Source organism: Salvia hispanica, chromosome 3 (genome assembly GCF_023119035.1).
Source record: "Salvia hispanica cultivar TCC Black 2014 chromosome 3, UniMelb_Shisp_WGS_1.0, whole genome shotgun sequence".
NCBI lineage: Eukaryota > Viridiplantae > Streptophyta > Magnoliopsida > Lamiales > Lamiaceae > Salvia > Salvia hispanica.
The window spans coordinates 21,546,946-21,676,842 of NC_062967.1; the positions used below are offsets into that span (position 1 = coordinate 21,546,946).

Genomic DNA, 129,897 nt, shown 5'->3' on the forward strand with positions numbered 1-129,897 from the left:
CATAGGGTCAGGAGAAACTGTATTTTTCACTGGGACTTGATTCAGGAATTACCTTGGATATCATTGGAGAAGGATCTGTGGATCGCGGATGAGATGACTCTTGTGACAAGACTTGCTCGACAGCAATGACAATTGGTTCTATTAGATCCTCAATCGAAGAGTTTGGAAGTGGCACAACCCAACTTAGGCAGTCCGACGAACTACCTGGTTCACTCTCCCCTGACTACTAAGGTGGGTATGGTAGAAGAACTTGGTTTCTAGGAAGTTACAATTCATGGTGGTGGTGATTTTCTTAGTGTTAGGTTCAAAACATCGGTATCCCTTCTGGTTTATCCCATACCCGAGGAAGACACACTTGGTTGCACAGGGTGACAGTTTGGTTCTCTCGTATTTCGGGATATGGACATAAACAGTGCAGCCGGAGACTTTTGGGGAAAGGTTTAGGTGTTGAGGAACATTGGTCTTTGTGGAGAGGATATCAAGTGGGGTTTTTTTGTTGAGAATTTTTGTGGAAAGTCGGTTCATGAGATAGACAGATGTGGCTATGGCTTCGGGCCAAAAATGTTTTGGTACTTTGGCTTTGAACATTAAGGCTCGGGTGATCTCGAGGATTGTTCTATTTTTTCTTTCAGCTACCCCATTTTGTTTTGGTGTGTAGGCACAAGATGTTTGGTGGATCATTCCCTTGTCTTTACAAAACTGGGTCATCGAACTGTTAACGAATTCCCTCCCATTGTCTGACCTAAGGGTTTTTATGGTAATATGTAATTGGGTTTGTATCATTTTATAGAAAAGGATAAATTTCCCGACAACTTCAGATTTATGTTTTAAAAAATATATCCAGGTCATTCTAGTGCAATCTTCCACAAATATCACAAAATAACGAAAACTGTCCCACCAGTAATTGGTGCAGGACCCCACACATCAGAATGTATCAAGGAAAAAATAGAATTCATACGAGTGTTTGTAGGTTTAAAAGACTGTCTATGGCTCTTGGCCAAAACACATGTTTCACATGAAAATCAGCCGGAATTGAAATGTTCGGAAAAAAAAGTTTAAAGTAACCAGGAGAAGGGTGTCCTAGTTTTCGGTGCCATTTCCAAATTTGTTGTACTTATGTTTCCTCTTTTTCCTTATGCACTCCAATTAATGTTTTGTTTCAGATCTGTTGTGTTGATGAATTTGTAAAAAACTTATTGCTGTGTGCTTTGAAACCATGGATCAGGTCTGATGCCACCGACCACCATTAGCAACGTCACAAAACTAGGTCCCTTCTCTCTCTGCTATGCATTCTATTTGTTCTTATTATTATTAATTAATATATTTCTTGATTTCTTAAGCTCAATCAAATACATCTAAACACAATTCCTCTTGTTCACTAAATAACTTCAACTAGTCATCACTCTTGTATGTATTTAAGCAGAAAATTGATTCTAGGGTTAATTTGATAAGAAAGTCAGATTATAGTATATGATGATGCTATGATGGTTTGAAAAAGATTAAGATTAAAAATATTAATTTAATATTAATCTTAGTAAAAAAATTTGAATCATTATTGACTTTGATTTCTAGTTTGTCTTGTTGTTATATTGTTGTGACTCTTTAAGTTATAAATATCCCACATCTTCTTTTTTCATAAAGCAACATTATCGCTCTTGTACCAAAATTTAGTTAAAATATGAGATATAATAAATAACAAATTAATATGTAAATAATGATTAGGTTTGACTTTTAAATTGTGGAAAGATATGCAATAATAAATATTAATATATATGAAATCTACATGTTCCATTATTCATTGATTGTATATTTATTCAACTATAAACAACGGCGGATCCAGGATATAAAACTCTTGGGATCGGACATAGTAAAAAATATATTATACTATATTTTTATTTAAATAATTATTATTTTAAAAAGTAAAAATGTTTAAATGGAGTAATATTTTAAAATAAAAATACATTAAAATTTAAGTAATACTATTATCTTTCATTATACACTTTAGTTGATTCTTACTAATATTCATATCACAAATTTACACGTGTTCAGATTGTTTGTATTCTAAAGTATTTTAATTTTTAAATTTGTGATACGTCATGTAATTTACGAACACTATCGTGTTGATCAACTTTTTTGCCAAAGTATATAGTACTAATATGCAAATACGGAAGACCAATCCTAATAAAACAGAGAAGGGATGACTTAAATTGTACTCCATCCGTCCCACAAGAATATGCACTCTTTCCCTTTTAGTTCGTCTCACAAAAATATGCATTTTCTAATTTTGGAAAGTTTTTTCTCTCTAATAAAATGAGACTCATTCTTCACTAACAATACTTTACTTACTTTTTCTCTCTACATCTCTCTTATTTTACCAATGTTACATTAAAACCCGTGTTGTCCCCAAAGTGCATATTCTTTGGGGACAGAAGGAGTAATAAAAAACTATGTAATAAAATTTGTATTCAATACTTATATTGTATTTTTTGATGACTTAAATAGACTAAATATCTATAACACCAAATTTGAAAATTGATAAAATTAAAGTACTATGAACATAAATAATGAATATATTTATTCAACTATGATGATTTTCATTAAAAAAAATCGATTAAAAAAAAAACTTAATTTGTGGAAGCTCAAATCCCCACATCAAGCCCAAATCTCAAAAGAATGAAGACCGAACAAATCTCAAAACACAACGCATCTTCTTCCCCAAACTTCTCTTCTGCAAAATTCTCACTTCTCCTCTTTCTTTCTTCCAAATTTCTTATCGAAATCTTATCAATTTTTTTATCTACGATAATGATGTATATGTATATCTCTTCTCTTCTTTGTTTCTCTAATTTTTAGTTTCATTGTCTTATTTGCTTCGGTTATGTGGAGAAGGCTGCCGTAGGGTCGGAGGCAGGTTTTTGAGAGTCGGCACGCTGAGTAGTGGTATTTTCCAGTGGTATTCATGGACCCACAGTGGGGTCAGCCGACCCTGCCCGACCCCACCTGGATCCGCCGATTACTATAAATACACTTGTAATGGACTATGACAACATATATTATGAAAATTATTAGTTTACAAAATCCTAGCTAGTAAAAGAGAGACAAAATGAACATTCAAAGCTTTGTCATAGTGTCATTAGTTTTAGTTTTGCAGTTACTATTGACGGCTAATTCCATAACTGTGTACAACATAACTGGGTACAGAGCAATGTCGAATCATTACGTAATTAATTACAGTATGTTATAAATGAGATAGTCAAATTTTCATGGTTTACTAATATTATATTTGTAGTTCTTTATAATTGATGACTTTGTTATAACTGTGGAGTAAAATAATTTAAATCTCTAAATGATACTCTCTCCGTCCCATTAAATATGCAACATTTGGGAATCGAAACAGGTTTTTATGTAGTGTTGTTTTGTGAGTTAATGAAGAGAGAGGAAAGTAAAAGAGATGAAAAAGTAGAGATAGAAATGTTTACATTTTAGATAACGTTTCACTTTTAATGAGGCAATCCAAAAAGGAAAACTATTTCATTTTTAATAGGACAGAGGGAGTACATGTTTTGATAAAAGCATGGAAACATGCAATTGTATCATCAATGAAAACTTAAGTCTTCATTCACTAGGGGATTTGACCTTGAGCTAAGCCTTGATATCTAGGCCAAACAAGGCCCAATGAATCTGAAGGTCCTAGGCAACCTCAAAGCATAGTCAGGCCCGACCAAACTCCCCGTGAAGAACAAGGGATGGATCAGTATCGATCACGTGGACAACCTCACCATCTTGGGGGCGGCGTACTCGACGGGCAGGGGCAGGAAGCCTGTTAAAGAAACAACTGTAAAACAAAGAAGACATGTGCGTCGAAACCAAAATGCCCACATCGACGGACATGTTTTGTTAGTCTTGTAGTCGTTTCTTTTTCAAACTTTTTGCCCTTGCCCGTCGGGGATGCACCCCTGAGATGTTGAGGTTGTCCACGCGATCGATGTTGATCCATCCCTTGTTCTTCACGAGAATTTTGGCTGGGTCCGGTATGCTTTGAGGTTGCCTTGGACCACCAGATTCATCGGGCAAGGGTTGGCTCAAAGTCCAATCCCCTAGTGGGATCAAGACTTACTTGTCGTTGCTGATGCTATTCCATGTTTCCATACTTTTATCAAAGCCTGTATCATTTAGATTTTTAAGTTATATTACTCCACAATTTAACAAAGTCAATTATAAAGAACTACAAATATAATATAAGTAAACCATGAAATTGACTATCACATTTAGTACGTACTGTAATTAATTACCCATTGATGCCATGATTCGGCATTGCTCCGTACTTAGTGATGTTGAACACTTTTATGGAATTAGCCGTCAATAATAATTGACGGCTAACTCTTCTCAATTGACAACCAGGTTAGCTTAATTTTATTTTTTACCTTTTATTTTTTTTAAATTATCATAATAATGATATTTTGATAGTGTAAATGAGGCAACTTTTAACATTCCTTTTTATTTTATATAAGATGTATAGGTTTAATCAAATATATCATAAGATTATACATGAAACGTCGTGTGAATAAATCATTCAAGCCTTAATTGCGTTGCTTAATTGTAAGATTATATGTGAAACTGCCGGTTAAAGATGTAGAAATTCATTAAAATAAAACAATTTTAATTAAAATATATATTTGCTTCTGAAATGACAATCTTGTAAATATCTCCAAAACATTCCTTTTATATATGTGTAGATATTATTCTGTGACTCTATCCCGTACTTTTTTTCTAATAAAAAGTCATTAATCTACACTCCCTCCGTCCCAAGTTACATGAATCGTATTCCATTTTGGGTTATCCCAAATAACTTGGTCATTTCTTTTTTTAGTTAAAAACAAAACATCTAATCGCATCTACGTTATTATTTCTTTACTTTACTCTCTCATCTAATTTATTTAATTCACTAAACACAAATTTCTTAAATCTCATGCAAAAAGAAACACACCTCAAATAACATGGGACGGATGGAGTACTTTCCAAGACCTCATATCCAGTGGCGAAGCCAGAATTTTAATGTTGAGGGCCCAACTTACTCTTTATGGTTGTGAGATATTTTTTGCTTCTTCATCGCCTAAAACTGATGCGGCCTAGGTGGGGACTACGAGAAATATAAATAATATGTGCGAAATAACTTTAAAATTAAATTTACTATTAATATTTCTAAGATACATTATGGATCTCTTAGAATTTTATGGAAAAATACTAAGGACAAAACTAAATGAATTTAGGGTGCTTATGGGTATCGAACCGAAAACTTGTTGGTGAAAAAAGGAGTAATCAACCACCTAAGCTATCTATAGGTCATTGCTTGAACGATACATGTACCTATAATATACTTAGTAAACACTGAAATTGGTGGGGGGGCTAGCCCTCATGTGGCTGCTCATACCTCTTGTTAGATCTATCCTAACTGGAAAAAAAAAGTCATTAATAACAAACATTAATGAACAAAAAATCTACATTCCATCATTACCCATAAATTGTACATACCTTCAACTATAAATTCTCATGTAATGAACTATGAAAAATATACACAAAAAATTATTAGTTTACAAAACTAATAATTTACTCCATTCTTGACAGTAAATGGGTCAGCCCAGTACACATGGCACCAAAGAAGTCCGGAATTCAAGTGGTTAATGAATTGACAAAGATAATGTGAATTCATTCACTATAGCATGATAATTTCATAATTGTGAGAACATAAACAAGAAGACTCCCATCACCACTTTCAAAACTCACAACCTGAATATATAGCATGATGCATTTCTGCTTGAATGCACCCACTAAGGGTTTGAACAAAAGTTAAGTGATTAATGAATTGAGATCCAAAGTCAAGATTTTCATTGGTATATACGGTAAGCTGATCGGACAAAAAAATTGGTCAAGAAACGAACCTTCTAATGGGACTCAATCAATGGACTTGAAGGCCAACTTAGCTAGTACGTAAATATCTAGCCTTCTTGTTGGGGATTGTAGGACTTCTCCCTTCAGCTCCTTTCTGCAAACCATTGTGATCAGAATTATCTGCCTCATCCTCGTCCTCATCATCAGTGTCGACTTGCTTAATGGTTGGTGACGACCTGTGTAGGCTCATGCGGTGAGGAATGTAAACATTGAAATAATAGTTCACAATGTCTTTCTTAGACTTTCTGGGTAAATGCTTCAAGTTACGCTTCCAAAAGCTTTTCTCATTAGCTGATGGCCTCATTTTCATTAGTGACTCGTAAGCTCGTTGCTCCTTGAGAGACCATGACTCTGAGACCTGCTCACCCATTTCATCAAACTTCCAACTAGAAAAAGCAGGGCCCAGATCGTGTTGAAGAAGTAGCCTTTCCTCACGTACATGGCGTTTAATGCAATCAGCAGATGCCCGAGATGCACAGGAACAAGAATTGTTTTTCCCTTTCCCAATTTCTCTTCTAGTGGATTTCATATTTCTAGTTACGATTGGCCAAACTTGGGAGCCCAACCACTTCAAATTATCAGAATCACTCTTGTATGAGCTTATACGAAAGCTCATATTCACCGTGTCATCCCACTCAGGGATGTCAGTCTGAAAACGAGGTCCAACCGGAATAACCTTCCTTTGAAGATGATCTCCGATGAAATTCAGTAATCTGATTGACCGATGAGAAGGCTCAAGGTGTTTTCTCTGTGTGCCACTCAATGTTGGTAAATTCAAGCTGCGAACTACTTTACTAATAGCTAAATGGTGTGCTACATTAGGAGATGAGTCCTCTATATTGGAAGGGTTTGAAACATATACAGATTCATTAGAATCTACTACCGGAGATACATCTTTGGAGGTGCATTTCAAATCTACCACATCATCAGCAAATGAACATTCAGTGGTTACCAGTTTCTCTGGAAAAGCTTCATCGAAGGTCACTAGAGATTCAAAGATGAATTTGTCATCATGACTGTGGGCAGAGTCAATTGAATTGAGCAAGCATGACAATGATGATGAAGCTTGGGATGACTGCCGTCTTCTGCGTTTTGTCATGTTCTGTTGGTGAGGTGAAACAAAGCCAGCTGGACATCTCAGGGTATCTTTGACAAGCTGCTCAAGTTTCCGCTTTCTCTTTAACAAAACAAAAAATATTTTGTAAGCAAATTTCACGGGAATATCATTCAACATACAAAGCTTGATTTTAAGTGCGGGACCATGATGGTATCTGAGAGAAAATGTAAGGTTGACACAAATCTTTATGCTATAATTCATCTAGGAAGGAAAGGGACACATTATATTTTGCCACAACCAACAGATCTGTCATATCTAATACCACAAGGTTTCATGCTAGGTAACGGTAAGCGGTGAAGCCCCTGTACACTAATCAAAACTCAATACAATACAATCCAATGTTCGCCTCTAACAGGATATTCCATTTACTGTGTGGGCATCAGAGGCAACATTCAACAGTTGAGATGGTTGAGGATGTTAAACATAAGCAACATACAATCCAATAAAGTGTTGGCATAAACTGTATTCTAGGAGTTATAAAGAGAAGGTATGATATTTACTAGTAACCAAAGAAAGATAGGAAAACATACCAAATGGCATCATACAAAAAATAATGCTTAATGAGAGTTAACTTTGTAAGTATGGTTGAAATGCATAGACATAATTAATGAGAAAATAGTTTAGTTAGATTGAGATATAAAACTAGCATCACATAAGAGACTTCACTGAACAAGAAAAAGCATTATCCCTTTTATTAATCACATAGCTACCACGATCTCTAGGAATTCTTTTTTTAGTAAGAAACAATAAAGCATTCTAGATATCAACATCAGCCAATGCAGAACTACAGATAGGACATGCAGAACAGGAGGAGGGTGTTGTTCTAACTCATTGGGCCTACGCCTACTATCAGCAACACTGCCGCTAGCCAACCACCCCCTGTCACCACCCTCCTCCTCCACTGTTGATACCAACCTCTGCCACTGATGCCACCTCTATCATTGTCGCTCTCATCCACCACTACCACCCTCCACCATCACCACCCTATCTTCCACCATTATTGCCACCTCCTCCATCAACGGTGACCCCCCAGAACTGCCGCCAGAGTTGATTCCCATATGTCAGTTAAAAGTAAAGAATGGGAATAAGAAGGAATTCAGTTCTCTTTGGAAATCATTTGTTTTTTCTTTTACTTTCCCTCTATGTTAATTCATTTCCCTTTCCCAATATCAATTTAACTAAAGTTGCGGAAACTATAAAGAGATGCATAAAAATCAAGCCCAACTAATAAAGCAAGGTCAAATGCTACAATTTAAAATCATGTGGAAATGGGAAGAGTTGAATATCAAAGAACATACCCAAGGCATTTCAGAAGCTTTGAGAGCCATTAATTTTCTGAGACCAAGAATCTGAGTCCACAAAGGCTGAATGTTATCAATTGCAAATTGTGGCATAGAAGGATCACGAGCAAGCCCTTTTAACTGAGTTATAATCTCTTTTTCTGAAAACTGTCCAAAAATTGAGCTGCATCGGATATTCTCCACACCTTTACTGGAAGAAGCTTTAACTTCATATTTCTCCTGTGCTTGATGTCCACTCATCTCTTCCAACACAAAATCACAGAAAACGATCTGTCACTCCTATTTCAAAACAATTCAAGCTTGGAGCTCCTAAACCCAGAACCTGGAACGAGAAGATCATAACAAAAAGTTATAAAACCAAGTCGACTGAAAAAAAACCAGATTCATTGAGCTTACAAACAAAATTTGGAGGATATCACATAGCATAAGAAATGCCTTGAGCAAGAATCTGAACAGTATCTGATGCAACAAAGCAACAGTTTAGCATATAAAATCAAATGTAAACACGATTCATGACCAATCCAAACAATCTATCAAAGAGACATTATATGATGAAATCAATGATTAGAACAATCGCAGTTTAATAGAGTCAGTATCTTCACATATGTATTATAGAAGCCCTATATCCTAAAATAGACACTTCCAAAAATGAAGGAAAACAACTAAACAATGGAATTCCTGAATTGAGCATCGTAGAGCTTGCACGACTCCTCCGTCATTAACAGCATACTTCAATGTTATATATATATAAATATAAATACTTCTGAAAAAGTAACACTTACTGTGCATCAGAAACATGATACGAAACCGAACGCAGCTTCGGGACAACTGGTGCGGAAAAAAATTCTGTCTAAGGATCAATTGGCAGTAAGATGAGCTGGAGATTACTCTTTCAGTTCAATGGGTCCAAGCTTATATGACATCCTTCGATCTTCAACTGGATCTGGTAACGAAATTCGATAAACAAATTAACAAATTGATTTTTCATTTAGTCATTTGCACTGTAGCTACTGCATTTCACTTTATGAAGCTTCTGAAAATTGCAATTGGATCCCTCATAATTATGTATTTTGGAATAGAAGCTAGGAATTACCTGATTTATGGAGATGCTGGACGATTAAAGAAGTTGGCGAATAAATTTTTCCGAGATGCAGAGAGAGACGAAAAAAGAGAAGAGGGGAAGAAGGAAGGAGCGGCGAAATTTTCTACAGAGAGAGAATTATATTTCATTTTAAATTAGCATAATGGGCTCGATCATAAATAAAATTCTTATACTCCATGTATTTGTAGATGGATATAGTAGATGGATTTAAAATAGTGAATGTTTATGTTATGAAGTATATTTGGATTTAAAATAGTGAAAGTTTATGTTATGTAGTATTTATTTATTACGACCTGTTTTTTTTATCAATTATTTAGTCAAAAATTATTTAATATTTATTTTAAATTATATAAATTAATAGTACTTAGTTCTTTATTTTGTATAATTATGATATGGTATTTATGGAGTCCTATTCTAATGCTTATAGGACCCTAATCTAAAATCAAGACTAAATCTTCACCCTTGGATTTTAAAATCAGTGGATGAGATTAAAGCTCACAAATCTCAATAAATAGTAGACAAAATATCAACAAAAGGGTAATATCGTCATTATGTTATCATATGATAATTTTAAAGTAGGTGTTTTTTTATATCAACATTGTGTATTACAAATATCAACAATATGATATTAGAATATCAATACAAGGACAAGAAAATATCAACACATTTTTATTAAGATTGGACATGCATAATATTGAGATTTTGCCTACAATATATTGAGATTTTTTTTTGCATTTGTTGATAAAAGCTACTTATCAACATGTACGAAAATTGAAATATAATTTATCAAATTCTTTCACCCGAATATCGTCGGAACATATGCAATTGAGATCTCGTTGGAATCCTTATTAAATTATCTTTAATTTGATATATTTTTTGCGAAAAAATAATTTAAATTGAGAGAGTTACGTAAATTTAAAGATTTGAGATGATTTTGAGAAGAGAGAAAGTAGTTAGTTATAATTACTACATATAAGATTTGACATTAATACCCTTTTAATTTAATTAATAATTATTTAAATTTAAAATATATTACACTTGGCATTATATTAGCCACAAGATCTTCTAATCTAATGGTTGAAAATTGGTCTCAATTTGAGATTGGTAATTAGTTAGCAATTGATTACATCCTTATAGGAAAATAAATTAAATAATACTCCTCATAACATAAACAATTGTATTAAATTATTTAATTATGTTTGGAAAGTTATTGATAAAGTGTCGTGGGGTTAATATGTAGTTTAAATAAATATTTAGGTAAGATTGAAAAAGTAAAAAAAGTAGGTGAATATGGATAAAATTTTAAGTATGAGTTTGGTGTAAATGGTTGGAGTAGAATTATTGTTTGATGTGACAGAACTGAAAAAATAGGTTTGAGTTTGGAGTAAATGGTTGGAGATGGTCTAAGCAATGTGCTTTTTTGGACACATTTCGGAATTTGGGTGCTGACTTTTCGAAATTTAGGATTAAATTTATCGACTTTACAGAATATAAGATCGAGATATTAGAAAAGAAGAAAGGAATGAGCAGTTCTTCAGCATCTCAAGTTGAGCCCTTTTTCCATATCCCAAATTCCCAATCCAACGAGGTAATTTTCCAGCCCCACATCTCTCTAATCTTTTATACGCACTCCTGAAATTTAACGACAGAAACCAGAAAGGAAAAAGTCTAGTTTCTTTACTCCAAATTCACAAAAGGTAATCCAAACCTCAAAGTTGTGGGTTGCCTCCAAAGAAAACTATAGATGTAATGGCAAAAGAATTTCGTGGAATTCAACATCTTGGTTTCACTCATATTGATTTAAAGAATTATTTGAGAACTTAGAGGACTTCGGAGATTAAACAAGGCGATTGTGGAGGTGTGTTACAATCTTTACAAAGGATGACAAGTGAGGGTCCACACTTTTACTATGCAATACAGTTGGACGTGGAAGATCTAATTACCAATATATTTTGGACCGATGGTAGAATTATACAAGATTTTGGTCATTTTGGTGATGTTGTTTGCTTTGATACTACCTATAGAAAACATCGAGATGGTAGACCAATTGTTTTTTTCGTCAGCGTAACTCATCACAAACAAACAATTGTGTTTGGTGCATATTATTACACGACGAAAACAATTGAAACCTTTGAGCGATTATTTAGTGCATTTGAAGATGTCGTGATGGGAAAACGACCAAAGACTATCTTAACAGATCAAGATCAAGCAATGAGCGTTGCTTTAGCTTCCAAGTGGCCATCTACTTACCATCGCCTGCGTGTTTGGCACATTTTTCAGAATGCAACGATCCATCTTTCAAGTGTTTTTTCGAGTTTCAAGAACACATTTGCAGCTGATTTCAGTTGTTGTGTGTGCGACTTTGAAGAAGAATCGGAATTCCTCAAGGCATGGAATGAGATGTTAGAGAAATACAACTTGCAAGATAATAAGTGGTTGACAAGAATGTTTTCTCTATGGGAAAAATGGGCATTGGTATATGAAAGAAATACATTTTGTGCTGATATCATTACAACTCAACGAAGTGAGTGTATGAATGTTGTTGTGAAACATTATGTAAATTACAAAAACAGTATTGTTGAGGTGTTCCATCATTTTCAAAGGTTGATAGATGAGTGACACGAGAAAGAAGCTGCAGAAGATTTCAAAAATGCTCAAAGTTCTCCTGTCATAAATAAGTGCATAAAGTCCCTGTCACGACCGCGACTTGCTAAGGATAGCATTGCTGGGTAAATCGTGACTCGGGGAGGGGAATAAGAAGAAGGAGTAGAAAGGGGATGAAAGAAATATCAATATGATAAGTAGATACTTCTTCCATCCCAGTTTAAGAGTCACATTTTGCCATAAAAGTCTGTCTCAGTTTAAGAGTCACATTTGAAATTTTTCATATTTGGACATAAAATTTTACCCCATTATTTATCAAAATTACACCCAAATGTCATTATCTACATAAAAATAAACCAAAAAGAAAAAAGAAACATCTTTTAAATCCAAAATGTCAAACCATTTCACTTTCCACCAACTCAGTTCATTTATTACACACTCCACCATCTCACTTCATTTATTACACACTCCACCAATTTTTAAAACTCGTGTCATAATTAATTCTAACTCCTAAACTGGGACGGAGGGAGTACTTAATAAGACAAAGGTGGTTCACAAGGCAATGAAAGATCATAAAATTAAAAAGAGTGTATAACACTAGTCATTCGCTACTAATCATTATTCTTGCGATCTATCTAGTACATTATACTACAATAGTGCACAGCGGAAGGAGTTGTAAACACATGGCCATATGTGTGAAGACATATGCCACGAGAACCCTATAAAAGATATGAGACGACCACCAACTCCACTCAGCCACCATTTCATCACTGCTCAACCTGCACATTCAGAAACAAATGCAGGGCTGAGTACGGGGTACTCAGTGGACACATTGCCGAAAGTACACATATATAAGAAAACGTTATCATTATCATGTCATCACAGTAACACACGAGGATTTTTCTTAAAGGCCCGAGCTTACTAAGTTCATTTCAATAAAGTTCGTCTGATTAGACTAAGTTCATTCCAGTAATCCTTCATATCTGATAGTTCATTGTGTGTCGGGAAGGTGGCCACCTTCCACGATCACATTGACCGGCCAACCCTTACGATGACTCACGGTTCATTCCTGTGTACACTAACTCAAATAGGATCTTGGTCCTATTGGAGTCTGAATTCGATTCATTCATTCATTCATTTGGCATCGCCAAACAATAGGTATCATAAAACAAATAATTTATGGCACGATAACATTTGAAAAAAAAGTAAGAGTGATTTTATCAAACAAAAAACATTTCATATATTTGATAATTTTATCCACACTTAATGTTTTGGATATAAAGCCCACCTCAAAGCTTCCAATTATAACTCTACACAAGCTCGTCCTTGAAAACAACTCCGCAAACACGCCCTTCTTGAAAGAGGATATTGATTCAATTAGTCTTAAAAACATACATAAGGTGCATGACATGCAATGATCCTATATGGTATATGCATCCTATGCTCGAGGTTCGATCAAGATAATTTCATTCCATCAAAACTTACGGCTCTCTATTTTAAAAAAGACTTTAAATCAGTCATTAATTAACAAATAATGAATAATTAAACCCAACAATTTAATAATAGGTCCATTCCTCACTTGGAGCCCAAAGCTATAATTAATGATGACCCAACATTTCTGTATCTTCTTCTTTAAAAAGAAACGGCCCACTTCCAAGTAATAAGCGATCACACTCAAAACACTTAAAAGGAGTGGAACCCAAATCAAATTGTAGTTCAGAGAAGATAGATTTCAATTTGAGAAAAACAAAACAAAAAAAAAAGGCCCCTCCTTCTCCCCAGAATCTCACGCCTCTCTCTCTCTTTCGTCGATTTGCCGGCGCTCGGCCAGCAACGGTGCCGCCGTTCACGGGTAAGGTAAGTCCTTTCTCTCTCTCTTCTCATTTTTCTTGTTGCACACTCACACAACACTCAGATTCCTCTCTCTCGGTTTAAATTTTCAGGCACCGGCTCGCCGAGTTTGCTCGGGGCAGCGGCTGCCGAGCGTGTATGCGTGTGTGGCAGCGGTGGCTGTTACGGAAGAGGCAGCAGCGGCGTCGTTCAGGGCGTCTCTCGGCAGTAGCAGCGGCTACAGCCCCAAGGGGAAAAACTCATAAAGCTAACTCCTCGTTTTGCCTCTTGCTCACTATGGTTATCGCAACTAAGTAGAACTTATTGCATCTAAGGCATTACTTAATTGATTCTTGGATTCCAAAGGATGATGGTTGATCCTTAAGATTTTCTTGGCACACGACACGAGCTTGAGATAAAAAGATATACATCTATGATAAATACTATGTTCATAAGCATCTAAGGCTAGTCATGATCGTGATGGTAAAAAAAAGTGTAAGTCATTGGATGAGATTTCAATAATGCATTTGATTTGGGGTGTTTCGTAGAAAGGTTGTTGGAAAGAAATGAAAATATAATTGAGCTTGCTCTAAAAGGAATCTATATTTGCATTATTTAGTTCTTGTTCATGCTTGGTCTAGGATATGAAATGCTATGAATAAGTTTGTTTGATGTTGAAGAATTTACCTTGAGGAAAGGAGAAAAAGAAAGGTAGTGTGTAGAGAATTGACTCCTCTTCTTCTAACACCCATTTGAGAATCATCACATTGTGATAAATTAGTTTTGGAGATTTTGTGGTGGAACAAAAAAAAAATCAAGAGTAGAGATGGAGTGGTACTTATAGAGAAAATAGGGTGTATGCAAATACATGGTTATAAGCTTGATTCAAGGAGGAAAATGCATTGTCCAAAGGATATGGACTTTTTAACATTTGGCGTAAGTTGTCACTTCTCTCATTCACAATATCATAAATGACAATAATATTACATCTTGTCGCTTAAAAAGACGTGAGCCGTCGTTTGATAAGCATGCTTGATGTGATGTGATTTTGTCGATCGTCTCGTCTTGATTTAACATGCTTCTTATCCTTTCGTGTAGATATCGGGGTTCAAGGCAGGACTATTGAGCAAGATCCGGAGGGCATGGAAAGTATTTATATTTTTATTTTTACTCTAATGTTGAACTCGATGTAGAACATGTACGAACTTTTATTTGAAGCTCGGTCTTCAAAAACGGACTATAAGAATATTAAATATTGTAAATAACCCTATTTTCATTCATCACTCAAATTATATTTCACAACGTTTGATCATATCGAGAAGTAAAAGAAGTTAGGTGCGAAACTAATATATATAAATAGGTCGGTTTCCAAAAGTCTTAGGGAATAAAAAGGGCGGGTGTTACAGTCCCATTAAGTGAAATACAAAAATTGGACTAAGCAATTTAAATGAAATACTACATCCGTCTCATTCAAGATGTTCACCTTTTCTTTTTATTTTGTCACACTCAAGATGTCAACATTCTACATATGGAAATAAATCTTTCTTTCCTCTTTCTTCGTTAAAGTAATTAACTACATTTTCTCTCTATTTACTCCACCTAATAACTCTTCCTAAAATTTCGTGTCAATCAAGAATATGAACATTTTGAGTGGAACGGAGGGAACGGAGGAAGTACAAAGTATCTTGAGGCCAAGTTAATAATATAATTTAGGCCAAGTTAATAATATATTAAAGAGTGAACTACATAAATGGTACATGATCTTTCACTTTCGCACGCAAATGGTACCTGATCTTTATTTTATATCGTTTTTGGTACCCAGTGACAAAAATAACCCTAGGTACCAAACTTGTGATTATTTTGTTATGGAGGATATTTTTGGAAATTTCCATTAAATAGTATACCAAACATGTGATTATTTTTTTCTTCATTTCTTATTTCTTTTTTTCTTCTTTAGTTTCTCCTTCTTTCTTTTTTCTTCATTTTATTCTTTCTTTTTAGTATTTTATCTTCCTTTCTTCTTTCTTTTTTCTCATTAGTTTATGTTTCCTCTTTGTTCTTTTATCCTCTTTTTCTTCTTTCTTTTTAGTGTTTTATACATACATCTAATTACATCCATAATATAAATCAAGAACAAAATACCTAATTAAATTAATTATTTAAAATATTTAAATCAATTAAATATTTTGTAATGAATTGTTTTATACTCATTTTATGGTTCCTAACTACAAATATTCAACTCTTAATATCATTATAAATATAATTCACAATTTTAAATTTTTATTAAGATTATTTTGATTAGTTATTAGTTTAATGTAAAATAATAATAATAATAATAATAATTATTATTATTATTATTATTATTATATAATATTGTGTGATTCATAATTTAAATAATTATATTATTATTATTTATATATTACAACTAGTTTTTAGTTTATAACAATAATATTATTACAATAATTAAATATAATTATAACTATAACTATAACTATAATTAAGTAGTATATTTGAATGATATTAAAAAATAAATTAATTATTAATTTATAATATCAAAATAATAATTTTAATATTGATTGATAATAATAGTATAAAGAGTGAGAAGAATGAGTGAAGAAATTATAATATCACTTTTGGTACTTAGTTTTGTATACCCAAAATAATCTTAATGATACAAATGGAAATATATATTTGTTTAGAGGGCATTTGGGATCAAAATTGCATCAGGTACCAAAAATGTGATTTATAAGTACAAAAAACGATATAAAATAAAGATCAGGTACTATTTATTTGCGAAAGTGAAAGATCATGTACCATTTATGCAGTTCACTCTATATTAAAATACTATACACCAGAGAGTCCAAATTCTAAATTCTTTTTCTTGAGCGCAAGTACTTCATTAAGTGTAATCAGCACAAGAAATCTTTTTCCACCATCATCACACGTTAACAACACCTCCCCTATAATACGCAAAATAAATCCCAAATTTAGTACTCATGAATCAATTCATGAGTTTATTCTACCTCACCCTAATTTGCTCTATAAATATTCACAGCCGCCCTCTCCCAACCACAATACTTTGTTCAAAATTCACAATCACAATGGAATCTAAAATAATATAGGAGTAGTAATTTTCTAACGTGAACAAGTTGGCTCGAATAAAATTATAAATGAAAGAAAATAAAAGTTTTTTTTTGTCAAGAACTCAACTAAATCACTAAAAATATATACTATATATATGGTTACATTACAATTTATTGTGATCAATTACAGCTACAAACGGTTTGGTAATTAGGGGTTCTCTATTATAGTATTTAATTTGTTTTTTAGTTTTTTTTTAATTTGTTTTTTAGGCATGATTTGGGGAACTCTATTAAATTAATTTCCTAGGAGTATTAAAATTAAGATGATAGAGAAAGAGCTATTGACGCAGTATAACCATATATCCGTCATTACCTTGTGAATATGATTTACTTCCCTTATTACTCTATTTCTCTTAATTTTTTTTCGTTATTATGATTTATTTCTAGTATTAGATTTGACCTAATTTACTTCCTTGTTATAGGATACCTCAAGTATTATAAATAAGAAGATTTGATCGCCTCTCATGTCATCAAATCTGCCGTTTTCGTTCTCAACTTTGCGCCCAAATTTTTCTTGACAAATTGTGATTTTATTCTCAGCATAATATTAATACTACTATTTGCAAAGAAGAAAGGAAGGAGCAGTTCTTCACCATCTCAAGTTGATGCCTTTTTCCAAATTCCCAATCCAACGAGCTAATTTAGCAGGCCTCACACCTCTCCAATCTTTTATACTGACTTCTGAAATTTCATGACAAAAAGAAAAAGTCCCGTTTCTTTACTCCAAATTCACGGAAGGTAATCCAAACATCGATCTCTTCTTTTCATAATCTAGTGATAGGCTTAACATCATGCTTTTACAACCAACAAATTCGATAACCAAATTGAGACAGAGGAATGAGGGAGGGAGAGTTGATTTTGGATGTGCCCTAATTATTTTTAGAATGAAAGAGACGATGGAGAATAGGAGTTTCCTTTCTTTTATATTCCTTACTTTAAATGTTTCCAAAATTTACTCTTACTTTTAAAAGAGAGATAAAATGAAAAATTTAGTGCTCTACCATACTGTTAATAGTTTTTAGTTTTGCACGGCTATATCTATAACAATATTCAAGAGCAATGTTGAATCGTGACACCAGTTAGGTAATTATTTCATGTATGTACTAAATTTGATTGTTAGTTTAATGATTTACTACGATTTTATTTTGTAGTTCTTTATAACTGATTTTGTTAAATTTTGTGTAATATATAATTTAAATCTCTAAATGATATAGAATTTGATAAAAGCGTGTAAATATGCCATTGCACAACCAACTGCAAGTCTAAGTCTTGATTCGAATATGGGATTGGACTTTGAGTCAAACCTTAATATGGGGCCGAAAACCTCCATAGTAGGGCTTGACTCAAAGTCCAATCCCCTGTAGAATCAAGACTTTTTTCCATGCCTTTATTAAAGCCTGTATTATTTAGATATTAAATTATATTGCTCCATAGTTTAACAAAGTCAATCATAAAAACTACAAACAGAATATTAGTAAACTATGAAATTGACTATCACATTTACCACGTACTATAATTAACAGTGAATATGTATATCTTGTTCTCTTTTGAGTCACTCGCGAATCTTGTGGTACCCATCTCAACCGTATATAGCATCACGATTGGCATGTAGCATCGGAGGATGAGTACTTGATTTATTAAGAAGCTCATTAGGTCCTAAAGTTGTTGAGTATCTCATTTGTGGTCAACATTGGCTTTGTAGATCATCTTCCAAATTTAATGTCAAAGAACTTGTTCTAGATGTCGAAAAAAATAGAAGAGTATAATTAGAAGATTAATGAATAATGCATTTTAATTTATTATTCTCGATTATTAAATTTATTTTACTTGCATAACTCTTTTTTCCTTTATAGGTAAAGGAACTTTATTATCTCAAGCTTTAACAACTTAATCGATCTTCATTTTTATTTCAAGATTTATTAGTTCAGAAACACTTTTATTTTACATGATTGAATTCTCAAGCTTTTTTCAAGTTCAAAGACACTTTATTTCAACAACTTAATTCATCTCAATTATTTGCTTAAACTTGAAAGATATTGAGGACTTGGGGGATATTTTCCAAGGCACTTTATTATGGACATTCTTACCTTAAGTTTAAAATTTGAAACCCTTTTTGTTCATGGATTTGCTTTATTATAATTTGTTGTATGAAACTTTATTTTTGTTGCCATTTGAATATCTGTGTTGGTGGATTGATGTCAATCATATTATGGTTTAATGGATTTTTTTTTTTAAGTTTTTTATTTTTGAATATCTTTTGCAATTTTTTTATTTTTTGGTGTGGTTCTGTCACTACAAAAAAAAGAGGTGTTTTCCGAGCACCAAAGTGGTCGGCAAAAAGGGAAATTTGCTCGGCATATCCAACTTTACCGAGCACTTCGCGATTACTTTAGGTGCTCCGCATTCCCTTCGTTGGCATTTTTATCCAAGCGCTTCTTGGTGCTCAGCTAACTGGTCAACTAACAGCATTGACGAGCACCTATGAGTGCTCGCTATTTTTGAGATCAAGGTTTGGATGGTGCGAGCTTTGGTGCTTCGAGCAGGTTGGCAAGCACCTATGGGTGCTCGAAATGAAGCAAGCACCTAGTGGTGCTCGGCACTTTCGAGAGGTTAGACACGAAACAAGCGAGCACGGGCCTACTTCGAGTAGGTGTGCGAGCACATACATGTGCTCGTGATGCAGCAAGCACCTAGTGGTGCTCGGCACTTTCGAGTGAGAACTAGTTGCACCGACCACTTCGAGCATGTTAGCGAGTACGGCCATGTGCTCGGGAGTATATATATTCTGAAAATTTTGTATGTATAAAAATTTGTGGATCATTCACCATCAATATTAAAATCTATTTTGAACATAAAATATTAATTTTTTATACAATGCCGAGCACCATCCAAGTGCTTGGCAATTGCCGATTACCTCAAAAGTGCTCGGAATTATATAAAAATAATATAAATAATAATTATTTAAAAATAATAAAATTTTCAAACATGCCAATATTTTTTATTTGTATGCAGAAATATGTAGAAAATTTTGTATGTATGAAAATTTGTGGATCATTCACCATAAATATTAAAATCTATTTTGAACATAAAATATCAATATTTTAAACAAGCCGAGCACCTTCCATGTGCTTGGAAATTGCCGAGTACCTTAAAAGAGCTCGGAATTATATAAAATAATATAAATAATAATTATTTAACAATAATAAAATTTTTAAACATGCCAATATTTTTTATTTGTATATAGAAATATGTAGAAAATTTTGTATGTATAAAAATTTGTGGATTATTCACCATAAATATTAAAATCTATTTTGAACATAAAATATCAATATTTTAAACAAGCCGAGCACCTTCCATGTGCTTGGAAATAGCCGAGTACCTTAAAAGTGCTCGGAATTATATAAAAATAATATAAATAATAATTATGTAACAATAATAAAATTTTCAAACATGCCAATACTTTTTATTTGTATACGTATATATGTAGAAAATTTTGTATGTATAAAATTTTGTGTGTCATTCACCATAAATATTAAAATCTATTTTGAACATAAAATATCAATATTTTATACAAGCCGAGAACCTTCCATGTGCTTGGAAATTGTCGAGTACCTTAAAAGTGCTCGGAATTTATAAAAATAATATAAATATTTTTTATACAATGCCGAGCACCATCCATTTCTCGATTCTGAGTACCTTAAAAGTGCTCAGAATTATATAAAAATAATATAAATAATACTTATTTAACAATAATAAAATTTTCAAACATGCCAATATTTTTTATATGTATACAGAAATATCTAGAAAAATTTGCATGTGTAAAAATTTGTGGATCATTCACCATAAATATTAAAATCTATTTTGAACATAAAATATCAATTATTTTAAACAAGCCGAACAACTTCCATGTGCTTGGCAATTGCCGAGTACAGTACAAGTGCTCGGTATAATTATAATTAAGAATTATTTAACAATAATAATAATTTAAAACATATGAATTTTGAATAATTACATATGGAAATTCAAGGAACACTGCAATTAGTTAATTTCCCGAGAATAATTATACAAAGTGTGCTTTTTTGCGATCATATATTGAATAATTATACAATTTAGTTTCGGCGAGCACATTCGGTGGTGGTAGGCATTTTCCGAGCACGTTATAGGTGGTCGCTAGTTTTAAAATTTTCCGTTCCCTAACTTAAATTGCTAAACCGAGCACGTTGACTGCGCTCGGTATTGCTCGCAAGTTAACTCCCTCGTTCATGATATTACCGAGCACCATCAATTATGCTTGGAATGTTGCCGAGCACAGCTTGAGATGCTCGCCTTTTTCCGAGCACAATTAGATATGCTCGCTAATGGTGCTCGGTAAACAGTCTTTTTTTTTTTGTAGTGTACAATCATAATTATAAGAATAAATCCAATGCATAGCAGAGAGATAATGAAGGGTTAGTACGGAGGAAGACTTATCGTGGGGTTAGAAGTTGAATAATGTAGTTTTCCGACGTTACTCGTGGATCGTCGGTGTGATCAGATGAACAGTCGACCCCACCGGATCTTACCTGATTTATCCCTGATACTCCCTCCGTCCCAGATTTATAGTCACATTTAGTTATGGCACGGATTTTAAGGAATTAGTGGAGTGTGTAATTAATGAAGTGAGATGGTGGAGTGTATAATAAATGAAGTGAGATGGTGTAGTATGTAATAAATGAAGTGAGTTGGTTGAAGGTGGGTCCCTCTTGACTTTTTCGTTTTTTATTTTTATTTTGGTTTATTTTTGTCTTGATAATGGCATTTGGGTGTAATTTTAGTGAATAATGGGGTAAAATTTTATGTCCAAATATGGAAAATTCTAAATGTGGCCATAAATATGGGACGGATTTTTATGGCAAAATGTGACTATAAAACTGGGACGGAAGGAGTATTAGGTAAGAATTTGTTAAAATCAATAGATTGGGAGATGTACTTTAAGTCAAGATAGATCCAACAATTAGTATGAGGTATTGGAAAGTATAGATTAATGACTCTTTATTAGAAAAAAAAAATACTTCCTTCATCCCACTCTAAGTGGAGCATTTCTATTTTTCCACGAGATTTTATATAGCGTTGTTTTGTGAGTTAAATGGAGAAAAGAAAGTAAGAGAGGGAGAAGAAGCAGGGAGAGTAGTTTCCATGTTTAGAAATGTGTCGTTTAGAGTGTCACATCCCAAAAATAAAAATAGTTAACTTAGGGTGGAAAGGGGGAAGTACTTATCTTTATGAATAGAGTCGCGGAATAATATTTTCTTCATATTAACGGAGTGATAAATTGACGGGGAATGCATAAAAGTAGCCCATTTGGATAACACAACATTTTTTAAATGGCCGCCCCCATTATCAACATTTTTCTAAAAGAGATTTTTTAGCTATTTTTATTATACAAATCATAATTATTGATTTTAAATAGAGGGTAGACTTAGTGATATACTCCATCTTTTCAAGGTAATTGAGTCGCATTCTTTTTTCAGGTGTCCAAAGTAAGCAAATACTTCTTTCTCATTTCAACTTTGTTCTTTTTTTCTTTCTCTGTCCTACTTTTCTCTCTCATGCATTATTCTCTATACTTCAACCTTTATTACATCAATTTCTTAAACCTCCGTGGCCAAATGAGGTTCCAAGTGGATTTTATTATCGAACTTAGCCAAAGAACATACATTTAGTACCAAGTGGACTTATGCTAGTATGAAAGTACAATATGTCATCAAACCAATCACAACCCATAACAAAAATGAGCTCAATGAACATACATTTAGTACCAAGTGGACTTATGCTAATTTAGTGAAAATTGCAAATATACAAGTTTCACTTTTTTTTCTTGTAATTGAATTCATCCCATAGAAGAAGCGAAGCCTATAAATGTTGATCCCGTAACTTGAACATACATCTCCAACTCCAAGAGAAAGGAAGTTGCCAAAAATCAGATTAACGTCAGAAGCTGCAAATACTAAATTATTCTCTCTGCTAAAAAATGCAGCTTCCCACTAGAAATCAATACCCTCTTAACACAAAATGAAATCATACATATATAAACCAGCAGCCTCCCACCATTTTCTATCTCTTATCTACCCTACACCTAAACTGAAAAACCGGATAACTCAGAGCTGGAGAGCCAAATCAGGCTGCTGAGAATCAACCAGAACGCCTGAAGATGGCCTTCCTGGTGACCCCGATGATTGGAAGCCAATGTTCAAGTCGGGAGGCAGGGATTCCTGTTTCTGTTTTGAATGCATTTGCGGGCTCACATGGCGCCACGACTGGAACAGAGACAAGTCAGCAGGAGCCAGCTGTGGGAACATCATTCGCTGGTTCTGAAACTGTATTTGGTTTCCTACTAGCATCGGTATCGGCCCTTGTGGTACAAACGCATGCATTGGAGCACTGTTCTTGTCTGGCCGAACATGCATTCCAGAAGAAGGAAATTCTCCGCGGACGGGTGACTGGATATTACTAGGGGGGTTGTAGGCTGGATCACCGTACATGTGGTTCTTGTTCGGATTGGCATTTTCAGTGACTGGCCTTAGCCCTCCTGCCCCCACAGACATCCACGCACGTGCAGCAGCCATAGCTGCATTATATGGATCATTACCATTCCACCCATTGCTGCCCAAGGGCGGTTGTGATGTTAAAACTTGAGCATTGCCTGATGGCTGAGTCGAGGATTTTTGTTGATTGTGATCTGCCAACATTCTCATCATCTGGACTGGGTCGCTGAGACCCTGACCTTGTTCGCGGGAATAATAGCTAGGCGGTTTAGTCGAATCAGCAGACGAACTAATCACTGCAGTACCATCCACCTTATTAAGGACGGCTCTTCCATTACTATGATTGGGCTGTTTAAAAGATCCAGATTCCGAAAAGCTAATGTTCTTTGGAGAGAATTCCACAGCCCGAGACGCTTCCACTTCCGAACTCCTAAGAAACTGCCTGTTGCCAACTGAATCAATGGCAGTTCTACTTGGTGTCCGTGGACTGTTTGACTCAACCTTCTTCTGAGCCTTTGTGTCAGATTCGAACAGATCTCTGGATTGTAAATTCTGATTAACGTAACTGAGATTATGGGAACCACTAGGTCTGATCCCAGGAGACAGAAAGAATGGCAGCTTTGTCTCTGACATACTCCCTCTGATTGGTTGAGCCATAGAAACAGGAGCAGGTGATCTAATTCCAGCAGGACCAAGGAACAGCAGCTTTTGTTCGAAGGAAGGTATATTACCTGGAATTTCCTTGGGAGCATTCGAGATTAAAGGAACCTTCTCAAAGTTCCTAGGTTCCACAGTAGGCTGTACTTTCGTGAAAAATGGTGGTTCCTTCACACTGCAATTTTCCAGAATCAATACTGGAGTTGGAAGTGGCTCATACTCCTCGACCCAACCCTGACCAAATTTGAATCCCTGAGGTAGTGCTTGTTCGATTCTTTTAGAAGCCACTTTCCAAACGACGGATCCAAGAGTTGCAGCAAATCGAGCCAGGCTCCTAGCATATGAATGATCTGAATAAAGCCCTACCTGGATAACCAAAGACAACAATACTTAATGTAACGAAAACTCATATACTTGGTAATAAAAGTGATACATAAACCCCTGAGATTCATACAGGCATCAAATGCTTGGTTTCACCGTCAAATGTTGAGAATATGGATGCCGAGCTGGCCACAGGCTGAGACAATGATATATTATATGTCGCACGGCGATTTTCGTCTTGTGATATGTTATATGTTGCACGGCGATTTTCTTCTTGTACAAATGATGATCTCCTGCCAAATCGGGATAGGAGGGCCCTACCTATGACAAGAAGAGCGAGTTGTGATCAGAACATACAGCAAGAAACCAGAAAAACTTGTGCTGGAAAGGAAAATCAAATGCTAAGGTCATTGGTTCTATTTCCCAGGGAGCCCTTAATGTTACAAAGCAAGCCGGTTCCACATGAAGAGGGACCAATCAAAATACTATCCATGCTGGTAACAAAGCAGATAACCAGATCGCAAATATAATAGGTCAGGAGGTACCTGGCAGTAAATCTTCCACTTTGTCCAAATTGTTGTCATTCAAGAAAGAACTTCCATCAATAAGCCCATCCACACCACCAGCTTTCTCAGACCCAACACCGACAACATTCTGAGTATTGCCCGGTGTTGCAAGAGTAGCTCCTGATGAAAAATCAGAGCAAATCGGTTCTTGCCCTGCCCGGATCACAGGTCTTTTCATTTGATTTTTCGAAAGAGAGCCAGATCTTGCTTTCTGCTCAGGTTTGTTCTCCTTATCATTGCGTTCAAAATTAAGCCTTATCTTGTTAAATTTCCGTTTTGCCAACTCTTGGATGGTGCGCGCCTTTTTAGATGAGTATATATTCATATCATTCAACAATAGAATTTTATAATAAATTGTCTTCAAAAGGAGCGAGAGCAGACATTTACCTGTTTGTGGTATATGGTATCCGGTGCATTATATTGCATTGCATTTGAGCAAATGAGGAAAACATCATCCTGCATAACAGAAAAAATATTTCAGAATATTTAAAGGCCATGAGAAAGGTTGCAGTTTTGGAAACAACATGTAACAAGAAGTTATTGAAAAAAAAATAATTATGGCCTTCTACCAATGACTAACTACTGGGATAGGTGAGAGAAAATGTAATATTAAATAGTACTCATTCAAGCTGAAGACGCCGAGGAATTAAATAAAATACCAAAAAAACACACCGAATGAAGAGGCCATGGTCATATTAAGAACATTCCAAATTGTTATTACAAAATTTACATGTGAAAGTGTCCCCCAAAATTGCAGAATAAAGCCGTTTAACAGACCATGTAGGCATAACCATATAACAGAGAACGAATATAAGATTTAACAAATCTTACAACCATCATATTACATACACCACCTAGTTATCAGGATACGGCTGCTCATTATCATAGATCCAATGTTTCAAATATTCTTTCCCAATTACTTGTATTTGAGCTAGTAAGCAGTAGCACAGCACTTCAAAAGTTTTAGTAGTCATAGAACAAGAAACTAAAATTAACAAAGGAAATTAATACCAGCAAAGTTGTCACTTATCCAACTTCTGGCCTATAAATGACAACTAGAAACAAAATAGCCCATTATTGCATTTGAAATGATAAGCACCAAAAGCAGAAAGTAAAATCGCATATACTCCATAGTCCATACAAAATGTTAAAGAAATTTTCCTCCCACAAAACACAAATAAAAACAAGTTTTTTCCATAGCAAAGCACACTGTATAAGTGTAGGCACACGATTTCATATTTTTTGTTTACAATAAGAGATGCGGGTAGACCAAAAATATCGCTGAGACATCAGAAGATAAGGACGCATATTTCAGCTTAGCTAACAGAACACCTAACAAACAGCATAAGAAATCATGCAAACATAAATCAGCCAAGCAGGATGGTTTTCGAAGAGTATGAATAAAAGACGGAACAAAACAGAAGATGAACAAGAAAATTGACAACTAGGTGACTCGTATTAGAAGAAGGCAAGACAAAATATGTTTGGCACAACCAAACAGATACACCGTAATCATTACATGTCGACCCTGCCTTTCTCAACCAAAAGCTAACACAGATAAATACAAAAAATTCAGTACATGTCTCCTCTTTAAAAATTGAAACAAAGGGACATTACAAATAAACAAAACAAAGTCAACAAATAAAAGACTGGCGGGATCTAACCTCAAACTGCTTGAAAGTTGCGTACAATCCATTTCGCAGATTGTTTCTCACAGTAGCAAAATCCATTGGATGATCAATCACATCAAAGTAATCTGGAAGCTACACCAACAATGAATCAACCTGATTTAGAAACTCAACGAAGCACACTGCATTGCAAAAGCATCTCTCAATGAACCCCGAGGTTACCTCTTCCGGATCAACCGGTTCTGCATAAACACCATAAATATCTTTCCTGCGCAAGAAAGGGATAAAAGGAGAGGCATTAAACATTACAAATATACTGCATTATGCAATCCTTTTTCACCATCCATTTCACAAAAGAACTAGCAGCACACCTCTGCAGCTTGTCCAAAATCAACTCCAATGCCTTCTTATCAGGCAGCGGCAGCTCAGATGGCGGCGTCCCTGCACCATCCGAATTCAATCCAATTCAAAATTTTATCAAGCTTATTCCTGTGAACATGATGAAAGAAACCACACCTGGTGGTGAGTCCTCTGCTTTGAGATGTCGCCTTGTTTCCCTAACCTGTGAAGAATAAAGAAAAGCCACCATTAAATAAAGAGGTGAAGCAACATAAACTAATAAATGCTAACCCAAAAACGCTACTCCTAGAGCGAAAGTCGGCGTGCCTATGAGACAAGAGTCAGAATAAGTGGGAACGTGAGTGTGCGTACATCACAATACATGCTGTCTGTAACATTCTGCTTAGCGTGATGTAGAGAGAGAATGTGAAAGAGGAGAGAGAATGTGAGAGAGAGCAAGATCAGATTCTGTGGGGGTTAGTTTTTGACAGTTGACCCGACCGTTACATATACATACACCATTCCCTCTCTTCCTTCCCAAATAGAAAAATATCTGAGCTGGAACTTTTCAGAATCCCTCTCACTACATCTTTGCAATTAATGGATAAATGAATCCACTCCACTCCAATTCAATTCCGCCTCAATTGAATCCCCAATTACTCAATAATTTCCCTTTTCCGCCAATATTTCCACATCCAGATCGAAACAATTATAAACTGATAATCATTAATCACCTCTTCTTCGTCTTCATCGTTATAATTTTCTTCCTCATTCGCGTCCTCGTCCATTTCCTGGTCGATTTTGCGCTTCTTCGAGGGCTTGCCGGCGCCGTCGTCGGAGGAGGAGCAGGAGGCGCGCCGATCAGTTGACTCCTGGAGCTTGAGCAGGAGGTCGAGCTTCTTCTCCCTCCGGCGCTGGTCATCCTCATCGACGAAGACCTCGTCCTCGTCGAAGTAGTCGTCGAGGTCGAAGACGTACTTGACGCTGCGGCGGCGGTGGCTCCGGCGCAGGTCGCGCTCCGCGGCGGGATCTGCCTTGGGAGGTCTACCTTTGTTCTTCTTCTTCACGATCTGCCCCATCTTTTCCGAGATTCCTTCGAGCTCGAGCTGTTTCTCTCTCTAGAGAAAAAGACAACCACACTCTCTCTCTATCTATCTATCTCTAAAATTATTTTTTCTGGTGACTTTCTCTCTCTTCCTTTATTCCATTATTATTATTTGGGGTTTTGGTTTGGCGTCAGCTTTATTGCTCTTTTTCGAAACATTAGTGGTCCGGACCTGGATCCGAAGCAAGGTGGCTCGGAGTGAGGGCGCTGGCTGCCCGTGATTCATTATCATTTGTCGATTAGCCGTGGCGCCTGGCCTCACCGCGCGTTGTTGTTACTGGCGCTTGTGACGTCGCTGTCGGGTGGGGGCCACAGCATTGAATTCTCAAACTAAAAGTGGTGTCTGTTTCTTCACCATTTCATATTTCAATATGTATTTTCTACGCTCAATACAAAAATTTGTTCAGTTTCTACACTGTTCAACTAAATTGGATTTTTTATTATATACTCCTTCGTTTTACAATGGAGTGACTCCTTGAGAGAGTATGAAACTTCAAAACCGTGTTGCTATATGAGAATTCTGTTTTTTGTATAGGAGGACGAATAGGTTATTGTATTGCACAAACTCATTGCGTGGTTTCTTTATATCTTGCAAGGGTAAAAATGACAGTATAATACTCAAAATTTAATAAGTATAGTAGATGGCTGTAAACTTGATGTAATGATTATAAAAAGGATAGCTGAATCCAATATATAAAAAATCCAATCAGCTAGAACAATTTTTATACGAGGAATTTGCATTCTATTGCAATCCTATGCTTTAATAGCGATGCAATGCGGTAAAAATTGAAAAAAAAAACAATATTAATAAAAATTAATATTACTACTATTATTATTATTATTGAATTTCAAAATTAGTCTAAATATAGATTGACATTATTTAAGTCTCAAACTAGGAAATGTACTGTTTAAAATGCTTTTGATAACTATTTTATCCCTGAAGCTACGAAGGATCCATTTTGTAATTAGTACCGGGCAGATTCTTTATGATTGTATTCATTTCTTATTTTTTTATTACTCCCTCCGTTCCGGATAATTCGAGTCACTTTGACCGAGTACGGGTTTTAAGAATTGTAATAAAAAGTGGGTTGAAAAAGTTAGTGCAACGTGGGTCCTACTTTTATATATTAGTTTTATAATAAAATGTTAGTGGGAATGAATTAGTGGAATATGGATTCACTACCAAAAATAGTAAAGTGAAATGAGACAAATTATATGGGATGGACTGAAATGGGAAACTAAGACGAATTATCCGGGACGGAGGGAGTAAAAAAATATACGCGCGTAACGCATATGCAAAGCTATTTCTCTCTTTTACACTTTTTGCAAGAGACATTCCTATTTTTACTACTCCATGTCACACGCAAGATTTTCTCTTTCTTATAATTTTTTATAGATATTTAAATAATTTCATATTTTAATTAATTAAAAAATGATTAAATAAAAAAATTAAATATAGCACATTCAACGTTATACATTTATACTCCATGTGCTATAAACTCTAGAAGATTTAAATTGATATCGGTCTAGTTCCTTGGAAGCCGCTTATTAGTTGAATTTTCAGTTTTCACGAATATTTTTGTAAATTGTAGTCGTAATTTAGTAATGGTAGTTGAACAAGAAAAAAAAATTCTTTGAATTTCTTTTGCATGTATATTCTTTTTCTTATTTAATGTTTTTGAACGAGTGCCCTCACATCTCTTTTTACTGTATCATTGTGTAATAATTGAGTATATTTATATAAACCTCTTTTAAGTGATTAAATATGAAGAGACAAAAGTCAAAATCAGTCGAAGCACGAAAACGCTCGGCTAAGATCACCATACATAATTTCATGACAATGGGCAATGAGACAATTGGTGATTTTTTTACAATAACCCTATTTACCATCCATTTGTAAACGTTTTTACACCCAATAAAAATGCAAGGGAGAGAAAAAAATCTTACATATATTATATATATTTATCTTAATAACAATTGGAGTTAGAAAAATAAAAATAAATTTATACGCCCTTTATATATGGCCTTATATAGGGGCAAAATGGTCATCAAAGGTGCTTTACATAATGTTATGGTTGGATGGTTAGTAGATTGGAAATATAGAGAATCATTTCCAATTATTCATTTCAAATATCTGTTACGAATGATTCTATGATAATATGATATGCAACCAATGTTTTAAAAACCGAATCGGCCAGTGAATCGGCGAGGCTACTGGTTCACGGTCCAACCGGTTCAATCACTGGTCGAACCGTTTTACTGTTACAAATTATATATAATATATAAAATATATTCAATTTCAATGAATGATAAAATTTATTAAATTTTTTATCCATAATTATTAAATGTACAAATTACAAGTTAGTATGGATAAAATTTTTAATATTTTAGATATAAAAAAAGATAATTCATAATAATTCAAAAAAATTATATGACAAAATATATAAATAAATATGAATGTTTAATTAGTTTTGATGAAAATATACTATATAGTAAATAATTTATTATAAACCTTAGGTATAACTACTTATATTTACATAAGTATCTATATTATACAAATAATAGTTAATTTTAGTAAAAAAAGAGTGAATTTTAGATGATAAATATATTATCATATTAATACCTACTCACTATAATATAAATTTAAACTTGAATGGTTAGTTTGGGTAAATAAAAAAAATGTTTTAATATAATAATAACTAATGTTCATGTTATTAACAAGAAATGCTTGTGGTGGAGTGGTAATGGACTTGGTCTCTTGACCAAGAGGTCATGAGTTCGATCCCCACCAAAAGCACTTATTTTACAAAAATTTTAAACAATGAAGAAAACCGGTTTCCGGTTCCCGGTTAGACCCGTTCGACCGGCCGGTTTCGACGGTTCACGGCGGCTCAACATGCTAGCGGTTTTATGGAGAGAACCGGACGGGACCACTAACCGGTTGGCGGCCGAACCGGTCGAACCGGCCGGTCCGGTCCGGTTTTTAAAACACTGTATGCAACCAAGGTTCAAATCTCACTATGCGCAAAAAGTTTATTTAATTTTATTTTTTGAAATACAATTAATTTCACTATATATATAATGACTTTGTGTTTTTATTTTCTTAGAGCAACTCCAACAAAGAAAGGTAAATGAAAGAGGTATATCATCTATTTACTTTCTCAAAAAGTGAATTATACCCTTCCAAAAAGTAATACATTTCAAAGGAAAAAGGTATATAGAAAGGTATATCATTTTAAAAAATTAAAATAATAGTATAAAATGCATTAAAAGATATAAAATGTAATACTTTCTCAAATATCTTCCCCCTTGGAGAATGATTTTTCATGAAAAGAAGGCAAATATGGTGGTTATATGATTTTACCTCTCCATCAATGGAGAGGTAAAGATACCTCTACAAAATGAGAAAAGGTATAATACCTTCTCAGATACCTTTCCCCTTGGAGAATGATTTTTCATGGAGAAAAGGTAAATATGGTGGTTTATATGACATTACCCCTCCATTTACCTCTCCCCTTGGTGATAAGGATCCATGTATTTTATGATCCATTTCCCAAGAATTTACCCTTTGATGGTTGATCTAAAATATTTTTGTGAGGCTGTTTTCAATTTATCAACACAGGGCAAAAGATAATAGATGATCCAACCAAACAAGAATGGATGGTAGATTAGAGATGAGAAGCATGTGTCCGATTAAAAAAACCCCCATAACTCCTCATTCGAATCATTGAGATGTGCAAGATCCCCCGTAAAGTGTTTAAGACGAAGACGATGGTGACAGTTTCATAGCTTTCAAATATATCCATAGGGGGTTGCCGTTGAATCCAGCTGTAGTTGAAACCCTTTGGGCGAGGCTTATGATCGTATCATCCCCCCTTCTTGGAAAGGATTTGTCCCAAAAACCCTTCTCTTTTCCTCTTGGAGACCCTCTAGTTTTATTGAACCCTTTGGGGTCTTCACTTCTTCCTTTGGGACCCCAATCAATCCATGGCTCACTCGGGGGAAGACATTGACGCACCACACATGTTCATATCATTCTCCCCCCCCTGGAAAGGGTTTGTCCTCAAATCCGGTTTCCCACACCATAAATGGAAAAAGAGCAAATCAAATATCAAAAGTATGATGGGATTAAGACCACTAACGCTTAAGAGACAATACTACACCAAAGATTTTGTAGGGACCTTCAAATTCATTTCCCCTCAAGCTAAAAAGGGTCACAAAAAATTTGGAATCAAATTAATGAATCATTTCATGCCCAGACCCCCCCCCAAAAATGCAAAACTTCCAAAAAAAACCTAAAAAACCAAAATAAAGTACAAGATGTGGGTGCAAATAAACATAGGCATTCCTTCCAATTAGTCCCAAACCAAGCCATTAGGTATAAATTTTAAAAAAGACCTAAACATCTAATTCCAAAAATTTTGATGGACATGCAATAAAAGTAATCAACATGTCAAAACACATCCCCCCAAACACCTTGTTTCTTTTTTCCAAATCTTTTCCAGCAAAATGCCCAAATTATTGAACATTTTTGAAAAAAGATTTAAAATTTCAAAGACCATATAAAAGAAAGGACCTAAAGTTTTATATTAAAAAGAAAAAACAAGGTTATTCAAACATTCATATTCTCAAGGTTAAGCAACAAAAGATCAAAAAACCATTATACATCATTCTTGCTCAAATAAGAGCACTCCACAAATTGACAAGCTCATATTCAACATTAGAGAGGTTCATCACAACACACATCAAGTTTGCAAGAAGATAGTACATTCAACAAGACAAGTTCATCATAATGGATCGAACCTATTGCTCCAACAATTTTAAAACAAGACCACTATTATGGGAACAATGCAATTTTATGCCAATATTCACAACATCATCCTCAAGAGACATATGAGTGGAAAAATAAATTTCCTAAAATTCATCAACACAAAAAAACATAGAAAAAAAGTTAGGGTGGACTTTTTTTTCACCAAGGGGAAAGGAAAAGGGTCATTTGGTGCCCACCCCGGGAGGCCTGAAACTAAAACACCCACTCCCGGTTTTTGGTTTTTTTTCTTTTTATATTTTTCTTTTTCCCCACCCCACCCTCTCTTTGACTTTTTCACCTCCCCTCTTTTCTTTTTTCACGCTCTCTTGGCTTTTAGCCACTTTCACCCCAAGCCTTTTTTCTCTCTTGTCTTTTTCTCTACTAATTTGGGTTTAAGCTCATCAAGAGGAACATTTACATAAAATCAAAAGGTTATTGGAAAAGGAAAGAAGATGATGTAGTCAAATGATTTGATGGGGACCCATGGTTGTATCAACACCCCATGGATGGGTTGGCCTCAACCCAGGGCCAAGTGACTTCCCCTTCAATTACCTCTCAAACCCCCTTGCCTAACATTATTTTCATCCTCCTAGAACCCTCTCCTGAGACATTGGAGCTTGTTTCCCCCCCTTCTCCCATCAAGTCCATCTTCTGGTACCTTGATTCATATTCAATCTATCCCCCTGGCCCCAACTTTCCCCCGGGTTTCCCATCCCAAATCTATCATTCCTCCATATCCTCCCCCAAAAGGCCTTACCAACATTCTCCTCCCAAATCTCCCCAAACCCCCCTTCTCATCCCGATTTCTCATATTCCCTCCTTCAACTTCCCCCCAAGACCCACCCCCCCATGTTGGTTTCCCACCCCCCAAAAAAACCGATGGTTGATCTAAAATATTTTTGTGAGGCTATTTTCAATTTATCAACACAAGGCAAAAGATAATAGATGATCCAACCAACAAAAATTGAATCTAAACAAGAAGGGATGGTAGCTTAGAGATGAGAAGCATGTGTATAATGATGAGATAAAAGAGCTACAACCATAGGACCTTGACCAAAACAATTGAAACAACCCTAAGTAACTTTCATTAGCTCTATCACCCCTTGGCTCCACTACTCAATGGATACACCTCATTGATGCATACCTCTACTTGAATCAATCTATGAAATTGAGACAAGCAACCTTCAAGGAAGGAATTGGATACATTCCTCAAAGAGGAAAAACTCACTAGGGAGATAGCTTTAATTCAATCACAATCTAGAATGAAAAATGACACCAAAAGGTATTTATACTAAGGGTCCAAAATGTGGGAAAAGGCCCACAAAATCTAAGTCTCGGATGATTCACCCGGTCGGGTGAATTGCAGGGTGCAAAACACCCGCCCGGGTGTTCTCTCTGGACTCCCTCGCCATTTCGCCATTTCAACCGGTCGGGTGATGTTCAGAATAAAAACACCCGGCTGGGTGTTCCTTCTGGAACTCTCCACCAGTTTTGCGCGACTTCTATAAAACCGCCATAACTCCCTCATTCGGACTCCGATTGATATGTGCAAGATACCCACGCGAAGCTATTTCCAAGACGAAGACGATGGTGGTAGTTTCATAGCTTTCGGATATCATCTCGATAGGGCGGTTTCCGGTTGAATCCAGCTGTAGTCGAAATCCTTGACGCACGGCTTCCATAATCGTATCACTTGGAGATGCTCTTAGGATAAAAATGAGTTTTTATGATGATCCAACTCTATTGAAATTATATATAAAAATATTTAATAATTTTCTTTAATATCCAAGTAAATACAATGTGATCAATGTCACAAAAGTAATGACCATGGGCATTTCACTCCCCAAAAAATGAAATAGCGGCCGAACATGCATTAATTTAGTTGCTATCATGTATAGTGTGAAGCATTCTAATAAGTGCAAAGTAGCTTTGTAATTAATGAAAAAATCAATACTCATTATGATTATACACTACTAAATCGCGTAATTCATATCTTAAGAGTAATGATTTTGGCCCTCTTAAATTGTTCTGCATTGAATTAAACTGTCGTCTATATTGAATTTGTCGTATTTGTTATTAATAAAGTTTAAAGAGTCTAGGTTATATATTGAAGTTTATTTATAGGAGTGTGAATCATACACGTGTACATTCAAAATGTATATTACTAGCAATTTAGCATGTCGCGAGTGAAGAGACTTCCTCTATTCAGTTTACTACTAATTTTTTTCAAGAATTTTATTTGTTGATTGATTTTCTGTTTTTTCCCTTTTCTTTTCTTATATTTTTTTAATCTATTTCTTTCATTAATTTTTCCCTTCTGAAATTTTCAGTTATTTGATTTTTTTTCTGTCTCTTAATTTATTTAAGTCCTTATTTTTCTTAATTAGGGTATAAGGAAAATAACTTTAACCCTTAAAATTTGAACTGAATCAAACTAAAATTAATGTTCTGTTCAGATTATTTGGATTTTTCGAACCGAATTGGATCAGGTTTCATTTTGAGAAATTTGAATTTTTAAATCGGATTGGATATATTAAAATCATATGAATCTAAAAATTGTAAGCATATATTTATAATTTTATATAATAATAATAATAATCATCATCGAGATTATGTTTTAATGTCCAATGATGTAAACATTGTATTATATCACATATAAATTAATTCTATTAATTTTTCTTTAACTGAGAAAAATATTTGATGAGTTTTTAGTTCGGTTGTTACATAAAAAATCGTGTTCACCTATAGTGAGTAAACGATTAATACTGGAAACCAGAGTTTCCTATAAATTTCCAAACTTTGGTTAGATTCTAACTTTATATACTTTTTAACTTTAAAATATGCTTAAAAGATTATAAAATTATTGATTTATTCTAATTTTGCGAACTAATCAAGATTTTGGTGCTAAGATGACTTAATATAAACTTTAATTCAACAAATAAATTTATTTAATTTTGTAATATGATATAGTTTCGCCACCTAAAACATGACACTATTTTGATTGATGTCTGGTAGTGTCATATGCGTAATTAAGCTATGTCAACGTCGAAATATTGATAAATTATAAAATTAACAAATTAATAATTTGATTGCAAAATCAGGACTAATCAAAATTTTGTTAATTTCATACAAACCTCCTAGAGGGCACCACTAGACATGGAGTATTATTTGATAGAAATAGGGATATAGATATACATGTTTACACTTTACACATATGTTGATGTTGATTGGACACGTAACCCCGCAGGCAACAGGTGGTTATTTCATACATTTTGAAGGAAACTTGGTCTCAAGGAAGAGCATAATGTTGTGGCTTTATCCGGTGCCGAAATAGAATTTTGTGAGATTAAAAGTTGCTTAATAGGGATATTATAGTTTCAAAATCTAATGTGGAAATCCGGTTAAACATAAGACCATCCGCAGCGGTAAGCTGTCCGTCCGTGCCAGCGGCACGGCTTACCGCTGTTCGCCGTTATAACTCGTCCGTCCGTGCCACTGAGCAGGCTTACATGGCGGGCTGCGATTGGCCAACGGCTTTAATTTTTTCTTTTTTTCTAATGTGGTAATCCTTGAACAAAATATTGGTGCAACCTTGTTTTTATAACAGCTCCCTCTGCATCTCATTTCAATAATGTGCAGGGTCACAGCGGCCACAGATCCACAATCCTTTTTTTTTGTTTTTAATTTTATTTATTGCAACTGTTTTCAAATGCATCACGACTCTGGCTTCTATGGAAAAAAATAGGGACTATAATATGTTATTTTAAAATTGTATTTTAAAAATATACTTTTGACTAAATTTAATTTATGACTTATTAAATTGTTATTTTTATTATTTTTCTACTTCTAAATTTAATATAAACTAAACTTAAAAGAAATTAAATTGTAGATAAAATGATGTTGATATTATAATTGACCTTACAAAATTTGTTTGACAAAAATGGGAATCACTGACAAGCTTGTAGGTAAACTTCCATACATAAATTTTAATAACTATAATTGTCGCTAACAAGCTTGTCTACGGAGGTGGTGTTTCCACCATTAATCTTTTTATAGTAGTAAAATCAAACAACTGATACAACCTTGCTCTAACACCACTTGTTAGGATCGTCGAGTCATTAGTTTGATATTGTCCGCTTTAAATCAAGTCCGTCTGTGCGGATTTATTTTTGGGTTACTCCCAAAAAGTCTCAATCTAATTGGACTTGAACAACACTTAAATATAACTTCCAACTTTGCTCACTCATCCGATGAGGGATGAGTTTGTAACTCAACAACCTTCCCTCAGGCCGAGACCACATTAGGAAGTCAAGAACGCAGTCGACACATCGAAACATTACACGCCCAACTCAAACTTGAGTAATCCAGAGTCCAATTCGAACATGGGTCATCTAGGCCGGCCCAAACCACCTCAACTCTGATAGCATGTAAAGATATATATAGAAGCAGGGCATATCGAGGAATAAGAGAGAACTGACAACGCAATTTCTTTCCTGAACACAAAATAAATAACAACAATTACAAAATATTTGAACAGAATCCTAGCATATGACTAATTCTGTTGTAACTCACACGTTTGCAGCTCTATTGCAGGGTCGATTTTTCTTAGCCGCCTCATTTTCAGCGAAACTGTTTTGCATCCCTATTGCAGAGTCACGGCTGCTACAACCCTTTTTTAAAAAAAAATTAATTTATTGCAATAGTTTTCAAATGCATCACAACTCAGGAATTTTTTGACGATTGGGGACTATATGATATTTAAATATATATGTTATATTCATCATAAATTTAAGTAATTTTAGTTTATGACTTGTTAAGTTGTTATTTTATTAGTTTTCTACTTCTAGAGTTAAAATATAAACTAAATTTGAAGTATTTAAATTGATAAATTGAGTTGTAGTTGAAATGAGGCTGATATTATGATTGACATTAAAATGGGAATTACTGAAATGTAACATATGAAATTAGAATAATATGGAGAAAGTAGTAAAAGTAAAGTTTAAATAATTTGGCAATCCCCAAACTTTGCATCATGCTAAAATCCCAACTTCAGGAAATCGGCTGTTAAATAAATGGCCAAATTTGTATGCTGACGTTTATAATTAATTAACTATTTCAATTCTTAGTTTATTCGTTTTAATTTATTCTTAATTTACATACACATATTCAAACTAAGTCAACTTCTAATAAATTAACTAATATTAATATATTCCTTAATTATAAAGCATTGGCATAATTATTTAGATTAAAAAAGAGAAAACTGAAAAGAGAATATGAAGGAGAAATGGGTTCCTTTTCTAAATAAAATTCACTTGTCCAATTTATAATAGTGCATTAGGAAATATTGTCGCAAATACTTTGGCTAATCTTTTTCGAGAAATAAAAGTACATCAATTATTTTTGACGATTTTGTCGTAGATAAATAATACAAAAATAAGGAGCATATCAAGGGCATTTGGGGCCTCCTTCCTGAGTCTTCCAGTCATTGTAGCATGGGCAACAATCCTTGTTTCCATAGGTTCCCGGCGGCACACACAGACATTTCTCACAACATTTGTTGCAGAACAACAAACAATTGTTCAAGTGCTCTGTATTCGAACATCTACGATCACACTCATTTGCACAATCTGTCATAAAATCATCATCAAAATACATTAATTCCTAATTAATTAATACTCCTAATATGTAGTACTAATACTTTTATATTCTTGATTTTTAATGATTGATTAAATCTAATTAATATATTAGAAGTTAGAAGTATTGTATCGGGTGATGCAATTGACAATTGTCAATTAAATTTTTATAAATCTATACAAAATAGATAAACGTTTAAATGTATAAAAAAGGACGATTAGAATATTAAAAAAAAAAAAAAAAGACTTACTGCTTTGAGGCACTGGACATGTAACAGCTTGATCAAGACTTGCCGTTGGGAAAACTGAGGAAACTGAGGGTTTAGCGTCGCCACCCTAATTAAACAAAGAATTAGTAATTCATCACATGCTTCTAAAATATCATTGTTTGGAAAATGTTGTTTTTTTAGATTCTTTCTTAATTCCTTTTTTTTTACAGGTAATGTAATTATTAGAGATATTACTTTAAAAAATTAAACATATTACTTTCTAGAGTAATTATATATAAACTCATCTCCTTTTATACTCTTTCAGGAGCACCATAAATATTCAATCTATATTAACATTATTTTATTAATTTTATATACTTTTGTTTCTAATATCTCACAAATTAATAACATATAGCAGTTTATAAATTATACAAAATAGAAGTTCGATTTGTTCTTTAATTTTATTAGTTGAAGCTTAAGAGAAAGGAATAAATTGAGCTTCAAGTTTTATATATTTATAAAATTAACAATAAAAATTTAATGTATACATAGTAAATTAAAAATATAGTATTGAAATATATTAAATGTGAGCAATGCTCACAAAAGATAATTACAAAAGATTACGACATATCATTTCTCTTTACGTTCTTTTTTCACTCGGACATCAAAACAAAGCAAAATATGTGGGCTGGAACAAAAGAAGTAAAATCATAACAAAAATTAAATAAAATATTAAATATAAAATGCATATCTATTGGAGAAGAAAAATGTATACTTTAAAACTTACTAGGGAAGCCATGATAACTGATAAATACGAGGCAACACATAAGAGGAGAAAAATGCAGTGGAACTTTGAAGAGGACATCATTTTTTATGTCTTCTAAGTTTTGTGAAGTTTAAGTTGTGATGTTTTTAGTCTTAAGCTCTTTCACCTTTATATAGAGGAACTGGCCCAAAATTATACAATTTTATTAAATACAACTTTCTGTAGTAATTAGATACTTCCAATTCAAAGTTGTCAGATTTTGGAATTATTTGTATACATTAACATTTGCTTAGCAATCATGACTAATGTAGTTAAATCTTTTTTCTCATATTTACAAAATGGAAAGTGAAAAGTCATTATTATATTTGAAGAATAGATATGTTAGAATCAATCTTCTAAATAATAATTTATTTGTTTCATGTTAATAAAGCCTTTTTTTTATTTTGAAAAATTCCAATCTAATTGGGTCAATTATTTTTGACAAAAGGTAATACCCTCTTACTTTATTCTCTCTTCATCTTTCTTACTTTATTCACCATCCACTGAACACATATTTTTAATCTCCGTGCCAAAAAAAAATGTCTCTGTTAACAAGGAATGGCGGAAATAGCAGATCTAGACTGGTTGCTAGCATATGAACTTTTTGCTCTTAAGATTTTCATACCAATCAGATATATGCTCCCTCCGTCTCAAGGAAGATGACCAGTGACGAAACCAGAAAAGTAGTTAAGCCAGGGCTGAATTTTTAAAAAAAAAATAATAATAGTATTAAATATATTTAATTTTACATGTAATGTCTGTTCAACGTTTACGACACACTAGATGATAACTATTTTCCACGAGTCGTCGTGTCTTGAAATGATCGAAGAATAGTCACATTTGCAATTTTTTTTAAAATACTCTATAACTAAGATATCATTCATCCATTCGGCCTTTCTTTCTATTCGCAAATATATCTTAATTAGTTTCATTATAGAACTTGCAATCAAATCATTCTTACAATAAAATACCAACACATAACTACAAATCATTAACAACAAGATTTATTACGAATAAATTTATTACTCTCTCCGTCAGCCATTAAATGTCCCATTTTTTTTCCTTTTTCGCACGTCCGCCAATAAATGTCTCATTTCACTTTTACCATATTTGGTAGGTGGATCCTACATTTCACTAACTCATTCCACTCACATTTTATTATAAAACCAATATATAAACGTAGGCCCTACATTCCACCAATTTTCTACCCACATTACTTCATAAAGTCAAATAATTTTTTAAAACACATGCCGGTCAAATATGAGACATTTAATGACGGACGAAGAGAGTGACTAAATCATTTTGTATTAATTCTAATTTAAATTTAAAACTACCAAGTGGTTCAAATCCAAATACCAATACAATAAGCATTGAGGCAAATAAAATACTCTTTAAAATACATGAGAGTAATGCACTAAACTATTGCCGCAAATAATAAGATTATTTTATTTGATAAAATACTTTTATAATTCTATCAAATAGTCAAATACATGCCTGATACCCATCAGTTTTTAATTGAATCAAGCGAAGTGCGCCGCTGCAACTCTCCGGCAAGCGACAACCGTGCATTGTGTGTAACTCGTAAAGTCTCTAGGCGTGAACTTGTTAGGATTTGGGCTAACTATGTCAATGCCTAAAGGCAACATTAGTTTATTATTGCCCAATAGGACAAACATGAAAAACAACCCAACAATAAAATATTTGGCCCAAATCTAATAAGCCCAAATTGTCTTCTTCTGCCCTAATCCTAATCCTAACCCTACCCCTAATTCATTTATCAATTTCAGAAAGCGGCGCTGCGGCTGGAGTACGGTTACATGGCTGCGTTGGGGCGGAGACTGCTTGGAGGATGGCTGTATAAGGTGGGGTCGGGGTCTGATGGCGGCCAAGCCCCCACGTCAGCATTTTATGTAAGGGCCTATCTCCTTGCATGGTATGGCCTATCTCAAGGCCTATCCCATTCTCATTTCATTTTTACATCATCCCTATTTTGTTTTAATTTTTTTTCACTTCTATATTTCATATTTTTCAAATTAAAATGCAAAAATATTAAATACGCAAATCTTCATTATATTACAATATTGGAAAAAGGAATACAACGAGATACAAATTTAAATAAAACTACAATAAAGCATCAGTGTCTCTGCCTGTATGCTCGAATTTCTTCAATCATATTGTGCTGGTGTGGATTGTAGGCTTCTTTTTGGCGCATGTCAACAAATGCTCGAAAACGCTTGGCATAAAAAAAATATTTTCCCACTTCCCAATAAATTATATCCATTTTCAATGCGCTTTTAATTTTTTTTCAATTTTTTTTCCCCAAAATTCACATTTTCATCTATAAAATACCTACACTTCAACACAAAAAAATTCCACCACACTACACAATTCTCATCTATTCTCTCATCTAAATTCTCATCAATTCTCATCTATTCTCTCATATAAATTCCTACCACACTACACAATGTTCGGCTCCGGCGATCACCCCTTCGACTCCCGCAGTTGGAACCACGAATGGTTGGGCTCACAACCATTTTCTAGTCCGGAAACGCAATTCACGACCCCTCCTCAAACCCAAGGTTCTCAAGTTCCCGGCCTTACCCGGTGGACGACCAAGATGCCCCCGATGGGAGATACGGGTGGGCACCCGAATCCGGCTCGGGAGGGAGCGACATCTCTACTTCTACTCCTACTTCTACTCCTACTCCTACTCCTCCTACTCGTGGTACCCGCACCCCGTACACTCCGGATGAGATGATCCAGTTATTCAAAGCCTACTTGGCAATCTCCAAAGATCTGGACGTTGGCACGAACCAAAGCGGGGAAAGGTTTTGGTGGCGCGTCACTCGTCTGTACAATGAAAACTGGTCGGAGGGAACCATATATCGCAATGATAGTATGGTGTGCAATTCAATCTACAGAGCTAACGACGCAATCTGTAAGTTCCAGGGGTATTACCTCCAGGAATAGCGGTCGGCGGGGAGCGGTAAGAGCGAGCTCGACATCATTAGTGCCGCCTTGACGACCTACCAATCCGTGAACTTGAAACCGTTCAAGTCCCTCAGCTGTTGGTAGGAGGCGCGCCATCATGAGAAGTATAGGAGTGGCGTAGTAGCATCCTCCTCCACTCCTCCAGCAAACGGTCGAGGTCGGTAGCCCTATCAGACGGCGCCTACGATGAGGTGGCTACCCAGTTTACCGAAACTAACTTGGGTAGCCCCGACGCTGGCCCGAGCAGTTCCCGCCGGCCGCAAGGAAGGAAGAAGGCGACGACAATCCCTGTCGCGCCCTGACTCCATTCGCTCCCGATCCCGCTCCCTTTGTGCCACCTCAACCCCCAACAACTCGTTGTGGACCCTCTTGGGTCAACTCAATGCGGCCTATAGGTCTAACATGACTCCCGACCAACTTGTAACCCATGTGGGAATGATACGGGGTCTCCGAAGAACATTGGGGATAGAGGACTAGTCTTCCACGAGAGTATTTTTTAGTCTTTAACTATGTAATTTTTAATTTGTAGGATTTTAATCATATATTTTTTATTTTCTAGGATTTTAATTATGTATTTTTATTTTTTAGGATTTTAATTATGTTATTTTTATTTTTTAGGATTTTAATTATGTAATTTTTAATTTTTTAGGATTTAATTATGTATTTTTTATATTTTAATGTACTTTTATATTGTAAAAATGTTTTTAGTAATTGAAGTATTTAAATTAAATAATAGAATGGTGAGACCCTTGAGCTTGTCCTTGTGGAAGAGCATGGATGTGGGTGTTGCGCTCTTGCCTAGGACAGAGAGTAAAAATGGGTTCGGGCCCATCTCCGTGCTCTTATTTAAGAGCACGGATGGGGATGCTAATACTCACTTCGTCTCTGAAAAGTATGAACTAGTATTTCTTTTTTGTTCTGTTTCTGGAAAAATATGAACTTTCTAAATTTGTGAACTCTTTTTTCTCTAACGAGGTGGGACATATTCTCCAATAAAAAATATTTTAATTACTTTTTCTTTCTATATCTTCCCACTTTACCAATCATGCATTAAAAACGCGCCGAACCAAATGTTCATACTTTTCAGGATCGAGGAAGTAAGACAAATCATGTCCGGTTTGACAAATACTCCCTCCGTACCCAGGAAGATGGCCCCTTTTTTGGGCGGCACGGATTTTATGCAAATTTATTTTGTGTTGAGAGAAGAGAGTAAAGTAAGAAAGAGAATAAAGTAGAGATAAAAGTGTTTCTATTTTAAGTAATAGATCATCTTAGTTGAGACAAACTAAAAAGGAAAGTGGATAATCTTCAATAGGACGGAGGGAGTAATATTTTATAACTTCATTATTAGTGGAGAAAGAACTAGTTGTCATGTAATTATATTTAATTAACTCTATCGACGTGATATCATAAATAATTTCTGTTTAGAATTATTGTGGTCTAACTTCACGAATTTTGAGCGTATTTAGTTGTGGCCAAAGTTTTTAAAATAAATACTTGTATGTTTTTGATATAACACCAAAAAAAATCAAAATTAAATTTTATAATCCGTCAAGAGTGAGAAGGGTGGAGTTGGTGAGGTAGAATTTAAAATTTATTTTGATTTTTTAATATATTTGCAAGTAAATCAGACTGTGAATACATTATATATTTAAGTTTATCTTGTTAGTTTTTACAATTTTTAAAATCGTGCGTAAAATCAAAATATATCCCTAATTTATGAATGTAGGCACCCATTACTCTTTTAAATTTTTTTATAAGGTTGACCAATATATCTACCTACCATAATTATGTAAATCACATAGTTAAGATATTCAAATCTAATTTAAATATCTTAAATTCATAGTACTATTAATAAACGACACTTGGGCACAATAAAACCTTACTACATGCAATGGATGAGACCATACTTTAGGAAGCTTGCATTCACTCCAATAATATGATGTCTTAATAATGTCGAATTGTCGATGAGTTGTTAACTTGTACGTCCGAATTTAGTGCTTGACGCCAAGATAAACGAATATTTCCAGACACTATAATAATTTAGAGCAGTGATAAATATGCATAATTGGATATTTTAGGTATTTCATCTTATAAACCGATTTATAATTTTAATTAATTTTAAATAAATTAGCATATTACATGATGTCTCTCCAGTGGCGGAGCCACGGTGGGGCCGGGGGGCCCTTGGCCCCTCAGCCATTCGAAGATACACTATATATATTATATGAGTCTGACAGATTTTATAAGTAAATGCCTAGCTAAGTTGGTCTTGATGCCAGTCTTTGGTCCAGGCCATCGTGGGATCAATTCCCCTCTCTGCATATTGTTTTAATATCGTTCTCTTGGATTAATAAGAATTTTGGATTTTAAGCTAACAATTTTGTTTTTTATTAGTATAAAAAATAATTTTCATAGTATAGGAATGGGAATTATTTCTTTAGTTCTATAAATATATAATTTGGAATATAATATTACTTAAAATCAATTGCAATGATACGCTCTTTATAAATACAGTAGTACATAATTACAATGATATGTTCTTTGATTCCATAAAAATGTAAATCAGTAAAATCAGTTTGAATAATATGCTTTTTATCATAAAAGATATTGTTTTTAATTATTTCGAGGTCGACATTGTCATTATATCTGTAATTTTTCCTCTAATTATTCATCATATTATCTGTCTCTTTCCACGTCATAGACACTGAAAATAGTTATTCCCTTTGTTCTACGGTAGTAGAGTTGTTTTATCATTTTAGTACGTTTCATTATAGTTGAGTCATTCCCGATTTTAGTAAAAGTGAGCACATTTCTTCTACTTACTTTTCTCTCTCTCCTACTTTATTATCTTTTTATTTAATACATTACACATTTTTTAAAATTTTCGTGCCGAAAAAAATACATCCACTACTATTGAATGAAGGGAGTAATAAATTTTAATAATTGTAATTTGGCCCCCCGGGACTAAAATCTGGCTTCGCCACTGTGTCTCTCCTTTGAAAATAAATAAGCTAGAAAACGTAAGAGTATTTTTCTCTCCTCCCTCTCTCCTCTCTCCTCCGCATATCTCCTAAAATCGTGTGAGCAGTTTCTCTTCTCTACTCTTCCATATTCTATCCTCTCTCTTCCGCATTTTTGCTAAGAAATGTGTGTGCAATTTTCTCTCATTCATCTCTCTCATGCAGTAGTATTTGGTACTCGCTCCGTCCACCGTTAGGAGTCCCAATTATGGGCGGCATGAATTTTAAGAAATGTTAAGAAAAGTGAGTGAAAAAAAAAAGTTGGTGGAATAGAGGTCACACTTGTATATATTAGTTTTAAATAAAATGAATGTGAGTGAAATGAGTTAGCGGAGGGTGAGACCCTATTACCATTTGTAGTAAAAGTGAACCGGGACTCTCATTCACGGACGGACTAAAATAAAAAAACGGGACTCCTATTCACGGACAAACGGAGTATCTGCTAAAATCGAGTTTACATTATTTACCAGATTCTTTTTCCTTGCCTACTATCTTCAATTTGAGATCATGGTGTTTTAAACGCACCAAGTAAATATTTTTTTTAATCAAATTTTTTAAACGCACGAAGTAGAGTATGTAAAACATGGTGCATTTTATTTTATTTTTTAGTGAAAGTACTATAATTTAATCAAATACAACTATATTTCAACGTAATTTAAAATAGTCACAAATTGTAATTGTGATAGTATTATATATTGTTTGTGTGATTTGTTTTTTGTCGTACACCATAAAAATTAGATTAAGTTTATAGATTAAGATATATTATAAAATTAAATTTAACTTATAAATTAAAATATTGACAACTTCAAAATTCTAATGATGTTATAAATATCGTTAGTATATCTTTACTTTTAAGTCTAACTACAATATGAAATCTTTTGTATATTTTGCTTATTTTATAAGTATAATTTATAAGTTTAATTAAATTTTATAATAATACAATTAAAAAATAAAAAGTTAAACTATACATCCAATTCTATTTTTCAGTCTCTCTATTATAAATACTGTACCAAATGAAAGTTCTAATTAATTTCAAAGATTTAGTGGACTTTTTTATTATAGTTTACATTGAAACTTTTTATTATCGATCCTAATAACAAATATATCGAATAAATATTGTAGACATTAATAAAGTTAAATGTGTCATTAAGTAAAAAATATAAGTAAATTTAACTTTAAAATTATATTTTAATTAAAATTCGATTGTTTGATACACTAGTGTTAACCCACGCGCTATGCGCGATTTAGAATATTTTTGTACTATTATTTTGATATTATATTATAAATAAATAATATAAAATAAAATAAGTGACATTACCATTACATAAGATTAGAAAAATATAAGAGTATATACCAAGAATATAAACAAAATATTAGGAGACTATAATATAGTTGTAAAAAGATAAAATGACGAACTACAAAACAAATAAAACAATAATTTAAATATTAATAAAACTACACATTAGTAAATAGAATAATAATTCGTAAGTTATGAAAAAAATTAGTTCTTTTTATAAACAACCTTAAAATTACAATAATAAGAATAGCATAATAAAGAAAATAAAATAGTAAAACAAAAACCCAACAAAACACACATCATCTGAGCGTTGTAACTTCTCTCCTCTGCATACTTTTAATCGAAACTATCGTTGACTCTTTACCTCAGCCTTATTTTGCTCCTTAATCTCCAAATTGATTATTTATGTATGTACACAAAAAATCTGATATTTTATGTCTTCATCTTCTTTGCTCCCTTTCGTCATTTCGTTGATTTTGAGTTTTTTCTTTGCATGAAACATGTGGAAGTAATAAAGTTGGCGAAGAACATGCAATTTAATCTTCAAAACATTGTAGATAATCAGCTTCTGCAATTTCTTTATTTGAGGGAAAATAACTACTATTATTATAACTAAGATGAAATATATTCAAACAAAACTAAAAAAAATAAAATAAACTAACATTAAGAAAATTTAAATATGAACTAAAAAGCACTCAAATAGAGAATGATCCTTAAAATAAGATTTAAAAGTGTTATTTTCTTTTCACCTTCTCTTACATGACCTTCTCACCACAGCTATACTGCCTCCGTCTCCATTAACCGTTGAAGAAGAGCTCTCATCGTTGACCGCTGGAGTTGAATCATTTGAGAAAGCATTTTTTAAATTTAACTAATGTTTGCACTGAAAAGATAATTTCACAATGAAAAGAACATGTATTTATAGACAAAAACTAAAGGCTAATAATAATTTCTAAAATCTTTTAAATTCCACTACACATTATAGAAACAAAAATGCATTTTCTAGGTAAACAATGATAATTAAAATGAATATTCATTTATGATTTAAAAAGTCAAGAAATGCATATATTGAAAACTCCTCATAAATCGATAAATTGAGTGATTTAGCTATACTATAATCACACTATAATTAGCGGTTACATATATGTTACATTATACTATTATGAATGGTATTAACATTGATTTGACCATAGATTTGAAAAGTCATCAAATTTAATATTTTCCCTACCCCATCGGCAGTTACATATGTTTAAATTATTATTTTATTAATTGCATTTACTTTAGAGAGTCATTATCTATAAAAGTAAATTCATGAAAATGTTTTGTAACATTTTATAACTATCACCCAAAACTTCTAAATATTTTAACCTATACCCAAAACTCGGCTTTTATATTAGTATAGATTTAATTTCTTTATCATCCATTAAATTTCATGATGGTGTATCAACTTTAACGCTAGTGGTAACAATCATTACATTTTTATGTAGTTTTCATATGTATCTCACGTATCCTTCTTTTAAGTACTCCATCCGTCCAATAATCGATGTCACACTTTCCTTTTTAGTGTGTCCCATAAAAGATATTACGTTTTCTTTTTTGAAAAAATTCTCTCTCATATTAATATAAATATATTATTTTCTCTCTTCACCTAACACACAAAACAACATCTCCTAAAATCTCGTGTAATTTTCCAACTCTGACAGCTATTATGGGATGGAGGGAGTAGAGAATTAACTATTTATAAATTTAATATATTTTTATAATAAAATAAATATTATATTAATATTCAAGTAGCTAGTGTCTGTTGATCGAAACGACTAGAATTTAACTACGATATAAATAACATTTAAAGTCAAATATATTTGAAAATTTTGTCACATATATGCAATAAGAATAAGCTATTTAAAACATATAGGTATAAAATGAAAAAAAATCTGATATGGCACAAATACATATTTAAGTAGCACGTACCTTAAATAAAATATAAATATATATTAGGTTGCATATTATTCATTTAAAAATTATATGTAAATTTAAATAATAATGGTTTCATCTATTTTCTTGTTATAATTAAGCATTTCAAAATAAATAAAAACTATAAAAAATCAATAAAATTAATTTTAGTGAAAAAAGTAAGTACAAAACTTATGCATTAAGTAAAGGAGTAAAATGTATAGATCTCATAAATATTTTAAATGTATATTTTGGTACAGATAGAACAAGATGCAATATAAATCTAAAAATAGAATAAATAAAAAATGGTATAAAATAAAAAATTACCTAAGAAATAAATAATACTCTCATGCCCCACAAAAACTGTCACTCTTATCTGTTTTGGTCTGTCCCACAACAATTGTCACACTTCATTTTTAGTCTCGCATTCCACTAACTCATTTCAGTCATATTTCTATTATAAAATCAATATTAAAAAAAATGGGTCTCACATTCCACTAACTTTTACAACCAACATTTTTTTACATTTCTTAAAATCCGTGTCACCATTAAGAGTGACAATTATTGTAGGACGGATGGAGTAGTTCATTGAATTTTAATTAATTACGTTAACTATAACTTATAAATTAATTGATATTTATGTCAATTGTTATACAAAAGTCTATATCGTCAAAATTAGATATATGAAATTCTTATTTTTAAGTAATTGAATAGTATTATTTAAATTATTAATTGAATATTAAAGTGAATAAATTAAATATGATTCAAAGACAATTCTATAAACTCTAGTGAGTTACAACTTGTCAAGTGATGTTTTTCATCAATGTTAATTAGTTGTTTTTTTAGTTAAATAGTACAGTTGCACCCCTAAAAATAACGTCATAATATATGTGCATCAATCTCTAGCCAATTCATATAATTAGTCATCGTGGCATTCTCTACATATTTTACAGGAGAGGTGGTGTGGGTTCGAAACTTGTCCGAGTAGGTATTTAGTTTTTTTTTTCAAATTTCTTGTGTTTTATGCAATCTATAATTCTATACCCTTATTTTTGTAGAAAAGATTTGATTTCGAGATTTGGACACCAAGTAAATGTCCCCTTCGTCATTTTGAAGGTTTAGAACAAATAAGCCTTTCTCGATTCATAAAAACTTAGTACTCCCTCCGTCCCGCTTAAAATGAACTTTTTCCTTTTTAGTTTGTCCCAACTAAGATGACATATTTCTTTTTTTGGTAAATTTCTCTCTCCAGTAATACACTCAACCATTTTTTCTCACTCCTATTAAAATATTCATATTTCTTTATCTCTCTACTTTAATACTTACACCCAATGGCGGATCCAGAAACTAATTATCGTGGTTCGAACCATATAGTAAATATTTATATAAAAAATATATTTTAATTTAAATACCGTAACTCATACTAGTATCGATATTCTAAAATAAAATATTCACCCTATCGCATAAAAATAGACTATATCGCCACTCTATAAATACACTTCTATTTTTTTTAACTATTTTTCTCTTTTTTGAGACATGTCTTATTTTTCGCAAACAATATTTCAATCACTTTTATTTCTATATCTCTTCTATTTTACTAATTGTGCATTAAAAATCTCATGCCATCCCAAAATGTGTTAATGGGACGAAGAGTGTATAATTTTTCCGTAACATCTCCAATTTTGAAATTTCAAAACTAATTTTAATATGAATAATAAGGTTGAAAACTTAATTACTCCCTCCGTCCCAAAAGAATATACAATTTGGTTTTGGCTGTTCGGCACGAGTTTTAATACAAAATGGGTAAAGTAAGACATAGAGATAGATAGAAAAAATAATTAAAGTATTGTGAATGGAGAATGGGTCCCACCTCATTAGAGAGAAAAAATTTCCGAAATTGGAGAGTATCTTATGGGACGGAGATAGTATAAACAAAAATTAGATAAAATTGAGATATATTTATTTTATATTATAAGTATTTATTAAAAGTATTATGTGTTTATTTTAAATAAGTTGATTTATGGATACATAAAAATAATAATACTAGTACTTGACTACTTGTATATAACATTAATTGAAATTTTAGATTTGAATATATATTTAAATGACTTTCGAGAACTAATAGTACAAATTGAGAAAGAAAGAAAAGTTCAAAAGCACATTCTACATTTAGTTAATTCAATTTAATCCAAATTAAATTATGCAGTCACGTGTCATCTTTATTGATGTCTTTTAATTTATTTAATTTTAGTTTACAAGGTAAATATAGGGAAGATAATTATCTCTCTTCACCCAATACACAACCTACCCATTTCCATTTTTCTCTCTTCAAAGAAAAACGAAAAGGCAGGCTCTTCTTTACTCCATTTCTTCTTTCTCGACTTCCGCCTCATTTTCTTCCTTTCTCTCTGCTCAATCTCATCATCTCACACTGGGTGAGGTGGGGTCGGAGGCCGATGAAAGGAGCTTCCCGGCGGCACTCCGGGGCTGGTGGTGGGTCGGCCGACCCCGCCCGACCCCACCCGGATCCGCCGCTGCTTACACCCACCTTCTCTCTCCAATTAAACACTTTAACCAATATTTCTTAAAATCTCGTGCCGGCTAAGCAATGTGCCATCTTAGCTGGGACGGAGGGAGTAATAGTTTTTAAATTAAATAAAAGTTTCATAAGATAAAATAAGATAATAAAATTTAATTTGTAAATGAGACTTTGCTTAGCTGTATAACTAATCTATTAAAAATTAAATAAGATTTTTCTTTACAAAAATAAACCTTTTTAATAGTTCATGCATAAAAATTTTCGCTAATTAAAAAGACTAATTTTATTGTATTAAAGTGCCTTATTTTATTTTAGAAAAAAACTTATTTAATTTTATGTGATTAACGTTGTATTTATTAACAAATATTTTATTTGTATCTAGGTAAAGTTTAATCAGTTGTAAATAGAAGTATTATTTAAACTTATTGACATTTTTTTCGATTACATAATAATATTATTAACGTTAAGTATAAACGTTGCTCTAAGTTCTAACTATATCTAAATAATTTTTTCATTTTATTGTTTCTATTTGGGAACAAAATCTGCATAATTTGTAGCCCCCTCTCATCCAATTCTTATAAATCGCAGCAAAGTAGAAATTATCAGAGATTTGTGCTGGGTAATCCAAAAAACTTTCAAAATTGTCGGTCAATTTTATGTTTAAATCCACTTCTGACCTTATTTAATAGCAAGTGAACATCAAATAACTCTAGAAAAATATTTGTGCAAAGAAAAAAATACTCCGTAGAACAATGGCAGCGATGGAGGGCTGAAATAGAATTAGGAGGTTTGACTTTCGTTTTCTACCGAGTGGCGTCATGGCCTTGCGGGGTTACGCCTGGAATGTCACTGTAGTTTCTTACGAAGATGGAAAATTAAAGCTCCCTATGCCATATTGATAAGGATTCATGTATTTTATGATCCATTTCCCAAGGATTTACCTATTAATGATGCTTGATCTAACTATTTTTGTGAGATTGATTTTCAATTTATCAATAAAACAAAGGATAAGGTAGACCCAACCACAAAAGTTGAATCTAAACAAGAACGGATGGTAGATTAGAGATGGAAAGCATGTATATAATGATCAGATAAAAGAGCTACAACCATAGGACCTTGACCAAAACAACGGAAACAACCCTAGGCAACTTTCATTAGCTCTCTATCACCCCTTGGCTCCACTACTCAATGGATACACCTCATTGATGCATACCTCTACTTGAATCAATCTATGGAATTGAGACAAGTAACCTTCAAAGAAGGAATTGGATACATTCCTCAAAAAGGAAAAACTCACTAGGGAGATAGCTTTAATTCAATCACAATCTAGAATGAAAAATGACACCAAAAGGTATTTATACTAAGGGCCTAAAATGTGGAAAAAGACCCACAAAAACTAAGTCTCGGGTGAATTGCAGGGTGCAAAACACCCGCCCGGGTGTTCTCTCTGGACTTCCTCGCCAGTTCTGCGCGACTTCTATAAAACCGCCATAACTCCCTCATTCAGATGTGCAAGATACCCACGCGAAGCTATTTCCAAGACGAAGACGATGGTGGTAGTTTCATAGCTTTCGGATATCATCTCGATAGTGCGGTTGCCGGTTGAATCCAGTTGTAGTTGAAATCCTTGATGCACAGCTTCCATGATCGTATCATCCTCCCCTTCTTGGAAAGAAATTGTCCTCAAATCCGAGCCTTCTCTATTCCTCGCATCCTCGAGAGACCCTCTAACTTCATTAAATCCTTGGCACGTCTTCACTCTCTTCCTTGGATCCCAATCAATCTATGGCTCGCGTCGAGGTGAAGACACTAGACGTCTAGTACTCATGGTCATATCAGTGGCATTCTGCAATATTGATATTACATTGTCTCCGACTTATTCATTCATGATACTAACTAAATGGACTTGAAATAAAAATTTAGAACAATAAGTGATAATAGAAAAATAACAGAGGAATATGTTAGGAGAAGGAATGGTGAGCATGCAATTTATAGAACCAATGCAGGTTCCCATAAAAAACACAATAACTGGAACGACCTTAAATAAAAAATAAAAAATAAAAAATAAAAAATAAATAATAAAGAGCACATAATAATATTTTTCTTAGATAGAAAAATACTAGATTTCATTGATTTTTAAATTTAATTGATTTCTTTCTTGCTTATTTTATATTTTGGATAATCATTGAATTATTTTCATAAAGATTAACAACTAATTTCCAGTTTTATTCAGTATTGTACTTTTCCAATGATGATTCAATAAATTGTGCTTAATATTTGTATCAATTTATTGCAACTTCAAAGGAGTATCGCATGATATAGTTATTCTACATCAAAATGTTAGTATATGCAGAAGTTATTTTTCCTATTTCGCTCACGAATACTGTACTTTGAGACTATCCATAATTATGAACAAAAAATTCTTCTAAAAGTAACAAACAAATTTTATATGTTTCATTACTTTTCTAAGTTTCTTGAGCAACTATCGAGTTTCATAAATAAATATTGATGTTGTCTTGGACAGATCTTCATAAACCCAAATGATTAATTGTGTTGTTATTTATGATAAATAGAAACTGAATGTTAACCAAAACAACTTAGAATAATTTAAAGATTGTAGTATTATAATGGATTCAAATATAAGATTTTTGACCTTAAGCAGCATATATATAATTAACAAAATAGCTTATATTTTAACTCGCAGTATAGACATCCAAAGATAAATAATCTTGATAGGCATTAATGAACGTATGGATGACTAGTCCTTCCTTGTAAAAGTATAATCTTTATTTACGTAATAATAATTGTAATGTTATATAATCTCAATTATATCAGAATTGGGTGGTCATTTATTGGTACCCAACTTTTATTTTTGATTTAGTTGCAACATAAATATAGAATTATGCAATTATTATAGTATTTCTTTTTTGTTTATGTAGTTTGTATCAGGATCGTCGAATGATATAGGTATGAAATTGTCCACTAGGCAAGTATATACAGATTGGTTTTTGGGTTACTTCCAAATATTCTCTAAGCTAATTGGGGTTAGATAATATTTATATACTGCTTTTGGTGTTCCTTCAGTCTCTAAAGTGGTACTCCCTCAATCCACGGACATGAGTCCCGTTTACTTTTTTACACCCGTGTTTATAAAAATGATAATAAATAGTTAAAGTGGATAAACAATGAAGTCTCTCTTGCTTTACTATTTCTACACTTTATCTATTTATTATTATTTTTATAAAACAAGTGCAAAAAAATAAACGAGACTCTTATTCGTGGACGGAGGGAGTATGAGTTTGCAACTCAAAATATCTACCCTCAAACTGAGGGCTCATAAAAAACTCAGTCAACACATCGACACATTACATGTCCAATTTGAACTTGAGTCATCTTGGACCCCACTCGAACATTGGTCAACATGAGTGCTTCAGAGCCCAACCCTAACTGAGGCTCTGATACGAGCATTATTTAGTTAGTAAAATTAGGGATTTGCGTATCTTTTCCATGTCTTTGTTTTCTTGTTCATTAAATTAGTTATTAGCATTATAAATAGGAGTTATTGTAGTCATTTGAGAAATCAATCAAGAATATCAATATTATTTTTCATTCTCTTCTCCAAAGTGAGAAAATCGTCTTCCACAGTAGCAAAAGTTATCGATCGCCGATCTACAGACAACACTTATACATTGCTTTCAACTTCCCTCTATTTTCCAATGTTGTACTCCCTCCGTCCCATAAGAATATGCACTCTTTCCTTTTTAGTTCGTCTCGCAAGAATATGCATTTTCTAGTTTTGGAAACTCTTTTCTCTTTATTGAGATGAGACCCATTCTTCACTAATAATATTTTAATTACTTTTTTCTCTATCTCTCTTACTTTATTAATTTTGCATTAAAACCCGTATCGAATCTAAAGTGCATATTTTTCGGGGATGAAGGAAGTATGAGTTTGTAACTCAACAATTATGTGCACTTCAGATGATACATACGAAATTTATAAGATTTTAAGTTCTAGATTTAACTCATCTTGAATATATGAATCACGAGATCGTAAAAGAAAAATTGGAAAAAAAATAAGAGAATAATAGAAACAATAAATAAAACAAAACAAAGTGCTGAGAAATTTTGACTACTATAAAATTAGGAGGGATTATGAAATTTTAAAATTGGAGTGATTTAAACAAGAAATCTATTTGTTTGGAGTAGGTTATAAGTTAGCATAGAAACAAACACATAAGTCAAATATAAATCTGAATATTGATTGCACATTAATTGAAAATAAAAATAGAAAGTCGTAACTTTCACTACTGTGGAAGTTCCGCATCATCAGTCAGCAGATTTCTTCACGATTTCATCTCCGATTGCGGCTATGGCGTCGATTTTGTGAAAATGGAGGCTTCCTTCGTATCCCGAGCTCGGTCAGCCATCAATTCTGCCGCAGCTAAAGCGGAGAAGGCCTTCACGGACATTAAAAAATCTGATTCCAACGCGCATCGCGGTATGTGCTAAATATATGTATACGACTCTCCTATTTCTCTGCGCTGCCTCCACTCCCTATTTTGGTTTACTATTTTTAGGAATTCATTAAAAATTTTCCGTTTTTGGTGTTTTTCAATTGGACTTTGTTGAAGATTTGGATAAACAATCGCCTATCGCGTCAACGGCGGATGCGGATGAGCCCAAGGTGATTTTTCTCTTCGCTTCTATGTTAGATTCGCGTGCGAATTTCTGATGTCGCGATCGTGGAAAATGTTTGACCACGATTTTCGTAAAAAAAGGTTGAGTCTTTTCGTAGTGACAAAGACTCAGCTTTGGATAAAATTGGATTTGGAACCTGACTTTGATGTTTATAAATCAAGCTTGTTTGCTAATGATGTTAGAGTTGTATGCATTGTTGAGATTTCAATTTGTTTTTTAGTTACTCATATTTTAATATGATTTCACTTATCCGGTTATCCTTTTTATGGGTGAGTTGAGTTTGTTCCTATTGTTTTGAGAAAAAGCTTTAGTTACTTTCATCAAGTCCTTGCATAGACTTCCTGAAAATTCTATATTTGTGATTGAGACCTGCTTCCATGGTTGCTATATCATTTAGTTGCTGAGTTAGTGGATATTTGGATGGAAATCATTTGTGTTTCAGGTGCAGGATTTCGAAGGAGCAAACAATAAGAGAGTGCGGCCTCAGCCAATAAAAGCCAAGCAGGATTGGCATGAGAGATTGAGGAACTTGAGATTAGGTAAAAAGGGGGCTGACTCTGGGAAGCCCGATAATTCAGCAATGGCATACGCAATTTTTGATGATAATTTATACCTGATGCATGAGAGAGGATTCTCTCAGCCAAATGTAAGTTGTCAATTATTTACTTTGTTGATTTTTCTGTATTGCTCAAATGACTGCCTGCTATTTATTTGGTTTAAAATTGTGAAAGATATTTTAGCAGTCTGGATTCTCTCACACAAGTAGTAGTTGTTGTGAATGAGCTAGCTATATGTGTTGTTTTCAACCTACTTGAATCTAATAATTTCTTAGAGGTTCCGGACCCAAGGCAAAGCTCATAACATCTCGTGGTGGTTTATTACCATGTTCTTCTATTGGAAATAATGGTAAAAGAATTGTGCTCTCAATATCTTTAACCTTTTTCTGTATTATTTTAATGATGATAATCTTCTGGATTATACACAAATGCTTGTTGTAGTTTTTTTGGCCTCAGACGTTTAAGGCTATTTAATTTAGCAAATAATTGCAAGATTGCTGAAACTAATGTTTGAAATAATGGTGTTTTTACACTGTTGTGTTTACACATACTATATGATACTCTACTATTTTTTTGGGGGTAAACTAAAACTCACAAAAAAGCTATAGGCCTTGTATGCTTTGACTGAACTATTGAGTTTCTGCTCTTCAAATTACTGGAAGTGCTTGGTAAATTACAGGATTTAGAAGAGGAGCTGGAAAGTACAAAGGCTGCAAAGGCAGATATCATTCCATCATCTGCTATCTTGAAACAGTTAGCCGTAGCAGTCGAGTAAGCATTTATGTTAGCTGTTGAAACGTCTTTTTTACTACATTGTATATGTACTCCTCCATTTGAGCAGCTCGGTAGTCTAGTAATGATTTTGGCCCTATATTCTTAAAAACTGAAACTACTAGTTTTCTCTTTTGTCTTTCCAATATTTGATATTTAGGTTAAAACATGGACACATGGTTGACCTGCCATATGTTTATTAGGAGTACTATTTTAATCAATTTGAGTGATTTGCGTTGATCCATTTTAATCTGTTGTCTGACTGCTGATACTGATACAGTCTTTTTGACTATTGGACTCTTAAGGGCTGGAACTGGATATAGCACCATGAAGGATCTCCTTTCCTCTTCTAAAAGCTCTTCCCCCATCAGAGAAAAAGCTAGCATGAGCATTTCAGTGATGAAATCATTAGTTCTGCGTGAAAAGGATGATAAGATGATACAGGAGTTTGGTTCTGATGACAAGGTTCTTGGACTGATGAATGCATTGTTAAATGCAGGTAGATAATTTGGTAGCCTTGCAAAAATGTGTGCTCTATTACTACCCCCTCCTCAGTGCATGTGAATTATGATTGATAGTTTTCAAGCTTTTGATTATTCCTTGTTGATTTTCACTTCTGATTTGATGCTGGCAAGGTACTCGCAGAAGTAGAATTTACTGGTAGGACTGTCCCTGGTATGGAGACGCAGCTTAATTCCACTTCTCTAGTCAAGGATATCCATGGTGTGCCATTGGAGAGTTTTGTAGTCAAGCTCGCTGAAGCAATTAGTTGCTTAAAAACCCTGCGGAAAATGGCTTCATATTGGTCAAGGGTTGTTTCTGAAGTAAGTGGAGAGATGGAATTATATTTGAATCAACATGTTGTGGCTAACTTATGAATGCTTGGCCTTGTTTGTCAATTTAAGTAATTGCAGCAGCTAAATGTTCAAAATGTATCTATTTTGCTTGGCCATTTGAATTTAGACTATTAGGCCCTCTCAACAATTTCACGGTATTGGTAAGCTATGTCTTCATTTCAATTGAATTTCTTTAGAAACCTTGAGAAAATGACGACGCCGTGAAGTCTTTCCATCTGAAACAAACATACTCTATGGTTCTTTCAAGCGACGAGATGAGAACAATAAATATGCATTTTATTGATCAAAATAAAATATGAGGATTATGACTCTCGTACTACGCTTTATTGCATGGACTATAAGGAAAAGAAAACCCACGTTTTAACTACTGGAGAGCTTTGAGGATGTCTCGGGGTTGACTTCCAATTAACATGTTCGAAATACAACATATGTGGAAAGTTTTTAATAGATCATACAGTTTGATAACTTAGATGGTTCTTATACATAACATAGCTTTTGAACTAGAACTTATTACAGTAGTGCTGCACATATGCTGAAGTGCATATGCAAAATAAATTACTGATTGTTAGTGACTTCATTTCCTGTAAAAGTTCCATATGTGCAGTTGATTAAACATGACATCACTGAAAACATTGCAAGATGACATCTTGCACTTGTAGTCTAATGCATTTAAATATTTAACTGCTCCCTTGTTTCTTTGTTCCCGAACTTTAATCAGTATCCAAATCTGTTGATCTATAAGTATAATTCTAGCTTCTGTACTGTATCAGCCGATGATTTATTTGTTTAATCCTTCACCTTGCAGATCAGAAGACTTTGGTATGAAGGGCAATATATCCCAGGAATTCCGCCAGGAGATCTGCCTGACCTAAATTCATGTCTCTTGTACCAGCAGTTACAGGTCATCAACTGTTGCATTTCCAGAAAACAACGGCATACTGCCGCACTTGAATCACTGGAGTCTATTACAGCTCAAGCAGATGCTACAGGTTCTTCAGATTCTGAAAGCAGATGTCCCCTCGATCCTAGTTTATATGCCAAAACCAAGTCTGGAGAACTTGTGCTTAGATTGGGAGCTGATAAAAGGTTTGAGAACTTGACAATGCTTGAAACTGGTGAACCTATTTATTCACCTGTGGTGCAGGTTAGTTAAGTTATCTTAAATATAGGAAATTATGTCAATAAATGCTTAGCATATGGTCACATTTCTAGGAACTGCCTCTGTTGACTGAAGACTTGATCAAGGAGACTGAAGAGTTTGTGCTAAGGACAGGAAGGTTGGTAAAGTTGCATATAACTTTTCAATTATGTTTTTTAGGGATACTATTGTATTGTGTTTCCTGCCAAGATTAATGCTCAAGCACTATTATCAAAATCTAACTTCTCAGGGTCATATTTTCTCATGATTTGCATTAATGTTACACTCGCTTATGATATTGAATGCTGACTATTCTTCATGGTGGCCGAATGGTCATCACCATTGTCTGACATAGAACATTCATAAAAACTAGTCATTGTCAGTTATGATAATCTGAAGTTTTCTTTTGCTCTTTAACTCTAACTTCACTTGTTTAAAACTATCTATAACCTATCTCCCCAGCAGTCCACTCCCGTGTGCATGTACATGATATTATATGGGTTCAGTCATCCTCTTCAAATTTAACCAAATTCCATGAAATTATGTAGTATTCAAAATCTTTAATTGCACTATTAGAACTTAATTTAGTTCCAGTTGATGATATCTTGACATCACATTAAACATGTAAACTCCTCTGCTATCAGTTGATTATTCAGTGACTAATTAAAGAAACAAGTTTACGATTGGAAACCTATTTTATAATTTCGGCTAACAAACTTGGTTTAATGCAAACTAGTTGCTAGAGGACCCTGTTGAACCAATTTATTTCATGGCTATAATAAAATAATTCTCTGACATAAACTACCTGTTTTTGTTGCTCAGTGTTGGTGCAGGATGCTCACAACTGCTTTCAGATATGCAGGCCTTCAAGGTGAAGTTCCACTGCAGGCATGCACAGTATTGCTGCCCCCTCATTTCTTTTTCATCTTCATCTCCTTGTGTTATTTGTTGTGTTTGTGTGTGTCATGTAGGACTTTCTAGTTTGTATTCAGTTTATGTTTGAGGACACTACGATTGATACATAGTTTGCTATGCTATTTTTGTCAGGCAGCAAATCCAGGTTGCACATTAGAAGATTTTGTAAGATGGCACTCTCCTCCTGATTGGATGGAAGATGAGACTAACAGTGATTTGGATGATACCTCTGAGGGTGGTGGTGATTGCATCAAAGGTCAACTTAGTAGGCGAATGCAAAAAGAAGGTAAAAGCAATATTATTTCACTTGTTCTTTTGGTACTTTTGAGTTTCTATCTTCCTATTTAGGAATTATTTATGCATGCTAAATACTGAATGCAGCTTTAGCAGTAATGTGATTTTTTACCTTGCTGAAGTAAAAACACAATATCAAATTTTATTCCTTTCTTCTAAAGACCCCTAGAAGTCCTGGTACATGATCACTTTATGCGCCAGAAAGGCTTGAACCTGTCTATGTTTCAATAAAAATGACGAAAATGAGTTCTATGAGATAGGTTAGGTAGAATGCTGATGAAATTTGCACAGCTGGGTTTTTCCTGATAAGGAGGAAAGCGCTTAGTCTGCTAGAACTAAGGCATGCCAAGAGGGTGTTTAGTATGCTTATTTTGAGGGGCTTAAAGCTTCTATGCTTTGTGAGACGTTTCTATAACTTATAAGATGTCATCTTACTTAAAAAATTTGTTTGAGTGCTGAATAGTTGAACTTGTTAGATATTACTAGTAGATTGTAACTATAATGAGTAAAATATAAAACACTAATTACTTTTATAAAAAAATGCTTATAAGCACTAAAGCACAAGCTTAGCCACACACCATCCAAATGATGAATGGAAACTTTCTTTTATAGTTAGAACAGCTCTCCGAAGTTGAATATGCTTAATGAGTCAAGCTTCTTTTCTGCTGTTTTACTTGGTGTCAAGCCATTTAAAGTAATCAAAGTTAACCTCTTTCTTTTACTGTAGTCTATATAAGATCCTAAGCTCAGCCTTCAGGTTTTTCCTTACACGGGAAACATAGGTGTTATCCCAATAAGTGGTATTTGTCCGGTGAGACTTTATAGTTGTTATTATGGCTAGATATATATTCTGTATGAATATGAATAATTGTGTCAGAGCCTTTTCATGTAGAGAAATAGACGACATAAACAATTTCCTTGAGTTCACTACCATGGTCAAAAAGCTTTTTAATGTCACTGAACATAGCATTGAATGGGCTTATTTATTTTCCGAATTGACGATGAAGAGGGTGTTACTTCTATTCTGACCTAAAGATTTTTTTTTTGCTAATTGGTTGCTAGGCAATTTATGGCGTGAATTTTGGGAAACATCAAAACCATTGCCAGCCGTCAGACAAGCTCCTCTTTACGATGAGGACCTGGCAGTGTAAGCAAGCTAAAGTTCATGATATTGTAATCTTTACTTGTTACTGCTGTCAAATGAGCAATAATGCCACATCAATGTAGGGAAGGCATTCTTGACTTTCTGGAAGTAATTCCACCTTCTGAGCTTTTCACGCAGCTCTTCCTGGCTGTTGTAAGTACTCGATTTCTGTGCATTCTCTTTGATAGATATCATGTCAATACGGTAAAATGTGTGCCTGTCTAATACAAAATACTAAGTATCTTACAAGAGATACGTATAGATGTTTGCTTGCTAGACTGTTCATCTAGGGAGCACAGATTTTGTTTCGTTCCAACTCAAAATCTGCTTCCCGACTTTCCAGTTGGGTGCAGGACTGATAATTGGTGAGGCCATGCTCTCTACAAATCCAAATTTGTCAAATATTTTCAACAACTGCAAGAACTACATAGTTGTCACCTGTCAGAGCAGCACCTGGGTCGAGAAGCTTGACGATATATGCCAGGTGAGTTTTATGCAGCTGAGGCTTGTGTTGGCATCAATTTTGGAATTACTGTTCATAGGGATGTGGTGAAAGTAGAATGATATTTTTCGATTATTGTCTCCGTGCTTGGAATTCTTCACTTACACTACTAGGATGTTTTCTGCACTATAACAGGTTTATGAAACAGTGGAGACAATGGTCCACAATCCAGACGAAACAATAAACATAGCCCCTCAACAAGAAGAACCCACAACTACAGGCGAAGTGAAGAGCCGCTTCAAGAAGCTTACCCTAATCTTCGGAGGCAAGTCGAAGGGTTCCCCCAAAGACTCGCCAAAGACGACTGAGGAGAGCCCTGACAGGCAACAATTCTCAATATTCTCAAAGAAGCCTCCGAAACCCATTATGTCTCCGTCAGAGAAACCACCATCGGGTTCGGGGGAAAGTGAATGGACACTCGTGTAAGTATGAAGTTGGATTTTGCTCCACAAGGCAGCTCAAGGAAATGTGCAATATTCAGTCACCTCAAGTTGTTCCATCTGTAAAACAGAGAGCAACTGATTTCCTAGGGCTTCGTTGTGGACCATCAAACATTAGATAGCCTTATACCTTTTATTTATTCTCCACCTTATTGTTGAAATCAATTGTGACTAAAAACCCTAAACGAGTGAAATTGAGTTTTCATTTGCTCATTGTAAACAAGAAAAAGAAAAAAAAGTTGTATATTTTGATTTACTCCCTTCGTCTCACTTTAAGTGACATTTTCTCTTTTGGAATATATCACTCAAAATGACACATTTCTAAATATAAAAACATCACCACTCTAAATAAAATCTTGTGCCGAATTAGAATTGTTGCACTTAGAGTGGGACAAAGAGAATATATTTCAGTTTAAAGTTGATAGTTAGAGTCTGAATATGAGTCTAGGGGGATTGTGAAATACCCATGAGCGGGCCACATGAAGCATTGGTGCCCCTCCTAAAAAATTTATAACCGTTCTATTTTTTAAAATCAAATTTACTAATTTATTTGAAATTTCTTCTTTAAATACCCCTTCTCAATACTTCAAAATTTTGTTTATAGTATATTTTACCCCTCCTCACATCAATTTCTGGATCCGCCCATGAAAATACCCCCTTACTGTATCTAAAAAAATATCGAAAATATCAGTTTATCAGTATACTCCAATTTTTGGTACTATTATACCGTATGAAAAGATTTCGGAATGGCAACGGTGTCAATTTTCCTATACTGCGGTATACTGACTCTTTGGTATATAAGGAAAATTCAGTATACCCTAGTATACCAGTTTTCAGCATATACCGTATATGTGGTATACATGTGGTATACATAGGTATACCACATAGGTTTGTGTTAAAATGACAACCCCTCATAAAGTGACTCCGTGACACCACTTATACAACAATATTATAAACGCTACACAGCAATATTCAATACGCTAGACAGCTATAGATTGCTGTCTAGCGTGTTGGATATTGATGTCCAAGAAAAATTGCTGTATAGTGTACAACATATTGCTGGCCGTCTTTTTTAACTTTTTTTTTTTGCCACATGACAGCTTATTATTCGTCCACGTATACAAATGATTGACTAGGAATGGTGGTAGGTGTTATTTTAAGAGGTGAAGACACCCTAATATGCCCCTTACCACATATATTGAAATTATATTTAATTTATATTCAAAATAGAATTATAAAGAACAAAACTTTCGAAACCCTACTTTCAAACGAAAAAAAACCGTCAAACATTCTCGTTGCCCAACAATGAGGTTTCAAGAAATGAAGACAAAGCTGACTATGACTTCATATATTGTTTTGGATTTGATTATAAAGTGTTATCAATTTGAATGTCAGGAAAAGATTTGATTATGATAGTGTTTATTATTTTGGACGTTATTTAAATAGTTGCATTAAACGTTTTTCTTTTGCGATCAGCTATAGTTTTAAAATATATACTACTATATTTATTTTCGATTGTGATCAAACCAAAACTCTAAATATTGTACAAACTCAAAATTATGATCTGAACTATTGAAAAATGTCAACAGATCACAAAAAAACATCAATAGGAAAATGTCAACAGAATTTCAACGGTAGTCAAAGATTGATGTTGTGTTGACATTCAAATCTTGAAATTTTACACTGTATTGATATTGTATTGAAACAGTGTTGAAGTTGGGTTGAGGAGTTTTTTTGAGTTTGTACAATATATAAATTTGCATTTTATCACTACCCTATTTTCATAAATGTATTTTAAAAGGGTAGTTTCTTTAGGGCCCGTTTTAATTGTAGAGAAGACACGGCTTGATTGGATAGTTTATCATATTATTTCCAGCAGTTTGGTACCTTTTACACATAGTCTGAATGACCAGGGATTCAACCCATGTGACCCGCCGAATTTCACTGTTCGTATAGGAAAATAGGAGGTTTCTATCCATGACAAATTTCAGGGTTTATACTCTTGCTTCGTAATCACCAAAAAAATCAAATCGGTACCTGAGAAGCGAATTATCTACGAGAGCATAAGGCGAAGGAGTTTGTGGAATAGCAGGGATCTTCAATCGAAGATTACCCAAGGTAATATAATAACCCAATTAGTAGTGTTTTTGCAGCAAAAACTCAAACTTTTTGCAAAAATTGTACTATCTGTAAAACTCAACCTCTTTGCAAAAACTCAAGACAAAAATTACCGCAAAAATTGTGCAGCAAAAATTGCTTCAGTTTAGAAGCTTATTTCATTCTCTTTGTAAGAATTCCCCATGTGATCCTCTATTTGCTTGTGGTTTGCAATCATATTCAATTTAGAAGCTTATTTTCTTGTTGCGAAATTTTTAAGAATGCGTGCCTGAATAGCAGAGAATGGCGGGAGGGAATTTAGCTAAATTAAGTAGGGTTTCTGTAAGGGGCAAAAGGGGTTTAACAACAATTTTTTGGGGACAAAATTGACAAAAGAAAGTACAATATAAAGTGACGGGTTTGCTACCAAACCATGGATATGATCATTATTTAATTTACCAATGTTACAAAACATGGGACATGATTATATAGTATCAAGGCTAATCCGCTTCCATAAACTCATTTTGCATCCAACCCAGCGAAATCCTAGCCCCACTACAAAATGGACTCTTGGATTGTAATAGTAAAAACCTATCTGTGGTTTCTTAACTCTTTGGTGAGCTTTAGATGCTTAATTAATTTCGCGTGGATTTCTAGTGTTAGGTTATTTAGAGTTTGAACAAAATACCGATTTATTAAACCATAATAAAATTTCCGCTCATTCTAGACGATGATTTGGATGAAATTGTAATTAGAAAAATACAATTGGATGATGATGCAACTTCTGCATTTGTTAGCATAAAAGTAGGAATCATTGAGTGGTTTTTACTTTTTACATTAAAAACACTAAAACAAGAAAGAGAATTTGAACATGCATGTTTGTGAGAATAGAGCAGTAACAAATTAATTAAAGAAGCTTTTTGAAGAGATGAGTGTGAAAGAAATACTAGTTGTTGAGTTGAAAGTGATATTTGAGAGACAAGGGTGACAAGGCATCGTATATATGTTGGGTTGTTTGATAAATTTAAACGTGACAAAGTTGCAGAAATGCAATGCAACTCTTGTGGCTGGTCGGCTGCCCATTCAACATATTAATTAATTCACATCTTTCCCATAATTTTCTTTTATGTCTATCCTTCATTAGCTCAATCAGTTTTATCCACATATTAATAATCACTTAAGTTTTAAAAACTCCTTCAAAAAATTCAAACTCAAACTCGACCGCGTATACATTGAACTCTAAAAGTATTCCACATCTTTCCCTCTTTTTTTCTTTTATGTCTATCCTTTCTTGGCTCAATCAATTCAATCCACATACTAATAATCACTATAAGTTTAAGAAACTCCTTCAAAAAAATTCAAACTCAAACTCGACTCCATAGAATTGTACACACGTATACATCGAACTCTATTTGATTTCTTGTATTTTTAAGATAAATAGTATAATACTAGTACTCCATTCGTATCCGATTAAAAGTTGTATTTTAGGATATTCATGATTTAGAGTCCCGCTTTTTTTTTTTCATTTTAGGTAGTGAACTCATCATTCAACTATAAAATAAATACTCCTTTTGTTCATCATTATGAGTCTTATTTCTCGGTGGCACGGATTATAAGAAATGTTAAGAAAAGTGGGTGGAAAAAAGTTAGTAGAATATTAGTCTCACTTATATATATTAGTTTTAAACGAAATGTGAGTGGAATAAGTTAGTGGAATGTGGGATTTGATTACCATTTATAGTAAAAATTAACTGGAATTTCTATTCGCGGACGTACTAAAATGAAAAAATGGAACTGCTATTCGTGGACGGAGAGCGTACTGTATAAAAGTAAGAAATAAATTCAACTAACTCATTTTACCATTTTCTTTACAACATCAAACAATTTTAAATCCGTGTGAAGTCAAAATGATACTCCCTCCGTCCACAAAAAAATAGGGCACATTTACCTTTTTTAGCCGTCCACAAAAAATAGAGCACATTCATTTATGGAAAGTTTTCAACAAATAATAACCCTACACATCATTCCACTAACACTACTTCTCACTTATTTTTTCTCCTTTTCTCTTACTTTTTTTCCTTTTCTCTTACTTTACCAATTTTACATTAGAACTCGTGCCATATCAATTGCCCTATTTTTTTGGACAAAAGGAGTATTATAAATAATTGACAAAGAGAGTATTAATTAATTAGATACCACCGCAGTGTCAGCATAAGATCGTAATTAGAATTATCAATTGCGAGCATCCACAATAGCAATAGGCTAGCCATAGGCCAACCATAAGCTAGCCACAAACTCCTTCTGCCACATCATCAAGACAAGCAACTGGACAAGCAAAAGGATGGCTAGCCACAACAAACAAAATTAAAAAATAACTAAATTTACGGAATTAAACACAAAATACGGAAAATGCAATAATTTTATTTAAATTAAAAAAAAGTACATTAAAAAAATTACATAATTAAAAAAAAAACCCTCCTGCTTCCACACACGAGCCCCGCCTCACTCCTCGTCGCCGTCGTTGCCGCTACGTGCGCTAGCCGCCATTGCGGCCCGCATACTCTGGAGGATATAAAAAAGAAGCCCCTTTTTCACAGGGTCAGTTGTCGCCTTCCATTCACCTATGATTTTCCACATGTTCACCTGCGTTTGTAGACGCGCGAGGCGGGAGAGCTCGGCTGGAGGAGAGTCATTGTTGTTCTTCATTTCGCGATATTGCTCTTGTACAGAAATTCAGAGAGAGAGAACTCGTTAAAACAAGCGGTGCAAATGAAAATGACATTCAAATCGCGTATATATAGTGTTTCGGAAATTAAATAATAATAATAATAATAATAAAAAAAAAACCACTGGCCGATCGCTCGCTAATTGCCAGCCTACAATGGTGACTAGCCAATCGGCAAGCGCTTCGACGAGCACTCGGGAATCGGCGAGCGCTCGCCGAATTTTTCACCGATTCCTCGCTCGCCGCCCACAATGGTTCGGCAAGCGGACCGGCCAGCGCCGGAAATCGGCTAGCCGGTCGCTCGCCGACCATTGGAGATGCTCTTACTATTTAATCTTAATTTGGTCTTGGGTTTTGGGATGGATAATGTTGTTATATACTCTATTCGCATCAATTGAGAGTTTTATTTTGTCATTTTTGTCAGTCCTTTTAATCAAGTTATATTTCATTTTTATTCTAAATAATAAGTAGATTCCACGTTTAAACAACTTCTTGTGCACATATTGTACTAATTTATTTATCTACTTTTCTTTATATTTTTAAAAACTAGTGTTAAAATTAAATAGGACTCTTATTAGATTTTGAGATAGTAGTAGAAAAAGATTTTAGTAATAGTAGTTGTTAGGACATTCACAGTGGTGGCCTTAAACTCAGAGCTCATCTCAGAGCCTATCTCCATTTCCTCCTGCCACATCAGTAGCCCATCCAGAGCTTATCTCCGTGCAATGGGAGCCCATCCCACAGTCTAGCTCATTTCTACATCACCACTATTTTATATATTTCACTTTTAATTGTTGGTGTGAAATAAATAAATTAAAGATAACTCAAAAAAAAAAGAACTTTCATTAAAAAAACATCCTACATTTAAAACAAATATAGAAAAAAAAAAACAAACTAAAAACATTGAAAACATTGCACTAGAGATAAGTAAAATGTAAAATGAGATAAAATGAAGTGAGATGAATGTGAATAATTGGTAGGGATGGGGTATATATAGGGAATAAAAAGCGAATAAAACTACAAAAAAGATAATCGCCGCGGCCGCTGAATCGGTTTCAGGGCGGAGGCGATGAAGAATGGTGATCGTCCCCCTCACCACAAAGGGGGCCGATATGGGTGATGGGGTGGCCGGTCGCTCGGCAGTGGCGGACGACCACCATAATGAATGCTCTTAAAGAGTCAAATTATATGGTGTTGTCAAATGTCATAACTTTTGCCATATGTATTACTCCCTCCGTCCCGGCTAAGATGACACATTCTTAGCCGGCACGGGATTTTAGGAGTAATTGGTTAATGTGTTTAATTGAAGAGAGAAAAGGTGGGTGAAAGTATTAAAATAGAGAGAAAGAAAGGTGAATATTTTAATAGGGTAGGGTAAACGTGGTTGAGTGTATTAATTGGAGAAAGAAAGTTTCCAAAAAAGGAAATGTGTCATCTTGGTTGGGACAAACTGAAAATGAAAACGTGTCATCTTAAGCGGGACGAAGGGAGTAGTAAGCAAAGGCATGGCAGATGCACTTTTACACATTGCACTAAGGGCATTCACAATGATGACCTTAAATCCGGAGCCTATCTCAGAGTCTATCTCCATTTCCTCTTGCTACGTCAGCAACCTATCTTAGAGTATTCTTGAAAAAATTAAAAATTCTAATTTAAATCTCTAATCTGGTCAAAATCGACTAAACAACTGTTAACTGTTAATTTTAAATAGTGTCGTTCAAAAAGGACTAAATAAGGTCTGTTTTTAAATATGGTGGACGGAATCATTCAAAACGTAATATTAAGGATCAAAATTACAAAATCATCATATGTAGGACTATATTTAACCCTTACTCTTTGTCTAAAAGGCCTACATAATAATTGCCAATATTTTCTATACCCAATGTCACCCTCATAATTAAACATATTGGAGTTTGGATTATTCTCAATTAACTTAATGGTGAAAAAATTTAGTTGCCTATATATAATACTTTTGTTATTGTTTTTTCAACTAAACGATATTATCAAACTTCTTTGTTAATGACACTATCTTTTATATATGAATGTACGTTATTGTTTAATTTGCTGATGATGGCATCCACATGTGTATCTCGGCATTCGTATTACATGTACAATTTATCGTAACTTTTATCTCGTGAGTTAACTAAAAACAAATTCAAACTTTATGATTTTTTAAATTAAAGGATTGATCAAAAACTGCATCATTAGTCCTTAATTTTGGGTTGTGACACCATCGGCCCCCAATCGATAAAAATAGCGCCAAAGTTCCTTAACATTAAATCTAATCACGAATGACGTTTTTTAGCCACTTTTTGGACGAAAATGTCAAAATGGCTTGAAGGGCATTTTTGACAATCCCTATATTCACTGACATAGAACTCTGTCATATTCTGTCAGTAACTTCTTATGTGATTTACTAATAAGTTCTACTACTCCGTACGTTGGAGATTTTTCTTTTTATTAATAGTAGTATTTGAAATTAAGAGAATGTAAATTTACTGCAAAGAATAGTTTAATAATAAATAAAATTGATCCACAGACCAAGGTAAAAAACAAAGAAAAATTAGGGGAAATAGAAACACGGAAAAATACCAGAAAATGAGTTTTATAAGTAAGAAAAAGGTCGCATTTTATTATTTTCATAGTATTAATTAATGCACATAATGATAAATCTGTTAAAAAACATTAAAAAGTGTAAATAATGACAACATTTTAATTACGTATGAAGTACCAGAATTAATTAGGAAATTACATAAGAAGTTGCTGAAAGAAATGTGACAGAAATCACATGTCAGCAATATAATGGAGTGACAAATTGCCCTTATAGGGCCTGATATGTTTTAGTCCGAAAAAAATCATTCGTGATTGTATTAAACGTCAGAGTTCTCTGATGCTATATTTTTTAGGGATCTATGATATCACAATCCAAAAAGTTAAGGACTAATGATGCAGTTCACTCTTTATTTAATACTTAATAGCATGATTTTTTTTTTTGATAACTTGTCCAAAAACTTTATCTTGATGAAATCATATATACCATTGTTTTTTATGTGCACATTAATGAATTTTTGAATACCACAGTACTTCTTCCATGTTGATGCTTTCTCTTTATATATAGTGTTTGGATAGAATAAAAATAAATATTAGATTACTATAAACTATTAGTAGTAACTATTTCTAGTACTACTTAATTCGATCGTGAAAATTTACAATTGAATCATCAATTTGCTGAATATATTTGTGGTCCCAAGTTCAAAATATATGGGAGGAGAAAATTTGTTTGCTTGAGTTGATCATTTTCACATCCAATTGATTATATTCATAGAGAATTCATTATTCTACAAAAGTTTTCAACTTATAAACAGAGTTGGAACCTACTTTCTCTATCAGCTAGAGTAGGTAAAACTCAATCTGCATTAGGGGGTATGGTATAATATTCAATGGTTATCAAAACATACATATTAATTATAATCAATCAAAATGTAAATTTGTTAAAGAAACAATAATTCGGATAAAATGACGAAGATGTCAACGTAGACTTCAATAAAATTCAAGAAATTAAGGCCAACTTTTTAAATTGTGTCGTCGGTGTAAAATAATTAGGACACAAAGACTATGTTTACTTAAGTTGTTAGAACTAAAATTAATTATGCTATAGTGTTGAGATTTAGGGTTGACCAAAATAATTAAAGCGATGAAATTAAGATGCAAGTTTAAGAGGGAAAAATAAAATGGAGACAAAGCGTGCAGTGCAGCTCAGGCAAAGTGGAAACAAATAAATATACATAACATGAAACATGACAAGAAAATAAAGTAATGAAGCACTAATAGTGGTTGTGTTTGGGAGTCAACTAATTATATAAATGAGATGAAGCAAGTGGAATTCCGAATGTTTTCTTCGATCAATAATATATCATAGGATTCGTAGCTAACATGTAATATTCCCTACATATATAGAGCCTCAAGATTCATGCTCCACTACAATTTTGTTTTACACAAATTCCATAGAATAACATTGGAATATCTATTACTATTGTTTATATATAGCTTCAAGATTCATGCTCCACTACAATTTTGTATTACACATCTCAATTAAGATGTGAATTGTTGTTAGAGATAATTATGTAATTAAACTATGAAATAGTAGTAATGATATTTTGAGACTAATATTATACTTGAAGGTGTCATTTGGTTGTCATGACTAATTATCATACATTCATATGATAATCCATCTGGAATTAAGTTGTGAGATTATTTTAATTGGAGAGGAGTCACTATGACTAATTATCCATCTTAAGATAAATTAAATTGTGAGATTCAATCTCATAACCAAATACAATACATATTTAATCATGAGATATATATTGCAGAGCAAACAACCTATAATAATATAACTGCCACCAAGAAAAATAATACTCCCCCCGTCCACAAAAAATAGAGCAATTTGTATATGATACGAGTTTTAATGTAGAATTGGTAAAGTAAGAGAGAAGGAAAAAAAGTAAGAGAGAAGAATAAAAAGTAAGTGAGAAGTAGTGTTAGTAGAATGATGTGTATGATTATTATTAGTTGAAAACTTTCCATAAATGAACGTGCTCTATTTTTTGTGGACAACAAAAAATGGTAATTGTACTCTATTTTTTGTGAACGGAGAGAGTATAGATTTCACCAATTCTAAAAAAAAATATGCATATAACTTTGGACACTGTTTTTAGCTATATTGATGTGGACAAATTTTTTTTAATGAAATTATCTCACTTTAACCATTGTTTATGTAATAAAGTCTAACTTTTTGGTTTTACATATTAAATGTGTTTTTTTTGTTATTAAATAATATATTTTGGGTCATATTCAACGATTTCATTAAAAGTTAATGGTCAATCATGTTTTAAAGTCCAAAATTAGTCTTGCACATTTGAAAAAAAATCTATACAATCCTACACATAATAAATTTGTTAGCTTTTAATCATAAATAAAGGTTGATTTGTCATTGTATTCGGGCTTTGCCCGCTTTTTTTTATTTTTTTTTATAAAAAAATAAAATTAAATGGATTTGTTAGCTTTTAGTTGTAAACAATATGTTTTGGTCTATATTTAACTCATCAATTAGGTCAAAATGTGGTTGACCTTAACTTTTTAACAGAACCTTTAAATATAAATAAAAACATATTATTTAGGAACAAAAAGTAACACACTTAATGTTATAAGATCAAAAAGTTTTTTGAGCAAATATGAGACTAATTATATACTTTAGTCTTATTTATATGGCGATAGACAGAAATTGTCTCATTTTAGGAGTACTGTTGTGTAAAATTTTTAATACTAAATTTTTTTTCAATAATTTATAGTGAAATAGTGTAAAAAAGAATAAATAAATGAACATGTTTTTATGGAATAGGTTTAGATGTATATTTTTATGAGACTCAAAATGTATCTTGGCCAACACCTTGGTTGTCTTTAAATTTTTCTCACTTTCGGATTAGGATAGCATCGGACCTAATCTTTATATGCAAAAGACCATGAAAAGAAAAAAAGAATTCTTGCAACATTTTTCTTGAATCATGCTTTTCTTGATTAAATAAAGTACACTCGCTAACTAAAGGTTTGCTAAAAATCCAGTTTCTCAAAGTGCCATTTTCCATCACAACAAATCGACAATCAAATAAAGTAATCAACTTATCATCTTTAATGTTAGTTGAGTTCTACTATTATTGACCTAACTTTATATTTCTCAAATAAAATAGTAGTTGACTTGTTTAAAGTTTTCATATTTGATACTCCTTGCCTATTTACCTAACTTTCTAGCATTTCTCTAATAAAATAACAGTTGACTTGCTTAAAGTTTAAATATTTGGAACTTGCCTATTTCGATGCTTTAAGTATTTTATGTTCACATGAAACTGCCCAATTGTTCGAACAGGCAGGGTAGACTTTGTTATAAAATCAAAGTCAAAATTGCACTACCTCCCCTGCCATGAGAAAGTCAACTTAATTTTTTCACTTAAAAAGTCAACCTTAATCAGGTCTCATTTTTATTGTAGAATGTAGGATTTATAGTTTTTTTTTATTGTTCACCGGAGCATCCATTGTGGATATGCTCTTAAAATTTTAAACATTTATGGTCGGAAGAGTTTGAACTTTGAACTTATAATCTTCCTTCTATAAACCAGAACTCTACCTACCACTCTACCACAAAAGGTAAATAACCCCAGGATTGATAGTTCATCTCCCGATAAGTTGTGTGAGGAGAGAGGAGTTAGAGTTGGCCACTACAAAGACCATACATCTAATTGTGTAAACTGAAAAAAAAATTTCGACCACACGAACTCTATTTTCTAGGTCGGTCACTATGCGACGACATATTCCTCATCTTTATCTATTTTCTTTCATGATCATGCTTCTCCACCATAAAACTTTTTGTCTCACCTTATAGTAGTAAATAATTTGTGAAGAAATAGTAATTCCATTGACATAAACTTCAAAATTGATAAGATTAAATAAGTAACATAATTTACACTCTGTTTCTCTCCAAACGATGATGTTACAAAATCACAATCTCCACACCAAAAATCAAACCCAGAATCATCCCCAATCCTCACCGAATCAATATCTTCTTCTTCTTCAATCAAATCATGATTCAAATCTTCAACTTCATTAGCCCTAACCATCAACCACTCTTCATCCTCCCCCAAATCCCACCACCTCGGACCACCACCACCGATCAACGCTTCGATCCTCCCCACCGGAGAATCCGACGGCGACGGCGACGCCTCCATCTCCTCCACCTCAAATTCATCCCAAAATCCTTGATCCACCACACTCGTCGGAGTCAATTCCTCCGCCGAATCCAAAAACGGATGCCGCAGCAGCTCCGCCGCCGTCCACCGCCTCCTCGGATCCCTCACCAAACACTTCCCAACAAAATCCCTCGCCTCTTCAGAAAACCACCCCGGCAGCTCCGGCGCCTCGCCGGAAAACCCGATCCGGTAAATCGCCGCCGCCGGAGCCTTCATCTCCGGCCAGGGATGCTGCCCGGTGGCCATTTCCACCACCGTGCACCCCGCCGCCCACACATCCGCCGCAAAACCCTGCTCCTCGCCGCGGCAGACCTCCGGCGCCATATACGCCGGCGTACCGGAAAAAACCGCATCGGATCCCGCCCATTTGGCGCATCCGAAGTCGGCGATTTTGACCCCGTCGCCGACGAGGATGTTCTGCCCTTTAATGTCGCAGTGCACCAAGCCGCTGCGGTGGAGATACTCCAATCCGGCGACCAGCTGCCTCGAGTAAAATCGAATCGATTTCTCGTCCAGCGAGCCTCCGCGCTTTCCGATCAGATCGGAGAGCGAGCCGCCGCCGGAATATTCTAGAAACAAATTATAATCGTATCTATCGCAATCAGAGCCTAAGCAGCGGATGATGTGAGGAGAGGAGAGCTGAGAGAGGAACGATTCCTCCTTTTTCAGCAGGGCGGAGGAAGCGAGATCGGTGGATTTGACGGCGAAGATGTCGCCGGCGGAGGTGGTGGCTATGGAAACCGTCGCGGTGGAGCCCCGGCCGATGGTGGGACCCCTCGTCCACGTCATTGGAGAATTGTGGAAGGGTTTGTTTGAATTGCTAAAGTTTGGTTTGTTGGAGGGAGTATTTATAGGCGAAGAGTGAAATTAAGTTTGGGGGAATCTTTTTTTTTTGGGGTGTATTGTATTTGTATATACAGTGACGGCTGGAGTCTCTTAATTTGAGTTTATATGTATGGAAATGCCACGCGGCGGGTGGAGAGAGGAGGGTTGGGCCGACTGTGGACGGCGAGGCGCGCTGATTACGCAATCGACCAACCAATAAACCGAACTAATGCGCCAGCTGGCCATGCAATACATAGCGCCGCATTGTTGTACACTTACAGTTGTGAACCAAAATTCCAAATTATGGTAAAATCAAAACACGACACACATGCATAAACTGACTGTCTACCTGGATTTCACTTTTCATATTAATTTTAGCGTTTTACTATCCTTTCCTCTTGTGAGAATTTGATACAACCAAATTTTTTTTTCAAAAGTAAATTATACTCCCTCGTCCCTCCGTCCCAGAAAAAATGTCACACTTTTCTTTTTAGTTTGTTCCACAAAAAATGTCACATTTTCCTTTTTTAGAAAAAGTTATCTCTTACATGAATATAAAAATTATATTTTCTCTCTCCATTTAACACATAAAACAAAACCTCCTAAAATCCGGTGCCGTCCCACAAGTGTGACATCTTTTATGGGACGGAGGGAGTACTCATCACGTAACTCTATTGTATAGTTATGTCACAATAATCGTCTAGACGTGTACATTATCAAAGATATATGACTGGATTAGGATATTAGAATTAAATTAGTTAGAGTTGAACTTTAATTAGTTAATGCAAACAAAATGAAACAAACCCACTGACCAATAGCCCGTGGTGCAAATACGTACGGTATATCTTTCTATTGTAGAGAAATAAAATGTATCAGAATGTTTATTTTGCCATAAAAATAATATACATGTTCAATCCGAGGTTTCCTAGCTTTCTATGATTGAACCGTGTACCGATGAATGATTCCTGCAACGGTTTGACAATGCACATGGATAACGAAGTAGTGGATTCGATTAATCACAAGAAACAAACTACGCACATGTATGTCTAACGGTTCTGTTATATACTCAATGCACGTAAGTATTTCTAACTGTTCTGTAATTTCTACTGCGTATCATTAGATCACGGTAGGAATTCTCAACACATCACACATATATATTCAGTCAACGTGTAAATATGGGTAGAAGTTTTCATGTAACTATAAACAAGAGTAGAATTTGTTGGGTTTGAGTTGAATTTTAGAGGTGTGAAGAAACGACAAGTCACAAGCTTTGCTTTTTGCTAATTAGCCTTTTGTTTGGCGCTAACATCAATTAGCTGGAATATGCCAACTGTCAATTAATTTCCTAATTGACTACACATAGACGAGTAGCAGTAGCATTGTGGTCGTTACTTGTATTGATTTTGCCAATTTAGCAAAAAAGGTTACATTAATTTTTGCTTTTTTCATATAATCACATCTTGTCGACAAAAAATTTGATTTTAGTGGAAAAATATTTCCACCATATATGAGTTGGGGTATGATAGGGCCGGCCATGTACTAATTACTATAATAAAAAGACCATATTAATTCTTTTGTGAACAAACAACGTTTGTATAATATCACACTCTTGCCGGACAAAATAAGTGGAGCAATATTTAAATTTAACCACGCACTGGAATTAATTAATTCTTTCAAGATATTTTTCAAGAACTTGACAAAATTAAAACATCAGTGAAACTTATATCCACTAATTGTCAATCTCACTTGCTACTATAGTATTTTTTTAATATGGCCGCCTATTTTTCTCTATTTTCTCCTTTGCGGCTGCTTATCACAAAGTATAATAATACATCCACTTGACTCCAATTAATACTACAACTAAAATAAATACATCCACTTCACTCCAAGTAATTACTGTACACGTATAATAATACATCCACTTGACTCCAATTAATACAACAACTGAAATTTGTACATCCACTTCACTCCAAGCAATTAGTGAACATGTATAGCCAAGGAAACATGACTTTAAGTAGTAAAGGCGTAAAGCTAGGTCATATATTTTTTCATATTGTATGATAGTATCGTGGTTCCACTTTTATGATATACTAATGCAATTAATAATATGTAGGTTTGTGTTAAAATGACAACACCTCTTAAAGTAACACTATACCATCATTCCTAGCCAATCATTTGTACATATGGACGAATAATAAGCTGTCATGTGACAATCATAAAAAATGCTCAAGGGTAAATTTTCAAGTCCTGCTAGACTGCAATTTTTCCCGTCTGCAATATCCAATACGCTAGACTGCAATATCAATTATTAACTGCAATTTTTCCCGTCTGCAATATCTAATACGCTAGACTGCAATCTATAGATTGCAGTGTAGCGTTCATACTATTGCAGTCTAGCGTTCATAATATTGCAGTCTAGCATGGTATCACAGTGTCACTTTAAGAGGTGTTGTCATTTTAACACACCCCTATGTATGTATGTATATACTAGTTATTATTAAAAATATTGAGGATGTATATATAGTCTTAAAGTATAGGAACGCCTCAAGCAAAAGTTCTAAATGTTGTTACCACCTATAAGAAAGTAACGATGAATACTTTCACCCTTCAAATTTGAAACTCGATCTGCCGGTAAATTCCATTTAAAAACATGAAACCACAAACGCTCGGGTTGTACTGACACAAGTTTACGAGCATATGATTAGTTGTCCTTAGTTGTCTCATATAGCGATATAGCAAGCACATATGTACTAGTTAACTTTGGCGAGCACCATGGAATTGCTCGCATATGATGGCGCCAAAGGTTTACGATCCCTTTTTGGTCTAACGACGAAAACATGTGCTCAATAACATACAACAATATACCCCACCACTTCAATTAGTTCATAATCAATATTGTGTGTTCAATATAGAAAACGCTTTCTTGTTGTGTTATTTGTTTCCACGATTTTTGCACAATTCAATACAAAAAACTATGAAATTATTGATTGAGCATATGTATTATTTGTTTGACAAAAAAAGTAATTCATAAATATGTTCTTCCGTTCTAAATATTTTTAACTATTGTATCTAAAGTTCTAAACTTATTCATCTATTTCTCTACAATAGAGATATACTATTTTAGTATTAACTTCGTCATAGGCTCTGGGACATGGAAAGTTGAACCTTAACTCTCATCGCCCTAGATATGTGGAGATTTTCTTTTGGGTTTGGGAATAAAAAAATAATCTTTAGTTAGTTAAGTAGAGAATAAAGTAGATAAATATCAAAAGAATAAAATATATAAATATATAGAGAATAAAATAAAATAAAAGTTTAATTTTGCTAGAAGAGAAAATGTGTCACTCAAAAAGGCCCCATAAGTAATATGAATCCGATTGTATACTAGTACTATTACATAAGTTGTCTAAATGAACCTCAGTTGCATCCTATTACAAACAACTAAAACTGAATGACAAGTTAGTGAATGGAAGTGGAATAAGGTATCGTATCCTTCCACAAAAAGCATATTCTCATGCACAAAAACTCAAGAAATACGCAACCGCCCTACTATTGACACCAATAAAGAATATTTTATCAACATGAAGAATGAAAATTATGGGCCTTACCTTACCCTTATGCTTGAAGTAATGTGATGCCTACCAATATCCAATTTTTGAATGTGTAGTCCACAAGCAAAGCCAATCATCAAAAGTGCATTCTTTATATTCAGTGGCGAAGCTAGAATCTTGACAATTGAGAGCCCAAATTATTGTTAATAATTATAAAGCAATCTTTATTTTTCGCTATCAGTGTCACCAGAAGCAATTGAGATATTGGTAGTATAAGATGCGAGAGATGGATAATGAGAAAGAAATAATTAGAGAATAGTAATAGAAGTTAGAGGCATTTACATTGATTTTTTTAGCAGTGTCGATGTTGAAAGAGCCGTCAATTTAATAAAGTAATGAGAGGAGAAACGGTATTGGTTGATCACTTGGATCCATATAGTAAAGTGGGAATCAAGCAACCGAATCTTGGATGAAAAGAAAAGCACGCTTATTATTTGTGATGACACTTTACCTCTGTGGATTCATCGCCCACTTCTTTCCCTTTCGGTTATTGCTTACTTGGAAAAAACAAATGAAAAAGGTGCCATCCCATAAATCCCAACTTTTCAACTAAGATTCAATCTTTTATATGTTGGGAGATTAAAATAAAAGCTGACCTAATGATAATTACATTAGAAAAAGCAAGCAAAAATATAAATTCTAGTAAGAACATTAACTATTATCTTATAAATTTAAAAGGTATTTATGTAAGATGTTGTCCTGTCTCTAGAAACACATATCTGAAGTCTGGAGTGAAAAGAGAAGCATGAAAGAATCTACTCAAGTTCACACAACAAAAAAAAAAGAGGATAAAAAATGATTGAGATAGAGAAAGAATGTGGCATAGCACTAACAACTCAAAATTAGTTCCTTAATTTTGTGTGACTTCTTATGCTCAACTATCATAATTTTGTGGTAGTTTTTGGGGACCAGGATGAGACAATGATTGCACTCATCACGTTATTTCAAATTCCTTGTGTGCTAAAATGACATTGCACCACTAATTAGGAGATAGTTATGAGTAAAATGTCACCTTAATATTATCCCTCAATCATTCTTCCTATTCAAAATTCCGACAATATGAAACTGGGAATCACAGGTCATCTGCACTCACTAATTCACTATAGGCAGTAGCACTCAAAAGAAAGACAAAATTAGTGGGCTTGAATTTATAGGAGTAATGTAGGGCAGCATAAATTACAGTTTAGTCTAGCCCAACATGTTAAATTTTGGGTTAATTATATGGAGTACTTGGTAGTCTAAATTTTAAAGATTATTTATTTTATAAATTGTTTACAATTAATGTTCCAAAAAATATTACTACCTGCTTCATTAGTTTAGGCCATTACATTGCATGACGTATGTGTAGGTATGTTCTTTCTATTTACATATGTTATAGGGATTAGATTGAGTAAGACCAAAATATGATAAAACAACACAAAATCTTGCAGGAACCAGTCAGCGGATTGCTGGGTTAGCAGGCCGTGAATTCAGTGGCTCGCTGGGTTTGCACTACCTCGTGCAACTTTTGTAAAACGGACATTACAACATCCCCGTCCATGCTCTTTGGAAAGAGCTTTGATGTGGGTTCGGACCCAGTTTTATTCATTTTATACTCACTACTCTTCCACAAGAGGACAACACCCACATCCGTGCTCTTCCGCAAGAGCATGCTCAAGGGTCCCACCATTCTATTATTTAATTTAAATGCTTCAATTACTAAAAACATTTCCACAAAATTAAAATACATTAAAAATACCCAAAATACTATTACAATTCACTAAAAAATAAAAATTACATAATTAAATCCTAAAAATTGAGATTGAGAGGGTTGTTTGGTGTAGTGTGATTTTTTGTTGAAATAGGGGTATTTATAGAGGAAAGTGTGAAATTTTGATAAAAAAAATGAAAAAAATAAATTAAAAGTGTGGAAAAAATAAATATATTTTATTGGGAAGTGAGAAAATATTTTTTTTATTAAATCCGAAATTTCCAAATTTTTTCATATTTTTTAAAAAAATGATAAACCAACGACCAATCTGAGCATGCCATGTCGGCTCCTCGTGCTCTTGTTGTCGGCACGGCGCTAAGAGCACGCCGTGCCGATGGCAAGACCGCAGCGGTGAGCACAGTTGTGCTTTTGCCCAATAGCACCGTTGGAGATACTCTTATTTTACTATACTTTACTCCGATTGAGGTGTGTCGGTCGGATACTTACATGATGCTCTTTCAAAACCAATTAATGACAATTTTTTTACCTTGAAAGGCCGATTGAAATCTACTATTTTTAGCAATGTTTTTCCTTCAAAATGTATCAAACTCGTCGAAACAATCAAACGATAGAAAGTTGGACAACAGTATACTAAACTAATGAAATACTTGACCAAATCAAGCCAAGTCCAACCCATCAAAACCGTAAAAACGTATGAAATTTTACAATTATTTTTTGGATACTACTGTGTTTTAATACTATCTTATTTCTGCACTTGGAACTCATTTTACTCTAATCCTTGTATATAGTACTTCCTCTGTCTCATAACATATGTCACACTTTCCTTTTCAATTTGTCTTACAAAAGATGTCACATTTTCTTTTATGGAAAAAGCTCTCTCTCACATTAATATAAATATACTATTTTCTCTATCCACCTAACACACAAAATAATATTTCCTAAAATCTCATGCCATTCTCCAAGTGTGCCATCTATTATGGGACGGAGAAAGTCTTTAGTTTTATTACAGATTATTTGCCAATATTTTTGAGAGTGAACTCCAAAATTAAATATTACTCTCCCGTCTCACAATAATAGTCACATTTTACCATTTCAATCCGCCCATAATAAGAATTACATTTCACTTTTACCACATTCCACTAACTCACTAGACTCATATTTTATTATAAACAAGACAAACCAAAGTTGGCTCCGATTACAAGATCCTACACTTGCACGCTTTTAGAGCATCCGCAATGGTGCTTAGGCCAGCAATAGGCCAGTCATTCTCTCCCCTGCCACGTCAAAGCAACACTAAAAAATCCACCTGCCACATCAGATTTAGGTAGGCCATACCCGCAATAAAAATAATTCAAAATATACTACATTTACGGAATTAAAATTACAATTAAATTACGGAATTAAATTTACGACACATATACGGAAAAATTCATTAATTGCATTTAAAAAAGTTACATAGATAAAAAAAATTACATTTAAGAAGGTGCATAATAAAGAAAAAAACTATCGCCGTGCAATCCTCCGTGCCCACAACTCTTCAATTATATCATTTTGGAGTTGAATATGAGCATCCACTTGGCGCATTTGGCAAATTCCTTGAGGCGGCTTGCAAAGCGGAGCATTCATCGTCAGCGGCCCAACTAGTCGGTTGTTCGCCTTCCGTCTTCGGCTTGATCATGTTGTGCCCGAGGATAATGCAGGCGTACATTATGCTGGGAAACGCATCCGACATCCCGCAAACGCGTTGGACCCTTAATTGCCGCCCATCGAGACTGGAGCACACCAAATGCGCGCTCCAGCGTCCTTGCGCGCCGACTCCTGCCGGCGTTGTCTCCGCAAAGTAGGCCTTCCTTTCATCACTTGCGTGATGTCGATCGTCTTCACAAAGACCGGCCACCGAGGGTATATCCATCCGCCAAATATTAGCCCATATCATGCCGGTTGCCGTTGGCCACAAATGAGACGGTTGGACCGACGCCCTGCGCACTTCGTTGAAAGAGGGGAGACGAGTTCCAGGCCGTTGAGGTCGTTGTTCGACCGGCTACCCCAAAATACGCATGCCAATCCACGGCCGGTAATCGGCTACGGCCTCGAGGATTATCGTGGGGTTCTTTGACTAGTAGCCGGTCGTGTAGGCCCCCTTCCGGGCAGGTCGAGACAGTTCTTCCACTCCTCCGATGCATACAATCTATCTTTGCCTAACATCCGGGAACCCTCTTCTCCCTGCACGCATAAAACAAATCTTGGGGAGTAGGGCTTAAAAGGGTCCGGCCCACGCGCTTATCACGCCCCCAAATTTTTGGTTTTGGGACGACTCACCGATGTGGAGGTCCCCCCAAATGCCCCGCCCCCCGGGGCCAAACCCCTTTTTCCCCCGGTGTCTTTTGAATGGGGGGTTTCCGGTCCCGGGCCCGCATCGTGCCCCGGCCTAATTTTCGCTCTAATGCCCCGCTCTTATCCAAATGAAGAAACCATCAAATAATAGACCAGTTGTTTCAATACGAAGATCAAACAAACTAATTGTAATGGAAAGAAAAACAATATGGGAAACAGAGGCAACTAAACTACTAGATACAGTACCCCATTTCCTTCTTCCATTTTCACTTGTTTCATTTTTCCAAATAATAAAAATCTAACATGTCTTAAATTCACAACCCAATATGATATAAGGACTGAGTGACAGGTTTCAACCCAAAAAACACATTAGACAGCACGAATCGTGCATGAATTGTGTATTAATTGGGTACTAAGTTGGCCTTTTTGTGCAGGCACAAGACAAACCAGACATGAATTCGACCAAGTTGGTTTTTTTAAAATCAAATAAACATCCCAACGTCATGAATAACCAGATCTAACCACATTAACAATTTTAATATTGCACAGATCTATAATTACAGCGAGTGCAATAAATTAATACTGGGGATTTAAGAAACCTCTCGGTAAGAAGTGAACAAAATCTCCGATTGCAAGATCCCACACTTGAACGCTTCTATCCGAAACAAGAAACCATAAAATAGATGACCAGTCATTTCGATACGAAGATCAAATAAACTAATTGTAATGGAAAGAAATGGAACCAAAAACACGGGGAAAATGTTAACCTCTTTGTTCAAAGTACAAAATCATAGAAACATTCACAGATGAAGAAAAATATCAAACCAAATTATCATAAAATCAAATCAGAGAAAAACCAGTTTGCTGTCTGTCAGCTTAGGGAGAAGTTCACAGATTTTATCAGCTGATTCAGTAGAGTGTGTAGTACTTGGAAGAGTCAAATGAACAGATTCCAATTCATAAATAGCCAAAGCAAAACGCTTCGAGACAAGGGAGTATCCACACAGATGCTTTAGGTTTTCAAACTGGCTTAATATCAACGAGAGTAGTTCCTCTGTGATGCGAGCAAAGTGATCGACCCCATTTCCTTCTTCCATTTTCGCTTGTTTCATTTTTTTCAAATAACGGCCAAAAAAGTGATCGAAAAAACACATTAGACAGTGTGGATTGTGCAAAATCGTGCATGAGTTGTGAACTAAGTTGGCCTTTTCGTGCAGGCACAATTGCACGAACTATACAAGAAAAATCAGACATGAATTCGACTAGTTGGCTTCGTTAAAGTCAAATAAACTTCCAAACCATAAATTAAGTTCAAGACACAGACAATCCTCGACACGACATCATGATAGCAACATCTAAACAAGATAATAACAATCATGAATACATAGATAGGAGATTATGGAAAGGCACAAAATGGATAACCAAAACATGAAAAGTTGATACACGGCATCATGAATTGCCAGATCTAACTAAGATACACTTAATATTGCATAGATCTATTATTACAGTCTAGTGCAATAAATCAGTACAGGGAATTCAAAGAAACCTCTCGGTAAGAAGAGAACAAAATCTCCGATTCCAAGCTTCTATCCAAAAGAAGAAACCATAAAATAGATGACCAGTTATTTTGATACGAAGATCAAACAAACTAATTGTAATGGAAAGAAAAACGTAGGGGGTAATGCTTACCTCTTCTGCTGCTATGTAAATGGAATAGCAGCAGTGGCGGCGAAAAACCCTAAATTCCTTATTTCAATTTGGAATGCACAAGACTAGGCGTGTTATATAAGAATCGGAAAGTCATATCTCGTGTCGCCAACCATTAAAACGCGACTACTTCATATATAGCTTGACAATATGCATTTACTCATTTTTTCCTATTAATTCAGCCAGCCTTTTCCACTAAAACAAGATTCTTTTACCAGGAATGACAACTTTACTTTTTACAGTAATAGAATAATGAGGCAGATATCTCCAGCTTTCACCAAACCAAAATGCTGATGAAATCGACCCTCAGACTCTAAAACTTAAAATAGGTGGATGGATCTAATAGATTTATTATTCAAAGCATATCAGCTCACTCAGACCAATGAGTAAACAGAGCCAACCTATCATTGAAACTAAACAATTAGAAACAGATGCCAAAGAAGAAATGGGATGGGACAAGTTTAAGGCTTAACTAAAGTAGTTGTGAGTGGTAGATGAAGCAAGACCTACTTTTAATAGTCGTGAAAAGATTTCTCAAGAAAACCATTCTTAGTAAACAAACAACAGAGTTGTGACTTTGACTGAAAATTGCTGTAGTAAATCTGAATTGTAAATCTGAAGAACAAGTGAGTGATAAGACAAGCTCAGATTCAGGTAGCAATGTTAACACAATCAACACATGGAAGAAATTAAAAGGAACATGCCTTTGTCTCCTGCTAATTCATCTTCAGTTTATTTGTTTTGCCATCAAGCACAAACTGAAATATGAGAAATATGACCAATTCATCAGCACAGTTCTAGATAAACAAAACCCTATAATTTGTGAAATTACAATTGGAATGCTAACATTATAATTAAATCCTTCCTAATCACATTTTACATTCACACAATGAAAGATGCAGTATGAAGCATTATCAGACAGGATTGTAGATGCATCCATCAACGAAATCGCTGATGAAAATAGACTCTTTCATTTTGTTTTTAAGGGATGCAGATTTGTGTATGTATTAATATTACTCTCGCAGTCGACGTTTCAATTTGTTATTTTAATACGTTCATAATTTAAAATTTCACTTACATTTTCCATTTCGATTTTAGGTAGTTAACTTTATACTCCACTAAAATTTTTACACTCAATTCTATTTAAAAACTAATACTCACTCTATACTAGCTTTGTCCAAAGTAGATGTCCAACTTTCATTTTAAAAACTAATACTCACTCTATTTAAATGATGATATAGTTTTTTTATTTTAAAAAATATTCTCTTTTATATTACTTAATATATTAAAATATATTTATTTTTTTACTTAACATACAAAATAATATTTTCTAAAATTCAATGTTATTTTCCAACAATTATGGTATTTATTATGAAACGGAAAAAGTTCATAAAAATAGACACTAAATTCCACTCCAATTAACCTCTTCATCATTTTTTTACTATTTTTTCAAAATCCATATCAAATTAAATTGAGACTTTAAATTGGGATGAATCTTCACTTATTCAATGTAATCCTGGATATTCGAGTCTCCTATCCAAATAATTTAAAAAAAATCCTTCAAATTTGTGAAGTTGGAAGCCCAAAATATTAGATGCACACATGTGTTACGGCCCATGTTCCATTTTATTCTGATATGGCCCAAAAACTGTACATTTCCATTTTTTAAATTTGTTTGTTTGATTTTTTAATTATTAGATATTGGAGAATTGTCTTACCAGTTAAATTATCTATATAGATATTATATAGAGGAGCTTATCAATTTAACTATTGTTTAAATGAAATTTTATGTTAATCTTTTAATTATTTTCTTATTTTTTAAAAATGGATTCATCTTTATTTTTTTACAAACGAAAAGTAACAATCATTCCCTATTTATTTCATGACGACTCAAACTTTCTCTGTATTAGATAACAAACGTTTTACCAATTAAAGTGTTTCTTCAAAATGAATTTTTCACCTATAGATTTTCCATATGTACCATTTCGATATGGGGATGCATTGGAATACAAAGTAAATAAAAACAGTGAACGGTGGAATAGTTTTAAAAAAAATATGGCAAGAACGTTTTCACATATTCATGCGAATTGCAATAATTTTATTCCATTCCTAACCGAGCACTACATAAAATTGTGGAATGTTCAAATATATAGGGGTGAATGATGAAAAGAAACTCCCCAATTTGAAGGCTATTTACAATGTGAATAAAGAGAATAAAAAACACTAAAAAAAACACTAGAAAATATCAATCGTGCCAGCAAAGAAGCATGACTACACATCTTCTGACAATGTAGAGCCTTCCTCTTTGTTGCTTGAGAAATCTTCCCAGCTTCTTGCTTGTCAAATTCTTCTTTGATTTGGTTTCCATTTTGTGAGCAAAAATATAGGTTGAGGGAATGTTGAGAGTTGAAGAGGTTGATGGTGTTATTGAGTTGTTGTATTGTTAATTAAGGGGTATTTATAATGGGGAATTGTAGCTAGTTTGGGAGTGCCACATCATTGTTTAACATCAATATTGAATTCAGGCATCAACTTCCAAGATGATGTGGTCGGCAAAAAAGGGATACATATTTTCCCCTTTTTTTTGTTTAAACTAATTGTTGTTTTCAGAGATAGCTCGTGCAAATTGATGATCAAAGCCACAACTTAAAAGTACTCGTTTAACTACAAATTTACAAGCAAATGGCTTTAACTATAAAGTTTTGGAATTATTTTGCTTTAATTTTAACAAGATTATTTTGTTTATGAATATCTTGGTTTCCCAATTAGAGGCATTTGTCTGACTGACATGTTTAGCTGTTCTGATACCTTTACATTGTGCACTGCAACATTTTTTTATAAGTTTATTATCCGAAGAAAAATAAATAACCTATGATTAGGAATGGTCAAAATTACGAATTAGTATAAGTTATTCTTACTGCAGAACAATCAATGTCAATGAAAAAAAAATATTTATTTATTTTGGGAATAAAGTACAAAATGTGCCACTGATATTTATAATGGTGCAAAAATATACATATTCCAAAATAAATAGCGCAACTGCAACTGCTCCATGAAGTTAAATCCCTTAATTAGTTAATTTAATCCGTAATGTATAGTTATATAGAAGATGGGTAGTGATAAAATGCAAACTTATATATTGTACAAACTCAAAACTCCTCAACAGAACTTCAATACAGTTTCAATACAATATCAACACAATGTAAAATTTTAAGATTTTAATGTCAACACAACATCAATTGACTACCGTTGAAATTTTATTGACATTTTCCTGTTGATGCTTTTTTGTGATATGTTGACATTTTTCAATGGTCCAGATCATAGTTTTGAGTTTGTACAATATTTAGAGTTTTCATTTGATCACATCCCTATAGAGGGTTAGGTAACGTAAAAAATAATTATACAGTGGAAAAGTAAAAAAAAATAAAAATATAATCACTCCATTTAAATATATAATGATTGAAATAAATTAACTGCACTCGGAAAAAATTTAAAATGAGATGTAACATTCATTCTTTAATTGTTTCATGTAATTTTTAATTAACTTATTTATAAATCTTAATTTTAATAAATGTGAATAGCATTATATTTGTGTGCTTTATTTTAAGTATTTTTGCATGCATTTATACATATTAATTATTGAAAAGTTAGTAATACATGAATTGCATTTCTTTCCCCTGTCATGTATTCTTTAGACAATGAAATGAGATTGTGGACCAGGTTTCTTGGTCCAATTATTTAATTGTTGTTGAATATAATTCTGAATTTCATAATGTAGCAAAAACGAAATTAGTAAAAATGAGACATGGTTGCACGGTACATAAAAAACATGCTACAATCACGTGACAACCGCGTGAGGGACAGCCTTAAATTACCATGAAACTTCCTGGTGTCTTAATGCTGCTGATCATCATACTCACTGTTTTTAATTATTGATTCATTAATGGATTAGCACTTTAATCTCAGCATCTTCGTTTTGATTTGATCGAAAGATTGCGATCACTGGAGTTCTCAGTTCAATGTATGGATCAAGCTATTCATATTTGTTGGTAGATCCTCTTTGGATTTGGTGTCTCTCGATCAGGATTCTTGATTCTATAAATCCCACTTTTCTGCTTTACATTTTTATCAAATAATAAATTTAATTATCTTTATCATAAATTTCGATCTATTTATCTATGATTCATTTGACCACAGTGGTCCATGTACCAAATTGATATGCTTAGTTTCATTTGAATTCTTTTGGAACATAAATGATAGTAATAGTTTGATAATTACAGTAACAATACGATGTACGTTACGCACGACCTTATATTATGTAATATGAAATCAAATGTTATAACTTATAATTAATTGGAATGGACCACTCTCTCACACAGAAGAGAGAGAAATAAATAAACAATACTCCCTCTATCTCATAAAAATATATATAGGCATATGAGATGGCCTGTGAGTTAAGACAAAATTAGTAAAGTAAAAGAGAGGAGGGGAAGTGTAATTAAAGTCAGGGGCGGATGCAGAAATAAATATGAGTAGGGACTAAATTTTCAAAGTTTAATTTCAAATTAAATTTTCAAGTAATTTAGATTATCAATAGGGGCTTTTATACTATAATATGCGTAAAATATGAACATATTTTGAAACTTAATAATAGAATTTTTTTTAAAAAAATTAGATTAATTAGGGGTTAAAGCCCTCCCCTTTATATATAGAACTGCCCTTGGTTAAAGTAGTGTAAGTAGATACTGAGATCCACATGGGGTAGTATTTTGATAGTGATATAAGTTGTAAATAACTTCTCATAAATGGAAATGTCCATATTTTTATGGAACGGACAAAAATGAAAAATGCACATATTTTTATGTTAAAAGAAAATAATGCATTTTTCTACCTATTGGTATTATGTAAATATATGTTAGAATTGGTATATAAAAAAAATCATGTTTTGAATCGTTTGTTGCATGCACTGGTACTGGAGCCGCGGTGGGCATGAGCAAGCCCTTTGGGCCCGAGGCATTTGAACTATGCAATATGTATTTTATATTTATGCAGTTTTTGCATTTGGTTTGGATTTTAGTCTTGGGACTGAATCCTGCTTGTGCATGATGTTTTGAGTCATTTTTTTGTTCCTATATGGATTTTCTTTAGATTTCTTTATATTTTTGTGAATTTTCTAACATTAGTAATTTTGTAAATTTTCTCTAGTAATTTTATATAATTTTATGACAGTGATTTTGGTATAATTAATTTTATTCTGTAATAAAGAATGATTTTCATAATTTAATAGTATAAATTATTTCTTTAATTCTATAAATATGTATATAATGTTATTGGAAATTAATATCAATGATATGCTCTATAATATAAAAAAATTATAATAAAAAATAATTTTTTAATCTGGTAAATACATAAGAACAGCCTTTGAAGCACATTCACAAGCTTTAAACAAACTCAAATAAACAAGCAAAATCACAAAGAATAATTAACTAGGCAAAAACGGAAAGTTATAATCTTGAAGGCAAGAATTTATGAACTAAAAACACAATAACACAACAACTAAAAGTAATTGCTAAACACAAGAAATAAATATAAAAAAGCTCCTTAAATCAACCCCAACAACCTTAACTAAGAGTTATGATATTGAAAATAAGTTCCAAAATCTACAATGAAACTAGATCATTAAAGACACTAAATATTAATGCATTACACATATTTGTTTCAGCAAGAGGCGAGTTGTTGGTGTCATTTCATGTCCTAGAATTGTTGGTCCATTATTTTTTCATTGAATTATATTCTTACCAATTACCATATACGTCTAAGCTGTGGTTTGTTATTATTATTTTGGCCTATAATATACAAGTGTAAATAATTTCATGTATTGGCAATAGTTCTTTTGTACAAAATTACAGATAATTTGTGTTATTATTATTATCTCATTTGATGTTTGAACATTGTTAGTTGTTAAAGATTTATTACGGACAAAATTGAAATAGGTTTACAAATTAAAATTAGTTTTATTAATGAGTAAAGTATTTTCTAAAATTTGGTGGTATTGAATTATATATATTCTTAATTATACGTTGTTAGATGTGTGTTTGTAGTTTTTTGTTAGATATCTAGGTGATTTTAGTTAACATTTACTCCATTCGTTCCATAATAGGAGTCACTCTTATTATGGACATGAATTTTAAGAAATGTAAAGAATAGTGGGTTAGAAAAGTTAGTGGAATATAAGATTCAATTTTTTATATTGATTTTATAATAAAATATGAGTGAAATGAGTTAGTGGAATGTAAGATCTACTTACCATTTATGGTAAAAATGAAGTGTGATGCTTATTGTGAGACATGCCAAAATGGTAAAGTGTGACTCTTATTGTGGGAGGATGGAGTAAGATCTAAATTTAATATAAAAAAATAATATTTTTATTTTTGACGAATAATAGTTTGATACTCCTATTATATGTTTTGGAAGAAAATACAAATGTGAGTCATTGGCTGATATAACGTATAAGTAATAAATTTATAATTGGAAAATTTCCTGTTTTATGAGAATAAAAATTTTGTAATCGAAACATAAGATCATATAATATATTCGACCAACTATATTTACATAAATACGTGTACTTTATTACACTACCATCTGCTCCTTATATAGTTATTATTTTCCTTGAATAAAAGGTACTCTTTTATGGGTGAATTTTGAAAAAAGATTTGATGTAATAATTATTAACGGAATGAATTCGTATTGAAATTTTATTTCAAATTAAAAAAAAGTAAATCTTTGGGCTTGCACAAAATCTGCTCCTTATATTGTTAGTAGTTTCCTTGAATAAAAGATTTAATGTAGTACTCCCTATTTCCTATAATAGAATAGAGGTCAGACTTTCTTTTTTAGTTTATCTCATAAAAGATATTACATTTTTTTTTTTTGGAAAAAGTTCTATCTCAGTTTAATATAAATATATTATTTTCTGACTCCGCTCAACATACAAAACATCTCATAAAATCTCATGTCATTATCTAAGTGTATCATCTGTTATGGGACGAAGGGAATAATAATTAATGACCGAATGAGTTCATATTGAAATTTTATTTTGGAATAATATACTCCTAAAATGATTTACTAGGAAATTAGATAATTCATAAACCCTATATAACTCCTCAGCACGTAATCCTCAGCACGTAATTTAATTAGAAGTGTTTTTGAATGGCAAGCGTTCCTCCGGCGGTGAAGTTGAAAGAAGGCCGGATTGAGCAGTTGGTTCTCGATCTCTGCACTCCGGATCGTAGACAAGATGCGCTTCTCCAACTTTCCAAGGTCAAATTTTGAGTCTCAATTTCTATGTAAAAATATGAACAAACTTTCTCAACACCAGTATTTTTATGTAAAAACATATCCTTTCTCTTCATGATCACTTTTAATTATAGAAGAGAGAAATTTTTCAAGATTTGGCTCCATTGCTATGGAATTCCTTGGGCACCATAGCTGCTATTTTGCAGGTTTGTGAATTTTTCTTCCCTGATATTTGTAAAAACATCTTAAGAGGCACCTATGTCTTTCCTATCACTGTTTCATCTCACTGGGATGCCAGTTAAAGCAATACGACATGAAATCCAGGATGAAAAATTCGTGCTTTTTCACCTAATCTTTTGCTTGAAATTTGCTTTCTTTACACCATTGAGAATAGTACTAATTCTGTTTTTTTTGTATCGAGCTCCTCCAGGAAATAGTCTCCATTTACCCATTTTTATCATCACCAACTCTGACTCCGGCACAGTCGAATAGAGTTTGCAATGCACTTGCTTTACTTCAGGTTTGTTTTCTTCTATCTGCCTATTCATGATTTATTTATATATGAAGGACCTTCTTAGGCTTACATGCTTTTCACTTTTGTTGCAGTGTGTAGCCTCTCATCCAGACACAAGAATGCGATTTCTCAATGGTAATTTTCATGGACAAATGCTTAATCGATGTTGCTACAAGAGTCTTTCATTCTTTTTGCCATGTATTAGAAGTAATGTTTCCCTGTTGCAGCGCACATTCCTCTCTACTTGTATCCTTTCCTTAATACAACCACCAAGTCAAAGCCCCTTGAATATCTGAGGCTTACAAGTTTAGGCGTCATAGGTGCTTTGGTCAAGGTATTCTTCATTCACCTCTAATTTCACATCTTACCTATGCTCTTTTGTAAGGACGGAAAACTTTCGCTTCTTTCCTTCACTATACATACCCTTTCAGTGATGGTCATTGCTTGCATTATCCTTCACAATTCATTTTGCGTTTTTGGCTCTCAGGTCGATGATACCCAAGTTATCAGTTTCCTTCTGTCTACGGAGATCATTCCCTTGTGCTTGCGCACCATGGAGATTGGATGTGAATTGTCAAAAACCGTGAGTTTGCTTCTAACAGTTTTTGGTTATTTCCTTGTTACTGAATACACTATCAATTATATTTGGCACATAAATTTAATGATACAGATTTGTTGCATTTGGCAGGTGGCAACTTTCATCGTGCTAAAGGTTTTGCTCGATGATGTGGGCTTAGAGTATATATGCACCACCGCGGAACGTTTCTTTGCAGTAGGTAGAGTTCTGGCTAACATGGTTGCTGCACAGGTCGAACAGCCTTCCCCACGGTTGTTGAAAAACATAATCAAATGCTATCGTCGATTGTCTGATAATCTAAGGTGATCGTCTCTGAACTGCATATGCGATCTTACCCCCCTTTCTTCAGCCGTATTACATAACCAATCTCCTCGTATATTTTTTTATAGAGCTTGCAATGCCCTGAGGAGCTGTCTGCCCGACATGCTTAGAGATGCGACCTTCACTAACTATCTTGTACGTTGATCTAATGGATGTTTTCTTGTTTAGTTAAACGTCGTGTATCAATCTTTGTTAACGTTCTGTTTCAGCAGAATCCGTCTACGATAAATTGGCTGCAGCAGTTGCTTCACAAAGTGCAAGGGCCTCGTGTTGCTGCAATGCAAGCCGGTGGTTTCGATCATATGTTGGTTAATTAATTTAGCTGCACCATCTCCTCTCTCTCTTTACACGTCTCTAAATTTATGGTTGATCCAAAAAACCAGAATATTCAAAGCTCAAAGCTTTGTACTATAATTTTCATTTTGGCTTAGTATTCTAGCATAGCATTGAAGGTTGTAGGTTTATTTCAATGTTACATATTAATTCTCTCTCCACTTTTTGTAGTGTTTTTTTTGTAAGATTTTTTTTTTGTCTTAGAACATTGTTTTTTTAATAATTCAAAAATAATTAATAACAACATAATTAAAATGATAGGACATTCGTAAAAGTTATTTTCTGGAAAGCTTAAACTAAACCTATATTGTGAGTTAAGCAATATTAACATGGAGTACTCAGTTATTTCTCGTTATTAAAAATATGCATTAAATTTTATTTTGAAGATTTTTTATTTGACAAAGAATGGGATCAATCTGGAGAAAATGTAAAGCGACAATTTCGAAAAATCAAGGCAAAATTAGCGAATGGGACGATCTACTTATTTCCCAACGGCTTAAGTATCACTCTCTAATTTTTTAATGTTACAAATGGTTGCAATAATATTAAGCACACCAATTTTGTATTTTACTATAGCAAAATAAGTACTCCTATCTTAATTTTTTGCACAACGGAAAAGTAATTTTTATGTATGTTGGCATTGTACACTCGTCACATATATGCTGCTATTTTAAGAAGGATGAAACAACGTTTACAAAAACTCGAAATAAATTTATATACTACTGGTATATATGATGATTATTTTCGTTATGATTTATTTCCATAATTGTGAGATTTGGTAGTTTAATTAATAATTAATTCCATGTCATACTACCGATGAATTGTGATAGACTTTTGGGTTTGTAGTAGTGGGTATTGGGTTATTTATTTATATAGTTGATACTATTTTCCTTATTAAGATTTATTATTTATTTACATAATTGTGAGATAAATAAGATTTATTTACATATATATATACACGACCACATACTTTATATATGTATTAGTTTGCTAATCCATACCTCTTTACTCTCACGCCAATTCTGAGTTTTTTTTTTTTAACATGATTTCTACTTAATTATTTGATTAAGAGAAAGATGTATTAGGTTGAGTAGTAATTGTGATAGTTTGTTTTGATACATGGAGTCTGCAAATTTACTTGAGAGGAACTACATAGTTGGGGAAGTGCTTGGGGTTGGCACCTTTGCAAAGGTGAAAATTGCACAACATGTTCGAACTGGGCATAATGTTGCCATTAAAATCATCAACCGTGTGATGATGGGGAGCCCCGAGAAGCAAGAAAAGGGTAAAAAAACATTTATTTACGTTTTCATTAGTCTCTGATTTTATCATAATAAGTGTTTGTTTTTTTCTAAGAGTGAATTGATTTTTGCAGTGAGACGAGAAATAAAAATAGGCCAATTGTGCGTGCATCCAAACGTGGTCCGTGTCTACGAAGTTATAGAGACACCAACAGATATCTATATGATCATGGATCCCATGATGAAAGGAGAGCTCTTTGATCATATTACAAAAAAGAATAGGTTGCACGAAGACGAAGCTAGACACTATCTTCAGCAGGTTTGTTGTGTTTTCTTGATATATTAAGCACAAGGCGTTGTGCTAATGAGTAATGATTATATTTGTGTGGCAGATTATCGCAGGAGTGGAGTATTGCCATGGGAACAATGTGGTTCATCGCTTTTAGATGACAAAGGTAATGTGAAGATTGCTGATTTTGGACTAAGCAATATTATGAAGGATGGCAATCTTCTCAGAACAGCTTGTGGAAGCCCTAACTATGCTGCACCAGAGATTATTTCCGGACAACCTTATGGGCCTAAAGTCGATATTTGGAGTTGCGGTATTATTTTGTATGCTCTTCTCTGTGGGGCTCTTCCTTTTGATGATTCAAACATCCCCTTTCTCTTCGAGAAATTAAGGTATACATACTAAAAAAATTTCATTGTTCGACTCAGAGAGAATTTATAGAACTAATAATGTTTTTGATAAATTTTAGGCTGGAAGGTATAGTCTTCCGAACCAGTTGTCTGACGGAGCTCGTGATTTGATTAAGAGAATTCTTGTGGTCAACCCTGCGAGGAGGCTGACAATTCGTGGCATACGACAACACCCTTGGTTCATATTAAATCTTCGTCCCTGTTTAACTATCAATGCAGCCCAACATGTACCAAGGGTAAATTTTTTGTCCAAACTCCAAACTATTCTTATGATTTTAACATTAAAAACTTGCTGATGTAGTTTGATTATTATTGTTGCAGATTGATGATGAGATCGTTGAACAAGTTGTTGTGTGTGGATTTGATAGGGGCCAACTTATTCATTCACTACAAAGCAGCCTTCAAAATGATGTATGTAAACCATATCTAGGTTATTTTAGTCCTAAAGGTCATGAATTGCTTATATTATGGCCTTATATATGATGCAGGCTACCGTTACTTACTATCTACTATTGAACCACCGGTCGAACAATGCAACTGCCTCCTCTTCTGCGCCTTTTTAATGTATCGGCTTGACTTCATCATTATGTTTACTTGTGACAAAAAGCTTGTGACTGGGCCACTTATTAGCTAGGATTTATAATTTTAACGTTGCAGCCTAACCATTTGTTTGGATTTTATTTTTGTGCTATAAACATCATAAATTATACCTAGGCTTTGTATTAGTTATTTATAAACAAGCACTCGATTGATTTATATTCAGCAATGATGATTTACGGAAACACTTAGAGTAATAAACTTTATTGTGCAGTGTAATAGTATGTTTTTAATTTTTCATTTTAGTTTAGAAAATAGATCTAAACTTTAATCTTTTTTGCTTTTTATAAGTGTAACTCACCTCAAATGACATAAATAACATTAAACCTTACCTAATATAAAGTGCACACACAATATATGCCGAATATCATTATTGATACTCTATATTGACTAAAAGTTTGGTAATTCGAGTATGATGAATGAAATTGATTGCACTTAATGCATTGAAAGCCAAGATAAGGATGTGAGATTTTCTTATTCTGAATTTTGTGAACAAGTAAGACTATAAAATGTTGACGTGAGGACTATAAATTAGTATAGGGCGAGCTATGTCCGCCCATTATGGATGCTCTTAGGAGTGTCAGTGTGTGTGGTTAGGGCTGGGAAAAATACCGAAAAAATGATATATCGCTCGTATCGTATTGAAAAATATCGAAAAATTTATCGAATTTTCGATATATCGTAATTTTCGATACGATACGGTATCGTATCGTAAGTTTTCGATACGATAACGATATGCATTTCCTTATATCGCGATATATCGTTTTATATCGAATATATGATATATATCGATATTTTCGATATATCGTTTTATATCGAATATACGATATATATCATATATATTGAAACATATTGAAATTCAATACATATTGAAGTTTAAAATTATAAATATATTCAAATCCATTTAATTCATTCATATATTTAGAAAATATATACATGAAAGCCTAATAAGAACACTATTTATTTTATTGTGCTGAAGTTTTATTAATTTTTGTGTTATTTTTCAGTTTGATATTATATTTTTCGATATACATTTATTCGATACAATAACGATATTTCGATATATCCTATCGATCTTACGATATATCGAAATATCAATACAATAACGATATTGATATTATCCATATCGAAAGTTCGATATATCGAAAATTTCGATACAATAACGATATGAAATTCTCTCATATCGATATTTTCGATACGAAACACGATACAACATTTTCGATACAATATATCGTATCGACCCACCCCTATGTGTGGTGTGTGCACGATTCATAACATCGTACACCTTTTTTGGCGTATGACAAGTAAAACACACTAACCAGTACCAAGTAGCCAACCATATTGCACATGAATTCGAGTCGGGTGAAGGTTGAAACAAACCCATACGACAAAAGGCTAGACGAATCCACTAACTTTATCAAGACAAAACTTTAACCAACCTTATATACTATACACAGTTTCACAATGAATATCCGACTAGTAACAGGATCAAATCTAAATCAAACCAGCTTTGCTTAAAATAAAATCTTCCCCGCAGCTTCTTCATTCTCTTGTAATTTCTTTTCCATTTCTTCAGAAGATTATAAACAATTTTGATATATTTTGGGAAAGTTAAACACTGTTATGTCGAACTTTTCAAGAGGAATGCCACCATACATCCCAACAATGCACCAGCAACAACCTGGACTTGGAGAGGAAAAAACCATTAGTTTGGTTAGGTCTAGGATACAAAGCCATGTCTTGTTCTTATCATAACCAAACCAGTTGAATAAAAGTTTCTTTTGTTTTTTAATGTATAGAGGGCGCCAAATACTCCTTCATCAGATGACAATAAAATGGTAGAGGACAATTCAGCCATCCATACTAGGATGTAATTTAGCAAACTGTACCTGCAGTGGAGTGTGGCCAAGTGAATCTCGAAGAGGTCTGACATTAGCAACAGGATGCTCAGGAGGCAATTCACACACAATTTGATTCAATAGCTTCAACATCAGTAGGAATAAATGGTATCAGATATGACAGAAAATACTGTAACCATATAAATGATCTAATTTACGGCAATCTTATGTGAAATGACAAATGAAAGATCATCGTGTCATCGTGAAACTGACTCTCACCTCAGCTTGCCGACCAGCGTGAAGTCTGATACCAGTAGCATCATACATCACCTGTGGTATATCAGTATGGTTAGCAAGGAAAACAATTAGGATAAAGTTTAAGATGCCTATTAATATGAGATCCTCTGCTTAACTAAATTACAATGGTTTCTATTGCGAAACTTAACTTAATAACGTATTCCACTTTGTGAAAGAAGAAGATAAGACTATCAAATAGTATATACAAGAAAAAATACCTTATCTGATGAGGTCATGGGATCAAACATAGTTTAGAACTCGATAAACAAGCATGCAATGCTAAAAGGATGGAGAAAACCTGGTTTAGAAAGTACATACAACACATGCTAAGACAACTGCAATGGCAAATGATGCCGCTCCTACTCCTTCTTCCAAGCCAATTGCAGTTGCAAGAGCTGTGACAGTCGCTGAATGTGATGATGGCATTCCACCTGAGCTAACCATCTTTCTGGAATCCCATTTTTTATCCTTCAACCTGCATATCTAAAGGGGCCATATTGAAAAATCAAACAAGAACTAGCATGATGATAAGGACTATAAGTTTCCATCTAATACGAGTTCGCAAGTTAGAAAATTGAATCGTTCTTCAGATAGCTAACTTTGTTCGCAAATCGCAACTGACTCTAATAATTGAATACCTTAATAATAGCATTTTTAGCAACTGCAAAGTCTAAGCGAAAGGTGAAGACTCACAAGTTTGTTTTCAGCTAATGCAATCTATATCCACTCATGTTCACCCATCTATACAAAACTTTACATAGTACTCCTTCTATGGATAGTAGAGTCATTTCATTTTTTAGTAAAAAGTACTATTCTCACTTAATTTTCTCTCTCTTACTTTATTCTCTCTACTTTTTCCTCTTTCCTACTTTATTGGAGTATCTTTTTATTTAATATACATTACACACCTTTTTCTTAATCTCGGTGCCAGATAGAAATGTATCCATTATTATGGTACAGACGGAGTATTACATTTCAGATATCAAATTTAGCATCTACAGAATCAACAGCATTCAGATTAAATACTTTTATGCAGTAGAAAAGCCTTCTTTAGGTATTGTTAAGCTCTCATGGTAATATACAAACCAATATACACATAATTAAGTAATTTCTCAAAATTGCATCTCCTAAAACCTAATATAGCTGCAAATTTATGATGCAATGCTTCCAATAGAAAACAAAAGAACGTATAGCACGGGCAATCCCTTCTTCGGTGGGTATTTTGAAGAATCATAAGGAAAATTAGATTCACAATCACACAGTATCAACACAAGAGACAAATCGCAACAGTGTTAATAGAGACAAGAAAAAAAGTACCAAATGGTGAAAGGTTTAAGGAACTGAGCAATTGCACAGGCGAGCAGGGCGGAAATGAGCGACAGATTCGTAGGTGCAGCCGCGGAAAGGAGAGTCGCGACGGCATCAGCATCGGCGCTGGCCATCAGTATTCGAAGGAATGAAGAAAATGAGAGTGATTTTAGCTGGGCGATTCGGAACCGGCGGCGGCGGAGGGATTTGGAATTGGGATTGGGGAAGATGTGATGAGAGGAGGGAGCGTCACGCGCAACCCAATTGGATGGAAAAACTTTTTGACGTGGACTCCAGGAATTAATTCATGTTTGCGTATTTAAAATTAATGAATTAATGTTATTAAATGGAGGCTTATAAACTGTGAATATTGGTGTGGCTTTTTCTTCACAACTACCGGTAATAATATCCGTGCCACGCACGGGCTCTATAATTTTTAAAATAATGAAAACAAAATTGTATATAATTGGAAAAAAATATACAATAAAATCATTATATACATATTAAAATAATATATATATATATATATATATATATATTAGGTAATCTTTCTAAATTTAATAGTACATTTTTAATTTGTGAAAAGAATAGAGAAAATATATTTATTAGAAATAAATATTTGTCAATTAGAATAAGATAAAAAAAAATAAACAAACAAACAAACTGAGCGATGCATTGAGTTATGAGGGCAAAGTATATACTCCTAGTAAAATACAAATAAAATTAAATGTTAGTCAAAACAAAATAAATAGTTCACACGTTTTGATCACCAAATCTTATATTTTCAAAACATTATTAGGGTGTGTTTGATTAGACGAGATGAGTAGGAAAAGGATTAAAAATACTTACGTGGACCAACTTAAACCTTGTTTGTTTGCATTAGTTGTATTTTAGTAGGTCTGTTTGTAAAAAGTCGGCCCGCATGAGATAAATGTTACCTGACACAATTCAATGTGTAACTCTAACCAATGCAAGAGGTGGTTTAGTGAGAGTGAAATACATCGTTCCAGCCCATGTTTTAAAAATCGGACCGGACCGGATCGGCCGGTTCGATCAGTCCGACCGCAAACTGGTAGATAGGCCGGTCTGGTTCATCTATTTAATCCAGTGTGCTGTTGAACCATTAAGATCCGCCTGAACCGGCTGGTCGGACCGGACCGACCGCAAATCGGAAATCGGTTTTTTGCTTTTTTTTCCAAAATTTTTAAAATTGTTGTTGAAAGGGGTTGAACTCATGACCTCCACTATAATTAGTAGAAGTTAAACCACTCCAACACAAGACCATCTTGGGAAAATATAAACACTAAATATTCTTATACTAAATCATTAAACTTTTGATAATGGAAATACTAGTAGCCTCAACAATGGTTTTTGTGACATTAGTTGCCTTAATCTTAATGCTGGAAATGAAAGTGATTGAGATGATAAGTATTTTGTTTTGAGTCAGTAGTTTGGTATTTTGATAAACTCATGTATTTTGTTAAATACTTGTGTACTTTGCAAGACTTGTGTAGCTATTGGTCTCATGTATTTTGGTTTTTGAACTATCAAGTATTAGTGCAAGCTGACAAAGTGACAAGCATGACACGACAGTGCGTGGAAAAATCTTGATTGCGTCCTCAAATATTTCATTTTTGATATTTTTATAAGGCTATTTTTATTTTTATTCACATATGTTTTATATGTATTTAATAACATATAATATAAGTGTTTATTATATATTCCGGTTCAACTAATGATTCGACCAGTGAACCGGTTGAACCAGTAATGAGTCCGGTTCGCCGGTCGATCCGATTTTTAAAACATTGGTTCCAGCAGAAAATCAAATCTTCTTCCCCTTTTACCCTCTCTCCATCCCCTCAGCTGCTCGAAGCCCACCGCCCGCTCACAGCAAATCTGCTATCGTCGAAGAGAAAAACTCCATAAAGGACGGTAAATCTAACCATTTTGTGGTTGCACATTACACTTTCGAGCTCCACGCTCTTCGTCGTCGGTAGATTGTTTTTGTCTGCAACATTTCTTTCCATTGACCCTCAATTTGATCGACCAAGTTGCGGTTTCGTTCTTCTCTGTTTCTGTTAACTCTTCGTTGTCTTGGAAACTGAGAGCGCGACAGAAAGGGGTGGGAGGCGGTGGAGGTGGTGGTGGAAGGAGGGGATTCCGGCTTTGGCTTCGGGAGAGGGGTGTCTTTTTTTACTGTGATTAGTGGGGATTCTTTAATGGCGGCGGTAGGGGGTGGAAGGAGTTCTTGCTGAAGGTCTAGTGTGAGTGAAGCTAGCGGCGGTTCGGATATGGGCTCAGGCAACTGTGGAGGCTGTGAAGATAATAGAAAAAAAGATTTTATCTATAGTATAGAAGAAAAGTTTTATATTTTATTAGTAGTTGTTTAAGAAGATTTGAAGAATTAATCAATTACTATTAAAATTTTATTTGGTAGTAGTATGTAATAATATGTGTATTAATTTCTTATAAATTTATTAAAATTATGTTTATATAAAATGTTTCTAATAAATTGAGGGCAATTGTGTCATTCCCACACACAATACATGTTTGCAAACAAAATTACCAAACACATTGTACTCAATTGGTCCTAACTCTACTCAACAAATCAAACAAAACTCAAACACTAACACAAACATCTAGTTTGAATTACAACCCTACGAATGGAATTAGGAGTTACAAGGCAAACAAACACACCCTTAGCATGTAGATTACACTAATAGTAGTGGACGTAAAGTACTCCCTCCGTCCCAATAAATATGAAATATTTGGTTTCCGACACAATATTTTATGCAGTGTTGTTAAGTAAGAGAGAGGAAAAAGTAGAGATAATTTTTTTCTATTTTAGGAAACGTTCATTTTTAATGGGATAACCAAAAAAGGAAAACTGTTTCATTTCTAATGCGACAGAGGGAATATTTGTCATGATTGAATCGTATTATTAGAGTAATTAAATTGACTAAATGTATATAGTACTAGCTAAGTAGCAGTTATTTTATAATTTAGATAGAAAATACTAAATGATTTTGTTGATATCACAGTTAATAAAAAAATTATTATAAGATTAAGAATTTTTGAAAGTAAATAATGAAAACAGTAAATAATTGCAGATAAAACACATAAGTTAATAGATGGGATAAGAGAATTTCAGGGATGTGTTTTCACAGTTATAGTTTATACGTATTCCAACTACAACACTCTAGCACAGTTCATACTTTACTAGAACGAGTCACAAATATTGTCCATGCGGTACAAAGTAGATTACACACACTAGGGGCGTCAATCCTAGATTTGTAACTTCCAAAAGCTCCTAAAACTCCTAATGTTCTCGCTCTCAATTAACAGTACCGTTTTAAGGGGAATTAATTGTAACGTCAACTAAGCTCTTCTAACGTGCAAACCTCTCACGATTATGCTGCACGTCTATAAATCATCATATAATGTGCTCAAACATGAAACATTATCCAACACTTAGAATAAAAGCAAAGTAATGAACAAAACGGATATAAATTATTGAAAAATTGCCTGTAAAGTAATGAACTTTCAAAATAGTTTGGTTTTTCCCCTGAACTTTAAATGTTGCATGAAAAGTCATGAACTTTACCGGACTATGTAAATTTATTATCCGATCCGACACGATAGATTTCCGACACAAACTTATCCTACGTGGCGTGTCGGCGGCTGACTTGGCAAATGACAAATTTAGGGTTCAATTCGAATTGTGGAATTAATGCTACTTTAATGCATAATTCGATTTGTATGTTTATGTCGATTTGTATGATCAATTCAATTTGTACATTTTCATTTGTTCTACTTGTATGTATATGATGCACTTTTTATTAACACTAAATAATCTTGCAAGTATACAAGGTATATATAATATAGTTAAAGGTTAGTACCAGATATCGAACGCAGGGAAAACGAACACAAATTGTCTATCTTCTACTAGGCTTCTTCTACTATTTGGAGAAACAAAAGGTTTTGAATTTTTTTGAAAATAAACTTGTAAAAACAAAAGAAAGTGCGATTGCAGATAAAACACAGAGAGAAATCAAATGAGATAAGAGAATTCCAGGGATGTGCTTTCACAGTTTTGGTTATACAAATTCCAACTACAATACCCTAGCACAATTCATATTTCACTAGAACGAGTCACATAAATATTGCCCATGCGGAACAAAGTAGATCACAGACACTAGGGGCATCAATACTAGACTTGTAACTCCTAAAATCTCCTAAGACTCCTAATGTTCTCGCTCTCAATTAACAGTGCCGTTTTAAGGGAATCTAATTATAACGTCAACTAAGCTCTTCAAGCTCGCAAACCTCCTCTCACGATTATGTTGCAAGCCAATAGATCATCACATAATGTGTCACTCAAACATAAAGCAATTATCCAATACTTAGAATATAGCGAAGTAAAGAACAAAACGAATAAATAAATAGGAATTGTATAATCAAAGTCGCTACTAACACATCCCTAGAATTCTATGAATTTAGTTACACATGAAAGAATAATCTAAAAACATAGTTTGTAGGGAAAACATAGAAAGCATAAGAACTAAAAACGATAAAACCCAAATGTTGAATCTTTGTAGCCTTGATCTTCTCTTGAATCCTTCTTCAAGCACCTTGAACTTGATGAACAATGGAAGAACTCTCAAAATATTCAACTCTGGAAAATATGCAACAAAAGATCCTTGTTGATGAAGCTTGAGGGGGTATTTATAGCCTTATTTTCGTGCTCCATAATTATGACAAATATTTAGCACAGTATGATAAATCTTGGAGAGAAAGTAAGTCAAATCTGTGCTCAACGCTTTCCCAGCGGGCCGCTGCACTTTGTTCAGAGGTCGCTGCAATGTGTTCCGTAGCTTGTGCCTTTTAAACAGCTGTTGTTGCACTTTGTTTCAGCGGTCGCTGGCAATCATCCCGTAGCTACTAGATCTTTCGGAGCGGTCGCTGCGTACAACCCATCGGTCGTTGGGCATGTTCTTCTTTTCAGCTCAACTTTTCCGAAACGCACCGCTACTGGTTCAACGGTCGTTGGCGGCCAACAGTCGCTGGCTGAGTTACAACAGACCGCTGGACGGCTCGAATACTCCAGATTTCCATCTTCGACTTTTTACTATCTTTTCAGGCTCTATTTTACACATTTCTCACAAAACATATCAAAATACCAAAATAGATAAAACATGTATTTAATGGACCTATAATGCAACTTTGACACTCAAAATGAACCAAATAATGGTCTTAAAACAGTGGAAAATCCGAGCGTATCAATTTGTGGTAAGTCCAGGGTTAGATGTTGCAAAGATAGAAAGAAACAATCAGAATTAGTAGAGTTTTGCCAAGTCATGCCTCCGGTGCACCACGTAGGATAAGTAATTGTGGCGAAAATCTATCAGGCCGGGTCAGATGGGAAATTTATCCAGTCCGGTAAAGTTCATGACTCTTTATGCAACATTTAAAGTTCACGGGAAAAATCAAACTATTTTGAAAGTTTATGACCTTTCAGGCAATTTGCTTAAATAGGAACTTGATACGATCGGATTTTGCACTATTTTATTTGGTCCATTTTGAGTGTCAAAGTTGCACTACACGTCCCTTAATTGCATATTTGATCTATTTTGGTATTTTGACGTATTTTGTGAGAAGTGTGCATATTTAAGCCTAAAAAGATAGCTAAAAGTCGAAGTTGGAAATCTGGAGCTTTCGAGACGTCCAGCGGTCCGCTGCAACACAACCAGCGACCGCTGAGCCAGCAGCGGTCAGCTCCAGGAAAGTTATGGTGAAAAGAGGAATACGCCCAGCGACCGCGGGGGTCTGCGCAGCGACCGCTCCAAGAGATCCAGAAGCTACGAGATTATTGCCAGCGACCGCTGAAATAAGTGCAACGACCGCTGTTCAAGAGGTAGAGGCACCCACAGAGACCGCTGGCCAAGGTGCAGCGGCCCGCTGAGAAAATGCGGCGCACAGACTTTCTCCCCAAGATTTATCATACTTGGCTACTTTTTGCCTTAATTAAGGATGGATAAAAATATGGCTATATATACCCCCTCAAACCTCTTCAACTTGGATCTTATTTTTGCTGCATAATTCCCGAACATATTATTTGAGAGTTCTTACTTGTTCATCAAGGTGCAAGGGTTTGAAGAAGAAATCAAGAGAAGATCTAGCCTACAAGGATTCTACCTTTTGGTTTTATTTGCTTTAGTCTTCATGTTTTCAATGTTTTCCCTAAAAACTGTCTTTAGATTATTCTATCATATGTAACTAAATCCATAGGATTGTAGGGATGTGTTAGTAACGACTTTAGTTATCCAATTTCGTTTTTCTATTTAATATATGTTTTGTTCTTATTTCGTTTCTTTTCTAAGTGCTGGATAATTGCTTCACGTTTGAGTGACACATTCTGTGTTAATTTAATAGACTTGCTACATAATCGTGAGAGGAGGTTGGTGAGTTAGATCGGCTTTATAATTAGCTTATCTTAAAACGGCACTGTTAATCGAGAGTGATGACTTTTCAAGGGTCTTAGGAGCTTTAGGGAGTTACGGATCTATGATTGACTCCCCTAGTGTTAGTAATCCATGTTTGTACCGCATTGGCAAAACTTAGGCGACTCGTCCTTCTCAAGTAAGAACTGTGCTAGGGTGTTGTAGTGGGAATTTGTATAACAATAACTGTGGAAACACATCCCTGGAATTCACTTATCTCATATATTTATCTCTGTGTTTTATCTGCAAAAGTTGTTTATTTCATTCTTTAAGCTTTTATTTTCAAAAATTCAAAAAAACTTTCAATTTTTCCCAACAGTAGATGAATCTTAGTAGAATGTAGACAATTTGTGAATGTTTTCCCTGTGTTCGATATCCGATACTGATCTTTACCTATACTATTTATACCCTGTATACTTGCAATTATTTTTAGTGCTAATAAAAAGTGCATCATAACTGTATAAACCAAAATTGTTACGAACATATACCTAGTATTCTATGAGTTTAGTTACACATGATTGAATAATCTAAAATCACAGTTTGTAGGGAAAACATAGAAAACAATAAAACTAAAGCAATAAAATCCAAATGTTAAATCTTGTAGTCTTGATCTTCTCTTGAAATCCACACTTCAAATGCCTTGGATCTTTATGAACAGTGGAAGGAACTCTAAAATATTATTCTGTGGAAATTATGCAGCAAAAGGTTCCTTTGATGAAGCTTGAGGGGATATTTATAGCCTCTAATTCGTGTGCCTTGATATGGCAACCCTTCTTCTAGTATGGTAAGTCTAGGAGAGAAAATAGGGCAATTTCTGTGAGCCGCGTTTTCCCAGTGGGCCGCTGCACTTTGTTCAGCGGTCACTGGCGATCACTCTGTAGCTTTTGTCTCTCAATCAGCAATCGCTATGCACACTCCAGCGATCGATGGGCGTGTTCATCTTTTCAACTCTATTTTTCAAAGCGGGCCGCTGCAGGAGCAGCAGTCGCTGACAAAAGTGCAGTGGACCGCTGGCTAGCTCAAAAGCTCTAGAATTCCATCTTCAACTTTTTTGCTATCTTTTTAGGCTTTATTTTGCACATTTCTCATAAAACATGTCAAAATATTAAAATAGATAAAATATATAAATAACAAACATGTTATGTAACTTTAACACTCAAAACGGACCAAATAATGGTCTTAAAACAGTGTAAAATCTGAGCGTATCAGTGTGATTAACTTTAATTTATTATTACTAACTCACCGAGAATCAATTTAAGGAAAATGAATATACCACGGTAATCTACTCCAAACATAGATTGATGCTATATCATCTAATTTTGCAAATTTAAATATTTCATCACTTTTTTACTTGGTCAAAAACCTTTGACCTAACACACAATTCCAACAATTGTTAAATTAAATTATCATGAAAATTTTATAGTGAATCTCTGGATTGACATTGCCTCAAACGCAACGTAGATACACATTGTATCGAACTGGACAAACAGTTCCGTATGTTTAACGCTTTTATATTTATGATTGTATGTGTTTATTTCTCAGGTGTTTGTGAATATACCGACGCGGTCGTGGTATACGAGCAGCAACAAGCCACACATTTTAACTAGTAACCTCATTTTCAATCTCCGCTTGGATTGTAGGCATGAACTCTATGGTGATCTCGAATGCATAATCGATGGGGCATTCTTGTACGACATCATATCGAATTTTTTTGAGATGATTTTATGGAGAGATTGTTGATAAAATTAATATGAAGTATAATTGTATATACGTAATTTTGAATTTGAAAAAAAATAAGAATGAGGCGATTTTAAAGTCTGTTATGGCTACAATATTTTGAGTCTTATGTTGTGGGGAAAAATGCAACATCACAATCTGACTTTACTACCTCTGGTTTTCAAAGAATCTTCCAACCAGGGTGTGTTATTGTAATTGTTTGAGTTTAATTGTAGTGGATATTCCATATTTGTCTTCATTGATTTGTAATTTTGTTTTATTTTGTAGTCTTCAACTAATAGAGTTTTGATTGGGAGTTTTCCAAAAAAATTCACTGGTCCAATGTATCTAACTGGGTCTGTACACAGTCATGGTGAATGGTAAATTTCTATCAACTAAGTCTCCTGTTTCTAATTAATTAATGGAGTTTTGATTCTAATTGTGTTGTTTTATAATGTAGGATCTTTGAACTTCTTAGAACCTATTAGTAAATTTGTCTTCGATATTAAGGTGAGTAGCTAGTACTTTCTAGACTGTTTTTGAAGTGTTTAGTAAACTCTATGAGTTTATGTTGCTTTCTTTTCTCTCGGTGTAATGTATTTTTTTTAGTTTAATGCACTATTCCACTGCTTAAATAAGAAACAAGGTGATGAAGAATGTCACATCTTCACAAATGTTGGCGTCATCTACTTCTTTTGTGGAGCTTTTCTTATAAGTTTAGGCCTTGATGTGTATCTGAATCGACATTTTAGAATGGTTAATAATTATGTGATTTGTGATACTTGTTAATTAGAATATTTTGTTAGTTAAGTAATTGGAGTATTGTTGTTTTTCAATCGTATAGTCAAATGCTTAATAGTGGGAGCTTTCACACTCGTGTATTTTTGTGATCAGGGACACATAGCTCTCACAAAAGCCAAGATAAGGGAAAAATAGTGCTCATATCTCAATACCACCAAATGAGTCTTATGAGTAAGTTTTCAATATTACTGATATATACTATATCAGGTTTAATAGTCCTCTTGACTGATTTGGAAATCCTTCTATTTTAGGATTATTCGTTCATACTTGAATCATCATAACTGCATTGAGACGATGAAGGAGTTAGAAATTGCTATTGTTGGGTAAGGTTCTCAGCCTCCCATTGTAGTGGAGGCCAACATTTTTATGGTTTGGATAGCAGTGAACTCCATGAGGTATGATTCTTGTTTAAGTACTTAACCTGTAATTTCATGCTTCATCTCTGCGTTTAAAAATCTTAGTACATGGCGTTATTGAAAATGTGTTGCGTATACTTGGCCAGTCATGTCCTAAGATTATAGTCAAGGAATGAATGGTTCTGATATGCTGCTTTAGTTTGGTAGTTAATACTCCTATTCATAAATTATTTTGTGCAGGAAAACCCAATAATGAATTTTCTTTTAAATTCTGAGAAATTCGTTGGGTTTGTTAAGCATGGATCACTATGTGAAGCAGCACAGTTTGCGCGAGCCAAAAACTCCATTAATATAATAAAAATTTCTCTTTATATAAGCAGAAATTAAATATAATAAAATTATTTTTAGTCATCTCTTTATTGTTAGATCCTACACGTTATATGAACTAGTATCACCTACGTGCGTTGCACGATTCATTCTATTTTCCTTAACTTATTTTACAGAGCGAAATAATTTTATGAAATTATAAACAATATCATCATACGAAATCTAAAAGCATAAAAATATGTAATAAAAATTCATTATATAAATATATATGAAACCAAATAAAAATATATATTGCTTAGTAAATTCAGTAAAAATTCTTTGTAAATAATATGACCAACTAATAGAATTAATAAAAAATTATTACTAATTAAGAATAAATCTGTCTCCATCTTCTCTTCTGGAATTCCAGTATTCATCCCAACATTTTTTATCTGCTTGTCTCTATCTCCAATAGCCTCACCTTTTCCAGTCATAATCTCCAACACTTCATCGTCGCTTGCCAATGTCATCTTCTCCAGTCAGATTGCCTCCATCTATATAAGAACTTTAGACAAAAAATAACAATAGTATAAATACATATATTTAAATTTGATGCTAAATTAGAAAATTGTTTGATAGGAACATGAACTTTTGCCACAATAGCAATGTATAAATATATATTAAAAGCAAAAATAATATCGTTGAAAATTTAGAAGAATACCTAAAACCAAGCAAAACTTTTGCAGAAAATAAAGCATCGAGTGGGTGAATTATAAACTATCAAATCATATATTTATTGTCCAAACAAATGAATTGGGAGGCTATCCTAAAACCTTTCAATTTCCTCCATTTATGATTAGAAATTTAATTTTTTAGTGAATACAAATGGACATAACGGCTCATACTAATGAATTGGCTCATTAATTTGTGATTTAGTTGTAATTAATGTCTAAATTCATTTTAGTAGTGGTAATGGTATATTATTTGGTCAAAATCGGAAGGATTTTCCACCCTAAATAATAAAGAATTATGGATGTTACAAACAACAAAGAATTATGTTGCACATTACATGTGAAATGTATTATAATAAATATAAATATTCATGTATCAATTTAAGTTTGTAACTGTAGTGAAAATCATGTAGTAGTATTTTTTAGTTGAGAACCGGCTATTGACACAATCATAAAAGCTTTAAATTTAAAATTCAAAATGTGATGCCTTTTGGAATTATTATTATTATAACATAAAATGTTAGTATCTACCAAATTTGATAATTATAAGTACTACTATAATAATAACATATCAATCTAAGTTTGTAACGGTAGTAACTCCTTTTTTTAAATAGAGTCGTGACGGTATTGACTCATTATGTTTAAATTATGCTTAAACAATAAATAAATTGTCATCATTATTAGAAACTAAATTCACATCAATATTTGCATTTTACACCCTATATTTATAAATATTCAAATCTATACTCAGAATTCATAAATTTTTAAAAACGACCCAAAACTCGCCTTTTATATATATATAGATATATGCATATATGGATGCAAATTATATTGTAATTATAGGAAGTCCAACGTTCTTTTTTTAAGTGTATATCTTCTTTCACGAGAAAAACGGCTAAGGATAAACGAATTGGACGGGCCATCACCGCAAAGGGGAATACAGACAGAAGGATCAATTGACTATACAAACAAAATTTAAACAAATGTTTCAAGTGCCGAAAGAAAAGAAATTTGTATATCATACACCATCCGTCTGAAATAAAGCGAGCAGCTTGACTGAACAGTAGCACACAAACTGAAGGATGTATCCCACACACACAAAAAATGAGATTTACTAATTCAATACCCAAAATTACCCACTGAAATCAAAATTACAAATAATCTCTTGTATTCTTTGAAAAAATTGGCATTTGTCCAAAAAACTGATGAAATCAGGTCGCCTATACACAAATCATATATATTCATCGAATTGTAATAAAACACCCACATAACATCAATTTTCGCAACTGGATCCAAAAGATGACTCCACCAAATCCATCAAATACTCTACATATTTGCACAATATAGGTCAAAATCACAATTACCTTGCTATACACGAATCAGTTCTCTTTGTTGAAAATTTGGTCGCCCAATACTAGGTAGATATTTCTTCTACAATGATTGCGTTGTGAGTCGATGGTTTGACTTTGAGCTTTCAAATTCAAAATGATGAGATGAGGGTAATTGGGACAAAAAATGAGTTTATCAGTTCTATGCGAGATAATAAATAGACCAAAAAATGCAGACATTTTTCTGCTGAAAATAACGTGAACAGTGCGGCCCTTGCTTCTAAAAACGGGCCAGTAGATAAAATACATAAGTAACCAAACACTAGGTTTCGTGCAGATAAATATTATAAATTGGCCGAAACTAAATATCCAAACGACTCCTCATCATTGTCTACATACTCAGTTTTCTGCTAGTTACCGTTATGATATGATCGTACAACAATACGTTTTCAATCCATCTTCAAATAAAAAAAAAATTTAAATAGTATTCTTCCGTCCCAAGGTAGTGGGGGAATTACTTTTAGGTACGAGATTTAAGAATTTGAAGTGTTCAGGTTAAAGTAGAGAGAGTAAAGTAAAAGAGGGAATAAAGTAAGAGAAATGAAGAGAGAGTAAAGTATGAGAGAGAAAAGTTTTAGCTAAAAGAGAAATGACTCAACTAACTTAGAACAATCCAAAAAGAAATACGACTCAACTAATTTGAGACGGAGAGGGTTAAAAAAAGACGAAATTTAAAAGGGAAACATGATGGAAATGACAAGACATAGTTGGACACAATGACGGACCCAGGAAATAGAAATCGTGGGGTCGGATAAAAGAATTAGTAATATATACTTACTAATTTAATTATTATTATTTAATAGTAATATAAACTTACTATTTTAATTATTATTATTTAATATATATATATATATATATATATTATTTTTTAAAAAAATAATTAATGAATTTTTTAAAAATTAAAATTTATTTTTATTTTGTTATGCACGGTAGTTAATTTTAAAATGCGAGGAATACATCATAATACAAGTATACAACTACAATTTACTCATAAACTACTATAGCTAAATGAATTACACATAGATTAAACTAGCATATAAGTATAACTTAAATGGAGTCTATTAATTAGTTATACCACAAATTAAATTAAAAAAAAATGAATAGTAATAATACAACTGTGCCTCTCAGCTTCTTCCACAATTCTCTTTCCTTGATTGTGCAACTTTTTCTCTTCAAGCTCCTTCAATTCAACTTTCTCCTCAAGTTCATTCTTTTTCTTTACTTCTACAACAACACTTTCTTTCTCTGTATTTCTCTCCTCTCCTTTCTATTTTTCTATAATTTTCCAGTTGCTCTCTTCCTCATTTCTCTTCAATAGAGATGAAGGTATCCCTTTTCTGGGGTCGGAGGGCGGAGTTTCCCTCAGTTGGCTGTCGATTACGGAGCTTCACGGCAACACTCACGGACCTGCGGTGGGGTCGGCCGACCCCGTGCGACCCCACCTAGGTCCGTCAATGGTTGGACACGATCATGTGCTTCAGAAACCATGTATCCGTAAATCCTAAAATTAGTCGTGGCATCATGTTAACCAGCAGCCTTAAACACTTTAACCGTTATGAACGTAAATATAATATTTCACAAATTACAAATCACAACTATAATATGCTTGAATTAAAAAAACGAAATTGTGTCGTCAAGAATATAAAGTATCTCCAACCGTGTCCTAAGAACATGTACTAATTTTTTTAAAATTCGAATATTGTAATATTTATAAATTATACCTCAAGGCATAATTTCGAAGTCATTTTTCTTTATTGTGCGAAGTAATTTTATATGGTTTGTTTGATGTTTTACCATGTTAACTCTCTATTAATTATATTCAATAATGGTTTAGATGTGAGAGTTAAATATATGCTCATGTTGGTTATGGTTGAGAATTGAGATTCTAATGTTCATAGTTGTGCATGACATTTGAAAAAATATATTTTAAATAGAGAAGAAACATATCACTGAAGGAAAAAAATCTTTAAACTATATGTCTGTCGCAAAGAAAATATGAATAAAATATTTTGTTTAATTTTATTAAAAACTTGAAGAACACCTTAGATAATTTTCCTCTAAAATGAATAAAAAAAAGTATTTTTTGTAACCATGAATATCATACCCAATTTAGTTATATGATTCCACACGTGATGCCAATAATAATTTCGTTGCATTGAACATACCATCACGTGCCATGTCCAAATCGATCAACTTTTTCTAAATTTATTTGCATATTTTATGGTTAAGAAAAAACAAATAGAACTTGTGATGCAATCCAGTGGAGATTGCATCGCATCCAAATGCTTGGTCCCCATCACGCATTGTCGATCAAACTCCATGGCTATGAAGTTTCTTTATTTAGTGATTTCTAAATGGAAGACGTGGTTCTTCATTCATTCCTATGGATATTTCTAATTTTATTTTATTTTCTTTTTTCTTTTTAACCCTAAATTTATACATGCCGTATACAAACAATAAAATAATGGTAAATTAAATGGAAAAATTGCTAACGACCAAATTCTAATTATATTTTTTTAATATTTGTAGTTAAAATTAAATGTTTGCACTATCAAAGAACAATGGAAGATAATCACTTAATACTAGTAATAAAACTTCGTCTTCAGTCGTTAATGGAAAGTTTCAGCGAAACACAAATCTCTTCATTGTCACTTGCGTTAGTGGTTAAAACTTTTATAGAATTTTAAATTTATTCAATTTCTACGTAAATTGTTGTCCAGAGAGTTCCGATAAATAATCTGAATCAATACAATAATATTTTAAAATGTAATTTGTGAAATCTAGAAATTAGAATACAATTTATGACTTTCTTTTCCCTATGTTGATTTTTGTTGTTTCTAGGTGTTTTATCTGATGTAAGTTTATACTATCTTTAGTTTACCACTGCAATTTTATTATTTATATCTTTTAATTTGATTTTAAAATAAAAAAATTAAAACTATGCAGCATATTTATTGATAATTTAATCCTTTATAAAACTTTTTGTAATGAAGATCACCACGTTATTTATGTTAAGTCAATCCTTCATAAACTAATTTATCCATAATTAATTTACAAATATACAAGTATATTTAATACAACCGGGTTTGTAAGGTAATAAATCAATGTATCCGTCCTTTTTCAGTAAATATATAAATATGATGTCGATATTGGCGGAAAAATAAGAGACCACAAAATTGAAACACCAAACCACAGCCACACTCTCACCGATTTTATTCGCTACTTAAACTCAAACACCCTTCCTTCTTCTCCATTCACCATTCAATTCCCAAACCAATTCTCTCCTTCTCTCACTTGGCTTGCTATGTTGAGAGGGTTTTAAACCCTAGAAATCACATTCTCTCCAATCACGGCTATATCACAAGCAAACCCGCCTCTCATACATGTCCGTGCACTTCGCCGCAAGGGTTGTTTGACCGAGACTAACCCTTCGCCGAACGGCGGACGAGGCGCTTCCCCCGCCGAAGGCGGCAATCCCTCCGACCTCCTCTTTCTCGCCGGCGGCGGTTGCTAGCTTTCCTCCCTCTTTTTCTTTCTGTAAATTCTATTTTCAAAGAAAAAAAAACGTAATCTTTCAAGATGATGCTGAGAATCAAGAGGGTTCCTACTGTCGTCTCTAACTACCAGAAGGAGGATTCTGATGAGGGCTGCGGCCGCAATTGCCTCAGAAGCTGTTGCCTACCAGGTGTTTGATCTTTTGCTCAATTCAATTTTGATTTTAATTTTGTGGAATTTACTGATTTGGTTTGTGGAATTAGGGGCAAAATTACCTCTCTATGCTTTTAAGAAGGAGAGTAGCAATGTTGTGGAAAAGAATTCTGTTGCCATTGATGAGAAGAAAGAGCTTCAACCAGATTTCCTGGATTCTCTTCTTATTGGAGAGGTATAATTCATACTCCTTCTAATTGTTTTTTTTCACTTTACTAGAAGAGGAATTCATGATTTTGTTGGTGGCAGTGGGAGGATCGGATGCAGAGAGGCCTCTTCCGCTATGATGTCACTGCCTGTGAAACAAAGGTGTGTTCTTTTATCTGAAAACAGATATCGTTTTAAATCAGGAACTGAGTAATTGTTTGTTTGGTGTTGTTGTTGTTGATGATGATGATTAATTGATGATGATGATTTGATATATAGGTGATTCCGGGGAAGTATGGATTTGTAGCCCAGCTGAATGAGGGCCGGCATCTCAAGAAAAGGCCGACTGAGTTTCGTGTGGACAAGGTCCTCCAGCCCTTCGACGAGAGCAAGTTCAACTTTACCAAAGTTGGGCAAGAGGAGGTGCTGTTTCAGTTTGAGGCCAGTGAGGACAACGAAGTTCACTTCTCTCCAAACGCACCCATTGATGCTGATAACTCCCCCAGCGTGGTTGCCATCAACGTATGTTTGTTTCATGTCCCGTGTTAGGATTACATTTGTTGTGCTTGCTTGGTGTAGTTTCGTGATGGATGTTGTGAATGTTTCAACAGGTGAGTCCAATTGAATATGGGCACGTGCTGCTCATCCCTCGGATTCTCGAATGTTTGCCTCAGAGGATTGACCGCCAGAGCTTCATGCTTGCGCTCTACATGGCTGTTGAAGTCGGAAACCCCTTCTTCCGCTTGGGTTACAATAGCTTGGGTGCATTTGCAACCATTAACCACCTCCACTTTCAGGCCTATTACTTGGAGATGCCTTTCCCAATCGAAAAGGCGTCTTCTAAGAAGATAACCACGACAAATGGTGGCGTAGAAATCTCCAATATCCTCAACTATCCGGTCAGAGGGTTTGTTTTCGAGGGTGGCAAAACTATGGAAGAGTTATCCAATGTTGTCTCGGACGCGTGCATCTGCCTGCAAGAGAACAACATTCCCCACAACGTGCTCATTGCTGATTGCGGGAAACGAATCTTTCTGTTCCCACAGGTGAAGAATTTGTCTTCATTGAACTCTCATTTAAATATTGTTGGCCTATACTAATATTTGGGTGAAACAAACAGTGTTATGCAGAGAAACAAGCTCTAGGGGAAGTGAGCTCTGAGCTTCTCGACACTCAAGTTAATCCGGCCGTTTGGGAGATAAGCGGGCACATGGTATTGAAACGAAAGCTGGACTATGAGGAGGCGTCGGAGGAGAATGCCTGGCGGTTGCTGGCAGAGGTTTCCCTCTCGGAAGAGAGGCTGGAAGAGGTGAAGGAGCTTATATTTGAAGCCATCTGCCTAGAAGTGAAGGACGAAGTTGTCGCCCCCATCACGCCTGATGAGTCGGGTTCTGGCCCCAAGTCTCGTGAAGACGTCGATGCCCTTAAGGCCTTGCAGCCTGCTATGGTGCAGCCTGTGTAGAAAAATTGCTTATGTTTATGCGAACTGGATATCTGTGGCAGTATGCAGCACACTGTTTTTCCATTGTACTGTATTTGACATTAAATCATGGCAAACTCTGTTTTGCTGTATTAAAATGTTGATGTATTTTATACTTGTTATGGTAATTACTTGCAAGTTCTTATTGTCATTTATGGATTATTGGCTTACACCAGTATTTTACTTGGATTTCGAAATATTTGTTTCCCTCAAATTAGCATGTTAAATTGAATCGAAATGTTCAATTATCGAAGTTTTTATTTTTTCTTTTGTTCCATTTTTGCATATCTAGAACCATGCGTTGATTTAGAAGATAGATGGATTCGCAAGTCAATGATTTTGTAATCTGTAAGCAATATTGAATAATTCAACTAAGAATGTTGAGGCACAAAATTGTGAACTAGAAATGTGATATTTCAATTTCTGACCCTTAGTTCAGTTGATTCGGAAAGTCAATGATTTTTTAATCCAACGTTGATATTTCAAATTCTTCAAAGCATAATTTTTTATCGTTAGTTCAATTATTCAACAATGCATTTCTATATTTTAACATATTATTAAACTCGAGGAATAACAATTTCATCATCCTTCTCCATCCGTTAAAAATAGAAACTTTTGAAACTACACGAGTCTTAATGCAAAATTCATAAAATATGAAAGAGAAGAGAAAAATAATTGATATAGTATAAGTACATATTGGGACTCACATTATTAATAGTGAATATGTGCTGAAAGCCTTTTCAAAATAGAAATTGAACTAATTTTATGGGATAGACTAAAATGGCAAAATGAAATAATTTTGTTGGAGACGGAGGGAGTAAATCTTAGGGGCTTCTTGGTATGATGGAATGGAATGTGATTCCTACTTTCATTCTATTCATTTGCTTGGTGTGATGGAATGAATGAGTGAATGGATGAAAATGCAAAGGAAATCCAAGGAAATTGACATTCCATTCCTATCTTCATTCCATTTCATCCTCATTCCATTCCATCGTATCAAGCATGCCCTTAATAGTTAAGAATTTAAAGAAAGTGATGTCTCTTTCATGGTCATAGTGACAAAATATGGTTCAAATGCAACCCCAAGTATTACTTTGGTTCAACCTCAATCTAGTGGACGGAGTTCCATACAAAAACTGGTTGCTACCAAAAATAGTTGCCTTCCCATTGAAACAAAGGTCACATTTTGTCAAAATATGAAGCAAAGAATTAGAAAATTCTCCAAATGCAGCATTTTCCACACCCACTCGTTAGGATATTCCAAGCAGAAAATTGATTCTCGATAGGGAAAGTACAGTTGCAGCAATAAAGACAATACAATAGATGTCAATTGTTTTGAAAACAATACCTACAAATCTTAACCTCAACCATGTATTCTATTTTCCACACCAATAAACCAAGTATGGAGGAAAAATGAGCTAATTTAAGAACCTTCTCTTTTTATTATTCCTCTTCATAATGGTTTAATAATCACTTAATTGCATCAAAAGGCACGATGAACCTTGGGTCATTTTTTATATTGCACACGAGCTTCAAAATTTTACTCATGATACACAGTTTAATTTTTTTTCCCTGGTTTTACACATGAAAAATTAATATTTTTACCAAACACATGAACTTTACTTGAAACTAACACCAAAATCAAAAGAACAATCTTGATTTTCAGGTGGCTGCCAATGTCAATTTTAAAATCCAAAATAGATTGAAGTTCATGTCTTCGTGTGCAAAACCAAAAACATTGCAAGGTTTGTGTATTTTGAGGCTATAATCCCTCAAATAATAATGATGATAATAAACCCAAGGACAAAATCCAGAATTCACAAGTTTGTCGTCTGCATTCAAGCATTTACAAGAATCAAAGAGAGTAACCCTCAGCTTCTCGGAACAAATTCTTCATTTTGAGCACCAAATAGCAAGAGGATTTGAGGTCATATCCTATTATTCCTATCTAAGTAGAAAAGTAGAAGTATCCCAGGACAATTAACATCACTAGTCGGATATATTAATTACATAGTTTTACTAAGCAATGAAACATGTCAACAACTAAAATATAGCACAATAAAATTCAAGATGCAACATAAATGATACCAGAGGACAGAAACAACACAACCAGATTAAAAAATGAGATCATAATAAAACATAATCAGGCATTATATTCCTCTAGATTGATGAAGAACAAACAGATAACAAGCACATTTTATTATGATTAGAAATCGATAATGACGTGCATGCATCAGTACAGAACTGTACGAATCTTAATGGGGCGGAGTAGTAACCATCATAACTAAGTCCCAAAACAGAAAACAAGGCTGTCTACCATACATTTAGTACCTCAGTGGATTCATTTCTTTCCAGTTTCGCTTTCCTTTACAGGTTCCCCTTCCCCTTCCTTTTCTCCATATCTACGCTTGAACTTGGCTATCTGCCCTAAGTTCTGAGCCATCTGCCGCTTTGCTCGCAAATGATATACTTTACCAGCCTCGTGAATCTTGGTCATCATCACGGGCATAAGCCGGCCGCTTTGGGTCACATAGGATATCCATTGCATTTGAGGGTGAATCCCTTTCTTCATCTCTCCCTGTAGATAGGCACAATCGATAACACCATAAATACAACCGATTGATGATGAATGGAAATGCTAAGTCCTTCGAAAGTTATCATCAAACATGTACAGGGTATTACCAATTTGTAAAATAAACTGAGTCCCCTCTATGACGAATATCAAAAGGCCGAAATCAAATGCAATAGAATGTACCGAAACACACAAAAAAACAGACGTGTCTTGTACACATATTCTCGAATTCGATCCTTACGCTACTAGGGGTTTTAGGAAGTGAAATCCTGTTACTAGTTAGTTTCTAAACCAGATTCCCTTATTCACGGTTTCAGTTTAGGATCAGAGCCGACTATCAATGTGAAAATGAACTGAAAGCATACCACCAATCGAGTATTCAGTCGTACACCAGATTGCATACATTTTGAAGAAACATCTAACCAGTGTGGCTGGGAATCTGGGACTATCGAGGCAATGAGGGATTTAAGTTGCTGTCGATTAGGTGTTTCAACTATTTGACTATTAAATTACTAGATTAATTTGGGGATTTCGACCAAAATATTAGTGTAACCCTAAACTGAACCCAAACAACCAACACGATCTAAAATTGGACAGAAAAATCAATAGGTTTCGTTCGGTTTTGATGACCGACGGCATTGTGACAAAATATCCAGAAGAATTGGACGGATTTCAAAAATGAAAGCTGCAAAAGTAATAATCTGAACTGATTAAGTATTGTACGGGCTGAACACGAAGAAGACAAGACAGATTACCTTTCAATCCTGAGATGTGCGAGCGGCGAGCTGGGAGAACGGAGAAGGCGGAGAAGCGGCGTCGAGATGAGAGGACGGAGGTGAGAGTGAGAAAGTGCAGCTAGGTTTATTTTTTTTACTATTACTATTTGTTTTAGTTTTAATTTAATTTTAAATAATAATACTTCCATAAACTAGTCTGGTTCTATTTTTATGAATTTTTGCATATATTATATCTAAAAGTCTCAATATCTAAAATAATTACTTAAATTATTTATTTCCATTTCATCGTTATACAATTTCATGTCAAAATCTCTAAATAATGAGTTGTTTGATTTTGATTTTGATTTTGGTTTATTTCCAAATATTAGGCTCATTTGATAACCTAACTCAATGCTTTCCTCTCTCTCTTTCTCTACTTTTTTATATCTTTGTCTTATTTGTTTAATTTTAATAATTGATATTGTAATAATTTTTTTTTTCATTCATGCCATACAAATTTTATATTAAAATTCATAGGCCGTGATTATTTGACATGGATTATGGACTAAGAAAGTAATCTGATTTCCATTTATTAAATTCTTGTGTTTGGTAAAAATATGAAAAGTAATATGATTTCCCATTATTAAATTCCCGTGTTTGATGAAAGAGAAAGCAAAGACAAAGAATTCCATATTTGACTTAACTCCAGAATTGAACTATTTCATTCATTGATTGCATCGAACTACATTACATGCTTATATAGCATGAGAAAGAAGGATCTAGAACAAGTTCTTAAACCATGTATAATCACTTAATTCTTGCTTAACTAAAGTAATCTAAACAGAATCATCAACGGCTACTTCTTCATTGCTCCTTGGATTGCCACATCAAGCCATGTCCTTTTGTGGTCCACATTCATAGTTGGAGATTTGCCAACAACCTTAGGATGAGTCCTTGCAATGTCTCGTGCTCCACTAGCTTTCACGTGACCACACTTTGCATCAACTTCATGCAATGCAGCAACACTTGCAACCTTGGTATCCACTTGATCATCTTGGGGTTGATCTTCAACACGCCCCCTCAATCCAAGGGAAGCTAAGGATGTTATCCCGAGTTTTGACCTTAGCTTTTCGAAGGATTTTCTTCCAAGAGGCTTTGTGAAAATGTCTGCAATCTGATCCATAGAAGGAACATGCCTTAGCTCAATTTCCTTTGCTAAAACCTTGTCATGAACAAAATGGATATCCAACTCAATGTGTTTAGTTCGAGCATGCAAAACATGATTTGAAGCTAGAGATTGCACTCAAGTTATCCACCCAAATGACTGTATTTCCCTTTTTTTGAATCTTGGGTTCATCAAGTATTGAGTTCAACCAAGTAACTTTTAATATTCGGCCTAGTAATGGTGGCATATTGCAGAGCTCCAACGACACTCCTGTATAACTTAGGATCAGTCACAGGTTCTCTTATATTCTTGCTCAACTCACAACCGGAAATCATAGGAGTTGGGCATCCTTTTGCTCCAACCATATTAGCTTTCTTTAGAAGATCCTTGATATAGGATGATTGAGACAAGTGCAACCCATTTTCAGTTTTGACAACTTGAACACCCAAGAATAGATTCACCTTCCCAAGATCTTTTAAAGAGAAGTGGGAGTTGAGTTGAAAAATTACAGCCTTGATGGAAAAGAGTTACTCGTGATCAACATATCATCTACATAAATGAGGAGATAGACTACTTCATCATTTCTTTTTCCCGGAAAAAACATGATGCATCAACTTTCAACCGAGAGAAACCCAAAGACATGGGGATCAATGGATGGTAAAAAAACCGGCTCTATAGGCCCCTTTAAGACCATAAATAGTTTTTTTAAGTTTGCAAACTAAGTGATGACCACCCCGTTTAAAAACCCGAGGGCCAAGGAAGGGGCAAAAAAAGGGCGATAATAAATCACATAATTTTGGGATCTATTTAAAAATTATTTAAAAAAAAACCTATTCAAAAATTATCACATGTATCATGCTCATAACTTGAATTAATCATGCTTTAAGAATATTGAAACCTAAAACATGCTTTTCTACCGGGTTAAAAAAATACCTAATTAATTCTCCAAAAATCAAATGGCTACCCTTCTTCCCCCTGATGCTTTGAGACAAACCACAAATTTTCTCTCTCGTTCCCAACCGAAATTTGAATATAAAGGGGGGCCCGATCTTACTAGAATACTGGGACTTAAATAAAGAAAAAAAAATCCTTTTTGAAATGGGGAGAAAAATCGAAAATTCCTAAAAAAGGGGGGAGCTCTATGATTTTCAAAAAATTTGAGAAAAAATAAATTTGAAATTTTCGCCCCCTTTTTTCCCCTATTTATATTAATTTCCCTTTTTGGGGGCCCAAAGGATCTATGGAAGGTTTTGGATATTTGGGGGATCCAATTTACTTTTTAATAATTAAATTGAAACCCCCCCAAATTTTAAAATAAGTTATAATTGGAATATTACGAAGTACCCCCTGTAAAATATTGAACTCTCCCCATCCAAATCCGGAAAATTTCAAGTAATCCGGGTTTCCGTTTAAAATTTCATTTCCCGTGTTTGATTAAAATTTTCCATTAATTAATTAATGTCTCCATAAATTTTTTAATTAATTAACTTCTTATTAATTCCAAGAATGGATTTTTTATGAAACGCTTATTTATTATTATAGAGTAATCATACTAAAAGCTAGGTTCCGAATAATAAAACCTTGTTTCGCGTCCCTTGAGGACATTATCAAACGAGACTCAAATTTTGCGCACGATTCAATATAATAAAACAATCCTAAAACCGCTAGATATCGGGGCAACCCCACCCAATATATCGGGTAATTAAGTTTTCCTTTTAAAAACCCCCAACCCTTTGGGTAAGTCAAAGCAAAGGCATAATCAATTTCCCCATGCTCAATGCCAACCTACATTGATTAAGAAATAAATATTTATCAAGACCCCGCCTTTCGGATACCCCAAGGCAAGTCTTGCCCTTAGGGTCCGTCCAAATTATACCACACCAATGTCATCTTTTTTCGAAGGCTTAGAAATATGCGGACCCACATTGTAACCTTTCTCGATGGATAGTCAAATTCCATCTAAAAATTTTGAAATTCCCAAATTTTTTTTTGTTTTAAACCCCCCCCCATTACCTTTAAAAAGGGCGACGCCACAAAACCGGCCCATTTAAAAAAAAGACATAGACTTTGTTAAGTTAACTTATACACTTAAACATGCATTAACATCCATTAAATGTAAAACATAACAACATTATGACAAAAATAACCCGTTTTTTTTATTGGAAAATAAAATAAGAGTTTTCATATTCAATCACTCAAACGTGATTTCTAGTATACAAACTCTAACAGCTGCCTCATGTAGATATGCTCCTTTAAATCTCCATTTAGAAAAGCATTATTGACATCAAGATGAGTCACTGCCCAACCAAGAGACATAGCTAAACTGAGGATTAATCTGATAGTGTTTGGTTTTACAACTGGACTAAAGATCTCATTGAAATCAAAACCAGGTTGCTGAGAGAATCCTTGAGCTACAAGTCTTGCCTTATGCCTAGTAATAGCTCCTGAGAGATGAAACTTAATTTTGAACACCCAAGTGCAGCCAATGAGATTCTTCCCAGGAGGCAAAGTAGTTAAGATCCAAGTTCCATTTTTTTGAAGAGCAATAAATTCAGAGAGCATAGCTGCTTTCCAGATAGGAATGAGCAAAGCTTCAAGTGCAGACCTGGGAAGCATATTAGGAGAAATAGCCAGAGAGTAAATCTTAGGCTTGGAAATGTCTGTTTTAGCCCGAGTAGTCATGTGATGAGTGGACTGAGTATTGTTAGGAGGCTGAGTATGTTGAGGAGGTTGCGACACTAATGAAGAAGAATCGGAATTTTGTACAGGAGAAGAAGAAGACTCAGGAGGATCACCATCAGCTGGAATGGATGGTGGTGGGGAGTTAAAGAAGAAGCACTGAGGTCTGGATTGAGAGAATTAGGTTCTGGATTGGGAGGAGATGAAGGTGGTACTGAATAGTGTGAAAGAAATCTGGAAAAAATTATGGAATAGGCTGAATAGGAGATGAGCTAATGTTGTCTGAGCTATTAACAGAAGAAGAATGGAAAGGGAACACAGATTCATCAAAAGTAATATCCCTTGTGATTATCACATTTCCATAAGGAAGCAAGACCTTATACCCTTTATGAGATGGGCTACACCCAATAAAAGTATCCTTCATTGATCTAAAAAGAAGCTTATGTTTGCTATAGGGCTTGATCAATGGATAACAGAGACATCCAAAAACTCTGAACATGGTGTAATCTGGTTTTTGAGTGAATAAGGCTTCATGGGGTGAGACATTTTTAATGGTCTTAGAAGGCATTAAATTTATAAGATGGACTGCTATAAGAAAAGCATCATCACAGAAGTTGTGAGGAAGGGAAGCTTGGGACACAAGAGCAAGTCCAGTCTCTACAATGTGCCTATGCTTTCGTTCTGCAAGACCATTTTGCTGAGGTGTATAAGGGCAGGAAATCCTATGAATGATCCCACACTCCTTGATAAAAGATGAAAGTCCCTTAAACTTAGCTCCCCAATCTGATTGAAGGGCTTTAATCTTAGAGTTTATGCTACTGCTTTAAATTGCTTAAAAGCTGAGTAAGCATCATTTTTGTGCTTCAAAAGGTATATCCATGTGTATCTAGAGAAATGATATATAGTATGAAAATCCATTTCTAGAGAAGATAGGTGATGAACCCCAAAGATCACTATGAACAAGTTCAAGAGGAGAATTAATCACAGTAGATGAAGCTGAATAAGACATTCTATGTGCTTTAGAGACACAACAAGGATCACAAGGTGATGAATTTTTTTATTGAAACAAAAGGAATATTACAGCTATTTAAAGCAAGTTTCACAACATCTATTATGCCACAAGACAATATCAAGGCTAGGACTATTGGAAGAACTACTTGCAGAGCTGGAGTTTGGTAGATTTAATGAATAGACTGCTGGAACATCTTGATTTGGAAAGAGGACTGGAGCTATGGCTTCTCTTGATTGGGGAATAGTCAACTAGGAAATGGTAAAGACCTTGCTCAAGAGTTCCCTTGAGAACGACTTCCTTGGTGCAAAGATCCTTGACAAAATAGAAGTTTGGATGAAACTAAAAAACACATTATTATCCTTTGCAAAGTAAGAAACACTAAGAAGATTTTTGGTGATGTTTGGGACATGTAGGAGATTCCTAAGATGAAGTTTTCTAGAGAAATTAGAAGAATGAGGCTTAATCACTCTCCAACATTGGCTATAGAAACCGCAGAACCATTTCCAAGAATAAGAGTTTTACCTCCACTTACTCAGAACTGATGTTGAGGTTGCCACATGGTGTGTGGCTCCAGAACTGGATACCAGCTTGAAGATGCACCAAGATCATAGCTGGTACTCAGACTGATTTCCAACAGAAAGAGGGGCTGTAGGAGTTCTAGGCACTGACTGAACAATGTGAGCTGAACTTTGCTACTGATGTGATTTTCCCTCTGATCTGCTGCATTTGAGGAGGAGTATAATTTTGCTCAAAAAGATGCCAGCACTTAGCTGCTGAGTGTCCTGGCTTTTCACAAAGCTGACACATAATCTTGTTGCTTCCTCTCCCAAAGCCTCTTCCACCTCTGCCTCCCCTTTGATTCCTTGAACCACCTCTGCCACCATTTGAGTCAAATCTGGGATTGTAGGAGTTTAAGTCCTCTTCTGGGATTGTTGTTGCTGGAGCAGATTCAGTGAAGGTTGGGAACCTTCAACACTAGTAGCATGAGCTCTAGTAGACTCCATTCTTGACTCAAAGCTCAACAGAAAAGAGCTAACATCAGCAATGCTCCATGGCTCAGTTCTGAAGTCACTGCATAGACAGCATGATCATAGTCCTGCCCTAAACCTCCCAAAAGGTGTAACACCTGTTCACCATCAGAGATTCTACATCCCACTGAACCAAGAAGGTCAAAATAAGACCTCATCTTGCTCAGATATTCACTTATTGAAAGAGTGTTTTTCTTGGGATTTTGCATCTGTTGCCTATATTGCATCACCTTGGTTGTGGATCTGCTGGCAAGTTGGTTTCAAGGGCACTTCAAATGTCTCTAGCAGATCTGAGACCAACCACAAGAACTAGTGCTCCCTCTGAGAGTGAAGATAACAGCCAGCCTACAACTCTTCTATCCTGTCTTTGCCAAGCTATGAATGCAGGAATTAGCATCATGCCTTCAGCCGGATCTGGAATCATTTTTGCTACTACCACATTAGGAAGTTACCATCTATAAACTTCACTGAAATAGGAGTGCAGAGAGTGGAATAGAGTTGGCATTTGAATCGTTTGATTCGCCATTTTTAGAAAGATACAAGAAACAATAAAAAGGGCCAAGAGTTAGGATCAAAGAGATCCAACTCTGATACCATGAAAAGAAACAAACAAACTCATTGAAAAGAAAGCAAAGACAAAGAATTTCATATTTGGCTTAACTCCAGAATTGAACTATTTCATTCATTGATTGCATCGAACTACATTACATGCTTATATAGCATGAGAAAGAAGGATCTAGAACAAGTTCTTAAAAGAACCGAAGTGATTGAACTCATAGCCACTGATTCGGTCAATCTTTTGTATTTGGCTAGGCTGAACTCAATTCTAATTTGTTGAGGTAAACAAGGGTCCAAATTGAATCAAATTATTCAATGAACTTTCATTTAGAAATCGAATTAAAATAAATTGTCATTCAAATAGAATCGATCGAAGCATGTATGAATTTAGGTCATCCTTAATATAATGAAATGGATGAGAGAATAAATAATAATTTCTACTTTCATTCTATACCTTTTAGAAATTAATCACCATTCCATTATGAGAATATTACTATGAGAATGACCATTTCATTGTATGTGACATATAATGGTGGTGAATATTTAAAGGAAACAATACACTGAGACATTTAATGGTTAGTTTGAGAAAATAGTTAAAAGTGAGATTGGTGTGAGGTGTTAATAATTGAGATTGTTGCTAATACTTTGGATTAGAACTGTACAATATGATTTTCGCTATTTTCTTTTCTTTGGGCTATTCAGTTGTGTATAGATTTGAGAGTTGTCTTCTCACTTTAATTTGAAGAACTTATGATTTTGGTAATCAGTGTATATAGTATGTTTGTGAAAGCTTAAAAAGTTTGAAATTAAAGAATGGTTTTTATTATATAGTTTGAACAATTCCAAGTGTCTATGTGTCAGAGAGAGATTTATTTGGAGTAGGTACATTCAATTTGGCCAAACTCCAACAAGAGATGCAGTGTTGTAGGTGCAGGCTTCGGTTTGTGCAAAGTTAAACCTGCTGTCTCTGAATTGATCGTACAGATCGGGCCTCACAGGCCCCGACCAGACATTAGGGTTGGGAGCTTCGCAAGGAGCCAACTATAGTAGCCCTGCATGCACCCAACAAAAACCTTGCTATCTCTATATGACACGGCCGATGCTCCTGGGGTGCCCCTTTGGGTACGCTCCACTCCCACCAAGTAGCTCACTCCCTGGGTTCGCGCCAATATAGTCAATTTGGACTTTACAAACCGGGATTCATGCCACCCCACCACCCCGCCGCCCCCAAGGCTCGCTTGCTCCAACGGAGGTGGTCCAAGGGGTTTCAGCACAACAGCCCGTTCGATACGTATTGAAAGTTGTTATTGACGGGTAGAACCCACCCGGGCTCACGTTGTCGAGTTGTTCATGTTCAAGCAAGCACATATGTAGAATTCCCCTTTGGTATTGTTTAGATTTTTTTTTTCTTCTTCACTCCTCCTTCCCTTTAACACAACATATTAGGATGTTAAATCTGGGAAACCGGGGAAGCTGGGAAATTTTAAAAGGGTGGGTCCAAATTTTGTTACATCTATTAATTATTGAGAAAAAAACCGAGTTTTAAAAAAAACTAAAAGGCAAAAAAATCAGAGGGGGAATTATAATTTATGAAGATTCATTAGTTAAAGGAAACGCCCTACTAATATAATAGTTTACTTCCCTTGCAATGCCACCCAAATTTTTTTTCTACTAACTTTATATTGAGAAACAAAGCACAAAAAAGTTAAGAAATATACTAATAAGGATTTAGACAAAAATATAATATAACATTAAATTAATTTTTAAAATTTAAAAAAATAAAAATATTTATATTAATAAAATCCCTTTAAGAAAATAAAAATATTTAATCGATTGATGCAAAATTGAAAAAAAATTTTATAATTTTTCTTTACTAAATGAAAATCAAGTAAGAGGGAAAATCATGTAACAATATTTTTCACTATGTTATTAACCAAGTTTCTCAATGTGTGTAAATTAATGTACAATGTTGTGGAGAGTAAACAATGGGAGTCAAGTATTTATAGAGGTTTTAATCAAATTTTGGGGAAACTAAATTTCTTTACTTTTTTTGGGCAATTGTATTGGCAATAGCTTTTACTTATTAATTTGATCAATAATGTTTTTTCCAAAAAGACATTGATATTTATAATTTGTAAATATTAATAGTAAATATTTGGAAAAAAAAATGGGAAATTTCCATGGGGGAATGGCTTGAACACCAGCATATTAACACCCCGTGAACTCAGATGGCCCAAGGGTTCCACCAAATGACTCCCCATTTTGAAGGCATATTCAAATAAGTAATTGTCGGTGGTTTTTTACAACCACAAAGCCCCCAAAGCAGCTCATCTTTGTACCCACTCGCTGATGGATAGTACCCTTTCACCACTGGAATGCCCCATCATATCTCCCTCTATATTTATCCCCAAACTAAAACAACTGCCAAATAAACTGTCACTATAATGACTTTCGTTTTATTACACAAGATAATGGTGAAATACAATGGATTTATCAAATTAATTTTAACGGAAAAGGAAATTTAATCATGAGATATAACAACTTGGCATTTTGTAACCAGACCAAGATATATTATCAACAGGACAAGGGATAAAGATTAGTCATGAACTTAATCACAAAAGAGGCAAACCTGGCCGCTATGTCAACATTTTCCTTACCAAATAAAGAAGAGTACTTACCTGTATCGCTGTTCCAAAAAAATCGGGGGTAGTCCGGGCCCCGTATACAATGGGGGCTGAGCCTAGCCGCGCCGTTCCGCCACCACCCCCGCCGGGGTTCTCATCCACCTTGTCGGCCGGGCCCGATTCGTCATTCCCCCGGGGTGCCCAGAGGTGATCGGTTTGCCATCTCCCACTGGGTATTTCCGATTATCTGTCCATAAAATCTTTTTGCTTTGGGGTGACTTTAGGGGGTTCCCAAAAGAAAACCCAAAATTTTTATTTTTTGCTTTAAAAAATTAAAATTTTTTTGTTTAAAAAATTCAAAAAACCCCAATAATGAATAAGGTTTTAAATTCAAATTGGGGGTAATTTTAACCCCCCCAAAGCCCAAATGCAAAAAAGCATGCAATCAAATAAAACCATTATTAAGTACCCTTTAAAATAAATATTTAAAGGGGTGCAGATAAGTAAATTCTAATTATTTTCCAAAAACTGATATTTTATCCCTAAGCAGATCTACAAGATCGAGTTACACATCCAGAGTTTTGAGGACTTGAAAAGTTTTTAAAAAATATATATATATATAATATATATATATATATATATATATATAAAAAGAGAGAATAAAGAAAGAAGAAGAAAAAGGGTGAGAGGTACTTGAGCCCAGAGAACATGAGGCTGAGGATGAGCTTTTATGAAATAATCAGTCCCCATTTGATGGCTTCAAGGGCCACATCGAGCTCGCCCGGGGCCCCCTATTTCGCCCAATTAAAAAACCCCGA

General features: G+C 34.0%; 9 protein-coding genes, 2 long non-coding RNA genes and 1 pseudogene across 13 annotated transcripts; 4 read left to right on the forward strand and 8 right to left on the reverse strand.

Moving 5' to 3' along the window:
* Positions 1 to 5,583: 5,583 nt before the first annotated feature.
* On the reverse strand, positions 5,584 to 9,598 carry LOC125216780. Of its 3 annotated transcripts, XM_048118547.1 has the most exons (5): positions 9,461 to 9,598; positions 9,150 to 9,310; positions 8,553 to 8,689; positions 8,365 to 8,415; positions 5,584 to 7,126 (listed from the first exon to the last, which is right to left on the reverse strand). In XM_048118547.1, exons 3-5 carry the CDS (start codon positions 8,577 to 8,579, stop codon positions 5,978 to 5,980), a joined length of 1,227 nt encoding a protein of 408 aa, XP_047974504.1. In that variant the 5' UTR covers positions 8,580 to 8,689; positions 9,150 to 9,310; positions 9,461 to 9,598; the 3' UTR covers positions 5,584 to 5,977. The 3 variants fall into 3 exon arrangements, with proteins under 3 accessions (XP_047974504.1, XP_047974502.1, XP_047974503.1); XM_048118545.1 differs by having other exon boundaries at positions 8,365 to 8,689; XM_048118546.1 differs by lacking the exons at positions 9,150 to 9,310; positions 9,461 to 9,598 and adding an exon at positions 8,764 to 8,808 and having other exon boundaries at positions 8,365 to 8,689.
* A 13,325-nt stretch (positions 9,599 to 22,923) lies between these two features.
* On the reverse strand, positions 22,924 to 28,279 carry LOC125213690. The gene is made up of 9 exons (XM_048114365.1): positions 27,816 to 28,279; positions 27,259 to 27,304; positions 27,114 to 27,183; positions 26,965 to 27,010; positions 26,779 to 26,877; positions 25,502 to 25,570; positions 25,094 to 25,415; positions 24,682 to 24,869; positions 22,924 to 24,593 (listed from the first exon to the last, which is right to left on the reverse strand). The coding sequence occupies exons 1-9, from the start codon at positions 28,158 to 28,160 to the stop codon at positions 23,184 to 23,186; spliced, it is 2,595 nt and encodes an 864-aa protein (XP_047970322.1). The 5' UTR covers positions 28,161 to 28,279; the 3' UTR covers positions 22,924 to 23,183.
* Positions 28,280 to 38,289: 10,010 nt separating this feature from the next.
* Positions 38,290 to 39,734, reverse strand: LOC125210177 (gibberellin-regulated protein 4-like). The gene is made up of 3 exons (XM_048109748.1): positions 39,626 to 39,734; positions 38,881 to 38,965; positions 38,290 to 38,623 (listed from the first exon to the last, which is right to left on the reverse strand). The coding sequence occupies exons 1-3, from the start codon at positions 39,704 to 39,706 to the stop codon at positions 38,442 to 38,444; spliced, it is 348 nt and encodes a 115-aa protein (XP_047965705.1). The 5' UTR covers positions 39,707 to 39,734; the 3' UTR covers positions 38,290 to 38,441.
* A 15,987-nt stretch (positions 39,735 to 55,721) lies between these two features.
* LOC125215661 (rab3 GTPase-activating protein catalytic subunit) lies at positions 55,722 to 63,020 on the forward strand. Its single transcript, XM_048117146.1, has 14 exons — positions 55,722 to 55,946; positions 56,080 to 56,132; positions 56,589 to 56,792; positions 57,383 to 57,474; positions 57,780 to 57,973; positions 58,120 to 58,298; positions 59,137 to 59,475; positions 59,544 to 59,608; positions 60,292 to 60,340; positions 60,517 to 60,670; positions 61,741 to 61,825; positions 61,906 to 61,975; positions 62,166 to 62,306; positions 62,460 to 63,020. The coding sequence occupies exons 1-14, from the start codon at positions 55,838 to 55,840 to the stop codon at positions 62,748 to 62,750; spliced, it is 2,025 nt and encodes a 674-aa protein (XP_047973103.1). The 5' UTR covers positions 55,722 to 55,837; the 3' UTR covers positions 62,751 to 63,020.
* Positions 63,021 to 73,717: 10,697 nt separating this feature from the next.
* Positions 73,718 to 75,292, reverse strand: LOC125212160 (mitogen-activated protein kinase kinase kinase 18). The gene has a single exon (XM_048112248.1). It carries the CDS (start codon positions 75,170 to 75,172, stop codon positions 74,009 to 74,011), a length of 1,164 nt encoding a protein of 387 aa, XP_047968205.1. The 5' UTR covers positions 75,173 to 75,292; the 3' UTR covers positions 73,718 to 74,008.
* An 8,966-nt stretch (positions 75,293 to 84,258) lies between these two features.
* On the reverse strand, positions 84,259 to 85,537 carry LOC125212120. Its single transcript, XR_007174614.1, has 2 exons — positions 85,419 to 85,537; positions 84,259 to 85,329 (listed from the first exon to the last, which is right to left on the reverse strand). It is a non-coding gene; the product is annotated as an uncharacterized LOC125212120 (long non-coding RNA).
* A 6,243-nt stretch (positions 85,538 to 91,780) lies between these two features.
* Positions 91,781 to 93,596, forward strand: LOC125209576 (CCR4-NOT transcription complex subunit 9-like). The gene is made up of 9 exons (XM_048109172.1): positions 91,781 to 91,891; positions 92,002 to 92,073; positions 92,298 to 92,387; positions 92,474 to 92,516; positions 92,609 to 92,715; positions 92,869 to 92,964; positions 93,070 to 93,260; positions 93,348 to 93,414; positions 93,489 to 93,596. The coding sequence occupies exons 1-9, from the start codon at positions 91,781 to 91,783 to the stop codon at positions 93,594 to 93,596; spliced, it is 885 nt and encodes a 294-aa protein (XP_047965129.1).
* Positions 93,597 to 94,731: 1,135 nt separating this feature from the next.
* LOC125209579 lies at positions 94,732 to 96,115 on the forward strand (annotated as a pseudogene).
* Positions 96,116 to 97,471: 1,356 nt separating this feature from the next.
* On the reverse strand, positions 97,472 to 99,896 carry LOC125210654 (uncharacterized membrane protein YuiD-like). The gene is made up of 5 exons (XM_048110206.1): positions 99,602 to 99,896; positions 98,603 to 98,759; positions 98,267 to 98,317; positions 98,039 to 98,131; positions 97,472 to 97,830 (listed from the first exon to the last, which is right to left on the reverse strand). The coding sequence occupies exons 1-5, from the start codon at positions 99,724 to 99,726 to the stop codon at positions 97,771 to 97,773; spliced, it is 486 nt and encodes a 161-aa protein (XP_047966163.1). The 5' UTR covers positions 99,727 to 99,896; the 3' UTR covers positions 97,472 to 97,770.
* Positions 99,897 to 109,533: 9,637 nt separating this feature from the next.
* Positions 109,534 to 111,512, reverse strand: LOC125209113. Its single transcript, XR_007174308.1, has 2 exons — positions 111,367 to 111,512; positions 109,534 to 109,836 (listed from the first exon to the last, which is right to left on the reverse strand). It is a non-coding gene; the product is annotated as an uncharacterized LOC125209113 (long non-coding RNA).
* A 3,120-nt stretch (positions 111,513 to 114,632) lies between these two features.
* On the forward strand, positions 114,633 to 116,876 carry LOC125214021 (GDP-L-galactose phosphorylase 1-like). The gene is made up of 6 exons (XM_048114856.1): positions 114,633 to 115,075; positions 115,149 to 115,273; positions 115,348 to 115,407; positions 115,525 to 115,767; positions 115,857 to 116,291; positions 116,366 to 116,876. The coding sequence occupies exons 1-6, from the start codon at positions 114,970 to 114,972 to the stop codon at positions 116,705 to 116,707; spliced, it is 1,311 nt and encodes a 436-aa protein (XP_047970813.1). The 5' UTR covers positions 114,633 to 114,969; the 3' UTR covers positions 116,708 to 116,876.
* A 2,031-nt stretch (positions 116,877 to 118,907) lies between these two features.
* Positions 118,908 to 120,195, reverse strand: LOC125215268. The gene is made up of 2 exons (XM_048116639.1): positions 120,053 to 120,195; positions 118,908 to 119,303 (listed from the first exon to the last, which is right to left on the reverse strand). Exon 2 carries the CDS (start codon positions 119,295 to 119,297, stop codon positions 119,067 to 119,069), a length of 231 nt encoding a protein of 76 aa, XP_047972596.1. The 5' UTR covers positions 119,298 to 119,303; positions 120,053 to 120,195; the 3' UTR covers positions 118,908 to 119,066.
* Between the last annotated feature and the right edge of the window lie 9,702 nt (positions 120,196 to 129,897).

Coding starts and splice junctions, on each gene's coding strand:
- LOC125214021 (XM_048114856.1), top strand. CDS start 114,970: ATGATGCTGAGAATCAAGAGGGTTCCTACTGTCGTCTCTAACTACCAG. Junction 115,076..115,148: donor CAGAAGCTGTTGCCTACCAG/GTGTTTGATCTT, acceptor TTGTGGAATTAG/GGGCAAAATTACCTCTCTAT. Junction 116,292..116,365: donor GAATCTTTCTGTTCCCACAG/GTGAAGAATTTG, acceptor TGAAACAAACAG/TGTTATGCAGAGAAACAAGC.
- LOC125210177 (XM_048109748.1), bottom strand. CDS start 39,706: ATGATGTCCTCTTCAAAGTTCCACTGCATTTTTCTCCTCTTATGTGTT. Junction 38,966..39,625: donor CAGTTATCATGGCTTCCCTA/GTAAGTTTTAAA, acceptor TTGTTTAATTAG/GGTGGCGACGCTAAACCCTC. Junction 38,624..38,880: donor ATGTCCAGTGCCTCAAAGCA/GTAAGTCTTTTT, acceptor ATTTTATGACAG/ATTGTGCAAATGAGTGTGAT.
- LOC125209576 (XM_048109172.1), top strand. CDS start 91,781: ATGGCAAGCGTTCCTCCGGCGGTGAAGTTGAAAGAAGGCCGGATTGAG. Junction 91,892..92,001: donor CGCTTCTCCAACTTTCCAAG/GTCAAATTTTGA, acceptor TTTTAATTATAG/AAGAGAGAAATTTTTCAAGA. Junction 92,716..92,868: donor TCATAGGTGCTTTGGTCAAG/GTATTCTTCATT, acceptor TTTGGCTCTCAG/GTCGATGATACCCAAGTTAT.
- LOC125213690 (XM_048114365.1), bottom strand. CDS start 28,160: ATGGGGCAGATCGTGAAGAAGAAGAACAAAGGTAGACCTCCCAAGGCA. Junction 26,878..26,964: donor AACCGGTTGATCCGGAAGAG/GTAACCTCGGGG, acceptor TTGTTGGTGTAG/CTTCCAGATTACTTTGATGT. Junction 25,416..25,501: donor ATACCATATACCACAAACAG/GTAAATGTCTGC, acceptor TCATCTAAAAAG/GCGCGCACCATCCAAGAGTT.
- LOC125210654 (XM_048110206.1), bottom strand. CDS start 99,726: ATGGCCAGCGCCGATGCTGATGCCGTCGCGACTCTCCTTTCCGCGGCT. Junction 98,132..98,266: donor ACGCTGGTCGGCAAGCTGAG/GTGAGAGTCAGT, acceptor CTGATGTTGAAG/CTATTGAATCAAATTGTGTG. Junction 97,831..98,038: donor TTGGCCACACTCCACTGCAG/GTACAGTTTGCT, acceptor CTCCAAGTCCAG/GTTGTTGCTGGTGCATTGTT.
- LOC125216780 (XM_048118545.1), bottom strand. CDS start 8,607: ATGAGTGGACATCAAGCACAGGAGAAATATGAAGTTAAAGCTTCTTCC. Junction 7,127..8,364: donor AAGCTTCTGAAATGCCTTGG/GTATGTTCTTTG, acceptor GTTTTGTTAAAG/AGAAAGCGGAAACTTGAGCA.
- LOC125215268 (XM_048116639.1), bottom strand. CDS start 119,297: ATGAAGAAAGGGATTCACCCTCAAATGCAATGGATATCCTATGTGACC.
- LOC125215661 (XM_048117146.1), top strand. CDS start 55,838: ATGGAGGCTTCCTTCGTATCCCGAGCTCGGTCAGCCATCAATTCTGCC. Junction 57,475..57,779: donor CAGTTAGCCGTAGCAGTCGA/GTAAGCATTTAT, acceptor TGGACTCTTAAG/GGCTGGAACTGGATATAGCA. Junction 61,976..62,165: donor CGCAGCTCTTCCTGGCTGTT/GTAAGTACTCGA, acceptor CCGACTTTCCAG/TTGGGTGCAGGACTGATAAT.
- LOC125212160 (XM_048112248.1), bottom strand. CDS start 75,172: ATGACGTGGACGAGGGGTCCCACCATCGGCCGGGGCTCCACCGCGACG.